We start from the raw sequence: 135,719 nt of genomic DNA, 5'->3' as shown, positions 1-135,719 counted from the left end.
ATGCCAAGTTGCGTTCATTGGGAATAGTTCCGAACTTGTAAAGAAAATGTTAACAAAATAAAAACCAAAAGCTAAAACTCATGATTTGCTGCTCGGAAAACACCACTCACCAGCTAGGTCAACAACCACAACTGCAGTGATGCCTAGATCAACTATGCAAGCTAAAGCTATTTCCATAAAAAATATCGAACAGTCAGACTGTACTACGAAAGCATCTTCCACTAATCACTAATAGATCATCTAGTCTTTACTGTAGACAAACGATCGTCGGTTCCAAAGATAAGATGAGTAACAACAGACTGTTTCAATGGCATTTAGTAATTGAACTAGAGTATACAGGTCACAATTCTATGGAATACAATTACTGCTTTTTACTGAGCGACGTTTCGACTAGGCTTCTCTAGTCATTATCAAGCTATGATAAAAAATGAAAATATGACAGGACAATATATACATGTACACCACAATGCTAAGTTAATGATGACAAACCAGGGATGTAACTTAATTACGTGTACCTAATGGTAATCTGATTTAATTGTACGCTAATAAGTAATAATACCAATTAACCTAAAAAATTGACTAATTGATTAATGGATAAGTTGTTGTGGAGTATACACAGTGATTAGTGGGTTTTAATAATACAAACGTTGCAAGAAAATGAAAATTGATGAAATGTTATCAACGACCCCTTTCACTGAAATAAATACAAATGGTAAAAGAATAGATTGTTGTGGAGTATTTACAACGATTTGATGAGGTTTTGATAATGACAACATCCCACGAAGATGAGATTTGATTTGTGTTATAACCAAATTAATTGATATGTGGATGTTGATGCGAGTGATTACACTGATATACGAAAAACCCTTAGAACAATGACTGCACAATGATCAATAGTCCCCTGAAGGTTGACAATTTAAAATATTGAGTGGTACTTCACTGGATGTTATGGTGATGTAGAAAAGCAGGGTTAGAAATATTGAGTGCATTAAATTACAATAACCGCAGGCCTGAAAAGCAGAAATGCCTGAAAAGCAAAAATAGTTGGGAATTATTAGTTGTCATTTTTGCATATTATGATGGTTATTACAAACTTAAAGTTATTACTGGAATATTGATAAGTATTAAATATGATAAAAAAGAAAAAAGTAGAATTATGCTTAGCCTTGATTATGTGATAAGAATATCATACGCCCTGGGGAGGAACAATCCTTGATCTCTGTTCATCGTTGGTTTGTGTCGTCGTATATGAATGGCTTCATGTAATCGGCGCGCTCTCTTGTTGCTTATATTCTTGCATAGTGGTTTTACGTTGGACCATTGGACTCTGTGGCGAGGGTTGGAGTTCAAATGTTCAGCTACAGCTGAGTTGTTGGTTGCTGCTTTCGACTTGTGGTCATCTATCCTTTTATTTAATGGTCGCTTTGTCTCCCCGATGTATGCAATCCCACAATTGCATACTATTTGATAAACACATCCCTTTGGTTGTGGTGGTTGTGTAGGATTTTGTTTACCATTGGCTCTTAATATATCTTTAGTGCTGTAGCTTTTTGTGAAAGTTACATCTATTTCTGGTTGTTGCATTAGTAGCCGTTTGATTTGGTAGGAGACTTTGCCGTTGAAAGGAAGGAAGATTCTGACTGGGGCAGTCGGGGTTTTTGGTTTAGCTGCACTCGCCGACATTAATCAATTAGTCAATTTTTTAGGTTAATTGGTATTATTACTTATTAGCGTACAATTAAATCAGATTACCATTAGGTACACGTAATTAAGTTACATCCCTGGTTTGTCATCATTAACTTAGCATTGTGGTGTACATGTATATATTGTCCTGTCATATTTTCATTTTTTATCATAGCTTGATAATGACTAGAGAAGCCTAGTCGAAACGTCGCTCAGTAAAAAGCAGTAATTGTATTCCATAGAATTGTGACCTGTATACTCTAGTTCAATTACTAAATGCCATTGAAACAGTTTATCAGACATCAGTATGGAGATGTGGCAGTCAAACTCATTGATCAGATACGAAGAACAGAAGGAAAATATGTACATGTATGTAATAATCTTACTTTCTTGATGCGATGCAGGGATGCCGATATAGTACCTAAGGGCCTAATTATCAAATCACCAATCACCTCACCTGCTGCATCGAAAATACTCGCCAAAGCAAGCAAATGCTTGGTTCGCGAGAGGATCCAGCACAATAGAAATGAGAAGCACCGCTTATTCACTCTTTCTGAACAACAGCGTATTCAGCTCCAATCCATACTGTCTCCTAAAGATTACGACACAGTGAGAGAAAAACAAATCAGTTCGAATGCCCTGTTGGATGGAACTGTCAGAAAGCGGCAGGTGGATAAATTCAACAACCTCAGATCTTCATTACCACAGCGTCCAGTTACAAATAGTACCAGACAATCAAGAGAAGAATACTTAACGAAAACAGTAGTCAACCTTAGTGATCGAGACTTAACCGATGACGAAATTACCATTATATCAAGGGGATTAAAGTTTGCACCGACCACAAAGTCCCTGAACCATGACACCTATATTGTCAACATTGAGAAAGGATTACGTCAACTCGCTCCAGGTGGTAAAGTCGATTACCTAAGGCACCAAATAACTGAAATACTAGCAAAGGCATCTACCAAGCAGCAGACGACCAATGTGTCCCGCCAAGAAAGGAAAGCCCTCAATGACCTAAAAGACGACAGATCTATCACAATTGTTTCCGCCGACAAGGGAAAAGCAACAGTCATCATGAATACTCACGAGTACCTCACAACGGTCAACGGTTTACTCCAAGATCCAGCAACATATAGAAGAATCCGCAAAGACCCAACAAACGCGCACAAGGACAGCCATGAAAACTTGCTTAAAAAACTAAAAGAAGACAAACAGATCTCTGAAGCTCTCTATTACAAGCTCAGACCAAACCACCCTCGACCACCTTATGCCAGGGCTACTATAAAAATCCATAAAAACCCCATGAAAGCCCGTCTGCTGGTGTGTTCTCGAGATTCAGTCTTCTACAACACAGCCCAATATTTATCAAAACTACTTTCCTCACTTGGCACAACTGCATCGTCCTTCATCAAAGATTCAGGTGAATTCTGTGAGAAACTGCAGAATATTCAAAACCCCGGGAGGATGGTCTCATATGATGTTGTAGATTTGTTTACAAATGTACCAAGGGAAGAGGCCCTGAAGATTCTACGCAAGCGCATAGAAAGTTTAGAAAACCCACTAGAGACTTCCCTATCAACAGACAACATCATACTCTTGTTGAAACAATGCATCAATTCAACATATTTCTCCTGGGGTGACGATTTTTACGAACAGACCAATGGATTACCCATGGGAAGCCCCCTCTCCCCTTTAATTTCAGAAATATTTTTAACTGATTTAGAAGAGAAGGCGCTTCAAACATCCACCGTAACCCCAACATGCTTCTTTAGGCAAGTGGATGATACCTTTGTTATTATCAATCAACAAGATGATCCAGAAACACTGTTACAACACCTCAACAGGCAACACCCACGTATAAAATTCACAATGGAAACCGAAAATGATAACCAACTACCTTTCCTCGATGTTTGTGTATCTAAAACCAACAACTCGATCCGCACCAGTGTCTATAGGAAACCAACTCACACCGACCAATACATTCATTTCAAATCTAATCACCCGAATAGCGTCAAATCGGCCACAATTTCAACTCTGGTGAACCGTGCGAAAAAGATATGTGATCCTGAGAGCCTCTCCAAGGAAATTGATCATCTCAAACATGTCTTCACAAATTTCAACGGCTATCCAGGGAAGTTTGTGACAAACGCCATCAACAAGACCCTGTCGGCGAGTGCAGCTAAACCAAAAACCCCGACTGCCCCAGTCAGAATCTTCCTTCCTTTCAACGGCAAAGTCTCCTACCAAATCAAACGGCTACTAATGCAACAACCAGAAATAGATGTAACTTTCACAAAAAGCTACAGCACTAAAGATATATTAAGAGCCAATGGTAAACAAAATCCTACACAACCACCACAACCAAAGGGATGTGTTTATCAAATAGTATGCAATTGTGGGATTGCATACATCGGGGAGACAAAGCGACCATTAAATAAAAGGATAGATGACCACAAGTCGAAAGCAGCAACCAACAACTCAGCTGTAGCTGAACATTTGAACTCCAACCCTCGCCACAGAGTCCAATGGTCCAACGTAAAACCACTATGCAAGAATATAAGCAACAAGAGAGCGCGCCGATTACATGAAGCCATTCATATACGACGACACAAACCAACGATGAACAGAGATCAAGGATTGTTCCTCCCCAGGGCGTATGATATTCTTATCACATAATCAAGGCTAAGCATAATTCTACTTTTTTCTTTTTTATCATATTTAATACTTATCAATATTCCAGTAATAACTTTAAGTTTGTAATAACCATCATAATATGCAAAAATGACAACTAATAATTCCCAACTATTTTTGCTTTTCAGGCATTTCTGCTTTTCAGGCCTGCGGTTATTGTAATTTAATGCACTCAATATTTCTAACCCTGCTTTTCTACATCACCATAACATCCAGTGAAGTACCACTCAATATTTTAAATTGTCAACCTTCAGGGGACTATTGATCATTGTGCAGTCATTGTTCTAAGGGTTTTTCGTATATCAGTGTAATCACTCGCATCAACATCCACATATCAATTATTTTGGTTATAACACAAATCAAATCTCATCTTCGTGGGATGTTGTCATTATCAAAACCTCATCAAATCGTTGTAAATACTCCACAACAATCTATTCTTTTACCATTTGTATTTATTTCAGTGAAAGGGGTCGTTGATAACATTTCATCAATTTTCATTTTCTTGCAACGTTTGTATTATTAAAACCCACTAATCACTGTGTATACTCCACAACAACTTATCCATTAATCAATTAGTCAATTTTTTAGGTTAATTGGTATTATTACTTATTAGCGTACAATTAAATCAGATTACCATTAGGTACACGTAATTAAGTTACATCCCTGGTTTGTCATCATTAACTTAGCATTGTGGTGTACATGTATATATTGTCCTGTCATATTTTCATTTTTTATCATAGCTTGATAATGACTAGAGAAGCCTAGTCGAAACGTCGCTCAGTAAAAAGCAGTAATTGTATTCCATAGAATTGTGACCGAGTAACAACAGATAAGAACGCCTCTAAAGAAAATCTCAAAGTTATTTAGAACGTCAACGCTGCTCCGCTTCCTAATTTATTAAAGGGGCAGTATGGCTATCAATATAAATAGAAATGAATATATTGAAAATTTCACTCAAATTACTTTATTTAGAGTCACGTTATCAATGTTTGTATTTTTGAAAAGATGCGTGCATTGATTGTAACCACCGTTCTGGTCTAAGCCTGGCTTCCACATTTTTAAATTAAATCATTAAGTATGGCCGAGCCGTTCTAATCTACTTAAAATGTTGATTATGGTTTTATCATGTTAACAAATGTCTAATTAATAATTAATATAACATTTAAGGTCCAAAGAAAGTCTTACAATAGGAAGATTTAGCTCTTACACAATATCTGTTTAAACTCTGTTCAAACTTTACTAAATATTTTTAAACCCGGGTCACCTTCCATTAAACAAACAAAACGCCCGTACACTGGCAAAGAGAGAAAATTGCAACCTGTATTTGTAAATATTCTTTGAATGGCATTTATTAATGGGAACATACTCGAATATGACGAATAACACACTATGGAGAAACCAGAGTAATTGTTATCCATAAATAGTGTGTTATTTGACTGTATTTGAAAATTTGATGACATCAAGAAGCAATTTAAAAGCCGTGAGGGTGGGGGTGGATGGCCGAATGGTTAGCACGTGCGCGTTGTATCATACGGTCTGTCATTGAGTCAACTGTGGGGTTTCGTTTGCCCGGTTGTACGTGACAAGGAGTAGGGTCGCCTGTCCAACTTGAACCTCGTGGGTTTTCTCCGACTGCTAAAGACCCCTACGTGCAAGCCAATTATTGAAATAAAATTGAACTATGTGTTAGTCCCGAAATGCCCAAGTTTGTGTCGAGTGGACGTTAAACCCCATTTCTCTCTCTCTCTCTCTTCAAAGGCCGTTTCATCCCCATAATATTGGGTCAACTGGCGGGGTTTCGATTTCCCGGTTGTACGTGACAAGGAGTAGGGTCGCCTGTCCAACCTCGTGGGGTTTCTCCGGGTCCTCCGGTTTCCTCCGCGCAAGCAAGTTATTAAAGTAAAATTGAACCATGTGTTAGTCCCGAAATGACTTAGTTTGTGTCGAGTGGACGTTAAACCCCATTCATCTCCTCTCTCTCATCCCCATAATAGGGATTTCTAAATTTATATCTTTGAAGCATTTAAAAAAAAGTTCATCATTATAAAGTGACATTGTTGTTTAAGCAGTAATAGAATACAGATCATCAGTATATAAAATTCTCCAGTCACTTGTCTTTAAAAGAAAAAAGAAAATCAGCATCGATTCCCCGGTTGTACGTGACAAGGGGTAGGGTCGCCTCTCCAACCTCGTGGGTTTTCTCCGGGTCCTTCGGTTTCCCCCCACTGCTAGACCCCTACGCGCAAGCGAATTATTGAAAAAAATTGAGTCATATGTTAGTCCCGAAATAACTTAGTTTGTGTATAGTTGCCTTTAAACTCTCTCTTTTCCGGCTTGTTTCTCCCTTGTCAGTGATGCTGGACAGAGGGCCTGACAAGTACAGTTGTCTAGTCGTTCGGGTGGGACGCAAAACCGAGGCCCCTTGTACACATTGGCGTGCACGTAAAAGAACATTATCCCAGTTCGGAGTAGAACAGTAGGACGTTAAACCCCATTTCATTTCTCTCTCTCTAAATTTCAGCACTCCGACCAACCATCAACCCGTGGAAGAGCGAGTCGTATATATCAACATAATGGTATTATGGTCCCGACCAGGGCCCTGTTTCACGAAATTATAACTAAAGATAAAATCCAAATTTTAGTAGATACTTCAATTTTGATTGGCTAAGCACTAAAATCAATCTAATATTATCCAATCAAATTACTAAAATTTGGATTTTATCTTAGTTAAAATTTCGTGAAACAGGCCCCAGGTGCTCAATCACCAAATGATCACGCAGTAGCGACACCAAACGACTTCATAATTCTAAATTCGTTGATGTTCATGCTTAACGTGTAAAGCATCAATGAAGAAGCTGTTTTTCGTCTAAATAATAGAAATGAGATTAAATAGAATTAAAATTTACACTGAACAACTAAAGAAGTTGGATTATACATTGTCTTAACTTAAAAGTTACATAGACGTTAGAAATGAACATAGACATGAATAGAAGTTAAAAATTACATGAACAGAAGTTAGGATTAGACTATAGCATGTTAAAATTTTGAGTCTAATATAATAGTCTAATAGCATCACTTCGGTTCTATCGTCAATCACTTTCAATTCATCATTCACCTCGATCTTAAAACTGTATTTGGAATATCTAAATCTTCTTTGCCAGTGTCACAGTCTCCGGGCCCGTATCTACAGGGGGGCGCGGGGGGCATGGACCCCCCCCCCCCCCCGCTCAGAAATTGCTAACAATCATTAAAGTATACACAGTTCCTGGCCGGTATAAATAATGAGCAACGTCGCTCCATGACGTACATGCGCCATCGTAACTTGGTTCCGTTGGCATTTGAACGAAGACGAACTAAAATGATTGACATGGACAAATTTATTACCAAATTTCAACCAAAACACACGCGACTGCAACTATCATGAACTAACTGTTTGAAGCCATATGCCAGGAGCGAAAAAATTATTAACATTTACCAGTACTGAGTACTGACAAAAATTTAGCGGTATTTATTTAAAACGCTATGCTATCAGTATGCGCATATTAATCCCACGGTATCTCATTACTTTATAAACCATTTTTTTTGTACTAATCTAAAATAGTTTTAAATAAATTAAAAAAATCACGATTTTTTTTTGTTTGAATACTTATTTTAAAATGCTTATTAGACGCCTAGGTAACTACATAGCATGATGATTACAAGTCTGTTAGAATGACTTTTCCGAAAATTTCCTCAAAATGTTCGCCCCCCTACCGAAAGGTAATGCCCCCCCCCCCCCGCTTAATGGTGTCTAGATACGGGCCCGACAGTCTCATGTGCCCCACACTCGACAAGTGAAACCTAGCTCGAAAACCCGCTATGCTTCTTCTGTCCATGCCGGGATCCGAACCTGGGTATGTTGTGGGGCAAGTCAGTTGTGGGTTACAGTGTATTTACATTTTGCAATGGCAAATTAATATCTTAATGAAGTTTAACTCCTGTATTCATTCTGTATAAGTTCAGACAACTTAAACTTTGAACAGTTTAGAAGGCGGTCGAGAATATGGCCCAAAATGAACTAAATTGTTTCGTAATTAGATTTCGTACAAAGGTGCCCTGTCACTACGGCATACGCCATTTGAAAGCGCGACCGATTTGACCTCGGTGGTCAAACAATATTAGACATGTCACTGCATATGAAAAGAATTCGGTAATTTTAAGCCACCTGACATCATTTTGAAATAGAACAAATTAAATTGCATATCCAAAACTACAAAAAAGCACAAAAAACAACATGAAAGCGCATATTATGTAAAACAAGCCAATGGTTAGGCTGAAGTCGCCCGCCAAACTGAGAACTACATTTTTATCTTTTTATAAAACATCGATCATTTTGCTTATCAGTGCTTACAGGGGCATTAGGTAAGATTAGATAAAGAGCTGACAGTTCTCGCTATAATAGTTAAAAATATAGATAATGAAAACAGAAAATGCTGAAAATTTCAGCCAAATTGCTTCACTCTGAACCAAGATATCAACGATTCAATTTTCGGCAAGCCTCGACCATTATTACAAACGTTGGTTCTATAATTAACAAAATCTCGATTGTCCAGTTTTACGTTAAATTATCCATCACAAAATGTATCAGATACACTAAAGATCGCAGGCTAACGATGGCATTAAGAGTTGATTATGGCCTGGATCAGTTAATTAATGTCTAATTAATAATTTAGATAACATTTCGGGCCTAAAAAAACACCTGCAATAGGCAGATTTAGCTCTTGCATAATACATGTTTAATGTGAGCAGAAAACACCAAGTTTCACTACTCTCACTCAGTTGGAATCAAAGTCATCATGTCGCAAAACATCGACGAAGAAAATGTTCATTATTGAACTTGGTCAAGGTACTGATGTAACGAAACTATAGGAAATGCGCATTATCGAACTTGGTGTAATGATATACGCCAAGTTTCACCATTCTCACTCAATTAGAATCAAAGTTATTGTGTCCCAAAAAGTGTAGCAGACAGGCGGACAGACCCATTTTAATAGTCCCCTGCTTTCTGCTTTCTTCGAAAGGCTGGGGACAATAAATAAGAAATATGTTGTAACAGTAATGATATTCATGATATCTAACTAACACTACTACATTTAATAGAAAACAAATTGTACAACAAGAGCAAAAACAGTCCAGCTGAGCAAACATATAAGCTAATAGGATTCAATTCAAACATTATTTACAGAATTACGAAGTTCACTAAAGTAGCCACATTGTTGACAGCTATCCGGGCTTTAGCTTATGTCCGTCCGAACTTCAATTTCTACATTCTGTAAAAGAAAAAAAAAACTTTATTGAATTACATCATAATTTTATGGTTTTAAAAGAGCCATACCTCTTTGAGTAGAGTAAAGGTCAAAGTAAAGTGTTAAATTAGGTTGATCTATGTGTTGTTTTTTTTTCGGAATGTAGAGAGGACATGTACTACCGGTATATATGATCAAATTATTTGAAACCCGCGATTGTTTACAATTTCCAGTTTCGTATTTGGCTAAACTGCCAACCAATATTTTACACGTAGACCGATACCGACACCGACTTCGCAAAGTCCATGGCAAAACAAAACAACACATCAAACTTAAAGATCCATTATGTCAGAGCCAAATCTGCCTATTGCAAGTCTTTACTGTGGCTTCAAATGTTATAAACTATTATTTTGCCATTTAATTTATTCACATGACAAGCCTATAATCAACTCTAGAAAATCTGATGGCGGAATGAAACACGATCGCTCTTTATAATTTAATAACTTAATTTAAAAATAGCGAAGCGAGGATGAGTCTCAAGTACCGTTTCTACGATAATAAACAATCTATGACACATCTTGTCAAAACTTTAAACAGTGATAACTTCGCTTAGAATAAAGTAATTTATTAAATGAAATTTTCAACATATTCATTTTGCATTAGGCTATCTATCTATTTTTGAACTATTTGGCCTATAGCAAGAACGATCAGCTCTTTATCTAAATCTTACATAATGTATCTTTATAATTGAAGTTACTCATTTTAATTTTTACCCAAATTCAATTAAGAGGTCTATGGGGCGCCGTTTGTAAATTAATTATTTAGCTTTTTATATAGCAAAAAACACTAGATTTAATTTAAATTCATATATATAGTTAAATCTCGACTTTTGTGCAAATTTTTCACTTTTAATATTTAAACTAAAAATACAACAAAAACTGAATATTTAACATATAATATAATATATAAATATTTCTTGATTTGTCTCTATTTTCATATTTAACATTTAGCATTGAATATTCAGACCAAAACAAGAGATTTGATGATATATAAATATTTAGTTAAATATTTAGTTAAATGTTTAAACATTTAGCTAAATATATATTTAGTTAAATGTTAAAATATTTAGTTAAACATTTATATATTTAGTTAAACATTTATATATTTAGCTAAATAATATATATTTAGCTAAATATTTATATATTTAGCTAAATATTTATATATTTAGCTAAATATTTATATATTTAACTAAATAATTATATATTTAACCAAATAATTAGCTAAAAATATAGTTAAATTTACAAAGCGCAACCGTACCACGCCGTTTGTAAAATAATTATTATTGTAAGCGATTTCACACTAAACGATGACGTAGTGTACAACTTTCCATTGACTGAAAAACACAGTACTACCTGGTACCTGAACGTTCAGCTTAGTTCTTACACCCGCAATTCGTTAATAATGCAAGTTCGTGGTCAGCTTCCATTTCTAATTGCTAGTAGGCCTATTGTGCCAAGGCTCACGTGTCGGGTACACGTCATCATTTTATGCGCAGTTTTTTGTGTCGCTTACGATAATAGAAATATTGCCGGGACCACAAATATATATTTAGTTAAATATTTATACATTTAGCTAAACATATATATTTAGCATGATATTTATATATAGTTAACTGTTTATATATTTAACTAAATATATATATTTAGTTAAATGTTTATATATTTAGCTAAATCTTTATATATTTAGCTAAATGTTTATATATTTAGCTAAATGTTTATATATATTTAGCTAAATGTTTAACTTTAGATTTTTCAGTGATTTAGTATTTAGCATTTATACCTACGAAAAACAGCACATTTAGCTATATATTAAACTAAGCGATGTGAAATCAAGATATAACATTTAAAGTTTTTTTAAAGACCAATAACTCGACTTTTAGCTACAATATTTTTTGATATTTACATATATGCCATTTTTGTTCTAATATTTATCTAAATATATATATTCGGAGTTAAATCTAATGTTTTTTGCTATAAAAAAAATTAAATAATTATTTTACAAACGGCGCCCAATAGAGGTCTAGTCATTGTAAGACCGCTGACTGACAGCCGAATGTATCGCCCCTATATGGAAATAAGGACACCTCTGGATTGAACGGGAAACAAGCAGAAATTCCGCGAAAACATGGACCTGTCACCTTGTCAAAGTGTGATATTGCAAAACTCTTGGCTATTTTATAAACACACAGGGACACACACCTCATTTGTAACAGACGTAATATCAGGCGGTAACTCAACATGGGTGCCTTTATTATATCTAACTGATGCATCGTTGTCTCGGTGTCCTCTGTTGGCCATACATGTAGCTAGATTTGACATGGATTTTCTGGCTCTAGTTGCAAAACTCCTTAATCTCTCCATTCCTGTACGTCGGTGACGAAAATTGACATTATATTCGAGGCTTTCTTTGAATGCCGCTTGTTCCCTTTCCAAGGTATTGACAGGACTACATGGTTCTTCGACAAGTTGGCCATGAGACTTTCCTATTCGACTGCTGAATCTGTCCCATTTTGGTAGACGAAAATCGGGAAAATGTAGATCTTTAAAAACTCTTTTAGACTTCTTTTCCTCGTGTTGGGACATGCCTTTGTCGATAGCGTCTATGATGGGAGACCCTTCTACTAACGGTACTAAAGATACAGGTTCTATTTCGATCGGTTTGTGTTCTTCTTCTGATTTTCTTTTCACTTCAGATCGAGGTTCTATTTCGACCGGTTTCGGTTCTTGTATCTCTAATTTTGTTTTTATTTCGTTATCGCCGGTAATAACTTTGTCAGTGACAATATTATCATTGACGTTGCCAACGCCAACAGTAACATCGACATTGTCATTATTGTGATCGCCAACATGTTGCGTCTGCAGGCTCGGGCTAATCCTTTCTATTGTTTTGATGTTCATTCCGACAGCTTTTCTATCTAATGGAGTTTCCTAACGTAATATAACCTTCGTAAACCAAATTTAATATAACTTAAATAGGAAGGCAAAATGTTTCAAAAATCCAAATGTCAAGCAATATCATGACGTGGAACGTAATGAACATAAGGTTGTTAATGAACTACGCATGTGTAGTGCATACTAAAGGGCGTTAACTCGAAGCCTTGCTTGCGCTCACTAGACTTAGCCACTCGGCAGATTCCGGTACCCTCCAGACCCAACTTTTCTATAGTAAAATTTTGCGTAAAATACGTAGCCGGGAGGTAATCATTCCGTCGTTAGGGGCGTTTTCAAAGGTCAAATGAGGTCATTTGCACTGAAAATGAATGCGCAGCCATTCTTGTGTCATGAAAACATGCTGAAAATGATCGAAAGTAATCACTCTTTCATTTCAATAAAAATGTAAACTTGCTAAATTCACCTTTGATTATTGTGACCCAGGAAGTAAAAATGGTCAAATAATGTTATAGATAAGGGTAATCACTTACTCTGTGGTAATCACTTAGTTAAATATACAATTACTGTACACAACTAGTAAAATCCTATTCTTCAAGATTAATACACATGTAATAATTGAGTGTGCATTTGTGAACTAAGACAGAGAAGTAAAGATAGAAATATAATTGAGCTATCAGAATATTTATGTCAAATTAACTATATTATGAAAAATAAATAATTATTGTAATTTCTCCATCTGTATCAGTTCATCGTAGGCCCTTGGAATATATAATTATTTATTTTTCATAATATAAGAGGCTTATGGAATTTTGCAGATTGAACACCAAGCAAGGGACTATATAAGTTCGCTCAAACAGTATTTCTACTAATATATATCTGTAACCCTTTTAATAGATCAGATAAAATTCCAGGCTAAATTCCTAACAAATATTCGAATTAAAACAAAGCATCTATAATATGCAATTTCCTCACTAAAATAGATAAATGGCAAAAAGGGAGTGGCAATTGTAATCCCCAAAAGGTAATGTGTTCGAGTAATTAATTGACAATTTTGCGCGAATTATGCAAGTTTGCCTCCATTGCCGCAGGGGCCATTTGGAGTATATTTAGGAAAGAATATGACTTTTATGCAAAGCCACCAAGATAACTGAAACTTTGGAGATCTTTGTAGCATGTGCTGGACCTTTGTAAGATATAATAAAAATTGTATGGCTTCTGTTTTTTGGGGGTTACCCTGTACTTAGTCATCGCTCTGTCTCCCCAGGTATTTATGCAACAATCATGCACGTTCATCTTGAGATAATACTCACAATCCTGTTTTTTACGTGACTGCACGAAATTCTGCATAGCCTGCGTTCAATCAGAGATAGTCCAGGCATTTTAACTCAATTTCGAACCATTCACGACAGTTGCTGCAATAGAAATGCCGACCACAGTTTATGGTCGGTTGAAACGTATTATATATTATCACCAAAAAAACGCCCCAGTCCGAAATCCGTGCCCAAGTAGGTCAAATTGGCAAAAATCCAAAATGGCCACCAGTGTTGACTGGAAAATGCCAATTTTTATCCAGTTACATGTATCATAATATGACCCAGTTTGCTATAAAAATATATCCTTTCGGAGTAACTGAATCCATTTCCATACACATTTTTGTGATTAGTTATACCGCGGAGTCAATGTTTGAGAAATAATTCCAGATGGTGGTCAGTTTTGGCGGGAAAATTCAAATTTTACAAAATGACCACATTTGGTGTCAAAATCAAAAAATACGTTTTGGGGGCAGCTTATTCCATTTTCGACTTATGTTCTGTTCCCCTGAGTCAAAATATGTGGAAATCCCATTGGAGATTTTGGGATTAAGAGTAGGCCTAGTCGAGTCTAATACTATTGCATTCAGTAAGCATCAACTAAATTTCATTTAGACTCTCTGGTCGACTATTGCTCACGGAGGAAGCAGTGTAGCAGGAATGAGGAATGGGGCCTTTCTCAGCTCACCGTGGACGTAGCGTCGCGGGCGTGTCCGATTTCGATCACCAACCTCGAAAATTGTACTAAGACGGCTTAACCTATTGAAGCACACAGCGAATTTATTTTACAAAACGATTCAAATGATGAGACACAGGTGGATCCCGACATGCAGTTAACCATTTGATAATGAACTGTCCACCGTCATTCCGAAAATGACGGAAAGATAACGGGTATTAGAGGCCGGCAATAATAGGCCGTTTAAGATCCCTAATGAGCAGAGATAACAATTTAATGGCAGAAAATTTAGGTCAGATGAGCGAAGGTCCTCCGAGTGAGGGTAGGCAGACCAAAGCTTTTAGGCGAGAAGGCAGGATCGGGAAAATTTGAGTTCTGTGGCAAGTGGTAGAATAGATTTGATGTGAGCCATGACATAGCATACAATGACACTTATGTTAAGGGATTATGATTAACTCCTAAATATCTAAACATGAACATAGCTGTAATCAAGACCTAAACGACCTGCGAGTAAAGAAAAACACGCATCAACAGGGACTGATATCCCTTACAATTAACAAAGGGTACAACCCGATTGTAAGTTTCGTTCGATTCTGTTCCTTAATGAGGGTAGGTAGAATTGAAAGTAGACTGACAATCCCAAGAACAAGAAGACGATCAAGATAAATTTTAAGCCAAGCCAAGGAAGTTACTGGTGACAGATTAAATGTCAAGAGTTCGTGGAGACGATTAGCGTATTGGCCTCGTGGATGCTATCCGGCAAAAACGTTCCTGTCGGTCGTGTTACAGTTTTCCTATATTCATTTAGATAAATAAATAAAACTATGACAAATTAAATGATTCTGAATATTACCGAAATATTAATCCGACTGTGAAATCCATTCTGGAAGTCATCCGTGGAAGAACGAGAAGACGATCAAGATACACTTTAAGCCAAGCCAAGGAAACTGGTGACAGATTAAATGTCAATAGGGTTCTTGGCTAATCGGCAAAAACATTCCCAGCCAGCGCCCGTGTTGCAATTTCCAAATATTAATGTAGCGGTAACAATTATCAAAAAAATGTGTGTATGGAAATGGATTCGGTTTCCCCGACAACGTATATTTTGATACCAAACGCGATCATATTGTGATAATTGGGTGGAAATAGGAATTTACTGGCCAAAACCAGAAGCCATTTTGGATTTTTTTGGCCAATTTAACACATTTGGGCACGGATTTCGGACTGGGACTTTTTTTTTTTGGTGATAATATAGATCTAGACCGACCATAAACCGTAGTCGGCATTTTTATTGCAGCAACTGGCACTTGTGCTATCTTCCCTGGACTATGACTGCAATGTGTAGGCTTATAAAGGGTATAGATAGTTTGTCAAATGTTTTCCGATAATGTCTAATGTGATATTGGTAGATTTGGCTTGAGATGGATCTAAGTTACAAAGTGACCTTAACACCGTTTATTTGTGCCAACAATATATTTGGCTCTGATTATTGAAATTTGGAGTTAAAGGCTAGTTTTGGGCAAATTAGAAATGCTTCTATGCATTACACCCACACCGGCACTCCCAACACAGATTCATGGCTTTATACATTTTCAAGGGTTTACCAACCACAAGTTGAATTCTATAAATAACACTGTCTTAAGCCCCGTTTACACTTGGCCGCGATAAGCGTGCCGTTCTCGGCACAGTACCAGGCAGTGATAATTTCAAGAAATTGACCTGTTTACATTACTCTGAAATAACCGGTCTCGAAACCGTGCCAGGCACGTCAAAATGTGAAGCTCGTCACAGAAAAGTTAATTTCAGTCCCTATGCAAATTACCTGGATGAAAACAATTATGGCGGTTGATTTAGTTTGGGCAGCCATTTTGACAAAACTGATGACAGAACTGTCAATCCTCGCAGGAAAAAATGTCAAGGTTCATTTGGCGCATGCGCAGTAATTCATACTGAGAACTGTTCTCAGACCAGATAGCATCTACACCACGAAAATTTAACACATAACCGTGCCGCGCCTGGCACCGTGCCGAGACCATCTCACTTCAGTGGGCCAAATTGGCAGGGTACTTAGTGCGGCACGCTTATGTTTGACCCGTGCCAAGACAACCTCACTTCAGTGGGCCAAATTGACATGGTACTCAGTACGGCACGCTTATGTTTGACCCGTTTACACCACAAAAAATCAACCGTGCCAAATTTGTAATGTAAACAGAGTTTTAGTTCATGTTCATAAAAAGTTTAGTTCCTTGAAGCATAAATTAAAGTGAAACGAAATGAAATGAGGTTCAACGTCCTACTGTTCTGCTCCGATATGGGCTAATGAAGACGGGCATATGCCATACAGTATGCTATGAGGGAAATTTTGCCCGGACAGCGGCACTACAGCCTACTCTTATATCAAATTCCAACTGTCAAGGGATCTTTTATGTGCAGGCCAATGTGTACACGGGACTTCGGTTTTTCATCCCATCCAAACGACTAGACAGCTGTCCTTGTCAGGTCCTCCGTCCTGCATCATTGACACGGCGGAACCACGCCAGAAAATCTGGATGAACTTTCTCGGCAAATGCAGGGATCGAACACCGAACCTCCAGACTAGCGAGCCAGCGTCTTACCCACTTAGCCACCGTGACCCCCTATGAATTAAAGCCAAACATACTAGAATTGAAGTCAGATAGAGAATCTAAGATGAAAATTATAACAATTCTGAAATCATTTCTATGCAACAAAGTCAAACACTATTTTTGAACAGTTTACCTCAATTAGAAGCAGAGTTATTGTGCTCCAAAAGTTTGGACAGATGGACAGGTGCCTAAAAGGCAGGGGACAATTAAACTAAAATATTTTAAGGAGGTACAGCAATTTCATTGATAAATGCCTGGTACCAATTCTAGATCTCTTGGACAAAGAAGGGGTTGCATTCTTAAAATATTTTAGTTATTGTGGGTAACACCCTGGGAAGAGTACTAGACACTGTAGACAATAGGAAAAACCCACACCATAATAACACAGGTAAGTTTCCTGAAGAGAAAGCAGTAACGTATCATCACAAAATGTCAAAAGCTGACACAAACTTTTCATTGCACTTTAATGCTTGAAATCAAATTCTATCCACAATGCTTAGAAAGTCCTGTAGCCAAATATTTAATTCAGTAGCATTGCAAACACGACTTATTTGTCAGTTTAAATCAACAATAATGTTATTATCTAACCAATCTTTAAGACACAGTGTGCCAGAATGCTTTGAAGCACCATTTGTAATGAAGTGACTGGATGAACGAGGCTAAACATATCCCACAAGGGAAAGGCTATCGGAGTAGACTGAAATTACAGTAAAAAAAGAAACGATACAATGTAAATCAGTTTTCATATTACATTATTACATTACATGCGTTGCGACCCATTTGTTTCCATTTCTAGGTGCCAAAGAATAGTGATTTAGCTCCTTTGAATGCAAGGTCAACAAGACTCATAATTGCAGCCACTACAGGACTAACACAGAGAATCTTGTTGACAAGGTACAGAAGACTCTATCATTCTATTTAAAAATGTGAATGTCAGACAAACGGACATTTGCTACTCTGAAGTGTTAACAAAGTTTTAATGTATAGGTAAACACATATCAGCTTTAACTAAATGAAGTACAATCAATATGGCCTCAATGGCTGAAAAAATCATATTGACAAAAGGACATCAGGCTGCTCAAAGTCTACTGAAACACCTTGGATATAAAAATTACACTAACAAAATCATAATTCTTCTATGGGTACATCAACTTTCTGCCTGTCTACTTTTTATTTCTGGCTCGTTTGTTTAAAACAAGCCTTGCATTACTCTCAATTCTATAAGTTTTCTGAATCTCCATGTTAAAGCCTTTCAGTTTTAGGTCCAAAGATGGTAGAGTTTTTATGATTACACCTGTTAAAGCTGTTATATCATTTTCACGAACAGTAAAACGTTGTCCTTCTACTAATATCATAGGTTTACGGAGTAATATGGTCACTGTAGCTGTATCACCTGGCATAATCATTGGTTTATCTTCAGGCAGTAATATACAACATGAAATATTCCATGTTTTATTAAACATCTGTTGGATATACTTGTGTAGTAAAGGTTTAGTTCTTCCTCCTTCCGCTTTTGTTAAAACATAGATATGAGCTTCAAAAGTATCCCATTGTTTGAAACTTTCTGTCTGACATAAAAACATACCTCTTTCAATAAAGTCACTCTTAATCCCCCTACACAAAGCACCCAAATGATCCCCTGCAAAACACTGGGGCACAGATTTCTTGAAAATTTGCATGTCTGAAACTGCAGTTTTGATTTCTGTTCCAAACCCCATTATCATTGCTTCCTGTCCCTTGTTTATAGTACCTTGTAATAAGGTACCTATACAAACAGAGCCTCGACCAGTAATATTTACGGAACCTTCAATAGGCATCAAAAATGGTGCAGTTATGTCTCTTGTAGGAGTAGGAATATAATCATCAATAGTTTCTATCAACTTCATAATAGATATTGATCCATTTTTATCATGACTACCATTCAAGGCTTCCAATGCGGATCCAGATATTATGGGGGCTTCATTGCCATCAAAACCATATTCTGTAAGCAAGTCTCTAACCTCTAACTCAACCAATTCTACCAATTCGTCATCAACAATATCAGCTTTGTTTACAAATACAACCACACGTTTTATTCCTATTTGCCTAGCTAAGAGTAAATGTTCTCTGGTTTGTGGCATACACCCATCTGTAGCAGCAACAACAAGAATGGCACCATCCATCTGAGAAGTGCCAGTAATCATATTTTTCACAAAATCAATGTGGCCAGGGCAATCAGTGTGTGCATAATGTCTTAACCGGGATTCATATTGCACGTGTGCAGCATTAATGGTTATTCCTCGACGTTTTTCTTCTGGTGCTTTATCTATTTGATCATAGTTTACAAAGTTTGTTAAACCCTTCTCGGACAAAACTTTCGTAATCGCTGCTGTCAAAGTTGTCTTGCCATGATCGACATGTCCAATAGTTCCAACGTTGCAATGCGGTTTTTTGTCAACTTCTTCTTTTACCGCGGACGAAGAAAACAATCCCAATGAATGTCTACTAAGTATTACTTTATTGGAAAAATTTAGTCTGTGTAAGACATCAGCAGTTCTTGAAAGGGCACAAACTAATCCCCTCACAAACATGTTATACTGCATGGAAGCAGCCATTTTCACTGGGTTCAAGGTCATCGCGTTGTGACCTTGGACCTCAGTTTCTGCGTATTAATTTCTGTGAAGCTACTGCAAAAGAATTTCTTAAACTAATGCTTGGAAACTCCAAACAATATCTGCGAAACTACACTATGAACCCATGAAAAACAATTAATGCCAATCATACCATTTTATGCTGTAGAAAATATTTTAGTTGTGTATTTCTATAGGGTTTATTTTTCGTGTAATGTTATATGAAACAGACTACAACAGAGTTGTAAGGCGTATTATTGCACCACCACAAGCCAGGCGATAACTGGTTGCAGTGAATTGTGAAATATTTTGAACTATATAACTTCTTGCTCTTTCCCCAAACTTCAGTTGCCCATACTGGGAGAACTTGACTATTTATTTTATTGTGTTTCTTTTGTTTGCACCTTGAAGTCACAGTTATTTTTCAACTTGTATTTCAAGCTCTAGTCTAAGTCTAAACTCAAACTGTTGAACAGAAAACAAGCAATAATTCTTGTTGAAAAGTATTATTGTATGAACAATTATCTAGACAGGAGATCAGAAAGAGGTTGTGTTTTACAAGTAATGACTGAAAAACCTTGCAAATTTTACATCAGTGGTAAAAAATGCAAGTTTGGTAAACATTGTCGATTCGTTCATTCGCAAGTGTTTAATTCCAATTTTACAAATTCGCTAAATTCAGATAAAAATGAAATTTTAAATACAGCAACCGATTCAAGTAATCTTTTACCAGGCCCGTTTTTTAATCTGTCTGCAAATTCAGCACAATCTAACCAAGATGGAGCAGTAAACTACTACTACGACAATCAAATCACGGGAGAGATTCCAGAATCTTCTCAAACAGATATCTGTGATTTCTATGTTAAAAAAGGTTATTGTGGCTATGGCACTAATTGTCGATATTACCATCCAGAATCAAGAGATCCCAAGACAGATGGAAAGGAGCAAAGGAGAGTGAAAGCCGAGGCTGCCAAGGAGAACAAATCTAAGAAGAATACAATTATAGCTTCTGGTGATGGTTTAATTGATCAGGATGGGACCCCAAAGGATGGAAAAAGTGAGAAACAAATATGTACTTTTTTTGCCAAGTATGGTCATTGCAAATTTGGAAAAAGTTGCAAGTACTTGCACTTTTATGTTCAGAAGAAGAAAGCTATAGAAGAGGCTGAACCTAGGCCTACGACCAAAAATGAAGACACAGAAGCAAGGGAAGATAGAATTACGACCAAAAATGAAGACACAGAAGCAAGGGAAGATAGAATTAAGCCCTCTGTCACTAGGAAAAGAATATGTCCTTATTTCACTTCTGGGTATTGTAGATGGGGACATCGCTGCAGGTTATTTCATCCAAAAGACTTGATGGAAAATGTTGAGGATCCAGTGGATGGGATAAGCTTAAATGATGTACACAACTCAATCAGTAATACTAATACTGTTGGTGTGGATGAGAAGAAGATGGAAGCTGTACCAACTACTAATCCAAAGGTCAGCAAAGTTTCAAGATCACAGCGCCTTCCTGTTCTACCAGTTAAGAGAGTTTTACTTCCAAAGAGATCAGCTGCATCCCAAGAGGAATTGAATGGTATGAGAAAGACAGAGATAGAGCAGATGAAGAAGAGATTTCCGAATGATAAACTGACTATTGTTGAAGAGAATTACAAAAAATTTGTTGCCAGTTTTTGCTTTACTCCTAGTGATCCTGATTGGGTTAGTAATCTATTATACCGGTATAGGAATGGGGGGGGGGTGGAACACTCCCTTAAAAGAGAACCTGAGCTGAACAGGCCAGTAGATCTTTGATTGTGTGTCATATAACTCGAAATGTTATAAAGATGAATAAACCACCTCATCTAAATCTAATGTCTGTTTTTGTACTGCTGTTGTGCAGCGATTTTTAAATATCTAATCCTGTATTTATATTATTAGCCTTGAGTCAATCATTTCGGTTTTTATTAATTTCATCAAATAAAAACATACATGTACAGATATGTTTGAATTTTACATACCAGTGCTCTTTTTTTTTTTAGCCTTTTGATGTGAAAAATTTTGTTTTAATGGTGAGCATTACAGAAGAATATCCAAAAGAGGTACATTTTCTAAGTTTCTTAACATCAGTATTTCATACCCCAAGTTTATGCATATACATGTACATATATATGTAATTTACATTTATATATTTGATAAAGCATGTCATCTTTTTATACGCCCACATTGGAAATGTGGTCGTATATTGCCGTCGCCGCCGTCCGTACGTCCGGCTGTCGTCCTCAATTTCTTGTGAACACTCTACAGACTACATTTATTATCTGATTGTTTTGAAATTGATATATGTTGTTGATATTAGTGAGATGAAGAATCCTATTGATTTTCAGCGATTTCCAATAATTACTGCCAGAGTTATGACCCTTGATCACTTTGAAAAATCTTGTGGACGCTCTAGATTCTAAAGTTAATATCTGATTGACTTTAAATTTATACACAGTGTTTAAGGTCATGAGACGAAGAAGCCTATTGATTTTCAATGATATCCGATAATAATTGCCAGAGTTATGGCCCTTGATCACTTCAAAAAATCTTGTGGACGGTCTAGAGGTCAAAGTTAATATCCGATTGACTTTAATTTTATACACATTGCTTAAGGTCATGATACAAAGAGGCCTATTGATTTTCAGCAAATTCCGATAATTACTGCCAGAGTTATGACCCTTGATCACTCCAAAAAAATTTGTGGACGCTCTAGATGTCATCTTTTTATACGCCCACATTGGAAATGTGGTCGTATATTGCCGTCGCCGCCGTCCGTACATCCGGCTGTCGTCCTCAATTTCTTGTGAACACTCTACAGACTACATTTATTATCTGATTGTTTTGAAATTGATATATGTTGTTGATATTAGTGAGATGAAGAAGCCTATTGATTTCCAGCGATTTCCAATAATTACTGCCAGAGTTATGACCCTTGATCACTTTGAAAAATCTTGTGGACTCTCTAGATTCTAAAGTTAATATCTGATTGACTTTAAATTTATACGCAGTGTTTAAGGTCATGAGACGAAGAATCCTATTGATTTTCAGCGATTTCTGATAATTGCTGCCAGAGTTATGGCCCTTGATCACTTTGAAATATCTTGTGGACTCTCTAGAGGCTAAAGTTAATATCCGATTGACTTTAGAGTTATACACAGTATTTAAGGTCATGAGATGAAGAAGCCTATTGATTTTCAACGATTTCCAATAATTACTGCCAGAGTTATGGCCCTTGATCACTTTAAAAAAACTTGTGGATGCTCTAGAGGCTAAAGTTATCATCCGATTGACTTTAGATTGATACAGAGTTTAAGGTCTTGAGACGAACAAGTTTATTGATTTTCAATGCAATTTGATACTTTGAACAGCTAAATCCATGATATTAAATGTATCGTATACTAAACATTAGCATGGAGGAGAACTTTATAAAAGCCAAACAAATTCTAATGATTTTCTGATAATTACTTAATGAGTTGTTACTCTTAATCAGATTTTAATGTATTATGAATGTTTCATTACCAAAAAAAGTAAAAATATGCAATAACTCTTGTTGACTGCCCGGGTGTTTTAGCTGCTGTGGGCATATATTTCGTTGTCTGGCAACCTATTTTTTTATTTATTTCAGACATACATAAAATATGTTTAATTTATTGCCATTAAAATCAAAGTATTAATATTGTATACTGTTACCAGAGTATTGTCTTTATTTCAGATCCTTTTGGTTAATATGCCAACTGAACAAGATATGCCTGAAACTGTTCGAAGGTTAGTATAAAAATCTTGGATTATATCAAGGACAAAAAAACAACAGCTGATTTTGCCTTTATTAGTATTTGTGCTGATTTCCATCTAAATTTGAAAAGATTATTGCTTTCATCTGTTTTATTTCTTTGTAGAGAATTAGTTAACAAAAATATTGAGATTTATAATGGAATATCTTCTTCTAAAATTGAGCTTCATGTTGAATGCTTTTTTTTTTGTTATTAGTGTTGATGAGTGATGTACATGTAGCTTTGGCATTTATTATAATGCTATAATCATTAATTGTCAATTTCATTATTGAATACTGCACCAAATAAAATAGATAAGGCTAATACATTTCTTCTATACAAACTGAAGTTATTTTAAACACACTTTTGTTCTGTGCAAGGTGCATAACTTCCATGATACATTCTGCAAAGTGGAGTTTTCTTCTCTTGACATCCAGTCATTCAAGACAAAATTTTCAATAAAGAATTAAGTATGAATTTCATCTTTAAACACTACACCAAATACAAAGTGAATGAAATAGTACCATTAAATTACTTGTTAACAAAATGGTTATTACATGTATGAACTTGTTTTAAAATTTATAAGTTTAATTGATTGGCTTCAAAATAAGAGTAGGCTGTAGTGCCTAAAATTTTCCTCATAGCACACTGTTAGTACAGAAAAGTAGGGCATTAAATCCCATTTTTTTCTGTTTGGCTAAATGTAGTGAACACACACATAAACACAACCAAAAACACACAGATATTTTTGTTTTATTTTGTAGATATGTACAAGAAAGTATTTGCGATTGGTTGAGTGAGAAATCAGATACCCTTGAAAAAACTGATAAATTAGAGCTTTTGTTTCGACCTCTCTTGCATTGGCTGGACAAAAATCTAGAGAGTGTAGTGACAAATGGATTACGTCAGGTAAATATATTATTTATATAAAACAAACATGTATTAGTACATGCAGTGGATAATTAAACATTATTAATATTTATGTAAATGTATTATCATTTTAAGTACAATTAGCCTTATGTGAATTTTATCTTTTGCAGTTTAAAAAGGAACTGGTTGCCAAGGCTGCAGGGTTTGAATTCATACCTGCTTCTCAGCTTCAGTCTAATGTTAAACATGCTACTCCTGATTCAGCTGATGATGAGAATGACTCTGATGTTATTAACAGCCAGGATGACACAGATGAGGATGAAAATGAAAGTAGTGAGGATGAAGATAAAGAAACTAAACAAACATTTGCTGACGTTGAAAGAAAAGGAACAGAGGTGTCCTTCAAGAATCTTCAATTAAAGGAACAGAGTGGGACCCTTATCTTCGAGAAAATAAATCTATCTATCCAATGTATCCGATGCAAAACAAAGTCTGAGTTTAGCACACCTTGCAACCGTATCAATTCACTTGACTGTACAAAATGTAATACTACACAGATAGCTCGTTATCGACCAGCTATAGCTCATCAATACTCTTCAGTTATTGGTTATCTTGATCTAAACAACTGTACACCATTTGATCTAATTCTTCCAGAGTCTTCACCTGTTGTTAGTTGTATGAACTGCAACAATACAACTAAAATATCAGTAGGTTGAATTATTTATTTTGAAAATCATTGGAAACGCATCACCAGTGCTAGATTTACCTATAGACTATAGGCTTGGCAAACTGAAGCCTAGGAACCAAGACCCTGTCAAGCCTTTCTTACACACACACTGTTAGTCTTCTTAAACATCCGTTATCATCCTTGGCTTTGGTCAAGTTATATTTATAGCACGGCTTTCATGAGTAAACAGGTTTAACACCTCGGCCACTGGTTAAACCTGTTAGCGAATGAAGCGTGCTATAAATGACTTGTAACATTGACACCTGCTCAACATGCTTGTTGTTATTGCACAGAAAACCCAGTCCACTTCTCTATATGATTTCTACTAAAACTAGTGTAAACCAGCAAAAGTGTGCAATAACATTGAACATGTCTAGTTATTGCACGGTTAAGCTTCACCCATTCTACTAGAGGGAAAACAATCTGCTTATTCAACAAAAAGAACAAAGGAAGATTTCCCGTACATGTTACAATTATTTTTATACGTCCACATTCATAATGTGAACGTATTATGCCGTCGCCCCTGTCTGTGTGTGTGTGTGTGTGTGTATGTATGTGTGTGTGTGTGTGTGTCTGTGGTTCGCCTACAGGGCGCAATTCTTCATGGATTTTCTTCAAACTTGGTATACTTATTCCTTATACCCCAAGGAAGATCCCTATTGTTTTTGGTGCATGCCCGACCCCCCGGGGCAGAGCCACGCCCATTTCTAGTATTTGTTTGTTTGTCGTCTACAGGCCACATTTCTTAACTAATAATCTTGAAACTTTGCATACACATTCTTTGTACCCTAAGGAACATCCCTATCGTTTGGGGTGCATGCCCAACCCCCAGGGGCAGAGCCACGCCCATTTTCTTTTCGTGTGTCTTTGTGTCGCCTACAGGGCGCAATTCTTACTGGATTTTCTTCAAACTTGGTATACTTATTCCTTATACCCCAAGGAAGATCCCTATTGTTTTTGGTGCATGCCCGACCCCCAGGGGCAGAGCCACGCCCATTTCTAGTATTTGTTTGTTTGTCGTCTACAGGCCACATTTCTTAACTTATAATCTTGCATACACATTCTTTGTACCCTAAGGAACATCCCTATCGTTTGGGGTACATGCCCAACCCCCAGGGGCAGAGCCACGCCCATTTCCCATTTTCTTTTCGTGTGTCTTTGTGTCGCCTACAGGGCGCAATTCTTACTGGATTTTCTTCAAACTTGGTATACTTATTCCTTATACCCCAAGGAAGATCCCTATTGTTTTTGGTGCATGCCCGACCCCCAGGGGCAGAGCCACGCCCATTCCTTATATTTATTTATTTGTTTGTCATCTACAGACCGCATTTCTTAACGTATCATCTTGAAACTATGCATACTTATTCTTTGTACCCCAAGGAACATCCCTATCGTTTGGGGTGCATGCCCGACCCCAGGGGCAGAGCCACGCCCATTTTCTTTTCTTTTTATGTCTGTGTGTCGCTTATAGGCCACAATTCTTAATCAATCGTCTTGAAAATTTTTCATATGAATTGCTTATACCCTAAGTATGATCCCTATTGTTTTTGGTGCATGCCCGACCCCCAGGGGCAGAACCACGCCCATTCCTTATATTTATTTATTTGTTTGTCATCTACAGACCGCATTTCTTAACGTATCAACTTTACATACTTATTCCTTATACCCTAAGGATGACCCCTATTGTTTTTGGTGCATGCTCGCCTCCCCGGGGCAGAGCCACGCCCAGTTTTTGTATTTGTTTGTTTGTCGTCTACAGGCCACATTTCTTAACGTATCATCTTGAAACTTTGCATACTTATTCTGTGTACCCTAAGGAACATCCCTATCGTTTTGGTTGCATGCCCAACCCCCAGGGGCAAAGCCACGCCCATTTTCTTTTTTATGTCTGTGTGTCGCCTACAGGCCACAATGTTTAATCAATCGTCTTGAAATTTTTTCATATGAATTGATACCCTAACGATGATCCATATTGGTTTTTTTACCCCTAGGGACAGAACCACGCCCATTTTCTTTTCTTTTTATGTCTGTGTGTCACCTACAGGCCACAATTCTTAATCAATCGTCTTGAAAAAATTTCATATGAATTGCTTATACCCTAACGATGATCGCATTTCTTATCGTATCACCTTGAAACCTAGCATACATATTCCTTCTATCCTAAGGAACATCCCTATTATTTGTGGTGAATACCCAACCCCCAGGGGCAGAGCTACGCCCATTTTCTTTTTTTATGTCTGTGTGTCACTTGCGGACCGCATTTCTTAATCGATCATCTTGAAAACTTTTTTATACTTATTCCTTATAGCCTAAGGCTACTTTTTATACTTATTCCTTAATCCTAAGGCCGACCTCTATTATTATTTTTGGTGCATGCTCGACCCCTTGGGACAGAGCCACGCCTAATGTTTGTGTGTCTTGTGTTTTGCCTACAGACCGCAATTCTTAACAGATCCTTTTGAAACTTTGCATACCTATTCGAAACGTCATGCTTTTGGAATAAAGACATCGATTGTTTTAAAATAAAAATTGTGTTCTGTTAATGTGAACGAAGTGTTAAACTGATAGCAGTCCTACAACCCAGTTTTATTTCACAGACCCTCAATGCAAACTGGACCATATCAAACAAAACAGGAATGTGGACGTATATTGCTGCGTTAGCGATGCTCTTGTTAAAAGACACATTCATCTTCCTTTATTCGTGAGGATGGAATGGCCTCTCATCTAAATCCGGCACTGATTCTGACTGCAAGTGCGTACTAACTACTACTATTCTAGCTCTCTAATCTATATATTAATTTTGTACTGTGTACATCAGGACATACTGACCTTAACCAAACAAAATTTATAAGAAATGTGACATTAATAGTAGGTCGAGATACACCTTCAAGATGGAAGAGCTCTATCAATTTCATGTTTTGTTATTTATTATTTCAGGCCTTTTGTAGTGGTCAAGTTCATGATATTAACTGTAGATCTTGCCATGAGAAGTTGCGCATAGCTGTGGATGCTGTAAGATTTTTTGAATTACAGCAAGCAGAAATTGAGACTCCAAGTAAGTTTTATAAATTCCTATTGACACTTGACAATATTGGCTTTTATTATCCCATCTATCAAATGTTTTAAACATAAATCTGATTATTGCAAGTCTTTATTTAGGCTTCAGATGTCATAGAAATTATAAATTAGATCTTTATTTACACAACAAGCACAAAATCAACTCTGTAGACCCACGGATGGCTTGGATTTAAACAGGATTTCATTGATTGATTAAATTTTTAAATGGCGTCGTAAGCTGAGATTAACCGTTACGTTGACGTCATACTCCGGGAAATTTTAGATCGAGGCTGAATGATAGAGTGTACAAAGCGAGGCCGCTGTTGAGCGAGGCCGCATATGTCGGTCAATTTGATTGTTCGATATATACGGCCTTGATATTATGTTTATTTGTGGTTAAAATGAGAGTTTTGATGTCGGTATTATACGCTCTTTTATCACTTGCATTTACAGAAAAGTTATGGAAATTGATAAACATCGCAGCTAACATCACCCCAGTTGAATTGCAGCCCATGCAGCCCCATTGGATCAATGTTTCCGATTTCAATTTGTCTGCTTCGGGAGTACACGCAGGCTAACAAGATTGAAGAAGTCGGCTATAATTATGCCTCATTGATTTGGTCCATTCCTTTAAAACTTTCGCTTCTTATCTATATAATAAAAGTCCTATTTTTAATTTGTAGTAAAAATAAATGTGATACGAATTGAAAACGTTACTTGATAATCGAGATTATGTAGGTGGAGTTAACGCCTGTCAAGCAAACGGCCTGCATTCTCGTAGACGGTGAAGAGGGATTTGACTCCTATTTCTAGTCAAAAATTACAATGGTGATAACTTTGTTCAGAATAAAGTAATTTGACTGAAATTTTCAATATATTCTTCTTTCATCATCTATTTTTGAACTGTTATAGCAAGAATGGCCAACTCTCTATTAAAATCTCCCATAATGTATCTTTAAGTTAGGGCACATATTTTTTTCAGACTCCTAACTCATCTGCAAAATCAACCCAACCCATTTTGCTGTAAATATAAGGCCTTATCATCAATAACACATATAAACAGCCATCACCACCTATAAGTCTTAGCTAAAATCTTTTAATCCTATTGAATCTAAGCCTATTTTTTTTTTTCTTTTTTTTTTTAATGTTAAATAATCAATTTGAGTATGTGGATTAAATTAGATACCAGAAAAAGGCAAATGAACGGGGTTTTAAATTTTCTATTTGAATATATTTTAGATTCTGGTCAAATACACAAAGTTGGTGTGAAGAAAGCAAATCGTATAATCAAAAATCCAGCTATACAAGAAGGTAAACCACTACCTGCAAATGGAGCTTGTAAACATTATAAAAAAAGTTACAGATGGCTCAGGTATTTTGTGTTCTGATACTATCAATATCTAATATGATGGGGAAATTTTTAAGATAAACAACTATTATACGGTTTGTTGAACAAGTAAATATTTGTTTAATGGTGTAGGGTCACCTGCCTAAAACTGAGGATTCTTTCCGTGTCTTCCGGTTTCCTCCCACTGCTAAAGTTCCCTACGTAGAGGAAAATTATTGAAATAAATTTGCACCATAAGTTGGTCCGAAATGAACTTTGTGTTGAGTGGACGTTGAACCCTATGTGGCAAGTTCAAATCTGTTATGGACTAAAAATTTTATAAAATTATTATCTTCAATTTACTGTCATTACTTTTTGTCCCCCGCCTTTCGAAGAAAGCAGGGGACTATTATAATGGGTTCGTCCGTCCGTCTGTCTGTCCGTCACACTTTTTGGGACACAATAACTCTCTTTCTAATTGAGCTAGAATGTTCAAACTTGGTGTAGGTGTTTATTAGGCCAATGCCTTGATGGAGTTCGAAGATGAGCATTTTCCGCTTAGGGTAAGCGGAGATAAGCAATTTGATTGGTTGATGCTTTGGGACACGATAACTTTAGTTCTAATTAAGTGAGAGTGATGAAACTTGGTTTATAGTTTCATTACATCAATACCCTGTCGAAGTTCGATAATGAGCATTTTCTGCTCAGAGTAAGTAGAGCGATAAGCAATTTGATTGGCCAAGATTTTGGGAAACAATAACTCTCCTTCTAATTGAGCTAGAATGTTCAAACTTGTTGTAGGTGTTTATTAGGTAAATGCCTTGATGGAGTTCAAAGATGAGCATTTTCTGCTTACGGTAGACAGAGATAAGCAATCTGATTGGTTGATGCTTTAGGGGCACGATAACTTTGGTTATAATGAAGTGAGAGCGATGGAATTCTGAATATAGATTCATTATATCATTACCTTGGCTAAGTTCGATTGTGCGAATTTTCTGCCTGGGCTAAGGAGCGATAAACAATTTGATTGGTCAAGACTTTGAAACATAAAAACTCTGCTTTTAATTCGGGTAGAATGTTTAAACTGATGTTGATGTTCATTAGGTGAATGTCTTGACTGATTTCAATGATTAACATTTCATGATAAAGCTAAGCAGAGCTAATCAATTTCATTGGTCAATGCTTTGGGACAAAGTAATCTTGATTCTGTCTGATAGAGAGTGATGAAACTTAGTGTGTAGTTTGATTGCTCGATACTTTTGAAAAAAATAAATATGCGATTAATTAATATGTGTCATCTATTTATTTTGGGATTTCGGCGGGGGATATCAGCCTCACTGTTGGCTTGTTTTCTTTATGGTATATATATAGAGGATATTTGTCGTTTTAGAGTGAATAACATATTTTATTTCATCGAGAAGCAAGAAAACTTATATTTTCACGAATGCGTAGCATGAGTGAAAATATAAATGTTTTCTTGCTTAGAGATGAAATAAAATATGTTATTCACGACAAAACGACAAATGTTCTATTTATTTTATGATTTTACAATCATTTTAGGTAAAAACAACTAGCCAGTGGAATAACACTTTTATTTCACTGATAAAACGCTGTATTCCACTACTGATCATAAAATAAATATATATATAAAATATATATGTAGTTTATGATTCTATTTATATTTTGTAGATTTCCATGTTGTGGAAAGACCTATCCATGTGATATATGTCACAATGAGAATGAAATTGATCATGAGATGAAGTATGCTAATAGAATGATTTGTGGTTATTGTTGTACAGAACAGGTAAGGTTTACAATAATAATACACCTTCAATAGATTTCGATTTGATCAAATTCTTAAAAGAAACAAAACCTTTTGGATTTAGGTCAATTATAGTGTAAAATTATGTTGATGTGATGTGTTTATTTGGTTAGTGCTGAAACGTATCAGAATATACATTCAGGATTACGGTCTTGTAGATATCACCGCTGCTTTCTTGTATGTGGTTAACTGATTAGTGATTTCCAGCAAATTTAGTTTGAAATTGTATATAATTGTAAGCATTCCATTGCTTATAATAGAAGTATATCAAATGCTAGCTACCTATTGGGGGAATACAACTAGCAATGATCACCGTTATATGTTGACAAGTACTGTTGGGTTTTTTATTTTATATTTTTTTTGTAATTTTTTTTTGTAATTTTGAACACAATTTTAGTATGGACTTTGTTTTCAAGACAGCTAGATCGTTTGATGGTACATACTACATTAACAGTATATGTTGAACCTGACTCAGTTCAGTAGATATTTAGTATCAATAAGATTCTTTAATCCTCTTCAAACTTTTCTCCTTTCAGATATATTCTGTGGAGAAGCCTTGTAAAGGTTGTACTCAACTGATGACAAAGAGCGCTGGCTGTCATTGGGAAGGTGGACAAGGCTGTCGTGATAAAATAAAGATGAACAGAGGAGATGCCCAGAAATATAGCAACATGGGAAAAACTATATCTAAACATGCCCAGAAAGTTAAAGATATGAATAGTAAAAAGAAGACTAAACTGAGACATACATAGAGCTGTCTCTTTAGTTTTGAAATTTATTAGGCCACACAACTTATTTTATTTGTGTTGCCTTAGATTTTCATGTAAAAAAAAAAAAAGAACTTTGATATATATTACTGTTTGCATGAATAATAAATTGTATTTTTCACTAAATGCCAACTAATTCCCTTTTAATTTTGCCAACCATTTATTTAGATTTATCTGAATACAAGTAGTTAAATAATAAAAAAAAATTGACATTATTTGAAAGTTGGAATAAATTCAAAAGAAGGATACAAATTATAAAGAGTTTTTCTACATTTGAGGTTAAACAATAATGCTGAATATAAAATAATTATTTGAGTGTTAAGGAACAGCATCTAGTCGTCAGGATGAGCCACAAAATATCGAGGTCACATGTACTGTTGACATGTGACGTAAAAGAACCTTTGACAGTTGGAACTCAAGTAGAATGCACCACCACTGCCTGGGCAAAATTTCCCTCATATCACACTGCATGACATATGCCTGTCTTCATTAGCCAATATGAAGCAGAAAAGCAGGACGTTAAACCCTATCTCATTTATTAAGGATCACCTTAATAATCTCATCTCTGTTTTATATTTTTTTTTTTTTTTCAACCTTGGTGTGAAACATTGGGTTTTTGGGAGGGCCAAACCTATTGATATTCAGCATTCTGCAACCGTCCGTCTTGGAATTACACCCCTTTGCTGGAAGCATTCTGAACCCAACCATGTCTACAGTTTTTATACACCCACATTTTCCTGTGGACGTATATTGTTGTCGCCCCTGTCTGTTCACATTTTGTTTGTGGACACTCTACAGGTCACATATTTTATACACCCACATTTTATCCGATTTCGACGAAACTTGAAATATGTCTATCTCCCAAAGATCTTGGTTCCTTTAGAAATTGGTATGTATCGGACTGTAACTTCATGGATTATGGCCCCTGATTTTACATAAAATCACTTTCTTAGCTTGTGGTCCCTCTGGAGGACACAATTTCTATCTGATTTAATGAAACGTTCAAATATATCACTAATACACCATAATGATGTTTGATTTCGAATTTGGTGAAAATTGGACCAAAACTGCCGGACAAAATGGACGCTCTTTGTAAGCAAATAGTGTCAAAGTATGGCAGATCAAGGTATATCAATGACAACTTCCACACACCTCTTTTCGAACGACTTGATCAATTTTGGTTGATCATTTCAATTATTGATTAACGTTATCTCTGGAATGGACTGCAACATATTTTTTATACGCCCACATTTTCATGTGGACGTATATTGCCGTCGCCCCTGTCTGTCCACAATTTGTTTGTGGACACTCTACAGGTCACAATTCTTATCTGATTTTGGCGAAACTTGAAATACAGGTTTATCTCAAAAAGATCTTGGTTCCTTTCGATATTGAAACTTCATGGATTATGGCCCCTGATTGTACGAAAAATCACCAGGTCACAATTTTCATCTGATTTTGATGAAACTTGAAACGCATGTTTATAACCCAAAGATCTTAGTTCTTTTCCATGTTTGCACATATCGGATGGTAATTTCCTGAATTATGGCCCTTGATTGTATGGTATCCACAGTGGTTTCATTCCATTCTACTCCCCTACCCCCTGCGTTAATCGGGGAGGGGGGGCAATTTTCTATTTATCTGCCCTTGATGATTGTGCTATTTTTATCGACCAATCCCATAAATCGTTAAATGAAAAAGGTGTTGGCAAAGGGAAGTAATTCTCAACGGGTAAAGTAATCAAAACACAAAGGCTCCCCTTCAAGAGACAAGGTTAGGAATTAGCCAGCAGGTAGGCTAAATGAGAGGCGTCCAAATTATGCTAAATGCGTATTTATTAACAAATTGCAATTATTATATAATATATAAATGAAGACCAGACAGATGTTTATATATATATATATGTAGGTTCAGGAGTTTTATTGAGAATCAAATTGCCAAATATAAGTTCAATAATAATAAACAGAGAAAAGAATGAAACATTTCAAAGAACGAATAGTAATAATAACAAAGGTCAAACATATACACTGTAGATGTAATACACATTTCAAATCAGCGAAACATACTACAGGTTTTGATAATATAATTAAATATAAATGAATAAGAAATTTATACATTTACATAAATCAATCAGTAAATGGACATGAATATGGTTATCTACCTTTATAAAAACGAACTGGTTTGTAAACTGTTTTTATACACCCACATTTCCATGTGGACGTATAGTGTCATCGCCCATGTCCGTTCACAATTATTTGTGGACATTCTACAGGTCACAATTTTTAGCCAATTTTGACGAAACTTAAAATATAGATCTATCTCCAAAAGATCTCGGTTCGTTTCGGACCATAACTTCATGGATTATTGCCTCTGATTGTACGAAAAATCACGTTTTTAGCTTTTGGACAATCTAGATGTCTCCAAAAGATCTCGGTTCCTTTCGGACCATAACTTCATGGATTATGGCCTCTGATTGTACGAAAAATCACGTTTTTAGCTTGTGGAAACTCTAGATGTCACAATTTTCATCTGATTATTGGTGAAAACTTGAAATGCATGTTTGTAACCCAAAGATCTTGGTTCCTGTCGATATTCGCGCACATCGGTTCGTAACTTCCTGAATTATGGCCCCGGATAGTATGACAAATCACGTTTTTAGCTTGCGGTCCTTCAAGAGGTCACAATTATTATCCAAATTAAAAAAAACGTTCGAATATATCACCGTTACACCTTAATGGCGATTGCGTTAGAATTTCGTGAAAATTGAGCCAAAACTGCTGGAAAAAATGGCCGCCCCTCGTACGCAAATAGCGTAAACATATGGTATATCAAGGTTGTGGACCCTCTAGAGGTGACAATTATGATCTGGTTGTGAAATACATGTTTATAACTCAAAGGTTTTGAAAGCAAAATAAAATTAGAACAATACAATGTACATCCAAAATGATTACATATTTGTAATCTACGCAAAAAGTCACTCTAAAGAAACACGTTTGAGGAGTATTGGTCATTTAGCAGTTATTTTAAAATCAGTGTGAAAAGTCAACAATTTTGATAATAGCCATTAAAACTTCATCACCGCCCAGATTTCAAGTGCCAATTAAAAATATAAGCCAACAAATACACAAGACGGACTTTAATGTATGTTATAGTAGGGTAATTAAAGTTTCGTTATCAATCTTTTTCAGAATTTTCAACCTCTGTCCTACATGGACAAAATTGAAGGTACGTTTTTAGTGTGCATTGAATTTCGAGACTGAATGTTTGGAAAAGTATATATCCCATCGACTCAGAATCTTTTGTAAATCGATAAAAGACAAACTGATAATAACTATGCCAATTATCGAGGTTGTGTATAAAATAGTGACTTTGCCAGAGGCTGTGGAAATCCTGAAAAAAAAGTGAATAGTTCATTTGTTCCACATTTTGCCACCTTGTGGCACGAACTGTGTGAATCGCACATTGTGTTTGATGTTAAATTCGTAATCTAAACCAAAAGTTGTCAGGTTACAAAGTTAGAGAGTTCTACTCCGATTAGAAATGTGAGTTTAAAGCACCCGAAAACCTAAAAAACACATTACAGAATTTATGATCCGTTTCAGTAACCTAATTTCAAATGGCCATATCTCAGCGAGTTTTCGACCTATATTATAGAGGGGTATAATTTTGGATTTGTTAGCCTAAATATAAAACATATATTTTTTATAATATTTTTGGAGGGGGTCATGTTCCCAAATTTCCGAAATTTGGTCCACTTGACATGGAATGACCCATATACAATGTATGTTTATATCCGTTTCCGTTCGATATATATACATATCGGACCGTAACTTCCTGGATTAATGGCTCCAGATTATTGAAAAAATCGCATTTGTTTTTTAGCTTGTTCTCTATCCATCTCTTGCAAAATGTTGGCGTATCTTGCCTCACAACCGCTGGTTATCCGATTTCAACGAAACTTGAAATTTGGCATTTATCGGACCGTAACTTCGTGGATTATGGCCCCTGGTTGTACGAAAAATCACGTTAGCGGTCACAACTTTGATAGGACTTAAAACTGCAAAATAATTTTTCAATTTGTAGATACTTGTTTATTTACATTCACTTAAAAGAAAAAAAAAATGTGTGTGTGAGAGAGAGAGAGAGAGAGAGAGAGAAAGGTGGGGTTTACGTCCACTCAACACAAACTAGGTCATTTTGGGACTAAAATATGGTTTACTTTTATTTCAATACTTCGGTTGCGCAGGGGTCTATATATATATATATATAGCAGGGGGAGGAAACCGGAGGACCCGGAGAAAACCCACGAGGTTGGACAGGCGAACCTACTCCTTGTCATGTACAACCAGGGATTCGAAACCACGCCAGTTGACTCAATCACAAGCCTTATGATACAGCGCGTACGTGCTAACCATTCGGCCATCCACCCCCCTGTCCCTGATTGTACGAAATAATCGCGATTTAAGCTTGTTGACCTTCTAGAGGTCACAATTTTTTTTATCCAGTTTTTAAATCGATTAAATGTATCATCGTTACACGCCGATGATGGTTGAGATCGAAATTCTTAAAAATCGGACCGAAGTTTCCCAACAAAATGACCGCTCCTTAAACGCAAATAGTGTAAAGTATGTAATCCCAAGGTTTATCCGATTTTGATGAAACTCAAAATATATGTTTATATCCCAAAGATCTCTGTCCTTTCAATATTCACACACATCAGAACATAACTTCGTGGATAATGGCCCCTGAGGTCATAATATTTATCTGATTGGAAAATCAAAACGAAACCGCCCAACAAAATGGCCGTTCCTTGTACACAAATACTGTAAGAGTATGTAATACGAAGGTTAGAGGTCACAATTTATGTCCGATTTTGATAAAACTTAAAATGTTATATGTTTATATCCCAAAGATCTCAGTTCCTTTCGATATTGGCACATTTCAGAAGACCATTACTTACTGAATTATGGCTCGTGATTGTCGAAAAATCACGTTTTTTTTTTTAGCTTGTTCTCTATTCATCTCTTGCAGAAATTCGCCCGTGTATCGGTTATCACTCGCCACTTCAATCAGTTATATAGAGGGATAACTCGTGTTTTCTTTTGCGTTTGTCACTTCTGATTGTTGAAACCTTCATTACGCATCTATCGTAGCAATGATCTCTGTGTTAAAATCATATTTGGAACGTTTTTAACCAGTTCTATCACATATGTGATAATGACTGACACCAATGTTGTCCTTTAAATCAATATACTAGCTTAAGAAGCTGATAATTACTTCCAGAGCACTTGCTCTGCCTAGGTAGGCCTATGCATACATGTGACCATATATAGAAAAAATATTGTGTTAGTCTACCCCCCCCCCCCCCACAAAACCCAAAAAAACAAAAACAAATATATTTATCGTGCTGGTGCTAGATTACACTTCATACATTTCCTTTTCTTTCCTTAGGTTCGACCACCAAACTATCACACCACAGAATACATATTTACAGTATTGAGATATATTAATAATTTTTAGCTTCACAAAGGCTATATTACAATGCAAGAATCAATATAATGTAACACATGCTATGAAAATATCTTGGCAGCAGATGTTGGCATTACAGTTACTAAAGCTTAAACATAGATTTGACAGTTATAATTTGTATGGTTTCTATATTATATTGATGTCTAGTTTTAATCAGATTTGAGTCAATTCATAATATATCTTGAGTGAAAATATTCTATCCATCCAATTGTGATTATACTTCTGTTTGATGGTTGAATGGTCTGTCATTAAGTCAAGTGGCATAGTCTCGATTCCCAGCCTATCCACCGTCGTTGTTTTCCCCAGTTCCTCCCCCCCCCCCACTGCTAAAGACCCCCTACCAATCTGTTTCACAGAGATCTTCTAATATCTCTGTAACAGATGACTGTTTCGACACGTGACGTCACATCACACTGCGTCAATCATTGACTCAATAGCGCGTGCATTGTTTACATAAGACGTTACTGATATGGGCTAAATGGTGAATTTTACTTATTTTAATATCCATTTACACTAAATAGGAAATGATTTTTACCTACAAATAATTCAAACGTCTTTATTTATTTTTCTAATAAATGAAAAAAATGTTTTAGAATTTAATTTGACGGAAGAAAAAAGTTAATATTTGGGACTAATTAAGTCGCATCGATGTGATTGTAGCGGCCTAGCGAAAATTCACTGCTGATCAGTGTGACCCCCTACGTGTAACTTGTTATTAAAATGAAATTGAAGGGTGTGAATAAAAATCTCTGAATATCATTTTTATACGCCCACATGGAAATGTGGTCGTATATTGCCGTCGGCCACAATTCCTTGGGAATACTATACTGCCTACATTTATAATCAGATTGTTTTAAAATTGATATATAATGTCATTTACATTAGGGAGATGAAAAATCCTATATAATTTCTTCTGGAGTTATGGCTCTTGTTTCACTTTGTTGCACCTTGTGAACGCTCTAACAACGAAAGTTATCATCTGATCTGTATGAAATATATATGCATTTTTCAAATTAGTAAAACGAAAAACCCTTGTCGAATTTCAACAATTTATGTACATTTCTTCCAGAGCTAAGGCCCTTGTTTCAGTTTGTAGAACCTTGTGAACCTTTAAATGACGAAAATTATAATCTCATCTGTATGAAATTGTCTTGTAAATGCCTCCAATTACCTACAAAAGAATAAATATGCGACAACCCGTGCCGACCGCTCAGACGATTTATCTGCTGTGGGCATATATTTTGTTGCCTGGCAAACTGACTTTAGGCCTATTTAAAGATACATTATGGGTGATTAGATAAAGAGCTGTCAGTTCTCACTATAATAGTTAAAAACTAGATAATGTATATGGAATTGATCCACTCTGAATCGAGATTTTAGCGATTTAATTTTCGGTCTAGCCTCGATCATCATTACTAAAGTCGGTACGATAAAAAACATAGTCTCGATTATCCATTTCTTGATTTAATCATGAATGGAAGTCGAGCAGCAGATCGGAACCTAATCCAATAAACATCGCATGCTAGCGATGACATCGAGAGTTGATTATGGTCTGGATAAGTTAATGACTAATTAATAATTTAGATAACATTTCAGGCCTAAAGAAAGACCTGCAATAGGCTGATTTTGCTCTTGCATAATGTATTTTTAAGATCAGTGCCTGTTTTTGGCATATTTGACCAAATCGGGCCCCTTATTTTCTACAACCGGCCTTGCTTAAGATATAAGATAGATTGCAGAATTTAAAAAAAGCAAACAAATATTTTATTTTCATTGTGTGAGTGGGGCACTCGGCAAACCTCAGCAGATCCCAGTACCCTTCATCTAGCACTCGGCAAACCTCAGTAGATTCCAAACCTCGGCTGTATCACGAAGTACGCCATTGGAACTACTTTCAAGTTCCCGGATTACCAACGGCGTTGCCCATGACGACGCCTTTGAAGAATGTTTTATCATACAAATATTTCAAAGTCTGAAGCTGTTTTTCTTTCAAGTTTATTCGATTTTCTTCAAACAAGGATAACAATTTGGACAGAAAATTCTACACGCTTCGATTTTCTTCAAACAAGGACAACTATGCACTGAAAATTCTACACGCTTCGAACGACGCAATTTTGATAACTTCTTTTTAAAAGCGGCAAATTTTCCTAACAAGTAAACCGGTGCCGTATCGCAATTGTATAGGCGTAGGTACATATCACTTACCGTCATACACCCGAGACTAAATGTAGAGTAACGGAATCTGCCGAGGTTTGCCGAGTGTTAAAATCAGTGTAACTTTAATTCAGTGTAAAATCAGTGTAATTTAAATAAAAGGTGACGTGTTTCGGGCATATTTTCCATCAGTGACATGTGATACGAGATATCGCTCTCCGAAACTTCCTGGTTTCTTTTGCAATTTGTTTGGGGTAATAAAAAATAATAATATTAATTTGTATAATATATAAACCGCTCAAATTTAACAGATACAAATAATATATGTGTTATTCCACAGGTAGACAGGACATTGCAGGGGCCCCGTGATAAGGGGACGCAGTTGGTTTAGAGTTTGTCCAACTCGTTTGGGTATTTGCGCCCCATTTCCAATGAAATGAATCATGTTGTTCTGATGCTCAACCAGTATCAAACATATAATCGTGACTAAGATTTGTAACAAATCGCCTCAAGCATGTTCCACACATCTCTACATTTATTGGCTTTTTGTTCAATCTATAAAAGCCTACATTCTTAGAAAATGTTTTGTTTAGTCAAGTGAAACAAGAAAATTTATAGGCTAAATGGAACAATAGAACAAGTACACCTTAATGTCGACAAATACGTAAATCTATGAAATACGATACTTTTATGATATTATTCAACCGAAAGGTCCTATATATGCAACATGGTTAAATAATATCTACATTCAAGCTAAACGAACTATATCTATTCATTTTAAGTCTTGCGTCAAGCTGAATAAAGTATATTGTCATTGGTGGTAAACAGTGTGTGCCTAGAATATTCTACACCAAATCTCTTGCAGCCAGATATTTTAAGCGCGTTCACAATATATTCATTTAAGAGAAACTATGTCATTTCACGACCTCCTATTTACAAAACTATGGTTTATCCTAACTGCATTGTAAACCTGGTTTAGAAACTCTATCTGAACTACAGAGTACATCATGTTTTAGAGACTACAGGGTAGATTACGGATTAGAGACTCTATCTGAACTACAGGGTACATCGAACTACAGGGTAGATTATGGATTAGAGACTATATCCGAACTACAGGGTACATGATTGTTTAGAGGGACTCTATCCGAATTACAGGATGCATCATGGTTTAGAGACTCGGTCTGAACTACGGGGTACATCATGGTTTAGAGACTCTATCCGAACTACAGGGTACATCATGGGTTAGATATCCTCGACCACCGGTCTGTCCCCGGTAGCATCAAGGCCGTTATATAAGTTACCACAGGTTTATTTCTGTAATTTCACGACAGGCCCTCGTGATGCCACAGTAGTACAGTTTTTTACAAGCAAGAGACACTAGGGAACCGAGGTACCCTGAACTTGGTCTCGCGAGGGGTTCCCGTTCTATTGGGGTCTGGTGGGGTTCTCTCCCTGTTTTTATAAAACTGATCGTAAAAATGTTTTATGTAATTTGTCCTGGTGTTTCGAGCTTACGCAAAAATTGGTGGGTGACAATCTTATCTGAAATAAAGTTTTGAACCAACTATTGAATTCGGTAACCGTAAAAACCTTATTACAAGGGTCATTCCATGTCAAGTGGATCAATTTTCAGAAATAATATGGGAAATCGACCCCCTCAAAAAAATCTGTGAAAAAAATATATGTTATTGTACATGCAAAAAATAGAAACTGTGCAAAATTTGTGGTCTGTAGCTTAAAAATTGATTGAGATACGGGCATTTAAGTTTCATGAGTTACCGATAAGTTTTCGAAACAAAATATGTATCAATAATTTACTCAAGTTTCAGAAGTCCTCCATTGAAACTACTTTCAAATTCCCGGATTACCAACGGCGTTGCCCATGACGACGCCTTTGGAGAATCACAGAGTAAAATTGTTTTATCATAATTTCAAAGTCTGAAGCTTTTTTTCTCTCAAGTTTATCCGATTTCGCACTGAAAATTACCGGGTACTCAGTACAGCCCTCGCTAAAATTAACACCGTATCTGCAAGTGCCATCTATTGTATTTTCTATACACTAGAACATATTTCCACGTGTTTCAAAGCGGCAAACCGTAAAATTGCGGAGTGCATAGTGACAACGTGAATGACGTCTTTGCTGACCAAGACAGTGTGGAGAATTTCGAGACGGGTGATGCACATAATTCGTTTCCAGTTACTTGATAATGATAGTAGCCAGGACAGTGATTGGTAGTTTAAAGTGTGTGATTTGTTGCGCGACGTTACGCCTATGGCTATGTCTCCTGTGCATAATGAACAAGCCAAATGTGAACACGGTAGCCCTGTGTCTCCAGTAGATTCTGACGATAATTCTGATGTGATAATAATGCTTGTCAGCCTGGCCTGCTGGATCGTAAAAGACGTAGGCAATTCCTAAGTCCCGAACGTGATGATCTATTGACTGACTATATTGATAATGATATGGTCCTTGGGGATGAAAGTGAAAGTGATGGTGAAAACAAAGGTATTGCAATCCGCACGTGGTTATGGCAGCGGGAGACGTTGTCCGTGTGTTCGTGGTGGCATTGCTCGTGGCCGCTAATGATATGTTTGTTCATTTTATATATCTTTATCAAAATCCAGTGAAAAAAAAACAATATCCCATAAGACGTATTCATGGAGAAAAAATCGTTTTCCTCTTAGCTTTAGTGAGAAATGAGAAATCCAAAATGGCCGCCATGACGTCACATGAATGCTTGATTATGCAAATTTCCAAAATTCTATTTTTTTTTCTCTTAGCCCAACCTCATGACCATCCCAACACACAAAAAGAATTTCCATAAGTACTGTTTAGCATTTAGTTCCAAATCCCCTTTTCTCCTCAAAAAAGGAATTACGTCTAGCGTAACTTGCATACGGTTTTAAAAATCAGAATTTTTGTGCAGGCAGGTAAAGTGAAAAATAAAAATTTAAAGGAGCTAAATCGCTAATATTTGGCACCTAGTATTTTTTTTTTGTTTTTTTTTTGTAAACAATATTTATTCAGAAACTGAGGGGATTGGGGAACAGGCAAAGCCTATATAAACCCCTCTCCCGGTTACAAATAAATTACATAATATACAATATATTGAAAAAACAAAGAAGAAAAAAAAAGAAATAAATAAAAACCCAATAAAAATATGTACATATAAACATAAATTTGAAATAATTAAAACCAGCTATTTTTTTAAAATTTTAAATCTTTCAGTTTGTTAAATAAAATTATGTACCTGGCTAAATATTGACACGTTTTCGTCGTATGTTAGTGTTTCAGATCCATATAGTAGCACTTTAATGTTTTGATGTGTCGAAGGTAAAGTGTCGATTGTTCTATGGCGAGCATCTGAATACGTGGAACATATAAGGAGATAGTGACAAGGATCTTCTATTGAATTACTACATGAACATTCGGGAGTATTTAAAATATGTCTTGTAAATTTATGAAAATTTAGATTACTGCAGCCTAGTCTTAGTTTAGTATGTATAATTTGATTTTTACGTTTGCCAATATAATAAAAGAGAGGTATTTTCGGGTCATGTTTAGAGAGTTCTTGTTTAAATTTTGAGAGTGATAAGACATTTCTTAAGGACGGATTTAGGCTGTTCCAGAGTCGGATAGCTGATGGAAAGAATGAATTGTAATAGAGAGATGTTCTGCATGATATTTCATCTAATTCTGGTTTACTTCGAAGATTATATGGGGATGTTTTTAATTTAATGTGGTTTGATAAATAATTTGGAACCGTTCCATTAATAATTTTATATATTGTCTGTAATTTATGCCTTTTTCTTCTTTCATTCAAAGGAATAATACCAGTTTTCAGATAGAGTAAACGGTGGCTAGTTCCCTTTACAGCGACACAAATAGTGCGTAAGGCGTCAAGTTGAAGGTGTTCTAGTTGGTTCGCTAGGTGATCAGTGCAACTGTCCCAAATAATGTCGGCGTAGTCGAAATGCGGTAGTATATAAGAATTGTAAATTATGAAAAGAGATTTTCTATTTAGGCTGTACTTTAGGGATCTTAAACAATTGATTAATTTTGATACTTTATTACAAATATTATTTATGTGGATATTCCATTTAAGTTTGTGATGAAAGAAAAGACCCAAGTGCTTGTGATTTTGCACATCATTTATTTTAACAGTGTCAATAAAAAGTGGTGGTATGTTATTGTGTGGTTTGATAGATATTGTTAGTGATTCTGTTTTTGTGGGGTTGAAGGAAACTAGCCATTTTTTGGACCAGACGTTGATTTTCTCGATATCCGAATTCATTAATTTCGCACTTTCCGACGGATCTTTTATTAGCAAGTAGAGAGACGTGTCATCAGCAAACAATTTGATATTTGATTGAATATTTTCAATGATGTCATTAATGTAGATTAAAAATAAAAGCTGTCCGAGAACGGAGCCCCGTGGAACACCGGAAGTGACGAATGATGACCTAGAAATTGACACAAATGGGTTTTCGCAACGCATATAATAATGTAATATGAATGTATATAAACTGATTTACATTCAACCGTTTCCGTTTTACTGCAATTTCTAATCAGTTATGTTCGGCGAATTACGCCAGACTTAAGTCTCAATGGGATGGCAATCTCTAGCGTCTGGTTATTCTAGTCTAAATCAGTAGTATTTATTGCGCATGCTCTCCAGATAAGAATACGGCGTCACCGTTTGACATGACTTGTGAAATATGTCAAGCCTCGTTATTCGAGTCTCTTGTTACAAATGGCACTGAAACGCATTATGGTACACGATTCCTGTTTGAGCTGATATGGTATGGCCCCAAAGTAAATAAACACACCACTTCTGAACCAAAAATCCCCTGGGTTCCTACTCCAGAACAGGTTCCAAATTGAACACATCACAAAATCCCGGTAGAACCAGTTCTGGAGTAGAAATCAAAGTTGTCCGCCATATTTGAAATAAACCTGTCTACCGGGGTCAGTAGGGGGCGTTCTGAAGTGAAGAAACCAGGTGATTTTTCTTCTGAAGGGCACTTTTTATTTATAGGTCAGTTGTGGCACCATGCTCACGAATCAAAGTTGTCCGTCATATTTGAAATAAACCTGTCTGGGGTCAGTAGGGGCGTTCTGAAGTGAAGAAACCAGGTGATATTTTCTTCTGAGGGCACTTTTTATTTATAGGTCACTTGTGGCACCATGCTCACGAAAGAAGAATTTTGTCCGCAATACTTGAAACAAATCAGTCTAGCTTCTACTAGTTCTACCGGGATTATTTGTTCTGAAGTTGTGTTTGATTTACTTTGGGACCATACATATATGAGCTGAAAAGGGAATCAAAGTTGTCCGTCATATTTGTAATAAACCTACGTACTCGGGTCACTACCTATATAGGGGTCGTTCTGTTAAGCCAAAAGCCAGGGGATTTTTTGTTCTGAAGGGCACTTTTAAAGTTTGCCGTACCAATGTGAAATGTTGCGAAGATTAACTTTGTCCGCAAAAATTTGAATTAAATCGACTTTTTACGCGATTTCGGGACAGCCTCTAAACCCAGGGGATGTGCAACTTCTCCGTTAGGCATAGTGCCAATTTTGTCCTCGAGTTTAGGAACAACGGTCAGCTAGCTCCCCTATTATGACTACATGTAATGGATATAACATTTAAAATCACACTCGGCAAACCTCAGCAGATTCCAGTACCTTTCATCTAGATATAGGGTACCTGAATCTGCCAATTACCCGAGGTTTGCCGCGTTACGTTCTCCCAAACGCTTGGCCACAGATCACTAATATGATTTCCCCATTGACTTAGACCGGCTCTAACTTTTTCCTAAATTTTCATGGATGGAGCACCATGGAAAACTTGAGATACACAAGCTGGAAGTAGAAACAAGTAGGTCTAAACATGCAATTTTTGACCCTACATTTCAACCTAACCCTGCAACCTCTCAACTCTAGTATCTTTCCGCCTCAAAATCATGAATATTCACCAAAACCTGGCAGAAAATGTATTTTCAAACCCTTTTCTTCCATTCTACAAAAAAATCGCCATGCAAAAGAGGGAAAAAGGGAAAGGGAGAGAAAGAATAAATGTGACGGCGTAGAAATATTTGGTGAGCTGTGTCCGCTTGGATCCACTCGGCAAACCTCGACAGTAGGGTACCGGAATCTACCGAGGTTTGCCGAGTGCGCTTGGATCTTGCAGACAGCGACTTCCGTTCCGCCTTCCGGTTTATCTCCCCCTTCGCAGTGTTTATCAAGTTTCGAGAAATCGGAGACAAGATTATTACAGGAGTCATGGTAATGGATTCAACGTAGATAATTTAAAGACTGTGATCCCAAGGGTGGATATTATTGTATTTTCCAAATCACTTAATCAAGTTAATGTGACTTTCTTCCAACAACAACCATAAAAAAAAGTATTGACAATTCGGCCGCCAGGTGTCTTGTGTCACGTTGTCAAGTCATTTTTTGGCTGATTCGTTTCGGGTTATAATAACATTAGCCATTTAAGTGCAACTAAACTTATTTTGTGAATTAATCTGCAGGGGCGATCGCATTTAATAACTAATAGCTTCAAGGTGGAGGTAATGGCTGCAAATGGTCGCGGAGGGATGAGGCCTTCTGGTAGATCCCCACCTTTTTTGCTCATCGGTTTGACTGTTGTCTTGTGTATCGTAGGTTTCAATTATTGGAATGTCTCATCAAGAAATAGTCACTTATCGACGGATCTAACTGCACTAAAAGATCAAATGAGATCGCAAACAGCAATGAGAATTAATGCAGAGAAAAGAAGTGAAAATGCAGCATCCAGAATAAGAGACTGTGAGGAGAACCAAAGTAGATTGAAGCAAATGTTCGATGAAAATAAAATGTCAATAAAGAAATCAAAGGATCGTTTAAACACCAAAGAATCTGAGTTACAGAGTACTGCTACAGATCTGAAAAGATGTCAAGATGATAAAGTAAGTCTGGTTGTGGATTACGGGCCAAATGTACAAATCCTACAGGACGGAGGGCCTGACAATGACAGCTGTCTAGTCGTTCGGATGGCATGGAAAAAATGAGGTACCATGTATACAATGGTATGCACATAAAAGATCCCTTGGCAGTAGGAATTTGATATAAGAATAGGCCATAGTGCCACTACCCAGGCAAAATTTCCCTTATAGTACACTGTATGACATATGCCTGTCTTCATTAGCCCAGTATAGGAGCAGAACAGTAGGACGTTAAACCCCATTTCATTTCATTTCATTTATTATAATATGTGACCCCCCCACAGCATACTGAGTCACAATGAGGAAATTTTGAAAATTGAGTTATTGTTATTTTCACATTCTCCAACTCATTACCTTCAATTTGATGTATAGTTTGTTTGAATTGGGCAAAAATTGACTGAGCTGTGTCCATTAGAAGCTACCCAACTCACAAAAGTAAGTTTTGAGAAAAAGCAAGTCAAAGATTTGGTATGTTCCAAAACAAAATCCCATTGCAACCAGGCCATTTATCTGCTGTTTTGTCGTTGAATATATCTTTCCATGGGTTTCCTGGGGTGCTGAAGACGAAAATCGTAGTAAAAATTTGATCTGACTATTTCCGCAATTTATTTGCTATATTTTGTCGTTTAATATGTTTTTTATTTAGAATTTCAAGGGTGCTAACGACGAAAATCGTAATAAATGCACTTCTTTCGTAACGAAACATCCAAAATACATACGGCATAATATTCACATGATAGTGTTATACTGAAGAACAATCTATACATTAGTAGTCTGTTGTGTATAATATAACTTTAGTGAGATTAACTCAGTTAATCTCATCAACTAATTAGCACCTTAGTGCCAGCTAGTGGTCAGGAGATTAAGATTGTTGATTGGATAATCATCAAAGAAGCCGCCACAGCTGTACGGTAGTTCATTTAACACGTGAATTAAATTAAGATTTTGCATGTACGATAGGTTTATTATTGTTTTCAGGTACCGTGACGTTATCAAAATATGAGTCCCTATAGAAATGTCAATTTCATAGTCAAGAAATGCTTACGTTCACTCAATGGCAGACTGAGAATCGTCGCATTTCGGCTCGTTGGTCGTTTTCTTTTTTTCGACCCATTGTGATAAGAGAATTTTAAACAATAATATCCCAGATGCATTCCTTACTTTGCATGCCGTATGAAGAAGCGACGGTAAACGGTATTCTTCTATCAATAAAATTCTCTTCGAAAAGAAAATTATTGGCCATTTTGTTTATTTCCATTTAAGGCCTATAGATTATTTTTTTAAAGATGATATGAGATATCAAATAATCACCACTTGGATTAATTATTCGGAGTAAATAATGAGTTGTCGACGGCTTTATCATTGACCCGTGACAGTTGATTAGTAATAGTATTACTCAATGACACACACCCGCTTGTTGATTAGTTTACATCATCAGCCACGTGGTTTCGATTAACACTCAACGGCAATCTCTACGATCAGAATTTTTTTTTTCTGCCACTTATCAGAGTGAATCGCATGTAAGTACCCAAAAACATTATCGCCAAAACCAAATATTTATGGATAATGTCTTGCACGCGGTGTCTGGGCCAATCAGCAAAGGAGTTGGGTGAACAGCATGGCAACAGGCAGAGTTAATTTATATTTTTGGAGGGTTTTAAAACTCGATTGTATCCGTTCAAAATCAATTCATCGAGAATATTTTGATCATATTTATAAACTAGAGATGCTCCGCTTTACAACGATGCCAATTGTTATGCAAGAGGAATGACCGGTCGTCCCGCTGCGAGCGAGACAAATAACTAATTTCGCCGAGAATTTTAAGAAATAGGACAGATTTAAGAATATGGTACTCTTACAAAACGTTCAAATACAGGTGTTTTAAAATGTTTTATTGCTTTTTTGATCTTCTGTGTCGATAGATAGTATATTTATAGACTCATTTTTGTGAAAATCTCAATTTCGTTCAAAATCAATATTTTCACTTATTTTGTCTTTATCTCATTATTGATTCTCCCACCTTCCAACTCATTTAGATGCGGTAGGTCACATATACATGTACGTCCACAGGACATATATTGCCGTTGCCCCTGTCTGTGTGTGTGTCTGTGTGTCGCCTACAGGCCACAATTCTTGAGTGATCATCTTGAAACTTTACATACTTATTCCTTATACTTATACTCTAAGGATGATTCCTATTGTTTTTGGTGCATGCCCGACCCCCAGGTTCAGAGCCACGTCCATTTCTTGTATTTGTTTGTAGCCTACAGGCCGCATTTCTTAATGCATCATCTTGAAACTTTGCATACTTATTCCTTGTACCCTAAGGAACATCCCTATCTTTTGAGGTGTATGCCCAACCCCCAGGGGCAGAGCCACGCTCATTTTCTTTTTGTGTGTGTGTCACCTACAGGCCACAATTCTTAATCGATCTACTTGAAAAAATTTCATATGAATTCTTTATACCCTAAGGATGATCCCTATTGTTTTTGGTGCATGCCCGAACCGCAGTGGCAGAGCCCCGCCCATTTCTTATATTTATTTGTTTTATCATCTACAGACTGCATTTCGTAACATATAACCTTGAAACTTTGCATACTTATTCCTTCTATCCTAAGGAACACCCCTATTGTCTGTGATGAATGCCCAACCCCCAGGGGCAGAGAGAGAGAGAAATGGGGTTTAACGTCCACTCGACACAAACTAGGTCATTTCGGGACTAACATATGGTTTAATTTTATTTACATAATTCGCTTGCGCGTAGGGGTCTTTAGCAGTGGGAGGAAACTGGAGGACCCGGAGAAAACCCACGAGGTTGGACAGGCGACCCTACTCCTTGCCACGTACAACCGGGGATTCGAAACCAAGCCAGTCGACTCAATGACAGACTTTATGATACAGCGTGCGCACGCTAACCATTCAGCCATCCAAACACCCCCCCCCCCCCCCGGGGCAGAGCCACGTCCATTTTCTTGTGTGTGTGTGTGTCACAGCCTGCAATGCTTAATCGATCATCTTGAAAACTTTTTTATACTTATTCCTTATACCCCAATGTTTGTGTGTCTTGTGTTTCGCCTACAGGCCACAATTTTTACAGATCCTTTTGAAACTTTGCATACCCATTACTTATACCCTAAGGATGCCCCCTATTGTTTTTTGGTGATTGCCCAACCCCCAGGGGCAGAGTCTCACCGATTTTTTCTTTGTGACTCTGTGTGTTGCCTACAGGCCATGATTCTTAATGGATCATCTTTGAACTTGGGATATGTATTCCTTATAGCCTAAGGACGAAAACTGAATGTCCCAACCCCCCAGGGGCAGAGCCACGCCCAATTTTTGTGTTTATCATTTACAGGCCGCGATTCTGAATGGATCAACTTTGTACTTGGCATATGTAGGCCTATACCTTATAGCAAAGGTCGTCCCGCGTCAACTATTAATTTTGGTGAATGCCCCCATCCCCAGGGACAGAGCCACGCCCAATTTTTGCCTTTAGTGTTCAAAGGCCACAATTCTGAATGGATAATCTTGGAACTTAGTATACTTATTCCTTATACTGACTAAGGACAGCAACTATTAATGTTGGTGCATGGTGCTTGTCCGACCCCCAGGGGTGTGGTACCACACCCACTTTTTTGTTGGTTTTTATCGGTAAATACTAAACATGTTGCAATAATTAACAGATTTTGTTCAAATTCAGCATATCAATCATTTCAATAACAGGGTGGTACCTATATATATTGTTCCATATCCAAACCCCATGGACAGAGCCACACCCAATTTTGATACGCCCACATTTTCATGTGGACGTATATTGTCGTCGCCCCTGTCCGTCCACAATTGTTTGAGGACACTCTACAGGTCACAATTCTTATCTGATTTTGATGACACTTGAAATATACGTTTATCTCCAAAAGATCTCGGTTGCTTTCGATATTGGCATGTATCGGATCGAAACTTCATGGATTATGGCCCCTGATTATACGAAAAATCATGTTTTTAGCTAGTGGATACACTAGAGGTCACAATTTTCATCTGATTTTGATGAAACTTGAAATACATGTTTATAACCTAAAGATCTTGGTTTCTTTCAATATTTGCGCATATCGAATCGTAACTTCCTAAATTATGGCCCCTGATTGTACGAAAAATCGCATTTTAGTTTAGCTTGTGGTCCCTCTAAAGTTCACAATTATTATCCGATTTAAAAAAACGTTTGAATATGTCACCATTACACCATAATGATGGTTGAGTTTGAATTTCGTGAAAATCAGACTAAAACTGCCGGGCAAAATGGCCGCCCCTCATACGCTAATAGTGTAAAAATACATATATTGTATTAAGGTTGTGGACCCTCTAGAGGTCACAATTTTAATCCGTTTTTGATGAAACTTGAAATATTTGTTTATAACCCAAAGATCCTGGTTCCTTTCAATATTCGCACATATCGGATCATAACTTCCTGAATTATGGCCCTTGATTGTATGAAAAATCGTGTTTTAAGCTTGTGGTCCCTCTAGAGGTAACAATTTTTATCCAATTAAAAAAAACGTTTGAATATATCACCGTTACACCCTAATGATGGCTGTGATCGAATTTCGTAAAAATCAGACCAAAACTGCCGGACAAAATGGCCCCGCCCCTCGTACACTAATAGTGTAAAAATATAGAATATCAAGGTTGTGGACTCTCTAAAGGTCACAATTTTCACACTATTTTGATGAAACTTGAAATGCTTGTTTATAACCCAAAGATCTTGGTTCCTTTCGATATTCGCGCATATCGGATCGTAACTTCCTGAATTATGGCCCCTGAATGTAGGGAAAATCGCATTTTTAGCTTGTGGTCCCTCAAGAGGTAACAATTTTTATCCAATTTAAAAAACCGTTTGAATATATCACCGTTACACTTAATGATGGTTGTCCATTGTACGCAAATAGTGTAAATATCTGGTATATCAAGGTTGTGGACTCTCTAGAAGTCGCAATTTTGATCTGATTTTGATGAAACTTGAAATAAATTGATATTTGCGCATATCGGATCGTAACTTCCTGAATTGTACAAAATTTAGAGGTCACAATTTTAATCCAATTTAAAAAAAAAAGTGTGAATATATCACCATTACACACTAAGGTCTTGGTTCCTTTCGATAATCTTGCATATCCGACCGTAACTTCCTGGATTGTGGTCCCAGATAGTTAGTTCCTTTCGATATTCGCGCATATCGGATCGTAACTTCCTGAATTATGGCCCCTGATTGTAGGAAAAATCGCATTTTTATCTTGTGGACCCTCTAAAGGTCACAATTTTTATCCGATTTTAAAGAAACTTGAAATGTATGTTCATAACCCAAAGATCACGGTTCCTTTCCATACCCGCGCATATCGGACCATATCTTCCTGGATTATGATCCCTGATTGTACAAAAAATCACCTTATTTTTTTTAGCTCATTCTCTGTCCATCTCTTGCAAAATCTGCGCATATCTTGAATGGCAACCGCTTGTTTTTTATACACCCACATTTCCATGTGGACGTATATTGTCGTCGCCCCTGTCCGTCCGTCCGTCCACAATTGTTTGTGAACAGTCTACAGGTCACAATTTTTACCAGATTTCAATGAAACTTGAAATATAGGTTTATCACCCTAAGATCTCGGTTCCTTTCAATATTGGCATGTATCGGACCGTAACTTCATGGATTATGGCCCCTGATTGTACGAAAAATCACGTTTTTGGATTGTGAACACTGTAGAGGTCACAATTTTTATCCGATTTGGTTTAAAATTGAAATGTATGCTTATAACCCAAAGATCTCGGTTCCTTTCGATATTCGTGCATATCGGAACGTAACTTCATGAATTATGGCCACTGATTGTACGAAAAATCGCGTTTTTAGCTTGTGGACCCTATAGAGGTCATAATTTTTCTCCGATTTAAAAAAACGTATTATTATATCACCATTACACCCTAAGGACAACTGAGTTCGAATTTCGTGAAAATCGGCCCAAAACTGACAGACAAAATGGCCGCCCTTCGGTCTCAAATAGCGTAAAAATATGGTATATCAAGGTTGTGGACCCTATAGAGGTCACAATTTTTATCTGATTTTGTTGAAACTTGAAATGCAAGTTTATAACCCAACAATCTTCGTTCCTTTCGGTATTCGCGCATATCGGACTGTAACTTCCTGAATTATGGACCCTGATAGTACGCAAAAACGCGTTTTTTGGCTTGTGGACCCTATAGAGGTCATAATTTTTATCCAATTTAAAAAAATGTGTTAATATATCACCGTTACATCCTAAGGACAGGCTGATTCGAATTTCGTGAAAATCGGCCCAAAACTGACAGATAAAATGGCCGCCCTTCGTTCTCAAATAGCGTAAAAATATGGTATATCAAGGTTGTGGACCCTATAGAGGTCACAATTTTTATCCGATTTTGTTGAAACTTGAAATGTAAGTTTATAACACAAAGATCTCGGTTCCTTTCGATATTCACGCATATCAGACCGTAACTTCATGAATTATGGCCCCTTATTGTACGAAAAATCACGTTTTTTGGTTTGTGGACGGTTGAATTCGAATTTAAAAAAACTTATTTTTTTTCACTGTTACACCCTAAGGACGACTGAGTTCGAATTTCGTGAAGTATCAGCCCAAAACTGACAGACAAAATGGCCGCCCCTCGTTCTCAAATTGCGTAAAAATATGATATATCAAGGTTGTGGACCCTATATAGGTCACAATTTTTATCCGATTTTGTTGAAACTTGAAATGTTAGTTTATAACCCAAAGATCTTGGTTCCTTTCGATATTTGCGCATATCGAATTGTAATTTCCTGAATTATGGCCCTTGATTGTAGGAAAAATCACTTTTGTTTTAGCTTTTTTTCTATCCATCTTTCGAAAATGTGGGCGTATCCTGCCTGGCAGCTGCTGGTTTTAGCTTGTAATCTATCCATCTCTTGCAAAATGTGGGTGTATCTTGCCTGGCAACCACTGGTTCATTACAGATCCTGCTTGGGTTAAGCTTATAATTACAAACTATGATAGTATACTACCTGTATCCAAGTTTCTAAGCCACCAATCAGCCCAAGATACATGTATATTTTATGAGCCAACAATATAAAGTTAACAGATATCTTAAAGTCTCTGACCGTCATTGGAATGTTAATCCCTTGCACACCTCAGAAACGAATATAAGTAGTCCAAACTGGGTTCACATCTTTTCTACAAAGATATTATGAATTGAAAACTTGTTAACATTGGCATCCACCGAAGATGACATAGATCATAAAGTCGACAAACACCAGGCCACTTTTGCTGAATCTTTTTGATGGACCTCTTTCTAATCCAATCTGAATCTACCATTGATTACCTGATTAAAGCAATAATTGCATATTTTCTAAGAAAGTCAAAACATAATTATTTCTATATCAATTACTTAATAGTTTGTTAAATCACTACTATACAATCATAGGAATGGGGAAAACCACTCAGGAAAATCCTAAGGTATGCACTTTATCAGTGCCAACACTTGGATAGTCCATATACCTCCTGGTTAGTCAGTCTATGCTATACTCTGATCACTGATTTTATTTAGTAATTGAACTAGAGTATACAGGTCAAAATTCTATGGAATACAATTACTGCTTATTACTGAGCGACGTTTCGACTAGGCTTCTCTAGTCATTATCAAGCTATGATAATAACTAAATGCCATTGAAACAGTTTAGTCGGGTGTAGTTACACTGTTTTCAATGATGTCAATATTCAGCAGTAAAAAGATGTACTAATGTCATTTTATGTATTTTATTTACTAGGTAGCCTGTGAAGAAGATAAAATAGGAATAAATGAACAGTTACATGAAGTACAAGGTACAGTAAACAGTTTCATATGACTTATTTACTAGAAGAAGAGCGACATTACGTAGTTAATTTGACAATTCATGTTTAACTACAATCTTATTTCCTTTCGTTTTTATACTTCAAAATTTCATTTTACTTGTCTACATCGAAAGTATAAAAAACGAAACGAAATATAGATCTGTATTTTAATTAGATTGGTTTAACGACACATTTTGATGAAAAGTGGTTAAAGAGGCAGTATGGGAGATTAGAGTTGACAGTTCTCACTATAATAGTTACAAAATAGATAAAGCAAATAGAATATGCTGTGAATTTCAGTCAAATTGCTCCACCCTGAACCAAGATATTAGCTTTTGAATTTTAGACTAACCTCGATCATCATTACTAAAGTCGGTATGATAAAAAACAAAGTCTCGATCATCCATTTTTACATTTAGTCATCCGTCAAAAAATTATTCCAATCCGCTAAATAGGGGTCCGTTCCTGGTGTTGGCCGAGAAAGTTCATCAAGATTTTCTGGCATAAGTTCCCTTTGTCAGTGGTGCAGGACAGAGGGCCGAATGATACGAAAACCCAAGGTCCTACGTATACATTGGAGTGCACGTAAAACTTCTCGTGACAGTTGGAATTCGATATAAGTGTAGACCATAGTGCCGCTGCCCAGGCAAAATTTCCCTCATAGCACACTGTATGGTGTATGCCTGTCTTCATAAGCCCATTCGGAGCAGAATAGTAGGACGTTAAATTTCATTTCATTTTTAATTGGAAGTATTTACAGCCTGTGGGAAATATATCATTGGGTACATGTATCTAACAATATGTATGTATATAGATGGTATTATTTTTTTTTTAGAAAGGCTCACAGAAAAAGAGAAAGAGGTTGCCACTCAACCTAAATGTGGTTTTGAGTGAGTTATTTACTTTTCATCAATTTACTGACTTGTCTCTGAAATTAGATGCATTATAATGATGTAATGATTTCATAACAAAAAAATCTAAAGGGTTGCTAATTAATGTACGGTAGGCACATGCACGAGTTGTATATTGTTTGGCGTGAAATTCTTTGTTCAACCTATGTGTGGCTTGTTCTTGCAAATATTGTGATGGTTTGAATTTTGGGATTGTGAAAGTTTCAACACTAATGATTTGAAAATTAAAGAGATCCTTAAATCAGCTGGTCTTGCAAATATTTTGATGGTTTGAATTTTGGGACTGTGAAAGTTTCAACACTAATGATTTGAAAATTAAAGAGATCCTTAAATCAGCTGATCAGTACTTAATGTATTTATAGTGTTCATGTTGGGCATGTGATGGAAGATGTTCCATGACTATGATTTATCATCATATTCATCTCTCCTTGGTTTGGCAGCTAACAGTGATGTTCATGCATATGTACAGATTGAGTTCTTAATGCATAAAATATATCTGTTTTATTCCTTTCAGGGAATGTAAAGCAGAAATTGGAAACATAGTAAATATCCTTACTAATACTATAGGTAAAGAACCTATCAAGAATAGCTTATTACAGAATAATATTGATGTTGCTAGCTTAATGTCGCAGGCTGGGTAAGTTTCTAAACACATTCTATACTCCGTGTAACTTATATGTGGGGATAATTTTTGTGCTCCCAGGGTAAGAGTTGATAGCCACGCTTTAAAAAACTGCTGGTTGCCTAGCAGCTCATTGTTTTACTTTTTCAGATAAGCTTACAGAATTTTCTTGTGCATTTTTTTTACTGTATTTCTAAGTCAATAAAATTTATTTTTTATATGCCAACCTTTCGAATGAGAGTTATATTTTCTTCACCCCAGTCAGTCTTGCATCCATCCACATTTATTCTGTAACACTACATGTCAGAGTTTTTCTTTTTCAAACTTGTTACTCTTGCTTATACATAAAAGGAATCCTACTGAAATGATATTTCGCAGAGTTATTCCTATGGTCACCGCAAAATTATAAAAGCTACATATATTGGTCAGGGCTATTGAGATTTCAAATTTATTGGGATTGTTCATCTGATCATAAGGTGTAACTTTATCAAAGTTCAGACTCGCCTTTTATTTTTATACATACATTGTAGTTATTTCCCCCTAAGTCTCTAAATTCACCTTTTAGTATGCTGCCCATGGGCGTATGTTCATTGCTTGGCATCTTAAAGAATTTGTAAACATATAAAATGATGGTTATTTTTCTAAAATGTATTTTATAATTCATTATATGTATATATATATATTTTATTTTAAAGAGGTTCAGATGCAATTAAACAAGGATCAAATTCAGAAAATTTACAAGGCAACCAGAATTACCAAGTTCAGCAACCAGGTCAGATCGATTCTAGACAGCCAGTTGATCCCAGTCAGCATTTTTTTGAAGGTCAAAATGCAGTAAATAATAATAATAATCGGCTGCAAGCAGGTGGATTCAATCCTCAGATCGATTCTAGACAGCCAGTTGATCCTAATCAACAGTTTATTAAAGGTCAAAATGCAGTAGATAATAATAATAATAATAATCAGCTGCAAGCAGGTGGGTTCAATCGTCCGATCGATTCTAGACAGCCAGTCGATCCCAATCAACAGTTTAATAAAGGCCAAAATACTGTAGACAATAATCAGCCACAAGCAGTTCAAGATAATCTACAATATCCTGGAGGTCAAGGGCATTCAAATAACGTAGGCCAGTCTCACCAAGATCCTGGTAACCAAAATCAACTACCCCCAGTTAAATCAGGTCAACCTGACACTGATCAACATATTCCTGCTAATGCAGATGGTAATCAACCTGAACCAAATCATGCAAATCTTGAACAACCTGGAAACATAGATCAGCATGATCAAGGTGCTAAGGGTCAATTTCAGCCAAATCCTGATCAGAAAGGTCAATTTCCTGTGAACAAAGGTCAATCTGCATCTGATCCAAAAGATAAAAGTAATCCGAGTCAAATAGCCCAAAATACAGTTCAAGAGGCACTAAAAGGAAATACTGGTACAGAACAACAGATACTGGGTCAAGGACCAGTGAAAGTGGGCCAAGAACAACTGAAAGTGGGTCAAGAACAACTGAGATCAAGTCAAGAACTAAAACCAGGTCAAGAAGAAATAAAAAACAGTCAGGAACAAGTAAAATCAGATCGAGAATCAATTGACACCCCAAAAAATCCCATATCTAATGCTGAAAGCACTATTCATCAACAACAAAACATGTTACATGTATCACAAGAAAATAAAGTACCTGGATCTAATCAGTTAGAAAACAATAAAACACTAGAAAGTCAAGAACAGCCAAAATCTCCAACACAGCTACCTATACCAAATCAGATTGATAAGGGTGGACCAGAAGAAGATGAATCTAAAAAGAATGATGCTATTGTTGATAAGAAAGTCACAGAAAGTGAGTACAATTTAAATTGTTGTGATCTGTTAAAATGTAATTTTCAATCCACATGGTTTAAGACAGTCCATTTTGCATAAGGATAAATAGGTTAACATTTCAAATTAATTTGCATTCTTGTTCCACAATGATCCAAGGTTTGTGAACCCTCAAAAAATGAAAATTATAATCTGATCTGTATGAAATTGTCTAGTAAATGCCCCCAATTACCTAAAAAAGAATAAATATGCTACAACCCTTGTCAAGCGCTCGGACAATTTAGCTGCTGTGGTCGTATGTTTCATTGTCTGGCAACCTATCTTATAACAAGAATGACCAGCTCTTTATTTAAATCTTTAATGCATCTTTAATGTGTTTAGTTAATGCTTGTCATTATGTAATTTAAACATTATGTTCCTAAACATACTGGGAGCCATGGTAGTCGGTGGCTCAGTGAGTTAGACGCTGTCTCGTTAGCTTGGAGGTCATGGGTTCCATCCCAGTGTTGGCCGAGAAAGTTCATCAGGATTTTCCAGCATGGTTTCCCCTTGTCAGTGGTGCAGGTTGGAGGGCTTGACAGGGACAGCTGTCTAGTCATTTGTGTGGGACAAAAAACGAGGCCCTGTGTACACATTGGCGTACACGTAAAAGATCCCCTGGCACGGCAGTTGGAATTCGATATAAGAGTAAGTCTTAGCTCTGCTGTCCAGAAATTTCACTCTCAGCTCACTGTATGGTGTCTGCATTATCTTCATTAGCCCAGCCAGAGCAGAACAGTAGGACGTTAAACCCCATTTCATTTCTTAAAAATATTGTACTTGTACTTAAAAGTATTATCTTTTCAGAATCTCCAGGAAAGGTAGAGAAGATTGTAGAAGATAGTTATAATACTATAAACAAACATGGTGGTGGTTTTAGGGAAAGTAAAAACTTTGATAATCAACAACTTTCCCGTTCCCCTGCACTTGAACAACCCAATAAACCCCTTGATCCCTTACATTATGCTTCTCTTGCTAAAACATCTGTACCTCATTCTTCAAATATAAATATTTTCAATGGTTCCCCTTATGATCATCGACCGCATGATGTTATGATTGAACAAATGGATAAAGGAAAAGTAAACTTTAATATTGATAAACCCAATCATCAGATAGACGGACCTCTAGATGAGGCTGTTATCAATCCTAGAAGAGATCAACAAGATAAAGATTATAGTTACGGTGGTGATGGGGCCGATGATGATGACAATACTTATAAGGTAGCAAATACTTTACTTTCTTAAAGCCATCTCTATAACCGGAAGTTCAGTTTAAGATGATGCCCCTGACAGTTTTGTCTAAAATATTGGAAACAATTTGGTTAGAACAAAAAACCGAGGTGTACACATTGGCATGCACGTAAAACAACCCTTGAAAGTTGGAATTCGATATAAGACTTTTAGGTTAGGCTGTGGTGCTGCTGGCCAGACAATATTTCCCTCTTATGATGTATGCCCGTCTTTATTAGGCAAAGCCATGGTAAAAGCCGACGTACGCTAACCATGTCTGTCACGGCATTATTTATTTTCGTGTGCCGTAGTAGACCCTATCATCCCAAATTAGTTTAAAGAAAGATGTATTGGTATTTTGTTTATTTATACTTAGAAGATGTGTAGGCCTAGGTCTATTCATTTTACAATTATTCTACGGTCTTTATATTTGTTTATTTGCCGTAAATAGGTCACCCAGACCAATTTACGGCACTCCAATGATAAAGGTTTGAATGTTGTAATTGTCCAACACGTGCCTGCAAATTTTCACGATGTTTCTTATTTTATTTCTTACCTGTGTTGACCGTGGATTTGCTACGGCCCGAGAGTAGGACTAGGAGGACGATGAGAGCTTTCTCAGTTTCTGCCTGACCTGATTCTCATTCCACCGTAATAATAATAATATTCGTGAGACACGTACAACAACTTTACAAACAAGTCAAATAATACAACGTGTTTTAATTATCAATATCTACCTGTTGTCATAATTCGTTGTACTCAAATAAAACACAAAGTAATAATGTAATATTTGAAAAAAAAAACCCAACAAAACAACAAATACCGAAAGGTCCTCAACTTATCTATCCAGAGAAACAGAGTGGGGCGGGACAATTTTATGCTCGGTCGGGTGGTGTCAAAAAGTTTTTAGATCCCTGTATCATTGATGAAAATTAAGTGAATTTGGTAAAATTTGAATATATAAATAGAAATTTGATTTGCACTGAACCAAATACAAAAGGCAGCAGATGCTCTGAAAATACACCAAGAAGGGTTTAATTTTCATAAAAGATTACGCCCCCCTCCCAAAACATTTTTTCACTCGCTCCGTTCACCAAATATATTTTTACACCACTCAACAAATTCTGGCTACATCCCTGTGTTTCAGTATGACCTTGCAGGCACATTTTCAAGTGTGTGCGCAGGCACACTCAACTTTTATAGAGCCCTGCTGACAACGCGTTACTATCCACTATAATTCAGTCTTGAACATTGTTTAAAATTACTAATCAAATTGAGTTATTTCTACCATATAATTTGAAATACACATTGAGATTGGCATACATTGCTGTTGTAGAATTGATAGTCTTTAGTATTTAATCGACTGCACCTTAAAGTCGCTACCCGTCTTTGCTGATTTGCAAGATTATTTCAAATCATGGCATTTTCCCATATTGCGAGTACAGTAATTGATTCAAGTTTGTTAGTAGTGCCAATTGTTATTAAATACACTTGTCCAGTCTGTCGGACTTAATCAAGTGCCCCTGCAAGACACAACCTGCATCAAAAGGAGATAACTGATTCAAGGACTATTAGTAGAAAACTTTGGATTTATTAATTCAGTCAGCTTTTATGATATCACATATTCTTACTGCGTATGATTTTTTCCTTTTTGTTACCATATGAAATATTTTTTGCATCCTATAACCCTTTAGCTAGAAGCTTTTCCCATATTTACACTTCCTTTTTCTTTGGTTCAAATTGACTTTACTTTTTATAGAGATTATGATCAGTACCAATGTCCAAAAAAAACTGATTGAGTATATTACACACAAAAAAAAATGAGTGTTCTAGGTCTTAACTACTAGTGTGTTGGAGTCCTGTGCCGGTAAAAGTGCTTAGGCCAACCCTTTTGTGTGGATAATTTTGAAGTTCCTAGCCGCAGTTAGCCAAATTAAAGATATACATTGTATACCTTAATTAATATAGGCAAAATGCAATCTCACTGAATCTCGTAATGTTAATATTGTATGTTGTAAAATAGTTTCTCTGTCATCCAAGGTTGTATTTACGGATGTGTACATACTATAATTTAGTGACAAGGAGTAGAAATGATGTGATAGCTTGAACATAACGCCTATAAATAGCAGTGTGGAAGATGGGATCAGTTCACAAACTGTGATGTTTTGGGGTTACAGATGCTATGTAATTCCTAATTAGCCCTAATCAAACCTGATAAGAGTAATGTTTTCTTCCAATTTGAAATTTTGAAATAATATTGATAATGGAAAGTAACGTTATACAAGAGCTAAGTCTGCCTATTGCAGGTCTTTCTTTGGGCCTTAAATGTTATATAAACTATTAATTATTTAGTAGACATTTATTAACATGAACAGACCTTAATCAACTCTCGATGCCATCTTGTGTCAGATTTTCACAGGATTTGAATTCGATTTGTTGCTGAATGCTCATTGATGATTTAATCCAAAAATGGATAATTGAGCCTATGTTTCTTATCGTACCGACTTTAGTATGATGATCGAGGCTAAGCCTAATTCAGAGTCGACCAATTTGACTGAAATTTTCAGCATATTCCCTTTACATTATCTTGTTTTTAACTATTAAAGTGAGAACTGCCAGCTCTTTATCTAATCTTCCATAATGCCCCTTTAACTAAGTTACTGTACTAAACTTTCTGAAATAGATTATATTATTGTATTAATAGTATTACTAATACTACATATCACAGAAAATCTCATTTTGAATTTTGTATTACATGTATTTTTCTTGATAGGATAAAGGACAAGGTGATAATGGTTCTAGAATGAATCGTGCAGTAAGTATTTCTGATATTGTCTTTCCGAGTTATGCCCCCTTTTTTAACTAAATATTGTGAACACTCAGTCTGGAATTTACAACTGTAATTTGATTTTTTTCAAATATGTATTAGGTGCATGGCAGTAAAATGTCTAGATTGATTTGGGAGCTATGTTTCTTTGAATTTATGAAACCATTTTAACATCCTTGAAGCTACACTGCTATCATTTTATGCAGTCCGATGTTGCCATCAGCTTGTCTGTCGTTCATTTGTCAGTGTATTCCACTGTTCACAATTAAACATGTTAGGGACAAAAATTATCATGGGATATTTTTGTAATGTCTGGGTTGATCTAGATGAACTTATAATAAGACATTATTAAAAGCACTTCTTTTCCCCAGTTCTATTAAAATTATACCAACATTTTGTTTCGTTGTATTTTTAACTGTCCTTTTTTTTAACCCTATGGCATTGCATCTTGATCAAAGAAAGTTTTTAGTGAAACTGATTGATCAACTTTAGATCAACATACCAAGTAGAGTCCTTGGTGCAAAAATTTGGAAGATGACATCTACCATAGTTTTCATTAGATTGTCATACAATTATTACTAGTATATGTTGTGTTTGATTTTAGAGGGATGAACCAAGAGAAGACAGTATAGATCAACAGAGTATTGATGATGAGGATATACCACAACAATAATTGTACATTTATACCAATGTTAGTCCTTACTGATCTTTACATAACCCCTATCTGTAACTATTAATAGTACATACATCTGACCATTCAGCTGATCAGCAATGTGAACCAACAATATTGTGATGTTTCTGATTAGTTATCCTTCCCTGGGCCTGCTTTTTACATTGACTTAGAGATTGACTAAACACAGAAACAGATTTTCACTTAGTACCCTGTGTTGTAGACAGTTGTGGGTTTTAAAGAAGTACAAAGAATTGATCAGTCTCACATCAAGCCTATTGGACCAATGAAAACTATTGCCCACACAGTTGCTATCAAGTGTGGTAATGGTTACAAAGCTAATATTATGTTCTTTACCATTGCTTCAGTAATATGGCCCACCATAGACATATCACCAATAGTAATAGGTTACAGACTGTGGCTATGCCAAGATTGTTGATACTGATTATACCATGGACCTTATAATATTATAAGGTCCATGATTATACTAACAAATTACCTTACAATGAACAAAACTAGTAATAACTGGATGTATTTAATACAGGGTTTTTTTTTTTTATATAAAGTGTAAACACTACACATTCATTCTTACTAGCTACCAGAATCTGTTGATCTCACCATCTTTGCTTTATACCATGTATCTTGCTTAGAGGCTAAATAATGGTCCCTAAGCACATACTAATGCTCAAGTAATTTATCAGTCTTTATTTAGTCTAAAAATGTTGAATTTACATGTGTAACTTGATAAACTGACAATAAAACATTGAACAATTTGGACATATTTTTTAGTGTGTATTGTACTCAACTGTCAGCACTTTGTTTTTGATGGCTTCATATTTATCATAATGATGTTAAATCAAGATTATAATAACACATTAGGAATTACCTCGTATTTACCTGCTTTAGTAATTTGAGAATTTTATAACCTGATTAAAATATACTTAAAAAGATACTGTGATTTTTGTATTTTGTATATATTCATAAGAAGTATATTTTTGAAAAAATGAACATGTAAGTAATTACATGTAAATTGTGTTAAATCATATCTAAATATTCCTATCTTTTCAGTCAGTACATTGTAGAATGAATGTTAAAATGCTTATTTGCAAATCTGTGTGTTACAAAGTAACAAATATTTTCAATAAAGAGTAGAATTTGAATACATTTTATTAAAACTATGCAAGCTCCTTAAATTTATTTTATTTCCATTTACTGGTAGTTTTAGAATTGAAAGTTTAGATGTATATTTTTAAAGTTTCTTATCATGTATTAACATTCCGTTATGATTTGGTTGTATTGATATGTATTATTATGTTTAATACTGTAAAACAAGAAATTAACACTCACAAGAAATTCATGCATTAAACAGCTCCAGTGGCATTAATTTATGTCTGCATTTCTTGGAAGTAGTATCAGTAGTTTCACAAATAAATTTGTCTTCTTGTTAAACATAACACCCCATAAAACAATATACTAATTAATGAGCTAATCAATGTCGTAGATAACATAACTTTATTGGTCACCCTGTTCTAAATTTAGAGAAGAAGATGCAGCAGCTTGCATTAATTTCAATACAGGTTAATTTCTTGCCTTACAGTATGGGGATATTCGCCTGGTGACAATGGAGTGAAAATGGGAATTTTGGGTTGCAACACATGCACTAAATAAGAAAGTATCCTGGCACTAACAGGACTGTAATCTGTCATTTGATTGCAATTCTGTTGATTTGAAATGTTCCAGACTAACAGCCAAGCATTCCCTGTGTTACCCCCAGACAAATTTATCAGTCTTGAGCTTCCCCATTTGATTGGTCACAAGTCCAGAAGTACTGCAGACCTATCAAACTGTTAATATGGTGTAAGATCTTAGTTGTCAGGTCAATCAGCAGTAGTAATTCCATTCTTATCATGGGTAGATGACATAGTAGTGGACTAAGGGGAAGCTCAAGATATTTATCATACTATATGTTTATTATTTATTAATTGTGTAAGGTGTTGATGTTTTTGTTTACTGTGGTCCCTCACTTCTAAATATGGTTCTCATCTCACAATAGTCTGTAAATAAAGGATGATAGATCTTGATCATCTCGTTCATCCTAAATGTGCCATTATTATATCCCCTGTTAAATTGTGTTTTCTTTAGTTGTAACACGTTTTAACTTTGTTTATCTTTACTGTTTGCCTTCAAATTTGAGCATCTGCTCGGTGGTGATAACTTGTGACAAAGTCAGTAGTTTTTTTTACTTGGTCATCTTTTCTGGAATAACATCGATCTCAAAAAATTCATCATGGGAGCAAATTTTTCAGTAATAACATCAATTCTACTTTCTAAACAACAAAATTGTTTGAGTCAAACACGGCAAACAATTTGATTCTGAACATTTACTGCAACATAAAGGTTCTCACAAGTTATCTTATGATCACTGCCAAAGATTTTGCAAGCAGACATTTTGACATCTATCGCACATCTATTGAACAATATCAGTGACCTTAAAAATATCTTTGAAACTTATTTTAAAAAATTTGTTTTGTTTGCCAGTTTTTTCACGAATTGAAATACAATTTAAAAAATATATTTCCTCAACAGTTAAGAACTTAAATACATAGCTATTAATTGGAAAATATATTCAACCTATGCAGATAATATATCTGTTGCTAAAAACATTTAATCTTGCAAGATATGAAAGAGGAAACCATATTCAATTTCAAATTTAAAAAAATTCTGCTAGTAGCTTACAGCAGTCATATAAAGGATTGACAAAATGTGTTTGTGGCGTATAGTTATATGCAGTTGATGTTTAAGGATTTCGTATGTTATTTATTTTTATCTTACTAACCAACTTCATTCTATATTTTTTTTTCTATGTCATAAGAAATATACTTTCAGTTAAAATACATTTTCAGGTTGCACTAGATGATCTTATTTACCATGATTGGATCATGTCATTAAATTTCATCTTTAAATATTGGTACCCGGTATTTTTTGTGAGGGATTAGACATTGAATGATAGATGGTTTTATTTAAATTAAATGCACCCAGGTGTGGAACTAGAAGGGAGATTTAGTAATTTTGTTCCAATTTGTGCAATCTGCTGAAAACAAAATATTTTCTGGCATTTATAAATTTTGAGATGTATTATAGCTTTATACTTCATGTATAGTGTATTCAGCACTATTGGGTATTGTTTCTTTTATGTCATGTATGTTATTGTATTGCTTTTTAACATGTGGAAAATAAATAAAAATATTTGGTTGATTTTTTTGTGTTTTTACTCAACCAGTTAACATAAGCTAAACCTCTTGACTTGATCAAATTGAAGTATTGATATAGATATGATGTGTTATTTTGATTAGTGATTTGGCATCACTGTTTTGAATGAAGCAAGATTGTTATCACACCCAAAACAGATCAACATAATATTAAATCAAATGTAATTGGCATTTTAATTTTGACCCACCTAAAAGAAAGTGCCATTAACACTAAACACCCCCCCCCCCCCACCCAGTTTACGTGTGGATAAGTTAATTTGAATTATATGTCACCTGTTGGGTGCCAAGGGGCAAAAATCCAAGGTCATGTGTATACATCATTTTAATTGGCATTTTAATTTTGACCCACGTAAAAGAAAGTGCCATTAACACTAAACACCCCCCAGTTCACATGTGCATAAGTTAATTTGAATTATATGTCAACTGTTGAAAAAACAATCTGTTATGAGTAGATTGTGGAGAGGTGCAGTGGCTCAATGTGGTTTTCCCTTGAAGGCGTGCCAAGGAACAAAGTTTAGTCATTCATAAGGGTCATGTGTATACATCAGCGTGCACATAAAAGAATCCCTGGTAGTTGGAATTCGACGAGGGGGAAATGCTGCTGTTGGGGCACAATTTGCCTCATAGCACACTGCATGCATAAATAGTTAGTGCAGAAAGGTAGACTCAAATTTAGTAGTTTTCTTCCTCATGAACAAATCCCACTTTCACTAAGAATTTTGTCCTGTACTGCATTCATGTCATTTCACGAGCTGGACAACTGGAGTTACTGGTTGATAAACCCAATTTCTATGTTATTGCATTAACCTATGACAGATCAACCAAACTGTGCATATTTCTAGACAACAATGACAGAACTTAATATAAATATTATTTATTTCCCAATACAAAAATCTCGAAACACTACATCAATAATATCTTCAGAGGAGATTTTTCCAGTAATTTTCCCAATTTCTCGTAAAGCTAAATGAAGCTGATGAGCCGCTAATACTATATCTTGCTGCTTAATTTGTATAAAGTAAGAATGTAAAAATTGTATACATTTGTGTAAATGTGATCTGTATCTAGCTTGTGTTAAACTTGGATTACCTGCTAGCGGATTTCCACACCTGTAAATAAAAATTCAATTATATCAAATAAGCTTATAAAATTGTTCACTGACATCAGCAATATTAAAATTAATTTATGACCAAAAAAATGCTGTCAAACAGTTGTTTAAAGATCACCGGAAAGGCTTCATAATTTCTTTAAATAATGCAAGGAAATATGTCCACATATAATTTCCATAAGACATTTAAAATATTAATTGGCCGATGAGAAAGTTCATCGGGATTTTCCGGTGTGGTTTCCCTTTGTCAGTGGTGCAAGTCAGAGGGTCTGACAAGGACAGCTGTCTAGTTGTTTGGATGGGTTAAAAAACCAAGGTCCCGAGGACACATTGGCGTGCACATAAAAGATCCCTTGGTAGTTGGAATTCAATATAAGAGTAGGCCATAGCTCTGCTGTCCAGAAAAAATTTCCCTCATAGCACACTGTATGGCGTATGCTCGTCTTCATTAGCACAGTCAATAAGATCCGTGTCTTAATAGGTATTTGTTTAAATTTTGCAAGATTCATCAGCATTTTTTTAGCTTGACCTGGGCCTTTAAAAAATGATTAACTAATAAAACTTTTATTTACAAGTTTTTGATTCTATTAGTCAGTTTTTCCAGAAATTGTTCTACACCATCCTCTGTAACACAAGAAACTTGTACACTCAAGTCTAACATATTATTACTAAGTTCTTTTATCATATATTCATGATTGATTAAATCTATTTTATTAAACACTACTAAAACATCTGACAGATCTATCTCTGGCTCAGCATAAGGAGTGTTGCTATTGTATTTTATATCACTTTGAACAGATTCTGAACATCTTTCTGTAATTCCTAGTTCTAGCAGATGTTGATTAATAAACGTCTTCAAATCTTTTTTAAATTGAAACTTGGTCACATCAAGAACTATGACTTTAATATCTGCTTGCTGAGCTCTGAAAGGCAAGATATTGAATATACATGTACAAATTATAACTAACATTGAATATTTTGTTTTTGGTGCTGTGCTCATAGACAGATGTTGATAAAAATTTCAACATTCATGTGCAAGAGAACAAACAAAATGAAACCAAAAGATATATCTTCAGACATCACACAAGGATATTGCAAGTAATAAGTAAGACTACTATCAAATTCAGTGAATAGATCTGAGGTAAATGCAAAACAATGAAAAGACAGAATTTCCCATCAATTTATTATTCTAGTATATGTCAGGACAAGGGAGATAATGAAACAAAATACAAAGTCTAAAACATGGAGAAGTAATTGATCGAGTTTAAAACACTATAATTGTCTGAAAAATATATAAAAATAGGTATGAATGTATTAAAGTTAGGGCACTAGCCCTTTTTTAAAATAAAATACAGTAGTTAACAGTATTGGTAATTTGATCAATTCTATGAATTTCTTTTGAAAATGTAAATAGTAGAAAATATCATTTACAGTTCTTGCACAGACAAATAAGCAAGGCCATATTAAATCTGTGGAACTTCTAGAGGTCACAATTTTTATCCGATTTTGATGGAACTTAGAATATATGTTTATATCCCAAAGATCTCGGTTCCTTTTGATATTGATGCATGTCGGATGGTAACATCCTGGATTTTGACACCTGATTGTACGAAAATTCACTTTTTATACTCCCACATTTTCCTGTGGACGTATTATGCCGTCGCCCCTGTCCGTCCGTCTGTCGGTCCGTCCGTCCGTCCACAATTGTTAGTGGACTCTCTACAGGTCACAATTCTTATCCGATTTTGACGAAACTTGAAATATAGGTTTATCCCCAAAAGATCTCGGCTACTTTCGATATTGGCATGTATCGGATCGATACTTCATGGATTATGGCCCCAGATTGTACGAAAAATCAAGTTTTTAGCTTGTGGACCCTATAGAAGTCACAATTTTTATCTGATTTTTTTAAAACATGAAATGTAAGTTTATAACCCAAAGATCTTGGTTCCTTTCGATATTCGTGTATATCGCACCGTAACTTTCTGAATTATGGCCCCTGATTGTACGAAAAATCGCGTTTTTACCTTGTGGACCCTATAGAGGTCATAATTTTTATCCGATTTAAAAAAACATATTATTATATCACCGTTATATCCTAAGGATGGCTGAATTCGAATTTCGTGAAAATTGGTCGAAAATTGACAGACAAAATGGCCGCCGTTTATTCTCAAATAGCGTAAAAATATGGTATATTAAGGTTGTGGACCCTATAGAAATCACAATTTTTATACGAATTTGTTGAAAATTGAAATGTAAGTTTATAACCCAAAGATTTCGGTTCCTTTCGATATTCGCGCATATCGGACCGTAACTTACTGAATTATGGCCCCCGATTGTACGAAAATATGTGTTTTTAGCTTGTGGACCCTATAGAGGTCATGATTTTTATCCGATTTAAAAAAAACGTATTATTATATCACCGTTACACCCTAAGGACGGCTGAGTTCGAATTTCGTGAAAATCGGCCCAAAACTGACAGACAAAATGGTCGCCCTTCGTTCTCAAATAGTGTAAAAATATGGTATATCAAGGTTGTGGACCCTGTGGAGGTCACAATTTTAATCCGATTTTGTTTAAACTTGAAATGTAAGTTTATAACCCAAAGATCTTGGTTCCTTTAGAAATTCACGCATATCAGACCGTAAATTCCTGAATTATGGCCCTGACTGTATGAAAAATCGAGTTTTTAGCTTGTGGACCCTATAGAGGTCATAATTTCTATCCGATTTAAAAAAACGTATTATTATATCACTGTTACACCCTAAGGACGACTGAGTTCGAATTTCGTGAAAATCGGCCCAAAACTGACAGATAAAATGGCCGCCCTTCGTTCTCAAATAGCGTAAAAATAGGGTATATCAAAGTTGTGGACCCTATAGAAGTCACAATTTTTATCCGATTTTGTTGAAACTTGGAATGTAAGTTTATAACACAAAGATCTTGGTTCCTTTCGATATTTGCGCATATCGAATTGTAATTTCCTGAATTATGGCCCTTGATTGTTGGAAAAATCACTTTCTTCTTAGCTTGTTCTCTATCCATCTTTCGAAAATGTGGGCGTATCCTGCCTGGCAGCCGCTGGTTTATCTTGCTCTCCTTTTATCTCTTGCAAAATGTGGGCGTCTGTTGCATGGCAATATAATCTGTTTTATAACTTCCACTCAAGTGAGACGGCAATTATGCCAGAACAGCCCCGGATATTTGGAGCAATGATAGGGTGACCACCCGTCCCACAAAATGCTTCCAAGTCCCGCGCTTAAAACCAGCCAAAATATCCTTCAATTGCTCACATGCAAGATTTCTATACAGTAATATGTGTGAATCTAGTCTTGTGGTAATATTTGAGTATTACATTACCTTTTTTCAAAGATTCGTACAAGTATTTTTAGACCTAAACTTAATCTACAACTTATAATTCTGTTTCTCAACACAACTCATAAATTTTACGTGTATAAAGTACCGAAAAGGAAAATTCCTTCTCAAATATTCATGTGTAAACTTACGACTTGCATGTATTTTAGAGAAACAGACTTGATTTACGAATTATATTGCTTCTGATATTGCTTCTGATCCTGTGAACATGGGCGAGAAATGATGGAAGCATGGACCTTACCATAATATAAGATTCATGATGAAAGGGATTAATTCTTCAATTAATGTGCCGTCCACTACACCAGCAAATTTAATCAAAACTGTATTTTCCTTTGTTCTTTCCATGCCAGTTTGCAATATTTATCATATGTTGAGTGCATATTTTCACCGATGAAAAATTATTGGAGAGATGACAGAAACCAGGCTTCAGTAAAACTTATTAGATATGTGAAATTTAAATTCAATTAAACTTTAAATATTCGTGTCAGCAGTTTCACAAGTATATATATTAAGAAATCGCAGATTATTAGAAGCTGTGAAGTCGAACAAAAAATACCCTCATAAACTCATTAAACTATCTTCAGTTGTTATGCATTCAGGAGAAAATTACAAGTTATCACTACAAAATCAGAGTATTTCAATACCATATTTCTTGTCTCAGATTGCTGGGGATGACATCGCCGGGCTTCTAGTTTCGGGGGGGGGGGGGGGGAGGCCCCTCCTGGCCCCCCCAACGCGATCTTATCATTCACAATATAATTCATGAATATACCTTTGAATTGCTCTCCTGATTCCTTCTTTCTCTATTTCATCTTGACCTATACGTAGACCAGCTGTATCAGATAATAATACTGGATAACCACCTATATTAACAGCTGACTCTACAATATCTCGAGTAGTACCAGCTATAGGTGATACTATAGCAGCTGGTCTCTGACCTATAATATTATATACTATTCAAAAAAAGTAGGGGATATTTGATTTTTAAGTGTTATTAAAGTCACCTAATGAAACTGACGAAGAAACAAATGACAAAATGAAATGAAGTTCACATTCATCGATTTATTCCAAATGATCGTTAGACTAAGTAAGGCACAGACTGACCATTATAAGGGTAAAATGATACCCGGGGTCAAACAGCAAAGTTACCACAGCATCACAACCAAGTCAGTAACGGGTAAATCCTCCTCTGTTTGCCAAACAAGCATTGATCCGACGTGGCATACTCCTAATGAGACGTCTAAGGTCATTTTGGTCCAGATTGTCCCATTCCTGTTGCAACGCAGCAGCAAGTTCTTGGACATTGGCAGGACGTTGTTGACGTTGACGTAACCTCTGTCCAAGCATGTCCCAGACATGCTCGATGGGGGAGAGGTCGGGACTCAGTGCTGGCCAAGGTAATGTGGTGATGTTCTGTTGTTGGAGGTAACCTGTAACGATCCTGGCCCTGTGACATCTTGCGTTGTCATCCTGGAAGATGAAACGGCGGCCATGACGTCGTGCGAACGGCACAACATGGACTGCCAAGATGTTGTCCCGGTAGTACTGGCCTGTAACACGCCCTGCAACAACATGTAAAGCCGTTCTTCCAGCAACAGTGATGCCTCCCCACACCATAACAGAACCACCCCCAAATCGATCATGTCTGATGACGTTAACGTCTTGGAAGCGCTCGTTTCGACGACGCCACACCCTCCTACGTCTGTCCAAAAAATCAACAGTGAACCTTGACTCATCTGAAAACATCACATTGCTCCAGCGTCGATTATCCCAGTGTTGACGATCCCTACACCAACGACGTCTTGCCTGAATGTGATGATCTCTCAAACAAGGGATCACGCGAGGACATCGGGCGCGAAGGTGACCCCTATGCAGTCGATTCCGAATCGTCTGGCCACTCACTCTCACACCAGTGTCTGTTTGAAGACGAGTGCTGATCTGATTTGCTGTGATGACACGATTTCTCAAGGCCAAGGTACGGATAAATCGATCCTGGGCTTGAGTTGTCGCCTTTGGTCGACCTGAGCGTGGTCTGCCCCTACAGATTGTGTATCACGGTATCTGGACCATAGCCTGCTTATGACAGACTGAGAAACATTCATCGTCCGCGCCACAACCGCCTGTGTTGTGCCGATCTGTAGCATGCCAAGGGCACGTAACCTTTCATTTTGGGTAAGCCGACGCATATCAAAATTTGTTTTCTGGTCACTAAAACAATTAAACTGATGTTTCCACCCTGGAATTCAATGCCACAATGACTGTAACATTCAAAGTCAGAGTCGTGCAAATCTTGGGTTGGACCCCCATGATGATCCCAAGCATCACCTGCATTCCATGCGGTAGCTATTGGTGCGTTTGGGCGTCACATGTAACTGGAAATGTTTCTTCTGTTAGGTTCTATAGTGACTTTTTTCGTAGTCATTTGCATATTTTAGTATTATGCCCCCAAAATCAAATATCCCCTACTTTTTTTGAATAGTATATCAATTATATTCATTAAATATCAAAATTCTTTTATTAGTAAATTGTTACATTAAAACATTTGTTCTTTATGCATTCTTCAAGAATGATTCTTGCTATATGTTATACCAAGGAGCACATCAACGATGTCAATGTTTGTGTTTCGGCACTACATAAACACTGATTGTTTTTTTTTTAATACAAATACAAATATGGTACAAGTGTTTTTGTAAAAGATGTAAAATTCAATGTAATTTAAAATATGAAATTAGATAATATTATAGCATAAACTAAATTGCACACCTACACCTGTTTCCTTTCATGTAGTATTCTACATAAGTGCAAAACAGTCCGGTGAACATTGACACTTGCAACTGGAGACAACTAGTTGCCGGCAACTGGGAGCAACTAGCCGCAACTGAGAGGATACAATAAGTTGCCAGTTTGTGTGGATATACGGTACTTGTGACTGAAAAACCACCAGTTGTAAACAGATGCTACTAGTTGCTCGTGTTCTATTTTTCCGGAAACTAAGTTGTACTCAGTTTCTCTAAAAAGGCTGATCTATGCGCATCTGGCAACTGACCGTATCCAGTTTGTATGACCAAGAGGTCACATGATCAGCATTTGTCACTATTGGTGCCTATTCACTATAATATGTATACACTTAATTATCCTAAAAAGAAAGAAAAACTGTTTTCTTAAAAAAGGCTACATACATAGGACTACCACTATTTTTGCAAAATTTCGGCTTAATTCTTCTAGAGCTAGAACAGTAAAAGACTGCCAGATAAAAACAGCACCAAGCGAATTACCTGACAGAAAGACTATGGAAATTTGTTATTATGAGATTTTCTGATCTATTTTGAGCTATTTCTCTATGAGATAATTAACGCCAGGTTTGTAGTAAAAATACTATAATATATGGCTTATCAGTTATCACGCACGAATAAAATTGATATTTTCTAAAAGCTGACAACTTGAGCAGCCATTTTGAAAAAATCGCATGACCTACTGAAGCACCTGTTTTTTTCTTTTACTGATGCCAATGTACGTGCGCTGAATTGAGCAACCAACCAGTTGCTGCCAGTTGCTAAGTTACTTTACTTCCAGACACCAAGTCGATGTACACCATGCTTAATGGAGAAAATATATTTCCCATAAGAATACAGTACAGTACCGTACAGGTATACCTGGTGGTCATTCAAAGCTATAAATGATCAACTAAAAATCACCATACTTACATAATATATTGAGTAAGCTGCTTTTACCAACATTAGGTTGACCTATTATAGCCACATTAACACCAGATCTTAATCGCTGTCCTCTTCTATTATCTTCTAAATGACTTTCTATTTCACCACATAGCTTCGATGTTTCTTCATTTACTATAAAAAAAAAACCCACATATTTCCATAAAGTTTCTCATGGAACCTTAAGATTAGAAGATAACATCAAAACACTATAGTAGTCAGTCACTAGTGGATGATAAAGGTGTACGATTTGGTAATTTATGATGTCAAAAGACGATTTGATACCTAATGTCTTGAGTTAAGATGCGTATATCAATTGTTAAAAGGGCTGGAGTAAAATTCCCTAAGTCCTTCTGCATTGAGAACTGTTTGCCACGGAAGTGGATCTATTAAGTTGTAACAAAAAGACTTTTATAATACCATTATCAATAACATCATGTTCAATATTCTCCTCTTCACTGAAGTCAATATAAGCTTCCACATTGGCAGCACACTACAAAAATTGAGAAAACATTTCATATGTAATATTTTTCAAATGCATTGATATCTGCTGGTTATAGCATTCTTTTCAAACTAACACAGCAGCTAGTACCCCCGTCAGACTGGGATGGCATCCTTAGTGGACGCTACTGCGACGGAAAATGGTCGCAGAGCGCGTCAAGATCGCCATAAGCGTGGTAAAAGCATGGTGGAAACGCCAGATATCGTGCCGTGGTCTCCATGGTCGTGAATGATCGCTGAGTCACAGCGTTTGTTTTAAGCATATTAAAAACAAACGCCAAGGCCATTTTCCGTCGCCGTAGCAGCGCTGTAAAAGCGCCACCCTGGCCTGACTGGGGTATAAGCACACAACTTTTTTCAAGTCTGTAATTTTTGTCGACTGGCATGGTTTCGAATCCCCGGTTGTACGTGACAATGAGTAGGGTCGCCTGTCCAACCTCGTGGGTTTTCTCCGGGTCCTCATGTTTCCTCCCACTGCTAAAGACCCCTACGCGCAAGCGAATTATTGAAATAAAATTAAACCATATGTTAGTCCCGAAATGACCTAGTTTGTGTCGAGTGGACGTTAAACCCCATTTCTCTCTCTCTCTCTGTAATTTTTGGGGACATTTCTCGCGTTGTGTTTACGTTTGGTGGCGACCATGTACATTTTCTGATCGCTGTATGGTCACAGCAGCGTAGTAAGGAAGCCACCCGGTCTGACGGGGGCATAAATTAGCATTTGAAAACTGTGCTGAATTTCAACAGTTTATTCTGCTGAATTGACTTATTTTTGATCCAGAAAAGCTCAGAAAGTATAGTTTCAAGTTAATACACATCTATACATCAATATTCAACTGCACAATAACTGAAATCAATAAAATATACCAAATAAACATATAAACCAAATTGGTTAAAAGTGTAATACACCTATCTTCCACAAGAAGTGGCTACGGCCCTCGACTAATATACAAGTGATACAAACTGCTTCACTTTGTCTCCTTGTTCATCTACTAGTTTTGGAATCTGATATCCAGCAAAACAAGCTCAACAAATTTGAAAAGAAAAACTCTGAAATGCAGAGCTTATACAAGAGTTCAATGTCAGAAATTCTGCAAAAAAATGATGCAAGTTTGAAAAATGTCAAAAACTCAAAGAGCATTTACAAGAAAGGTGGAATATACTACCTCCCATATCTAAACTGTCCGCAAACCTTTCAAAACAGTATATCATTATCTCAGATACATATGTGTGTGAAATAGAATACTTTTGATTGGGAAAATAGGAAAAAAACAAAACAAAACAAGACATATTTAAGATCATATTTCACCTTGATTAGACGTTTTCTCCAGTTCATATAAAGTCGACTAAGATCTCCATCCATCTGACGTAAAGCTTGTTTACGTTGAGCCTCTGTTTCAGCATGTATTAAATCAGCTAATCCATCAACTTCTGTTAAATCTAATTTGTTATTCATAAATGCTCTGTAATTAACAAAAACAATTTCTAAAGAAAATTAAAACGCTTCGTTCATTAAACATGCCTATTCTCATATCACTGAAATTGGTGTCAGTTTTTCTACAAATATCAAAAAAAAAGTTCAACCTTTTTGTAAATTCACCAGCTTCTGCTGTCCGTAATCCTTGTATTGTTGACAGGGCTTCATACATTGCCATGACAACAGCAGGACCACCATGTACTTGAAACTCTGCACAATCTTCTCCTGTGAAACTTCTTGGACCTTGAATATTAATTATCGTTTCAGAAAACTGAACAAAGGGCAAATTGTTTCACCTTTCGTTAACATGCTGGAGGTTACATTCTGTGAGGAACTGAGATTCATTGTAAATAGCCAAACAAGTTTATGGACACAATCTGAACTGTATGTGAGTAAACATAAGATGTTGTTCAAAACATATTAGCATTACTCATTTGTTTATTTACAGAAACTGACAGATCATCTCATATAGTGATATCCAACATGTTAAGTACAGGCCAAACGATTTGCATTCAAGATTTGCATAGATGAAACTATAAAAATGGTGGAACGGCTCAAGTCGTCTTTTAAGTGGGGTTAGGTTATGGATCTAGAGCTTTTTAAGTCTTACATTATTTTACAATAGAACTTTTTTCCTCTCTACAATTTTGAAAAGGTAATCAGACTTTTGTTGGAAAGTTTCTATTGATGTCCAGGATTTCAGTGGTTTGGTTTGATCTTGATTTATTTCTGGGATTTGTACAATGATCATCTTTTTACATTACATTACAGGGTTATGGAATAATAACATTTAAAATCTTATAAGCACTCGTCTGGGTACTGTTTCAACGTAAATGTACGCATGCAATTAAACTATAAACCTTTTACCAGGAAACCATAGCAATAATCCTTTATCAATGGCTTCTAATGACACTGGATTATAGAATTTCATAAGATGTGATTTACGGGGAACTGGTAGACTTTTGGCCTGACTTAACTTTTGTACTGCATTTGATGTTTGTGGTCCGGAGACACGAATAACTGCTACTCCACATTTACCATGACCAGATGATAATGAATATATCGTTCCTTGATTTAACACACTGTTTGATATGCTGCGTATTACAGAAAATGATAGACGTGTCTTTAAAACAAACTTGGTGAAAAACATTATTTCTTTTTCAAATCAAATTGGTCAACTTTATGTAGGCAACTTCATTCAAATGAAGTTCAATGAGGGTATACCACCAACACTGTTTAAGCTGTTCCTTCTAAAATACCAGAGACAAAATATTTATCATAAATGAAATGAAATGGGGTTTAACGTCCTACTGTTCTGCTCTAACTGGGCTATAGAATGATACCAATCTGATTAAAATACAGATCTATATTTCGTTTCGTTTATTTATACTTTCGATGGTCAACACTACATTAAGATCTGACAAGTTGTACTGGTAAGACGTTGGCTCGCTAGCCTGGAGGTCACATGTTCGATCCCTGCATTGGCTGAGAAGTTCATCAGGATTTTCCAACTTGGTTTCCCCTTGTCAGTGTTGCAGGATGGAGGGCCTGACAAGAACAGCTGTCTAGTCATTCGGATAGGACAAAAAACCAAGGTCCAGGGTACACATTGGCGTGCACGTAAAAGATCACTTGGCAGTTGGAATTCGATATAAGAGTAGTCCATAGTGCTGCTGCCTGGGCAAAATTTCCCTCATAGCACACTGCATGGCATATGCCTGTCTTCATTAGCCCAGTCGGAACAGAACAGTAGGATGTTAAACCCCATTTCATTTCATTTCCATTGTAGATTATGTATACTTTAATTATGGACAACAAAAGGGTGTATCATTTACAATAATATAAAACTGCAACACAGGCTATTATGATGTGGGGAATGGCTTCTTCTTTATTTACAGTAAGTGGCTTACAGGTATAATATCACAGCATATAGGCAGCATGGTAACTTGTTAATAAACAATAAGACTAGTATTTTAGGTTGTGCACTATTGTCAAAATCATTTTATATTTATTAATAAATATGGTACAGTATATAAAATAAAACATTGGCTGGCATGTGTTCGATCTCCTCATAGTGTAAGAATGAAGTTACTTTTGTAGTCTTAAATTTAAAAGACCTTATGTCAAGTTATGTACACACAGGGCACTAATTACTAATTATGTATATTCCATATCTTCATTTATATGTAAATCCTAAACCATGATTCAAATTCAATTCTTGAATGCAAAAACGGGAATTATCCTAAACACTCGCTCAAATTAAACCTTGCTGTTGATTAACTCAATTAACTGATCCCAGCTAAGGACCAGCTCTAGAGTATAAAATAAAGACCTAAGATGAAAGCCCCTAAAACGAAGATCCCACTTTTTTGAATGCTTATTCATCATCAGTTCATCTTAGCATGTCTATGAAAGTTATGTCAAAATCATGACATACTCATACTGTCAATGGTCATACTGCAAAAAACAAATGCCTCTTTAAATTTAATCTTATCTTTCGACAAAAGTTTCGTCTGAAAACAGACGGGAGAATTTTTACTCGCGCGATTATACATTGGACATTAACGATAACATAATTTGTTGATGAAAGGATCCCCAATTCGTACAATGACCTTATTAATTGATTTGTCTTAACTCCGAAATCTTCGGTCATGAAAACATCAAGCATGGTTTGTGGGAAATCCCGATATTGCGATATTGACGTCACCGGAAGTGTGGGAATCCTTGTTTGTAAACAAAGCCATGTGACTTCGGTCATTCTGTCAGATGACTTCTTATCACTATCACAAGATGGCTTTCGCATTATCCACTATGAAACTGTCGGATATCATAGAACGATCTATTCTGGTATTTATTCATTGCAAAAGCAAAGTTTTTATAAAGAAAATTAACTACAAGTATTATATATATTGTTGAAAGTTTTTATTGTGGAGATCTCGTATAAAAAAAAAAATTCTCTCCGATTGTGGATTTAGGGGAAAAAAAAAAAAAAATAATAATAAAAATAAATGGGGAAATCAAACAATATTTTTAAAGGAACTAAATCGGTTTTCTTTGTTCCCTAGAACTGGACACTAATGGGTCGCAAAACATATAATAATGTAATATAAACGAGGTACCAATATCTGACCATATAGCTATCTACATACTATAACCTGGGATGTGCTCATACATTCAAGGTACCGGCCGAAACCAATTTTAAATGAAAGAGTACATCTCACCGAGTACGAAATTGCCCATAACAGACGATTTTGGCCCTGGGATAGCCCAAACTGACACCCTAAATAGGGACCCCAGAGGGCTTGAAAAAAGATTATATTCATCCATTCGAGGTACCAGTTGAAACTAAATTTAAATGAAAGGGTATATCCCACTGAGTACAAAAAAGGCCCTAACTGATGATTAGGCCCCTGGGATGGCCCAAAATGACACCCCAAAGCTGAGGGAGGGGGGGGGCTTAAAATGGGTTATACTCGTACATTCGAGATACTGATCAAAACCAATTTTAAATGATTGGGTACATCTCACCGAGTACGAAATTGTCCATAACAGACGATTTTGACCCTGGGACGGCCTAAACTAAAACCCTAAATATGACCCCCCTGGGCTTGAAAAAAGGTATATGCACACATTCGCGGTACCAGTTGAAACTAATTTTAAATGAAAGTGTACACCCCAATGAGTACGAAATTGCCCATAACAGACGATTAGACCCCTGGGACGGCCCAGACAGACACCCCAAAGCCGAAGGGAGCCAAAAATAGCTAGCTTCCATTAATCTTAAATTTGTTTGATAGATAGGGTGCATACCCCAAGCTTCATCCCGCTGGTGTTGCCACTTGATGTGATTTTGATTTAGTTTTGGTATCTTATAATTTTATATATAGTCAGTCACCACAGGTCTTGTTTTAAAGCATAATTCATTATTTTATAGTATATGCTGCAGTTCTATAGTGTTAGTCTTTGTTTTATAGAAATGGTTCTAGACGCCCTATTTCACTCACAAAACTCGTAAATCCACTTCGGGGGGGGAATTGAATATGACCGAATTTGTGTTAAGTGGACGTTAAACCCCATTTCTCTCTCTCTCAAATTGCAAATCCCATCTTAACCTCTAAGCAGATAAACCATCCGAATCATTAGACTGCCCAAAACGACCCTAGTCACATGAATAACTGTGGCGTCCCCAAAAGCTAGTGTATTGTTGTACAACACGAAAAGTTATTCACATAAGTCAGGTTTTACAGGCACATGTCCCTTTTCTCTAATTTTCTTCAAAGAACTTGTGTAGTTAATATTTAATTGTACCAAGTTAACCAATATTTAATAAAGCGTGAACATTTCATTTTCACTCATTCTATTGATCTTTCAAAAATCCAATTTTCAGATAATAATTGTCATCCAACAGTAAGGGGTATATATTGATCAGCAAAAATGGATTATTTTCAACTATTAAACTAAATATTGTTCTGGAGTTTATAATCAGACTACAGAGTTTTGTATAGTTAATTAATTATTTTGTGTACAAATAAATGGGATAATTTTACTTGGGCATTCTATCAGAAAGATAAGGGATGGAATGGGTAGGGTAGCAGCATTTTTTATCACAATCAATTAAAGTTTAATTCACAGACCTGAAACAACATGAAAACAATTAGGTAACATAATTTTATTTATTAGGTAACAATACAGTATTATTTTAGTTTTCTTCCTCTCTTTATACCAGCTCTGATTCCAGTCATTTCCCCACCATAACGATGTGTTTCTGTTCTCACTTCTCGTACCTATACACGTAAAAAAATATGAAAAAATTAAAATTTCTCATATACATTATTATTTCAAATTGTTTGACAATGGACATGCAATCGATAACAATACTAACACATCCAAAAAAATTGTTGCACTAAGTGCCAAAATAAATGTGAATATCAAAATGAAAACAAAATCTGAAAACTTTTAACATGTAGGCCTACCAAATTTTCACAAAGATTACATTATGAATAAAATTGTATACAATCACATTTTTCAATAGTTCTGGTTTCATCAAATGCATCACTCTTTTGAATTTTTAAAATATCATTTATAATGTTATCCAAACCCTACCTGTCCCTTCCTCCTGATTTTAGCCTTTCTAAATTTATGTCTATGTCGAACTCTTGGATTCTTCAATTCTCTCTTTCTACTAGGAGTTAAACCACGATTTTTCTGAATCTGTAAAAGAAATCAAATCCATTCACAAATTCCTATATAATAAAGTCATGTCACACATGCATTTATAAACAAATTAAATTGATCTTCATAAATCATTTGAATTGCTTACATTTAATGAAAATTTTAATGAAAATATATTTTTTTTAATATGTGTCATGAAAGAGTAAATCTAAATGGATTACCTGACTAGTAATAGCTCGTTTACCATCTTCATTCATTTCATCATTGTCATCAATTTCACCTTGAGCTACCCTATAAGCCTTCTCTAAATCTACACCATTTTCTCTGCAATAAATAAAAGCATATATTATACACAAACATTTCACTAAATAGATTAGGGAGTTATGCTGACACGCTACAGTGAAATACTAGTGTATATAAGTGTTTTGAAACTAAAGTACAAAAAAATTCTGATTTTTAGACAAATACAACTTACTCATCCTCCTCCATTTTCTTCTTCATCTTCTTATTCTTCATCATGTCATAAAATTCTAATGCTGTCCTCTCTGCTTCTGTTTCTATATTCTGTCTCTTTTGTTTTTTGTTTTTTTTCTTAAAAAACAAATAAAGACAGTCAAAAACACATTTCAATTTAAGATTAAATTATTTCGCATTATAATACTTTTAAGCTGAAATGTAAAATTCAACTGTAATAGCAGCTCATAAATTACCTATTTTGTTTTCCAATATATTCCTTTTTAAAATGGAAACTGAGAGTGTTCATCATGGGAAGGATATTTTAAACGCCTTAATAATTTGTAGATTAATATTTACAGAATAGTATTTACAGATGTTCTGTAAATACTGACAAATATCTAATTAATGTCTAATCATGAAGAATATTACCTTAGTCTGTGCACCTATGTTTTCTGACTCTGAATCAGATTCTGACTGTATAGCCTGTCTTCTTTCTTCAACCCGTTCTCTAACACGAGTTTTAACTTCCCTTCTACAAATTTAAAGAGAAAACTTTCAGGACAACTATCAAGCAATACTATACATATACCACTAGCTGGCACCTCATAGATGATTGTCAGTCAATAAATCCTGCTGATCAGGTTCGTTTAAAAAATCCACAATCAACTTCAAAAGTAAAAATGTTAACAGAAAGATACAAGAACCAAAAATTCGGAATTTCAATAGTGTTCCTCCTTAGTCTTAAATGGTCTGTACTTTGTCCTTTATCGTGTTCACAAGTTTAACATGTCAAAATGTGCCTAGAAAGAAGTGTGTAAAATGCAAAAGATTCTTCCTTATAACTTAATAATACACCCCAAGTTTCGTCACTTCACAATCTGTATTATAGAAAAGGTAGGTTGGATGGCCAAATGGTTAGCACATGCGCGCTGTATCATAAGGTCTGTTATTGAGTCAACTGGCGTGGTTTCGATTCCCTGCTGGTTGTACGTGACAAAGAGTAAGGTCGCCTGTTCAACCTCGTGGGTTTTCTCTGGGTGAAATGAAATGAAATGGGGTTTAACGTCCTACTGTTTTGCTCCTAAACCGGGCTAATGAAGACGGGCATACGCCATACAGTGTGCTATGAGGGGCCTACTCTTATATCGAATTCCAACTGCCAAGGCATCTTTTACATGCACCCCAATTTGTAAACGGGACCTCGGTTTTTTATCCCATCCGAATGACTAGACCCTCCGTCCTGCATCACTGACAAGGGGAAACCATGCCAGAAAATCTGGATGAACTTTCACGGCCAATGCAGGGATTGAACTCCAGGCTAGCGAGCCAGCATCTTACCCACTTAGCCACATAAGCCCCTTTTCTCTGGGTCTTCCGATTTCCTCCCACTGCTAAAGATCCCTACACGCAAGCGAATTGAAATAAAATTGAACCATGTGTTGGTCCCAAAATGACATAGTTTGTGTCGAGTGGATGTTAAACCCCATTTCTCTCTCTCTGAATTATAGAGAATAGTTTAAATAAAATATATAAAAACCTCTTAAATTCTGTTGGCTTTGGAGCAAAATTCACGTCTTCTCCTCTCTTTAACCTGGCCAATATATCTTTTACTTCTTTGTTTAGTTTATTATCTACTGGTACTAACTCTTTTATTAACTAGAATTCATACAAAAAACATCTAAGAATTATATCAATGCATAATGTATGATATACAATATTTATTAGTTGCAAATATGTTGCATTCATATCTACTAATGCATCAGGCTTTTTAACACTTTAAAACAAATTTAAAATTTTACATAAATGAAACATTTGAACTAATCTAAAAAGTCTTCATTTTTTGTCTCTCAAACAATATCATTATCAGTCACAGGTATTATTCAAGTGCCAAAATAATTCAGAACTTCAACAAATTGATAGTTGCTCATACAAGTTTGTGATATCTCCAAGAAAATAAAGATAGCAAAGAGTACATGTATTTAATACCTTTCTGTACTGTACTAGTCTTTTTATTACTGGATGGTTAACGGTGGCTATATGTTTCGCTTTTAACATTAAATAAAAACTAATGTTTACACAATAACTGTAAATAGACAAAGAATAATCATATATTGTTATTTACTTGATAGTTCAGTGTTTGAAAACAAATGAAACATTGGACAGAAATCTTAAAGAAAATTTCAAATAACCACATAGCATCTAAGGAATAGTACAACCATGGCAACTTAAAGAGGAATATTGAGTGCCTTTGTTTCTGGATACAAAGATATTTCAATTCACTCCACATGAACTGTTTCATTTCGGTACAAACATGGTATATTTTTATTTTATAATCCACTTACTGTGGAAGAAAACCGTAAATTCCACTCCTTGTAACATACAAGTGCCAGACCCTATAGCCCAACAAACCCTTGATACAAAATAAATCCCCTATGTTAAAAGCAAACATGAAAAAAATTAAAGACATCAAATGATCTTCACCTTAAACTAAGATGAAATTTGACTTTGACGTATTCAGCAGCTTTATCCACAATTTTGCCTTCTTGTACTAATTTAAATAATGGCTGTAATGTATCTTTAACTTCACTGAGCTGCAAAAAAATTATTCCTCTACATTAATTCAGTTAAAAAAGCAAGACTATGGATAGACAACATAATAAAACAATTGCAGAAAAAGTGGCTAAATCTTAACAGTATTCAAAATAAAATCAAACCTACATAATAAAGATGACATAAGGCACTACAAAGACAGTGTTGTTATTTCAGTTAAAATCATGTTTTTTGAATTTCTGAATTTCATGATAGCTTGTTAATAATTATATTTTAAAATTAAATATTTGACATTCAGCATTATCAATCAAGTATTTATTTTCAATTTGCAGCTTTAAATTTTTAAAACTCTATACTTACCTTTGCTTTAAAATCTTCTATTAAAGTAAGTAACTCTGGTGACTCTTTCTTCAAAAGCTAAATCCAAACAAACAAAATTAAAATTATTGTATCAAACTCTTAGAAAAAGCTTGTAAAATATTACTGATCTAATTTATAACTCTACCAATTTCAATAATATTCTGTAAGCAATTGAAGACAGGCATACACCAGCTCCTCTTATGTCATTTTGAATTCCAACTGCCAAGGGTTCTTTTATGTGCACGCTAATGTATACACAGGACCTCAGTTTTCTGTCCCATTCGAACAACTAGATGTTCCTTGGCAGACCATCCATCATGCACCATGAAATGAAATGGGGTTTAACATTCTACTGTTCTGTTCCGAGTGAACTAATGAAGGCGGGCATTAGCCACACAATGTGCTAATAGGGAAATATTTCCTAGACAACAGTGCTATGGCCTACTCTTATATCAAATTTCAACTGCCAGGGTTCTTTTACGCACACCCCATTTGTACATGGGACCTTGTTTTTTTTTTGTCCCATCCTAATGACTATACATATGCCGCCTGTCCTGCATTACTGGAAATAGAGAACCACGTCAGAAAATCCAGATCAACTTTCTCGGCCAACACAGGGGTCGAAGACAGGACATTCAGGTTAGCGAGCCAACATCGTACACATTGAGCCACTGCACCTCCTATCAGGCACGGCTAACAAGGTAAAACAAGTTTGATTTGTAATTAATAACGCTGTTAAATGACCAATTTAATTACATCGGAAGCTGAATAATGATCAAATAAGGTCTCGTTGGCAATAAATACGACGGGTAGTGTTAGAACTAGTGAGTATTATGAGATGATAGCAGACAAAATGTCTTGAAGATGTGAAAACAAAGATGGCGGCTGAAATACCTTTTATATACTATAATATATAGTCAAGCAGTAGTAAGAAGTTTTATTTTAATCCCTTCAAGTGCCTGTGAGTTTAGTATGTTTAAGAAATTCAATATGTGAAATAAACAGTTTTATTTCATTCTCAAAGATATGGATAAAGAATAGTGTTACTAATATCTACATACCTCTATTTTTTCTCTTTTTGAAAGTTTAGACAAATCCTGGACAATCTTTTCTTGATTTTCTAAAGGTTTTTCTTCTTTTTTGTCGGGCTGTAACAAATTCCCAAAATCAATAAACAACATTTATTGGAATTAGATTCTACCTAGAATCAAAACCAATAATAATTTTACTTGTTAGTTTGTGGAATCACAAAATATTGTGATAAAACCAAAGTACATTATGAATGAACTCTTAGAGCTGGTACAATTTATATACTAACACTTATCTTACCACTTTAAATTCATCTAAACCAAAATCATCCTCATCCATCTCCTCAACCATTTTCTTCTGGATAACTAAAGCTTCTTTCTCCTCTAGAATAGCTTTCTTCTTATCATCATCTGAACCAGACAAATCTAGTAAGGAAATAAATTGGGCTTAATTTATGGAGGTTTTTGTTCAATTGCAACAATTATTTTCCCTGTACAGTGATGAATAAGAACAACTATTTAAAGATACATTTTGTAAGATTTAGATAGAGGGCCGACCGCTCTTGCTATAATAGTTTTAAAATAAATAACAGAAAGGATAGCATTAATAGTCTTGATTGTCAAGTACCATTGATGCGATAATAAACATAGTCTTGTGGCGTTTTTGTGAGTCGATTAGATTAGGTTTTGATTTGCTAGTACGATTTGGTATGATTTCGATTTGATTAGCTATGGTCCACAAATGTGAAATTTGATAATTACGATTTGGTAAGATGGCTGCCATCACGGACACCGATCAGAAAAAAAAATTGTCTCTGCTAATTATTGATGACTTGTTAAAGACAAATGAAGGTTATCTACGCAAAAAAGGAAAAATGGTTGCCGTTAGAAACAATCTCCTATGTCCAACAAGTTCAAGTATTTTTTTGAAAACTGAAGTGACAAAACATGTAAAAAGTTTACTGAGAAAACCTAGGATAGAGAAATATATTGAAAAAACTGTAAATAATGAATAAAATTGCTTGGAGGTGATCTAACATTCTTGTGGACTATAAAGTTAACATTAAACACGTCAAATGTGTTTTAAAAAAACATTTTTTATGGAGAAAAACAACAATAAGCATTAAAAATTACTTACGACGTCGAACATTCCGCCATTTTGAAAAAGTCAAATCTAATCGCCTAAACACCTCCTGGGACGATTAGGTCGATTTGCCTAATCAGTTGAGTTAAATCGTCTCACAAATGTAACGATTAGCATAAACAACTTGGTTCACAAATGCGTATAATAGCTAATCGGTCTAATCTAATCGGTTCACAAAAACGCCTTAGATTTTCCATTTCAACATTTAACAAAGATATGGCAGACAATTTCTAATCAACTTAATACCTCAGCCAAATAAATACATGCAATACTCAAATTTAGCTCTTAATACATCTTCAGGGTAGTTTATTCATTGAAATGAGCATACACCAGTGTCTAGTAAAACACTTTACCATATATTTATAATCATACCGCCTGGGCACGATAATTTAACTTACCGACAAACTCATCAAAATCAGCTCCATAAAACTGTGACCTCTTTTTACCCCATCCTTTATTGTCTTTTTTCACTACAATTAAATCAAGTTTATAATACAAAATAAATGTCTTATTTTAATTATATTATCCTGTATTTTACAATAGAAGAAATTATTTGTAGAATCTATCAATTATATTGGCATAAGTTGAAGTAAAAAATATAAGATGTTATTTGTTACTAAACACACTGCATTATTCAAAGATAGCCACGCAAAGCCTAGAAACATGCCAGCAGCTAAGCATCAACAACAGTTTACCCGGAACAAAAACTGTATGTTGGCAAATTTGATATTTCGGCAAAGGAGGATAACCCTGATACAGAATGTGGCAGAATGCTGAATATCGATAGGGTTTGTCCACCAATGGCCAGAATGCTTTATGCCAAATCTAAAAAGTATCTGTTAAAAACTATAGCTTCTATTATGCTCACAACTCACAAAATATCAATAGGCGATACGTTTCGTCCTCTAATGGCCACAATTCTTCACACCAAATTTGAAAAGTATCCGTTAAAAACTATAGACACTTTTGTGTTCACTAGTTATTTATCAAGGGAGGGGAGAGGGTAACTCTGGAAAGGAATATCGAAGAAAGCTTGGTATCAATAGGGCTGGCTTCCCACCAGAAAAATCTTGATACAAATTGTGACCTCTAGAATTTCCACAAACCAACAGACATCTGAAGAGACATGGACAACATAATACATGAATGCAGATTAATTAATTAACTAGCATAGGATGATAACTAAACTGTTGTTTTTCCCCATCTCACCTTCAATCAGTAGTGATTATAGAGTAATTAATTAATTAATCGGAGTAATGCAGATTTTTCAATATGGGTCGTCCATGACAGATAGACCAACAGAGGAAGATGAAAATCGATGCATTTCATGAAATGCCGAATACCAATAGGGTTAATTCTCTAAGTCCAATGCTTACCACCAAATTTGACAATAATCTGTCACAAGGTTTTCAGCAATAGGGGCATAACTCTAGAATGGAATGTCTTAGAACACTAAACATCAACAAGATTCATCCTCTCATGACCACAATGCTTGACACCAAATTTGAAAAAGATCTGCATATTAAAATAGAACCAACTAATAAGTACATTATGAAAACATATCAGCTGTTTGTTTGTTGGTTCAATAACTTCATTATAAATTCATAAAAAAGAAAATGTGTAACGATTGCAATAATTAAATATATTAACCTTGTTCATCATCTTCATCTTCTAAATCACTTCCCATCTTTTCTTTAATCTTTTGCCTCTTGTAGCGTAAAAGATGGGTTCGATATTGTGCCATATCTTCATCACTGAGAAGATCATCATCAGACACCACAGGTAAAACTTCTTCCTTTTAAAACAATTTGGATAATTAAATACATGTATCATAGATGCCAATGAAAAATAGATATGGTAAATATACAATGTAATTAAGCCAGAATTTATTTATGAATATATGAAGACATCCTTTCTAAAACATCATAAACCCCAATTGAACCATCCTTTTTTTCAATTTGATTTTAAAATATTTACACAAATGTTTTAAATAGTATAGGCAATAGGCCTATTTACAATTTGATATGATTTTATCAAAGAAATCACATTTTGGAAATAAGATCTTAAAATATTGAACCAACGTTCAATGTATTTCTAAAATAATTTCTTGGTAAAAATGTATGAAAAATATAATTGTGACAATATTGGTTACCTGTTCTGAATAATCTCCGCCGGCATAATTTACACCCGATTCCAATAATACCTATAAGATACAAATTAATCAAAATGAGACACCATCAATCTATATGTTAAAGGAAAACTAATAACAAAATAAGGAACAGCTTACTTGTACATGTATATGTACTAGTATGTAGACTTTTTAAAATAATAATCTTAATAAGTTAATCAAAATGTGTATTTGGTTATCAAAAGTCATTTCCCCATTTCTTAAAAGCAGTGTTGCTGAATATACAGTATAGTTCGTCTATTTGTCTACAACCCCAATCTCAGACCTTCACATTCCAGGTGAGTGATTTTCAATTTGTTCAGCTCCTCATGATTTTTTAGACATGAAGGCTTGCAATCTATATAAGATATCTGAGTAGAGCATTATTTATTTGGTGCAATTTTTACCTTGTCTCTACCAGCGTGAAATTCATCAATATCATCATAAACAAAACCCCTGGAATCTGGATCTGGATCATCAATGTTGTTAAAAGCTCTTTCATCATCAGAATCAAGAATAGAAACATCTTGTGGTTTAAATCCTTTCCGTCTACAATTAGAAACCAAAAGTTTACTTAGAGATAGTATATTTTTTTCTCCAAGATAATAAATATCTTTTCTTTTAATTAATTATAGGCCTCTGTAATTACTGAATATCCAAGCAAATTGGTTCCTTGTAAAGAACATTATAAAATGGTTTTGACTTGTTATGGTTCAATTAAAGTAGGCCTACTAGTTTCTTATCATTTATGTACCAAGATCGTTGAAGCGACCAGTAGGCCTACAGTGCATTTAAAACGCTGTTTTTCTCAATAATGGTATATTAGCAATATTTGCTTATCATGTGACCATACATGTTTAAGACATTGGATTTAAACTAACGATGAGACATGTGTTAGTCTTTTAAACATGACAGTTAATGTGTTATTCAACAATAATAATACATATTTACATGTAGCTTTATAATACAGTCATTCAGGTGATCAGACAATGAATTGAAATACAACTGACATCTGTGCAATGTGAAAGGGTAGGACGATTTACCCAATACCAACCAGTACACAAATACTACTCACATACTACCTCATTATTGTGAAAATTAACATAATACTTCAATTATATAAAAACAAATTGAGTTAATATATAGCAAAAGTAATGTCAATGTCTCGCTATTCCAGTTATCTCCCTTATCAACCAATATTATCAAATATTAACCCCATACTATCAAATATCAATCTATTTCTGTAAAATAATGGGCCAATATTACCAAAAGATGAGGTAAAAGTACAATTATTTGGATGACAATACCTTTGCTTGTGGAAAATAAATTATTTATCCAATGTTTTGCCGTTCCATTTATCACTGATATAAATAGATGTTTCAGATTACGTACAAATTACGTACAAGTTTTCAGGGACATGGTTCATTGGTTCAATAAAATTAGTCAGTTTTGGATAATAATAAGGTAGTAATATGTGGTTGTATTTTGTAGTATAGCTGCATCTGATACAACTTGTCCAGATTACAGTAAAAAATTTCCTAATTCCACAAAATAACTCAATTTGGGGGTGGGGGGGTATAATTCAACTCTTCTGTTAGTTTTGCTTTGTACAATAATTAGGCATTTTGTAGTACTTAGTTATGGTGTCCATTTCTATGTATTTCCGATGGTGTCTAGAATGCAACAAATGAAATGAAATAGGGTTTAAAATCCTACTGTTCTGCTCCAACTGGACTAATGAAGACAGGCATACACCATAAAGTGTGCTATGAGGGAAATTTTGCCTGGACAATGGCCTACTCTTATATCGAATTCCAACTGCCAAGGGATCTTTTACGTGCACGCCAATGTGTACATGGGACCTTGGTTTTTTATTCCATCCAAATGACTAGACAGCTGTCCTGGCCCTGCTGCTTCACTGACAAGAGGAAACCACGCCGGAAAATCCTGATAAATCTCAGCCAACACCGGAAGCAAGCCAGCGTCTTACCCCCTTAGCCACCATAGCTCCCATGCAATAAAAGCTAGATACATGTACATGTACATGTATCCAAGTGGATATTGGCAGTGTTTAGTAAGCATAAGTTTTCTAATATTGTAAATTCTTATCTATTAGATATGTAACATTTATTGAAATGAATATTCAGGTATTATATTTTATAAGAAATCGACTAGGCTTGGGAACTAATTTGACTCCAGCCCAGTCCATGATTAATGTAACTAAAAATGTTAAGACATAGGCTCTGATTTTCTGATGTGTTTAATGTTTAAATGTCAGACCTCTCCCATTTTAAAATGTCAGACATAGCAAAACCTTTCCTTCCCGCTTCAATTTCAAAGAGATGATGTGTACCACGTGTCAGGTAGGATTATATGCTTAATTGTAGGCCCATACACGTTAATAACAATAATCATTTGTTGTTTTGAAAAACAAGCGGTTTCCATGCAAGATAGGCCTACGCCCACATTTTGCAAGAGATGGACAAAAAATAAGCTAAAACACAATTTTTAGTAAAATCAGGGGCTATAATCCAGTAATTTACGGTTTGGTCTAACATGCAATATCAAAAGGAACCAAGAACTTTGTAACATAAACATATATTTTAAGTTTCATCAAAATCGGATACAAATTGTGACCTCTACTAAAGGGTCCACAACCTTGGTATCACCAGTAGGCCTACATGTAGTCATGTATATACCTTTACACTATTTGCATTTGAGGAGCGACAATTTCGTCGGACAGTTTCAGTTCAATTTTCACGAAATTCAAACTCAATTGCCTGTACGGTGCAACAATTATATATTTAAATAGTTTTTAAAATTGAATAAAAATTTTGAAACATACATGTAGAGGGACTACAAGCTAAGAGTGCAATTTTTCTTACAATCAGGCCGGGTCATATGATCAGAAAGTTATGGTCCGCTATCAAAAGATATGTTTCATCAAAATCGGATAAAAATTTTGATGTGACTCCCATTTTTGTGTCTCAATATTTCATTGTTGTTGAAGATTTTGTCTTACTCATTGGATTTAATCATAAACCCTTAACCCTGAATTTATAGGTTTTAATCTTAAATATCTTACAAAAGTGATGGAATGTAAAAGTGATGGAAATAGAAAAGGGAGTCGGATCAAACATGATCGCCGTTAAGACGTACCTGATACATGCCAATATCAAAAGGAACCGAGATCTTTGGGATATAATAAACCTAATTGTGACCCGTGTAGAGTGTCACAAACAAAATTTGGACGGACGACCAGGGGCGACGGCAATACGTCCACATGAAAAATTGACAGTTTTGCTTTGTGATTCACATCGGTATCTGCACAGTCGAGAGATCTACTTTACTCTTTAGTGAGAGAGAGAGAAATGGGGTTTAACGTCCACACGACACAAACTAGGTCATTTCGGGACTAACACATGTTTCAATTTTATTTCAATAATTGGCTTGCGCGTAGGGGTCTTTCGCAGTGGGAGGAAACCCACGAGGTTGGACAGGCGACCCTACTCCTTGTCACGTACAACCGGGGAATTGATACCCCACCAGTTGACTCAATGACAGACCGTATGATACAGCCTAGCTACGAAAACGTAGCTAAAAACGTTGAGATATACTGATGTGTTTGTTTTTAGCTACGATTGGATGCCTTTAGTTCTAAGTGGCAAACTCAATTTCTTTATTAATGCATGTAACATCTTTAAAATAGATAAGTTTATGATATTATGATTAATTAAACTTACAGAGACCAATGTAGTGGCACAACTGTCGCCTAACTCCAAATATTTGCGTTTAAATTAATGAAGCGTTGTTTTTGTCTGACATTTCACCGCCATCGAAATCAATTCATAGTTACTGTGCTTTCGATTGTCCTTTTGATTGGCTGTTATAAAAGCCTTATATTTAGCTCCGCCTTCAATATGATGACAGCGTATCGTTTAAAAAGATGGCGGTCTTAGTAACGGCTTAACGCCTCGATTTTAAAAACAACGATTTGTACCTGTTTCAGGTAGGATTATATGCTCAATTGTAGTTGGGTGTTGTAGAAATATTATAAATAACAATAATCAATCGTTGTTTTGATTAAAACTATTGTCAATTTTGTTTAAAAATGCCGGGTGTAAATCGCTCCCGCAGGTGCAACGTTGTAGGTAATGGCCTCATGTCTTATCTCGAAACACGGAGGGTTGAGAGATTTAGGTTTGTTATCTAGATACAGCCCAGCGCGCACGTGCTAACCATTCGGCCATCCAATCCCCCATGGCTGATCAGGCGCTATTGCACTTTCGTACCTCTACCAGTTCCCATGGTCGTAGGCACTTGAAATTTTCAGAGGATGTTAAGGGGGGCTAGCAATGACCACACACCAAATTTCAGCCGAATCGATAAATAACTTTTTATTTTACCGACCTTTTAATTTCTAACGAGAGAGAACTTCATCCGTTTGACGCCATTTGCTTTGTTTACTAATTAGACTTGAATAACAAGACACTAAGACGGAAACCGACTCGAATAACAAGACACTTAGACGGAAACCGACACACTGCACTAGCTGCCTAACACTGCAGTTCATAAAAATTAATATAATTTTCGTATACTTTAATTTTTGCGCGAAGCCACCATTTTCTATAAAATACTATTTGGTGTTGATCAGTGGATTGGCCTTTAGGTGTGAATATTGCCGTGACCTTGATTTTGACCTTGAGGCCAAACTTCCCATCCATATCGGGGCCTTTGCGTTTATGCTTGCCGTGGCCTTATTTCCTACTGTATTATCAAAGTTAATGTTCGAGGTGAAAGCAGAGATGACGTCCTTCAGAAAAGATAATTGGGTTAAAGTCGTAGGTCAAGGTCATGTTACAGAAAACTAAACTCAAACTTTTCAAAGTCATTTTTGGGACATTTGACCTTGACTTACGACCTTGACCCCGTTACCATTTTCGAAGGCTATCACATTGGCTTGAATCATGAACGTTTACCTTGGTCCTATCGCACACTGCTCGGTCAGAAAACGGTCAAACGCAGAGGGTCCGTGTCCGAAAGGAAGTCAATAGGCGTGGTCAATGTGAAAGGTCGTGGTGACCTCCACTAGTCACCGTTAACCATCCGTAACCTTGACTCTGACCTTGAGTCCAAACGTCCCATCCATCTCGGGCCCTTTGCGTTTATGCTTGCCGTGGCCTTATTTCTAACTGTATTATCAAAGTTAATGTTCGAGGTGAAAGCAGAGACGACGTCCTCCAGAAAAGATAATTGGGTCAAAGTCGTAGGTCAAGGTCATCTTACAGAAAACTAAACTCGGACTTTTCAAAGTCAGTTTTGGGACATTTGACCTTGACTTACGACCTTGACCTCGTAACCATTTTCGAAGGCTATCACCTTGACTTGAACCATCGACGTTTACTTTGGTCCTGTCGCACACTGTTCGGTCAGAAAAGGGTCAAACGCAAAGGGCCCGTGTCCGAAAGGAAGTCAATGGGCGTGGTCAATGTGAAAGGTCGTGGTGACCTCCACTAGTCACCTTTAACCATCTGTGACCTTGACTTTGACCTTGAGTCCAAACTTCCTATCCATCTCGGGCCATTTTCGTTTATGCTTGCCGTGACCCTATTTCTTACTGTATTATCAAAGTTAATGCTTGAGGTGAAAGCAGAGACATCGTCCTTCAGAAAAGTTAAAAGGTCAAAGTCGTAGGTCAAGGTCTTGTTACAGAAAACTAAACTCAAACTTTCAAAGTCAGTTTTGGGACATTTGACCTTGACTTACGACCTTGACCTCGTAACCATTTTCGAAGGCTATCACCTTGACTTGAACCATCGACGTTTACTTTGGTCCTGTCGCACACTGTTCGGTCAGAAAAGGGTCAAACGCAAAGGGCCCGTGTCCGAAAGGAAGTCAAGGGCGTGGTCAATGTGAAAGGTCGTGGTGACCTCCACTAGTCACCTTTAACCATCTGTGACCTTGACTTTGACCTTGAGTCCAAACTTCCTATCCATCTCGGGCCCTTTTCGTTTATGCTTGCCGTGACCCTATTTCTTACTGTATTATCAAAGTTAATGCTTGAGGTGAAAGCAGAGACAACGTCCTTCAGAAAAGTTAAAAGGTCAAAGTCGTAGGTCAAGGTCATGTTACAGAAAACTAAACTCAAACTTTCAAAGTCAGTTTTGGGACATTTGACCTTGACTTACGACCTTGACCTCGTAACCATTTTCGAAGGCTATCAACTTGGCTTGAATCATGGGCGTTTACCTTGGTCCTGTCGCACACTGCTCGATCAGAAAACGGTCAAACGCAGAGGGGCCCATGCCCGAAAGGAAGTCAAGGGCGTGGTCAATGTGAAAGTTCGTGGTGACCTCCACTAGTCACCTTTAACCATACGTGACCTCGACATCGACCTTGAGTCCAAACTTCCCATCCATCTCGGGCCCTTTTCGTTTATGCTTGCCGTGACCCTATTTCTTACTGTATTATCAAAGTTAATGCTTGAGGTGAAAGCAGAGACAACGTCCTTCAGAAAAGATAAATGGGTCAAAGTCGTAGGTCAAGGTCATGTTACAGAAAACTGAACTCAAACTTTTCAAAGTCAGTTTTGGGACATTTGACCTTGACTTACGACCTTGATCCCATAACCATTTTCAAAGCCCATAATCTTGGCTTGAACCATCGACGTTTACCCTGGCCCTGTCGCACACTGCTCGGTCAGAAAACGGTCAAACGCAGAGGGGCCCGTGTCCGAAAGAACGTCAAAGGGCGTGGTCAATGTGAAAGTTCGTGGTGACCTCCACTAGTCACCTTTAACCATCCGTGACCTTGACTTCGACCTTGAGTCCAAACTTCCCATCAATCTCGGGCCCTTTTCGTTTATGCTTGCCGTGACCCTATTTCTTACTGTATTATCAAAGTTAATGTTTGAGGTGAAATCAAAGACAATGTCCCTCAGAAAAGATAATTGGGTCAAATTCGTAGGTCAAGGTCATGTTATAGAAAACTGAACTCAAACTTTTCAAGGTCAGTTTTGGGACATTTGACCTTGACTTACGAGCTTGACCCGTAACCATTTTCAAAGCCCATCATCTTGGCTTGAACCATCGACTTTTACCCTGGCCCTGTCCCAAAAATGAAATCAGGTCACGGCACGCATAAACGCAAAGGGTCCGAGATGGATGGGAAGTTCGGACTCTAGGTCAGGGTCAAGGATGGTTAACGGTGACTAGTGGAGGTCACCACGACCTTTCACATTGACCACGCCCATTGACTTCCTTTCGGACACGGGCCCCTCTCCGTTTGACCCTTTTCTGACCGAGCAGTGTGTGACAGAACCAAGGTAAGCGTCCATGATTCAAGCCATGGTGATAGCCTTCGAAAATGGTTACGGGGTCAAGGTCGTAAGTCAAGGTCAAATGTCCAAAAAATGACTTTGAAAAGTTTGAGTTTAGTTTTCTGTAACATGACCTTGACCTACGACTTTGACTCAATCATCTTTTCCGAAGGACGTCGTCTCTGCTTTCACCTCGAACATTAACTTTGAAAATACAGTAAGAAATAAGGCCACGGCAATCATAAACGCAAAGGCCCTGATATGGATGGGAAGTTAAGACTCATGGTCAAAATCAAGGTCACGGCAATATTCACACCTAAAGGCCAATCCACTGATCAACACCAAATAGTATTTTATAGAACATGGTGGCTTCGCGCAAAAATTAAAGTATACGAAAATTATATTAATTTTTATGAACTGCAGATATAGGCAGCTAGTGCAGTGTGTCGGTTTCCGTCTTAGTGTCTTGTTATTCGAGTCTAAATAGTAAACAAAGCAAATGGCGTCAAACAGATGAAGTTCTCTCTCGTTAGAAATTAAAAGGTCGGTAAAATAAAAATGTTATTGATCGATTCGGCTGAAATTTGGTGTGTGGTCATTGCTAGTCTCCCTTAACATCCTCTAATAATTTCAAGTTCCTACGACCACGGGAACTGGTAGAGGTACGAAAGTGCAATAGCGCCGGCTGATCATTGCCCATCTTAGTACTTACTACTTTACATGTATTTTTTATTTACTATTGTATTATTAAATTAGGCTATTAGCCTATTGAATTTATGTAAATAATGTTTACACTTAGTATAAAAAATAAATAGAAAAAAAAACAAAAAACACCAAATAACAGTGAAACAATAATTGGAAATTAACTTTACCTTTTTCCCATTTCAAATATTCAGAGATTGAAGTTATATCAAATTAAAGTCCAAAATAAACTGTTTACAAATTTTCTCAATACACGTGCGTGCAAACCTTTCTAGTCTCTAATAAAGGAGATCCGTCGGTAGGGGAGGTAACAATACATTCAAGATGGATTCAGACTAGTAATCTTCTACCCATTGACTTCATGAATGTTAAATCCATGCTCTTCTTTGGTCTAAAACATTTTTTTGGCATAGTGTGTTGATTGGCCGTAGAGAGAAGGTAACTGCATAATTTTCAACCCATTGACTTTAATGTTCAATCCATGCCATTTCTCTGCCTATAATAATTTTTTTTGTACATTCTGATGTCTCCACGTTTGCTACACCCTGTCATTGTCAAAGGAATCTGTTGTCTTTCCCCAAGTCAAGTTTTTCCTTTCCTGATCCTTCCTTCTCATCAAAATCAAACACTTTTTATCGATTCTAGACCAAAAAGTCAACAAAAATTGTCATGCAAACAGCGTTGGGGAAAGGTAGAAAGAATAGCCATATATTTAATACATAATACATGTACATCCATTTTCAACCAACTCGGAATTACATGTATATGACATTCATAACATTAATCAAAGCTACCATGACAAAATATACCCCACACCCTACTGACCTATCAGAATGTATGGTTGAACCAAATTAAAATTTAGTTATCAAACCTGCTTTCTTATAATATATTATTGAATTGCAGACAACTTATTTACCAATATGTATTTTTCTGGAACCCTGTCTTTAACTTAAAGAATAAAAATTTGGGTATCAATGTAAAACTTCAGATTTTTTAGCATGCATAATGTGAGTGCCATCTTATTCTTGGATTGGAATAAAATCATTTTAAATTAATTATTTGAACCCCAATATTGTTCTTCATAAAGGGATTCTGTCCACTTGTGTTTTGTTTTATGGGTGTTTTGTCAGTATTTTTTGTTTGTCCAGTTACCAAACTTTATCAACCTTTTCAGGTTATCTTCTTTATAATTTAAGCTATTATTTCAGCTATATATTGTGCAATATTAGTTCATCAACAGGAAAATCTTTTACAGAACATTGGTGGGGTGATAGTCTTGGTAATCAAAAACTGTATGTCCCTACCAAACCAATCACCCTAGGAAATAAATTACATCAAACACAGAGAAGAAATTGAACATATCAAGTTTTACTTTATTATAGGCCTATACAATCATTTATTAATATGAATTTATACAAATACTGTAAATACAATACTATGTATAAATTGACCATATCCAGTTTTTCTTTATTACAGGCCTGTAAAATAATTTTATAATGTACATTTATACAATTAAATACAAAATCTATTAATTTACATTTATACAAATAAATACAATATCACCTATAATAGCAATTTATTAAACATAGGACAAGAAGATGCAAAGATGAAAAAAAAATAAATTACTGAAAATGGCCAGTAAAAATGTCTATACCATAATAGAAAGGAAATTAGCTGTACATGTATATTACAAGAGAAATAAATACAACAATTAAGCTATATTAAGCACTCTAAGCAAAATAATCATGAGAAATGGGGTTCATTATGAAATCTGTGTCTTTTTTATTCTTGCGTTCATGTCTCCAACTGGGCTAATGAAGATGGGGGTCTCTTTGACATTTGGAAGGAGAGGGTGGTAAAGTAGTCTAACATTTGCAGCTTTTTAGATCAGAAGGTCTGCCATTGATTTAAGTGTTGTGGTTTTGATCCTGTGCTTGTATGTGACTAAAAAAACTGAACTTGGTTAGTGGTCATGTAGCACTCTTAACTCTCAATTAGTCTTTTAAGGCCAGACCTGAAGTGTGAATAAAACAGCAAAAGTTTATAAGGCATTTATTCTTTTAAAAGAGTATCGCGAAACTCGTGTTTCCTTCTGCATAATTGTAAAATACAACATATAACAAAATACAAATACTATTTCATAGCCTTGGCTATTGTTACGCAATGGATATTATACAGAAGACATCTTACTCCTATGTTCTATAGTGAAAACCATAACAAATTATTCCGCAAAGTTGTGTTGTCTGATTCCTAACTAAATGGTCCAATAACGGAGTTACGTCCCTTTTGTTTATAATAGCAACTAAAATCCTATAGCTATTCTTGACAGAATAACGACAAACTAGCTGACTTTAACTACCGTTCATGATAAACTTATAGATATCATATGTACATAACAGGTTTATACAGAATTATTATCATGAAATGGAAATGAACACTTGCACTTGGAATATCACCAAAGTGCGCAGGGGGGTCTGACAATTGACAATGCGCGGGGCCCTATTCAATTGTTGATGTGTGCTATGATTTCTTATATGAGGAAAACATCAAATATAACCATAAATAGACTAGAACAATCATTAAATGACATGACCATTGTATTCCTGACTACCTGAGCTTCAAATTGATGTACAATTTATATAATGACTATTATTATTAATTACCTGAAGTGTGAATAAAACAGCAAAAGTTTATAAGGCATTTATTCTTTTAAAAGAGTATGGCGAAACTCGTGTTTCCTTCTGCATAATTTAGCCAATCAAATTGCTGGATTTACTAATCGTTACACTAACGTTTATATACCGGAACATCCAGACTCTCATTACATGTACCAAAGAATACGACAAATCAATCATCACAAAGGGGATTCTAACCTGCGTCACCTTGGTCACATACTAAAATGTATCATGGATGGACAAATTTATGCAGTTTGAATATACTCCAGAATCAATTAATAAACGTAATTACCCTGTACCTTACAGTCACATAAAAAAATATGAGATCTAACTCACAATATGACAATTAAATTGGTAACAGACAGCACATCGATAATGCTACTTCCCCACTAACTACCCTTCAAAAAAGAAATAGCTGAACAAAATATTACATGTACTAATCGACAATCAACATTTAACATTTAAATAATACATTTCATCAATAAACAAGAATCCTGCATTTATATAACATTTTAAAAGGTAAAAGAAATTTAGAATTTAATATTTGAACATTTATTATAGAACTGTAATATAATATATAGACTACATATCCAATTCGACAAAAAATGAGCATTACAAAATAATAATTTTTTTTTAAGAAAATATGCATACTAATGATACTAATTATTATGTCTATTATGCATACATAATATATTTTTTTGATAATCTCATATGTCCAAAGCTACTATTACCTGGTTGAACACTCTGAATGAAATATATTACAAATTGAACAAATTTCTACGTGATCTTCACAGTTGTATTCTCATCAAATATTTATGTGTGTGGTGTTTTAAAATAAAGCTACCTCACTCATTTACAAAAGTATACCAACAGAGTGTGGTCCATTTAGGACTATATTTTATCGTTAATGGCAATGTTCTTAAAATGTGAATCCATTTGAATTCATAAGCTTTTCTGATGGCATCGGTTTTTAATTTAATGGTACAGTAAAATCATGGTTTAATTGTGATTTTAGCCTCATCATATCAAATTATTAATAGATCACATCTAGCACATGTTACAAAATTCACTTTCTTAGTTCATCAGAAACAGAATGAATTTTCTTGTGCATCTGATCATGTATTTTGAAGCCAATAACATGGGTTTTTATAGATATTGTTTTAGAATGTCGAATATGGGGTGTTCCAAAAAAATATAAATATTAACCAGCGGTTGCCAGCAAGATATGCCCACATTTTGCAACAGATGGACAGAGAACAAGCTTAGAAAAAAAGTGATTTTTTTGTACAATCAGGGACCATAATCCAGGAAGTTACGGTCCGATATGCACAAATATGGAAAGGAACTGAGAACTTTTGGATATAACCATTATTATATTTTAAATTTCATCAAGATTGGATAAAAACTGTGACTTCTAGAAGGTCCACAACCTTGGTATTACATATCTTTATGTTGAAGGGGGTCAAATGCCGGGGCTAAAATGACCACACACAAGGGTTCATTCCTTGAAAATTCTTTATTAGCTATAAAAAGAAACCCTGCAAATATACAAGTAATATAATAAATACAATGCATAAAAAAACAGTATTAAAGCATGGTTTAAAAGTAATAATAACGATAATATAAAATCATATGTATAATATACATGTAACTCTTCTCTTAAGTGACTTAAACTATGAAATACAGATATACTCGTAAAAGTATGAAATATACTTATTATCGCAGCGTAAATAATAATAATACTAATTAATACTAATAATTAGATCTTGAGAATAAAACTAATATTGCTTACCCTAAAGAGGGGTTTTATAATTACTACCAATTGGTATAAAGGTGAAATACCTTTAAACGTTGGAACACTGTAAATGAAATATAAATGTGATGTAAATGACTGTAAGTGTATATCTAAAGTGAAATACTTTAAATAATGTTTTAACTATATAATGATGTAATCTTTCCCCATTTCAAACTATCAACTTATACTTTAAAGAAATTCAACATGGCTGCCACTTTAAAACAAAGACTAATTCCATAGATATAATTATAAACATACCTGATAAATAAACTGTCAAACCACTATTGAAGAAGCTTCAATATTTACATCTAGCAACACTTGTATACTAATAAATACGCAATACCAGTTAACAACCTTTATATAACCAAGGAGAGGAAAAGTGTCTTCCTTTGCATATAAAAACTATAGGACGAATGTCTCCAAGGAAACTTTCATACAACAACTCACTAGACAAATAGGAAAGGTTAAAGTTGAAGATATGGTGAGTGGAACTCACTACAGACCAGGTACAGAGTGGATAGTATAGAATAGGTTTAAAGGGATAGTACAACCACTATTAGTTTATATTAAGTGCAGATTAAAATGACTAAAAACCAACTATATATATTAAAAATATCACTCTGTCACATTTACACTATTTGCGTACAAGTAACAACCATTTTGTCAAGCAGTTTCGGTTCGATTTTCACGAGATTCGAACTCAACCATCATTAGTGTGTAACAGCGATATGTTTAAACAATTTTTAAAATCGGATAAAATCTAAAATTGCGATTTTTTTGTACCACCAAGGAGCATAATCCAATATGCATGAATATTTAAAGGAACAGAGGTCTTTGGGACATAAACAAATGTTTTAAGTTTCATCAAAATCGGATCACAAATTGTGACCTCTAGAGGGTCCAATACCTTGATATTACATACTTTAACACTATTTGTGTACATAGAGTGGCCATTTTGTCTGGCAGTTTTGGTCCGATTTTCACGAAATTCTAACGCCATCATCATTATGGTGTAACGTAGATATATTTGAACGTTTTTTTTAAATCGGATAAAAATTGTGACCTCTAGGGGGGGCAAAAGCTAAAAACGTGATTCAGGAAGTTTCATCTAAATTGGATAAAAATTGTGACGTCTAGAGTGACCACAAGCTAAAACCGTGATTTTTCATATAATCAGGGGCCATAATCCATGTAGTTTCGATCCGATAGATGCCAATATCGAAAAGAACCGCGATCTTTTGGAGATAAACCTATATTTCAAGTTTTGTCAAAAAGGCATAAGAATTGTGACTAGTATCATATCCACAAACAAATTGTGGACGGACAGACTGGGACGATGACAATATACGTCTACATTATAATGTGGGCGTATAAAAACCAAAAATGTCATACTTTCTTGGAAATGAATACCGACTAGAACAATAATTTTCAACCCTAAATGTTTAGCACAAGAAGTGTGGATAGCTACATGTTGTTTTAAATGACTACACATAACGGTAAATTCATGAAAGTCTTTTGAAATACGTCATGTTGTGTACAACATTTTGAAATGACGTATTTGTACAATATCATGATTCTTAAACTTTGGCACATTTTGGCCCTCTTGATCAATTTGGAAAAGTCTGAATACAACCTTTTGACTAGGCAATGACAATGTTCAATATACACTTTACATACTGAACTAATTCTCTCACATTTACAGAACAAATTCAAGTTTGGCACAGAATTAAAAAAAGTTGCTGTTCAGACCTATGGAATGATCCTGTACTTATAATCAAATATAGCTAAAATATCAAACAAATTTAATTACTGATTATATGTAGGATTTCTTTTTAATTTTGGAAATTATACTTAAAGGGGCATTGTGTAAGATTTAGATAAGGAGCTTGCTGTTCCCACTTTAATATTTCAATAATAGATAATGAAAATTGAATATATTAAAAATTTCATTCAAATTACTTTATTTTGAGCAAAGTTATCAATGGTTGTAGTTTTGATAAGATGTCTTAGCCTCGCTTCTCCATTTTAAATTAAATCATTAAATGTTTGAACAGTTCTAATTTACTTAGAATCTGAGCTATTCGATGACATCAAGTGTTGATTGCGGCCTGTTGAAATACCCTTCTGCTGTATATCGGAATCATCTGGTTTGACTTTATCTGGTATTGGAGTATAAAATGAATTGCCTCGATATAATATGTAATGTTGAACCATAAATAAGATGTCAAATAAAATTGAAAAAAAACCCAAACCAAACTTTGTTGGATCACCAAAAATAGATGCCCAATCATCTGAAAATACACATTAAATGAATTTTTAAAGATCAACAAATAAAGTCTACATGTGAAGAAATTGTAACTGTCAATAGAAAAACTGCTTAAGAAAATACAGCCACAACAAACAATACACTTACAGAGCAAATATATTTATATGACAGTTTCCACATGCTTATATTTCTAACATCATGTAATGTGTATAATCTACAGCATTCTTATATAATGCCATTTAATGTGGATGGGGGTGGCTCAATGATTAAACACATGTGCGTTAGATCACAACGTCTGTCATTGAGTCAAGTGGTGTGGATTCCGTTGTATGTGACAAGGAGTAGGGTCGCTTGTCCAACCTCATGGGTTTTCTCAGAGTCTCCGATTTCATCTCACTGTTAAAGAAATGAAATGGGGTTTAACGTCCTACTGTTCTGCACACTGTTAAAGACCCCTACTTGTAAGCGTATTATTGAAATAAAATTGAACTCTATATTAGTCCTGAAATGATCTAGCTTGTGTCGAGTTGACATTAAACCCCATTTCTCTCCCTATCTCTTTAATGTGGATGAATATTGCTAACATCTGTGTATATCGACCTTCCACAATGTCTTTTAGACATTTTACATGTGTACGTTCTCGTCAGATATTGTTTTCAAATTCTTAGGGATTGTTTATTGAGATACAAAGATGGACAATTTTTTCCAGTTTTTGGATAATTTATGGATGGTGGGAGTTTTCCGACAGAAGTTTTTAAAACTCTGTTCGATGGTTAATTGAGATCTAAGGAATGACCCTTTCAGATTCGACACACTTCCATTCACATTATGACTATTAAAGCTTCTAAATGCGTTAGTTTTATTTTGCTTAGTTTTATTTCTGTTCACATTTTGACTTTTAAAACTTCTAAATGTGTTACAGTTCAATTATGGACAACTTTGCTAGGTATATTAGGAGGTATTACAAGCCCAAGTATTATGTCATGACAATAAAATATACTTACTACTGTTGTAAGACAATAAAAACATCTGTAGTAGACTTAAACTACCTCCTGTACAATCTAATAAAACATTACCGATACTCCAACCATCTGTACTCTTTCTTGTATAATTCATATATGCCTAAAAATTTCAAAAGCATTATTCTACATTTCGTTACACTATAGTCTCCACAAAGTAGGATTTTCAAAATCCTGTAAATTCTTATCCCAGGATCCAGGAGGGAATTTGCGCTCCATCCCAAAACGTGATTCCCGGGGAGTTTGTATCATCATGGTTGTCGCTTGTTGTATGCTGGACAAAGTATGTCACATGATTGTGAATGCACGAATCTCACTGGCTGTGTACTATAAAGTTAGGGGCATGAATCACGACGGGAAGGTGGGGGACTTGGTACCTTACTGCCAGCCAGCGCTCACTCGTAATATGAATCAGCCCTGTTTAGATCGGGGTTAGGGTGACAAAGCACACTACACTGCAGGTGCATGCCATCATCCTAGCGATCCTGATTAGTGGTTTATGAAAGGTCTCTAAGTCTAACAGCACAATTGTGGAAATGGAGGCGGTAAAACTTATGCAACAATAGCATCTCATTTACGACTGGCTCTTCTGTAGTACTATGCATTAGGGGTTAGATGTGGAACGTGTACTGTCAAAAACTCCCTGCATCCAACGTGAGACACATATTCTCTTCTGCTACACATTTTATTAGCCTTGTTATATTTGTAATTCTCTTCTTTTAGACTTTTTTACGTTGTGAATTTACAGCTTACTCAGATTATGGTTTCACACAGGAAATACAATGCAACAGTTTGTTTCTACATTTTATATCAAGCACTGGATACATAGGCTACAAGCTTAGGTTACATTACAATACTTAAAATTAACATGTCTCTCTCTCCACCCCCTAATTCGCAGACTGAGTTTACTGACAGAATGATAACCTCATATGGCTATCCTACGACTTAAAGGGGAATTCTGAATCCAGGTGGTGTCCCTTGAACCTCAACGGTATCTACATGGTATCTCCTCTCTCTCAATGCATGTCTAAAGTCTATAGGACCTAAATCAGTCTTATAACATTGACAGTGTCTTTGAGACAGCTCTGTCAATTATTTAATTGGAGAAATGTTACGTAATTAATTATGATGATTGGTTACTAAGCCTAATGACGTCGAGAACCACCCTTATATGGACAGTAGAAACTTTCCACGAAGAGTTTCAGACGTGTTATTTTGTTATTAACCCAGAATTAAATTATCACTGATTTTATATAAAAACCTATCACTCATTTAATTTGAGTGTGTGAAATGTGACTTCTCTACAATATGTGAACCCAATAACTAGTTAAAGATATTATAACACTTCTTACAAGTTTTACACTTGTTTGCAATCGGTGCATGGGGACGTTAAACCCCCATGAAAGAAAGTATGACTGGTAAATAGTGGACAAAGAAGGTTTAAATTAATTAGCAATATTACCACTAACCTGAGGTACATATTTGATGAGAGTAACTCCTAGTTTAATATACGAGAAATAATACAGATATGTCAGCCATGTTATCTTTCCACCAACAGCTACAAACAGGGTTACTACAGAAAACAGGATGGCAATTCCAACCAAAACTTTACAGATTTTAGATATTTTTTGATCATCACGCTGGAAAGAAAATCACAATGTGAATGTGATTGTATTTATAATTAACATTCAGTAAATTGAACTTGAGAATAGGAAGACTGATAAGGCAGACTCATTTCAACTAGGATATTCAAAGGCATTAACCTAAAGATCGGTTGCCAGGTAACGAAACATAATTCCACAGCTGCTAAGTTGTCCGAGCAGTCCACAAGGGTTGTGACATGTTGATTGTTTTGTTGGTAATGGGAGCATTTAAAAGACACTAAAAAATGATAAAGGGTAACAACTGATTAAATAATTATCAGAAGTAACTAAAATTTGATTGGTGTCTACTTCTTGAAGATGCTAACATTTATTACACAAAATATTGAAAATCTTTCAAAAATTAATAGGTTTTATCACATAAATACTATGGATTAATCAATCCAAAAATAGCTTTAGCCACTAGAGTGTCGTGTTTTAAGAGAATTCAATTTCAGAATGTTGCATTGGGTACCTCCCTAAAGTGAGGAACAGGCGAGTGTATTTTTTTGCCTGATCGAGCCGATTTTTAAAAATCGCTCGAAAACAATGCCCATGTGCCCCGTCACGGCAACGACGATTCTGCTCGGCGAAACATTCGCCCGATCAATTGCTCATATTTAGCATGTTAGATATTTTCGGCTGAATATTTTTCGCCGGCGATCAAATTTGCTTGTGTGTCGGTGTAGTGCGTATATAGTCGGGCGAACTATGTCAATCGGAGACATGATTTATATCACATGATCTCAAAATATCTGCCCCCACTGCCGAAGCCTGAAATCTAACTCCTGTACCACAAGTTGCAATTTGTCAAACGAGCCCTTCTAGGTATGCTGCATTTTATTTTTATCAAATAAATAGCAAGCTACAACAGCAATCTTACGATTTCAGCGATTCGCCGTTTAGAGCAAGTCACATGATCAACGTAAATTTACTCGCAGAATGGCATACACTCTTGAGACGATCGCTACATGTGCCTATTCGTGATCAGCCGTAAAAAAACACTGGTGAATTTTAATCGGTGCGATCAGGCGAAAAAATACACTTGGCTGCCCTTAGCATTATGTACAGTCATATAGTGTATTATTACCTCATAAATAAAACATTGTGATATTGTAATTATTGTAATAAATACAGCATGTATGGTAAATATAACATCATTTAATTGTACAGGATTAATACCTCTAGGGTGGTCATTAGCATACTCATTCTGAAAATAATAAACAATATTACATAAATGAAATCTTGTAAACAAAAGTGAATTTTTCACAAAAATATTAAATTTTCCACTGCTTAATCCCTGTTAATATGTACTTAGATTGATTATTTAACATTTATTTAATGTAAATACAAACGCTACATAACCTCCCAGCTTGGATTAAATCTGATTTATCAAAGGCCTATAATTTCTGTATGACCACAGTAAAACGCAGCGGGCGTATTACATCAATCAATGGAATTTTAATTCAACATAACTTTGTAAATACTGAAAGGAATTAACCAATTTTGGACCGATAATCCTTTTAGAGATTCATCTTTCACAATATTATAGTTTGCAATGGATTCATATAGTTTATAAATGTTGCATTGAGACATTAAAGAGTACATTAAACGATTATATGAATATAAATGCCTACAATATCTATATCTTTTAATCATTGCAATCTGAAATTCTCCTTTAATAAAATCAAAATAACATATGTATTAATTTAAATGTAGAAAACAATCTTTTTCCTAACTACAAGTTACATAAAGCTTGCACAATAGGCTAAAAAAAATGACTGTATGAAATAATTTGAATCATAAAATGATTTAAACATCTGAAATTGCAATATTTCTCGCCAAATTCAAATTTTGATAGGAATTAATTCCAGACTTTGCAGAGTTATATTAAAGGCTAAAAAAAAAAATTTTTTTAATCTAAGAAGAAAACAATTACCGGTATTGGTACCTGGTAGTTAAATTTAAATGCAGTTAAACTGTCTAACAATATGACTATCCACCTTTCAATTTGTTTTCCTTCATTCTATATTCCATATTTCATAATTTACATGGTCTAGTTTTACTTAACATTTGACAAGTTTATTATTGGGTCATGTTATAACATGCTAATGTAAACAATACTCTTCCATAATGACAAGACATCACCCAATGATCTATTTATGAATATTACAGTTTCATGCATAACACAAATAATTTAAAGAAAGGATATAATAAACATGTACATGTAAACAAACAAATAAACAATGAAAACAATTGCAGGATGGCAAATTTCATTTTTTTAAAGTTTAAAATGACAAAATGTTTCAAGGATTCAGAAACTTAGCACATTAAATGGACACATATTACCTTAATTGATGGCAACCAAAACATACCAACATTGAAAAAACCATAAGCTAAAAAGCCTAATATGTTGTATGTTAAGTAGTCAAAATTTAACCCAATGACACTGAAATTATAAAGTCATTAATTTGTAACTGACCTTAACGAGTGGAATCCAATACATTCCGATATTAAACAAACCATAGGCTAAAAACCCAGTTAAATTATAAGAAAGGAAATCAAAATTCAAGCCTACAACACTGAAAAAGAATATGATTGTTATAATATAAGAAGACAAATAAAATTGATATTTTTTCCTTTTAATTTTAGGGATAATCAAAAGTCCAGACAGATTAACATATATTTGCAAAACATAATGCATTATCATAAAGCTGGGTTGATTTTTTTTTTTTTTTTTTACATAAGCCTAAATCTGCGTGATTTACCGTGTCAGTGATTAATGCAGGACAGAGGGTCTGGCAAGGAACAATGCCTAGTTATTTTGATGGGACAATAAAATGAGGTCCCATGTACAAAAGGCTCATAGTACCCTGCATGATATCTTCATAAAGCTAGTTGGTTCTGAAAGTAGCACTTTAAACCCAGGCCCGAAGCCAGGGTAGGGGGGTCCGGGGGGGGGGGGGGGGTCCGGGGGGGGGGGGGGGCGGGGTGTCTCTCTTTTGAAAATTGAGTAGCTGTAAACGAGTTTCTAAGCATAGAAATCGACAATTAATTGTTCTAAGAACGAACTATTCTGAGTGTTTTTCAAGAAATATATTCAAATCATACATAGGTAATTTATAAATATGGTCGACAACTTTTTGTCAGGGGGGGCAAGATTATTTCCAGGGGGGGCTTCGCCCCCTCAGGCCCCCCCTTGGCTACGGGCCTGTTTAAACCCCATTTCATTTTAGCGTTTCGGAGTACAGCTCTTCATGTAATACAGTTATGCAGTAAACTATATAAATATTATCAACAAACCTTTTCCTTTTGAAATTTGAGTAAACCTGTGGATAAAATGAAACACTCCATGCCACAAAATATATCCAACCAATGACAGAATTAATGACAACCAGCATAGTACTGTGATAAACATCAATGCGTACATAAACATCCTTTAGACTATAATTAAAATGAAACATATTCATAAAAAATATGAGATTTCCAAAACATATAAGAAAATATATCAGAATTGATAGAGAATGTATACAGTCCGTACCTATATAATATTTTATTTAATTTTATTTTCGTTTAGTTTAGAACAGACTTTACCTTTTGCACAGTCACAGTGGTGAGATTTAACATACAGATCTGTCAATATGATGCCGTTGGTTGATTTGGGTTACAGACAGAAAGTCTTTGCGAAGGAAAATAGTATCTTTTCACTAGGTTAAATCGGCAGGTCCTGTCAATAAGTGGCGAGTTTCATTTGTTGGTCATTATGGAAAATTTCACATAAGATTTTATTTCAGTCCATGAAAAAATGCCAAAAAAAACCCCAATCAATCAATAATTAGTATTTCCAGTGATGGGGTGCCCCACACAGCCAGAATTGAGCTCTAATAAAAGTTGAACTTCTCAGTGAATACTTATAATGTTTCTATATAAATAAATCCAGGCCTGTCAATCAGCTGGGGACGTTTAGTAGACTTGTTTGGTATGACTAATCCCAAACCAAGGACATGTAACCTATATTGCACTTGAAAATGGTTGAGTGTGGTGCTGGCTTGTCATGTACAATGTACATTGTAGCATATTTTCATTCTACTTTATATCAGGGCTTCCACTTCAAAATTTTCACTGTCGGTCATTTTCAAATTTCATGTTTTTTTATTCATAGTAGGGTATTGTGAATTCACGTGTCTATACCACTTTGTAAGAATGGTGTACACAAAAATTAAATTTTGGGCTTAAAACTGAAATAGTTACATTTTGGAGGTCGATCGTAGCCATGTTTAAAAATTGAGTTTTGAAAAAAAGACTATTTTTCCGGCATGCAAAATGACCGATGAATCAGATCTAGTTACGGTCATTTTCCATAGCCCTAGGTCTTGACCGACATATACGGTCATCGTGGAACCCATGCTTTATATGGTTATAACTTACCAAATGCAGCATGACCATTTATTTAGTGATTATAAATGAGGAAAGATGGCATAATTGTCAATATATTTGGGATATTTTGTATCGTGGGGTACCCTACCATTGGCATTGACCAGAAGCAAGTCTGGCGCAGGTTTGAAATGTTTATCTTTCTCAATTTATCTTAAAGATAAACAAACACTTACTCCTGTAGTTCTGTTGAGGTAGAGTTTATACCCAGAATAACATGACCTGGACTTTCAGATTTCACTAAGAATGGTACTTTCTCAGTACTATTGGCTGGTATGGTTACATTAGGAACATCCCTTATCAATTTTGTATCTTGCTCAAATTTAATCTCACTACCAATCTCATATGTAAATACTATTAAAGCTGATTCATCAAGTTCAGATCTGAAAGAATAATAGATCACATTGTAGCCTATAGTTTTAATATCTACTGTATGGGATAATGTTAATATTACAAATATTTTGATGATGATGGTGATATAATGTGTATCTTTATGTACAATCTACCTCATAAATCTAGAAAATATTTACAAGAAGTATGTAGACTATATTTCCATTTTGCAAATGCTCTCACTTTCAGAATAGTGAAAAAAACAGTAAAATATATTTAACATTTCATAAATATTTTTACGGCATCGAGAAGTTTTAGGGTTTAAATCCATAATCAATGATGCTGATATCGAGCCAGTAAAAGATAGTATCCTGGCATTCTGCAATGGACTTCCTTGTATTTCAATATCAGCAGATACAGAGACTACTTTAACATTAACCAATTTATTGGTAACACAATTAATTCAATTTTGCAATCTTTAATTTGAAGCATTTGTTTGCAAAAAGAAAATTTATGAGATAAAAGAAAATACAAGAATAATTAATAAAATATAGCAGTACAAATACCTTGGTATTAAATCTAGTATTTTTTCTTCATTTAATTCTATCGATATGGAAGAATCTGACATGTTCAAATATGCTCCATTTACGGTTAAAACTGTAATAAGAAATAATTTTATCATACAAACAGCTTATGCTATTGCTGTAATAAAAAGTGGCTGACCAATTCTGCTTTAGATTATTGCCACGTCACAATAATTAAAAATATTGTAGTTAAAGAATTTTCTTGATAAATTATATTAACATGGTCACACCAAACATTAACTCTGAAAAGCTCTCAAATTAGAAAAATATAATAAAATGTTGGTTTTATCACTAAGCAGACACAAAAAGTTATTGTGATATTTGAAATAATGGTCGATTTGGGTAAATTGTGCTACAATCTAAAATCTAAAGTGTTCATTTCCATGTGGATGTACTGAAAGTGCAATGCATAGTAAAATTTGTGTATATGTTAATAGCTGTTAGCCGTTAAGTCTGTTGTGCAACAATGCCCCAAAAAATGGTTGAAACATCCCTTGTCACTAATTGAAACTGAGTCTTTTTTTTTACCCAGTGCCAATGACATCCCATGACTCATTTGACTCATGACACTGTCATTAAGTATAAAGCTTAAAAATATAGACTTAATGTCTGAACCATCGTAAATTTTAAATGGATTTCTTCGATTATGAACAAACTACTTAACTCTGGTTGCACAATTAAATATTCCAACGAATAAAAAAGTTCTTTCTTGAAAAATTTGACTATTTACTTGTAATTTCGACTGAGTGGAGGACAACATGGCTTTTGACGGTGATGCAGACGGACCTTCAATATCACCTGCACCTGACGTCTTTCTCCCTTGCAAATATTTCAAATCACGAAACATTCGAAAAAGAAAGCTTAAGTCTTAAGTGAAGAAAAATAGGCTAATGATCGCACATTTACAAGGATACACTCATTTTTCAAAGCACTGATTTAACATTTTCAAAGCACGGATTTTTCATCCTGTAGGCACATTAAAATAGGCTCTGTAATTAAACTAAAACTTTCATATCTTCTTTATATTATAAATAATTTAACAAGCAACATCAGTTCACATTGGACGTTTCCAACTTCAAGAAGTTCAAGTGTATTGACAGTACTCTCATCGGCGCTATTGCACTTACGCCTCATCATTTTCATAGCATTCATAATCATATGATCAGGAATTAGAATTATCATTTCTCCCTTTCTAATAACTTACCTGAAAGTAGCAATACTGGCAACAGCGCTATACGTCTCCTTCCGAATTCCATGTTCTCTTTTGTCGGGTTTCAAACAATCAGGTGCTTTATCAACAAAAAAATAACTTTCTTCGCCCGTGATGTCCGTACTCCATTTTGATAAACATCAAGTCATATGACCTGTTCGGGTCATGTGATCTAAGAATTATATAGATTCCAGGGGCGCGATGCAATAATTGTTACCCTTGTGACTTGTGCGGGTGTCTTATGGACACAGATCACTAAAGATTTCCCCATTGACTCCAATGTTAATTCTCGTATCTTAGACCGGCTCTAACTTTTTCCCAAATTTTCGTTGGGTAGAACGCTTTCTACCACAGATGGAGCAACATGTGGCAACCACTTGCCCAAAAGCACGTATGAGGTTCTTCATGAAAAACTTGAGATACACAAGCTGGAAGTAGAGACAAATAAACATGCAATTTCAGGCCCTACATTTCAACGTAACCAACCTCTCAACTCTTGTATCCTTCCGCATCAAAATTATGAATATTCACCAAAACCTGGCAGAAAATGTATTTTCAAACCCTTTTCCTCAATTCTACACCAAAAAGTCAACAAAAATCGCCATGCAAAAGGGGGAAAAAGGAAAAGGGAGAGGAAGACTAAAAATAGCTTTGGCCCTTGTTTGTGACGGCGTAGGAATATTTGGTGATCTGTGTCCTTATGCGGTACGCATTATGCCAATCGTTTGCTCAAATCCACACGTACTCATTACTTATTTATGTTTTGATATATTGTTACCAAGGGTTCGATTCAACGGTTTATTCAGATATAACAGAAACCCTGAAATACATAATAAATAAGACTAAATATATATAATAATACATATGTTGAATTGATAAAATCTATCTCTATACACAATTACAAATTAATAATAGCATCATAACTTTAGTAGTAGAAATATACATACTAGATACATGCTACATAGGCCTATCTATAAATCCATTTTACTTAATCACTTAAACGCGATCTTAAATACTGCCTATATAATTAACTTCATCCTGCTAACTTGTATGACAGCTACAAGTTAAAGTATATGTATGTAATAATACCAATCTAAATAATCTAAATAACTAAACACTTAATAAGTAGCTTACCCTAGAGAGGGGTTTTGCTGGCTAGACAGACTGTCAAAGGTGAAGTACCTTTGAAGTATCTGTAATAAAATATATGAATGTGTGAATATGCAATAGATGTTTAAAAGTATATTTGAATGAAAGTGGTGAAATGTATAATATACTAACTATAAACCATTACTAAACCCAAGGAACTTTAAATTTTACTAAAAATCCAATATGTCTGACACTATATGTCCAACATGACCAAGACTTTGAAAACTATGATAAAACTACATAAAACAATATAATACATACCCTACCTGGCAATCACTGGAACTATTGAATACTTTAATCTAACTTCTATATAAACTATATTAGAAATGAAATATCTAAAACTAGCTAATTAAACTATGACTATACAGAAATAAGTTGCAATATGGAGAACTGAAAATAGTCAACCTATTGCCTCAAACTCTATTACCTAAGTGTCCAAACATTCCCTGGATACCAAATCACCTGACCACAATATACTCAGGTTCAAAGGTTAAAACCAAGACAAGATACCAAAAGTGAGAAGAAACTCACTCTAACTTAAGATAGTGGATAGAAAGTCGATAGAAACACAGGATAGCTAAAGCTAGTGAAGTGGAACATATTATCTAACATTTAAAACTTAGTATTGGTGACTTTAAAATGTTCCCCAATAAAATCACTCTCCCACATACTTCCCCCCTAATGCAAATGTTGTCCCCGACATTAACCATATTCGACATCCGATCACAATATGACCTGGCCGTCTCCAACACCAGCTAAAATTAAATACATCCGGAAACAAGGACTTGCATAAACCTGGCAACATAGTTAGTACGACCTGCAACCTATCTGGTGACAAACTCATGAAATCTGGTGGTAACAGCGATCTTGCCAGTTCAGCACGCAACTGTAGGGTAGAAGGTACCGAAGATGCTGGTTGCTGTGACATGACATAATCTTCATACCGGAGCGGTTGTTTTCTTTCTCTTCCCGATCTTCTGGGCTCCGGGTCATCTGGCTGTGAATTTTCCTCTGACACTTCAGAAACAGCTGAGTCTGGTGGTTCAGGCCTGCTTCCACCATCTTGAACACTGGTGTCGATCTCAGCTTGTCCTTCGTTCCCATCGTGTACCTCAGTGGTGCTAGCAGGTTGCAAGTAGGTTGCATCCTCCACTAAGTACACCTGATCCTCATCTTCTTCACTACTGGATGACTCTTCGGGTTCTGGTATTACCTTTGGTTGTCTAGTTCTTGGTCGTGGTACTGGTCTTGTTCTAGTGTTGACATCTGGTGAAATTTCCGGTAACGTACTGATGGGTAAAAGATGGTTCCTGTGTAATGTCCTTTTCCGACCATTTCCACCAATCGCTTGTAGTTCGTAAACCGGTATGTCCTTGTTTGGCTGTCTCAAAATCTTACATGGCTTATCCTCCCATTTATCTGCTAGCTTGTGTCTGCCCTCTGGAAAAACTAGGCGTTTCACTAAAACACAATCCCCTGGTTCCAACACATTTATCCTGGCTCTTAGGTTGCATTTTTTCCGCTGAAGTTCCTGCGTATCCTCCCTAAAAGCTGATGCTGTAAGATATGCGAGTAGTTAGGGCCTGGGTATAGGGACGATGGCGCGCATGCGCAGAAGCCCTAGCAACGGTGTTGCGCATGCGCAGGTCACTTCCTGTGTCCCTAGCAACGGCCACTTCCGGTGATGACGTCATAAGATGACGTCACTTCCGGCGATGACGTCATAAGATGATGTCACTTCCGGTGATGACGTCACTTCCGGTGATGACGTCACTTCCGTTTCCGGCGATGACGACATCCATAGCAACGGTCACTTCCGGTGATGACGTCATACGTTAGTGACGTCATACGTGACATGACGTCATAGGGATTTCCCTCGGGGATTTCCTTTTTCTCGGGATTTCTCTCGTCCTTTCTGTGCTTGGGTCTTGGGCCCCTTTTTCGGGGATTCCCTCGCCCTTATCGTGGGGACCCCCTTCCCTTTGCTCTCTCGTTCTTTCTTGGGATTGCCCTCGGGGATTCCCCCTCCCTTTGCTAGTTTTCTCTCGTCTTTTTTGGGGGGTGTTCCCTCGCCCTTTCTCGGGACTTGCTCAGTGGGGTTCCCTCGCCCTTTCTGGGGAGTTCCCCAGCACGCTTTCACGAAAAAGACTTTTTAATAACATTTTTAATAACATTTTTAATAACATTTTTAATGAATAGAACAATCGAACAATCGAACATTAGAACAAATCAACAATTGAACGTATTTACATTTTTGAAAAAGAACAACACGTTTGTCCACCCAAACGATTTAAGGATGGAAAATGATTTTGAGCCCATTGGTTCACCAGCACATCATTTTGCCGGGTATTGGTGCCAAACAATTGCAGGCACCGTTTCGAATGGCAGATAAAAAATAAACAGTAATGTCCACACACAAAACTCGTTAAACTCTGTAACCATTGGGGTTGATGGGTAGTGGGTCCGTGACGTTGACTGAAATCGGCAAAGGCTTGTCCATAGGTCTCGGGTGGGCATCCGTAAGAATCAAAAAAATACAAGTGTCCAGGTCCTTCACACATAAACACGGTCCAGTGGGTGCCGGGGTCTTGTTCGTCGTCGGTATTGACAATGTAGGCTAGAGGATAGGTATGGGGTTGCAGTTGGTACAGGTGATTCCGGGACCAGACGCCACCAAAGACGTCCGAATGATGACGCAGGGCCTCTTCCAATTGTAACGTGGATAAAGGACTACCAATCCATGATGATTTGGTGGTTACAATCGATTTCCAAGACATTGTCGTATTCGGCAAACATCATAAGATTGAGAGCGTTAGTGGGGGCTGCCGAGAAGCGTAGTTCTAGAGACAGGTTACCCGTGGTTCTGGGATGTGAATAGGCCCGGTCTGCTCCTCGGTCGTTGGTCAAATCAAAACAAAACAGCGTGTAACCCTTGATATAATCGTGGAAACTGAGATCCAAATCTTCTCGGGTATTGAGAACACCCACACGATTCATTAAATCCATGTACGGTGTGATGGCCAATTTATCGCCAAAGTTGAGATCGGCATAATCATCCACGACTATTCCATCTATGGTCAATCGAATGTGCTTGAGGTTATGATGATGAAATCGGAACGGGTTCCTGGTATTATGCCCATCGTAAGCTCGGTTACTGACCAACCCCACAAATAGACGCGCGGGTAAGGTTTCGTTGATGAACAGATTGTCCAGGACGTGACTGGTACGGTTACTCGGCACAACCACATCTCTGACGACCATGCGTTTCAAGGGATACTTGACATTGGTGGTTTTGAGTTGGTTGTTAATCCGTGTGTACGTGGTGGGAGAAAGGGTGACGAACGGAATTTCCAAATAAGCTTTGATGAAATCAATCTTGTAGGGTCCTTTATTGTCGGCATGCATCAGGAAAAATTTAGAGGATTGTTTTTCCAAACTCAGACGTAGATCGACTTGGTCCACTAAGTACCTCTCTTGTAGAAACATATCTAAATGCAACCGTGATTGTAATTCCACCACCTGGCTCTGCGAGATGCGTTTGTAGCGCTCCATCAACCCGGCATTGGCAGGTTCGGGGGCCTCTGCATTGGCTTTGACGGGTGAAGCTTGATCAAATTCGCCGGCTGTATCCTTGTGCCACAGGACTTGTCGGTCTAAATGGTTCGTCTTGGCTTGTTTTCCATAACTCAGTAAATTCTCTAGGTAAGCTCGATAGGCGTAATTGGGTAGAGGAGACGTGACCAAGGTATCAGAAGCTTTTCCCAGCCGCAATTTCACATCTTTAAACAAAGAGTGCATCCAATTATTCACGGGAGCCACGGGTTCGTCTACCGGTAGATTGGTACCATCCTCTTTCACCACCTTGAGTTGCAGGTATAGGGTTGTATTGGCCAAATCGATGAAATCCATACTGGCATTGTTCACCAGAAATTCAATCGGTCCATCGTGATTCAGATCGGGTGTGATGGCGTATTTGCGTATTTTGGTTACTCGGGTAATGGCCGTGTGTGTGTCGGGCACTTGGAACAATTGTTCCAGTTCATCGCGAGCACAAGGACAGGAATCGTTACGCATTGCTGAAGCCATGATCGAAGATGTCGGGCCGAGGACGTTTGGCTCGTGAAATGACGCCAGTGGATTTTCCTTTCCTTTTTATAGAATTTTTGGTTTTGGGCGGTCTGGTGTCTGTTTGTCGGCGTCGGGATTTGGGTGTTTGGGAGGACATGACATCGGCTAGTGTTTGTCGGAGACGTGGTTTTATGGTGCGCTGGAACACATTCTTCAAACTCTGGCCCACACTTTGTTTTCCCGATATCACACCAAGGGCTGCTTTTCCCAATTCTCCAAAAGTCTCTTGGTTCAAAAAATTGGTCTTTAAGGCGTTCTTTCCAGCTTGCAGAAAGGGTTTCGCCAAGTTCAGTAACCCCTGTAAACGCCCTGCGCCCTTTTGCCGCAACACACCTCCCCGGTAGACGTTGATGGGCGTGGGCGTCTTCATGTTGGCGCCCTTTTGGCGTAACACACCACGATAAAATTGCATTATGCTTTAAATTGCTTTAAATTGCTTTAAATTGCTTTTCGTCGGAAATGTAGTTTGACGACGACTTTTCCTTGGGTGAATGACACTTTATGGCCAAGACCGTTTCTTATATAGAGGCCAATGGTGGTGATGCTGTCGTACTTGAAGGGCTGATAATGGATGACCGTTGGGCGATGATAACCGTGAGAACTTGGAAAGACATCCAACAAAGGCGCCACCATATTCCCCACCCGTTGGGGTTCCAAGAGATCTGCATACAGATAAAACATGGTGTGTCCCACATTGATGTCAAAGGTTTCCGGGGCCACGATGATATCCCTCTGTTTGAAAGACGTTAAATGGTCCAATCGGGGCATAATCGTGGTCTCGTGAATCCATCCCAAGGAGGATACCACGGGGCCCGTCAACTTCAACTGGAGAAAGGGTATAAGTTTGAGATATTTAAAACCGTCTTCCGTATTGATCTGCAACTTGACTTTTTTCGTGACTTGGTCCAGCACGAAGGATAAGATCGGTTCTTCTTTGATGGCTTTGCTGTAGGCATCTATTTTGGCTTGGTAATTCTTCTCGTGTTCTTTTTCGATTTCCGTGAGTTCGGGATTGTCCGGATGTCTTCGTTTAGGTTTGGCATGCAACGTTTCGAGCGTCACGTGATCTTTAAACAAAGCGCGTATAAGCGAATTTATCTCAGCCAACAAGTGCTGGACACTGTTGTACGTTCCTCCAGGAATAGGATACTTTTTCATCTCAACCTTCGCGGGCTCTTCGGTCATATTCCATTTGTCATTCTTCGGTATGTTGTCTGGCCTGTGTACCTCTGGATTATAGGGTGCGATCATCACCATCATAAGACTAATTTCGCTACTTCCTTCCGAGAGATTGTTCCACGTCGTGGGAAACGACACGGAAGCCAATCCCACTTCCCAATCTCGGTGGTCCAAATCGATGGGAGAATTCAGCAGCGTACGGTAACTGGACATTGTGTTGTCGGGATACACCTTCATGGAACTGTCACTAGGCAATGTGAGATAAAACTGGCGGGGATTTGTCATTTTTGGGGGTGGTATTGAGGGCTGGCGCCGGAAGCAGATAGCCAATACTACTGGACAGGAGGGCCGTCCACAGGGTGGTTTGGGGACCTTCGGGGCGTGTGGCTAACTGGGCTAAAGCGACACCTGCCACCACGTACACTAAAATCACTTGACAGAAAAAGACAATTTCCGCTTGCGGGATGCGACTGCCAAAACAAGACCAGTGACGTCGATGTTCGGAGAGGGACGTAGAAATCGTTGACGTGGCTTCGTCTTGTGACATTGTGACATTCTCTGGGACACATCGGGACTATTTATAGACAACGGCGCTCTTGGGTATCCAGGAATTGAAGCTAGCAGGGTATCCCAACCATTTGACCAACATTTCGCCACGGCGACGATCCAACACACGTTCAATGGGAAACTCTTCGTCGGGATCCGTTCGCACCCTTTGTAATTCTTGGGGATAAAATGTTCCGGCGATAGGCTCGCCACGTTCATCCAATAATTTATACGTCGACCCACTCTGTCGATCCACTCGAAACGTTTCCAGGGTCCAGTTGGGCCAATAGCCTTTGTCGAACGCCCCATGTTTGGGTAAGGCCAAACGGACGGGCGTTCGTCGAGACAATCGGGCTGGAACTACCTTGGTTTTCTTGGAAGTGATTTGCCATTCTTTGTCCGGGGTCATCTCTTTGGGGGCCATGCCAATAGTACGATGTCGGGCCCCGTTGTATGCCCTCACCAAATCGGACAGTACATCGATATAACGTTGTGTGTTTCGATACGTAAAATAACGCCACATGCGTTGTTTGAGCGTGCGCTGAAATCGTTCAACCACACTGGCTTTGGTTTCGACATTGTGCGTGACGAAAAAATGAATCTTTTTCTTCTTCAGGAAAGCTTGAACATGTCGATTGAGAAATTCGGTTCCTTTGTCTGTTTGCAGTCGTAGCGGAATACGCTTTTGTATTAAAACGCTCTGTAAAGCCTTCAACAACGTGGGACCTGTTTTATTCTTGAGTGGCACCACCCAGGCATATTTGGAAAATACGTCAATGATACACAGTAAGAATTTGTACCCATCGTTAAAGGAGGCCAAGGACGAGAGATCAGATAAATCGGCCTGCCACTGATGATCTACACCGGCTACGACGGTGGATAAACGAGGGAAACGTTTTCGTATGGGTTTATGCAAGGTGTACGTGCGTTGTCCCCGTAACCAGGCCCGGACACGTTTCAATGGAACCCCGGTAGCTTTCTGTAAACGGGTTGCTCCCCCGAACCCCGCAGGATGTTTGGGGTCGTAATACACACGAGCCAACTTCTTGTCCATTTTAAAAGTATTTATACTGTTTAACAGTATTTATACTCTTCGCATACTGGGTACATACTGGGTATTTTGTAATACACTTTATTTTGTAATAAAATTTATTTTGCAAGTTTTTACAGGTTTGTTATTTTGCAAGTTTCTACAGGTTTGTTATTTTACAGGTCTGTTATTAAAACTTTACAAGTGTTTTACACGTTTTACAAAAACATTACAAGTCTCTGAAGGGGATCCAACGTGGTGCTGATCTTCGACTGGTTTGAAGACGTTTCCTTTTTTGTTCCCGAGGGGTCGTCCAGCGTTCCTCCAGGGGTGTACGTGGGGTCTGCTGGGGTGTCCTACGAGGTCCTTGTTCTTTCCCCAGCGGTCTACGAATTGGTGTCTTCCATCGGTCTGCATTCCCTACCCATTCTCGCGAAGCATGTGTCTTCTTTAACGTGGACACGACATCGTTCCACCCCGGAGCTGGCGACACGGTTTTACGACGTCGCATTAAATCGTTGACAATATCGTAGGCATTCGTTCCTTTGATCACTTGACCATCACGTACCAATTCATAATTTTCGTTCCATTCCAAAGGTGTCTTTTCTTTGATGTGTTTTAACAATTGTTTGGCTTTAGAACGATACTTGGCAGGAACCGATTCCAGGATCGATTGCGACACATTGGGTTCTTGTGGTAGTTGGGATGAAGGTTGGGGCGGTGGTGGTGGTGAAGGTTGCTGTGCTTGCGGTGGCGGTGCTTGCGGTGCTTGCGGTGCTTGCGGTGATTGGGAGGTTGCAAGTTTCTTTTGCATCGTATGAAATCTTTCAAGCAACTGGCCATACTTTTGCATTTTATCGGCATCGGGCATACTGGATTTCAAGACGGTATCCATCTCGGTCGACACTTCTTCCATGATACGACGAATAGGGTCCCGTTCCCACACGGGTTCGTACGGCTTCACTATCGTGACACTGGGTTCGTCCATCGGCACCAATTTCATTTTCCGTGCAAATTTCATCGTCGTCGTTTCAGCTGTCGTTGAATACAGGGAAATACGTTTTTCCAAATGGCTGAAGAACCCAATAAACGCCTTCGTTGATGCCACGAGGTTTTTGAGGTTCCCAAAGAACGCAACACACGTTTTAGACGTTGCAAACCTTGTTTTTCGCGAGGTGTCAGAGTTATGGTGCCTTGTAGTAAATTACCAATACACTCGGATAAACAATTCACCACGTCTCGGGGCGCTTGTCGAATCAGACGTTTTCTCCAAGCTGGAGATACGTTCAATAACACATTCAAGAGAGGTAATGACTGCATGGTGACGTCTTGGTTTTTATACTGGAGGGCCTTTTATAGTAGTCTTAGGGGGTCTGGATACCAATCTCTGGATACCAATCTCTGGATACAAATCTGGATACCTAAATAGGTAGACCTACCGCACGACCCACGGCCTGACCGACGGTTTTCAGGACTGGAAGCACAAATTTGACAATTTCACCCCAAAATCCACCGCGTTGAACGATTCGTCGTTTTGTTCTCATGGGGGTTTTACGATTTGCCAAAAGAGTTAACGATTGGGGTAACGGTCTGGAGACTTGGCGGCAACATTCAGAAAGAGTCTGAATAAAAGTATCAGGAGCATGTCTCAGGACTTGTTTCTGCCAGGGTTTGGGCAAGGCCCGTAGCGACCGAATGATGTTGAGATCACGGGATTTCATGGTGTTATGCCGAGATGGATAGGGATGTGGTATTTATATCTTATTTATATTGTCGTCTTCGTCGTCTTTGCCTGGCCTTTTCCACGACACCAAAAAATCCACCGCGTTGAACGGTTCGTCGTCTTCTGACGGGTCTCTGTTTTTCTCTGGCCTTTTGCAAACGTTCTTTCCAACGGATCAAGATTCGAATTAGGATACCTCCGAAAAATCCCTGTCCACCGGGTTTCATAATCATGTTCAATTTATCGTTGACAGATAAACGATCTCGAGTCAGTTGTTGCAATCTCTCTCGATTTCTCTCTACCCATCGTTCGTGTTGTTTGTGTAAGGGTCGTATATTTCCTTTCAACAAATGTTCAGCAGCCAGCTTGAACCATTTCAACAATCCAATTTGAGCCATCCCGGTACTCTTGGCCAACTGTCCATAAGCCATTTCGGGTGACAGTTGTTTCAAACGGTTAATAAAGCTCCTCATTCCTTTCAATTCCTGACGTGGTGGTTGGCGGGGCGCTGGACGACGTCTGACGACACCATCGTCATCGAGGCGTAGAGGTCGGCGAGGCGCAGGGCGACGTCGACGGGTGTCATTGTCCGTGACTGGAATCTGATGATGGCGTGGCACACGTACGACTACGGGGGATAAACGTAAATCTGGAGCTAAATTGGTACCCATATTGGTACCCATATTGGTACCCACATTGCGCCGTCGATTGGGTCCTGCGGTTTCTGTTGGTGTGGCGCCAAACGAATTTTGTCCTTTCCAGGCGGGTGGTGGAAATCTAGCACGGGGTAGTCCGGGAGGTGGATGACGACGAACGGTGTTCTTCACACGAGCCATGCTGACATTAAATGAATTTGGACATCTCAGGAGCCTTTTTATACTTTTTTCACATAGACATGGGACGGTTCTTCCTCCGGCAAGATACGTGTACGAAGACGTAGTTCATCAGGCGTATCGGGTTTCAGATCGATGAGTAAATAGCTGCGAGGGGTACTGGTGGCATCGGCAAAGGCTTCTTGCATAAATTGACCTTGTCCCGGATACATTTGTCGGGCCAAGACACCCATCTGTGAGGCATCGCGAGGATTTTTAAAGAGGACCACATAATGAGCATTTAAACTGATGGTCCTCTGTTGTTTATCAAACAGATTTTGCACAATGTAAATTACGCTCACATTTCTATGATGACTTTTCTTGGTAAACCAACGTTCTAACGTGTCGGTGTCTTCTCCCATCAAATCATCCACGACTAAACATTGGGGCCCTTGGACTTGATCCATCACTTCGTCCAAATTGCCCAACCCACGCGTATAGGTATAAGGAAACTGTTTGTAACTGTCTTGCCATTCACCATAAGCCCAGACGATGCGTTCAGGGGGAGTATCAAAGAGTGATGCTTGGAGAAACTTTTGCACAAAGACCGTTTTCCCCACACCCGTTGGTCCGCTCACTAACATGGTAAAGGGGTGCTTGAATGACACGTCCATGGTGAAATAACTTTTCCCTTTTAGGCCAGCCCCCTTTTATACTACCCCTGGCAAAAAACAACAGACAAGATGTGTACAATAAAATAAAATTTATGTAACATTTTAATGTTAAAATTTACAATCTATTTAACAATCTATTTAACAATCTATTTAACAATCTATTTAACAAACTATTTAACAAACTATTTATTATACAAAATTTCAAAGAAGTTTATGAACACATCACAAGGAACGGCAAATACTAAAATGCAAAAAGTCAAGTCAAAAAGTAGTTCACAACAGTGGTTCACAACAGTAGTTCACAACAGAGGTTCACAACGGTAGTTCACAACGGTAGTTCACAACGGTAAAGGGTATTCCATGCGCACCATATGCGCATACAGCCACGGAGATCGCGTCAACACACGGGGTACCCAATACACGGAACCGATCATCTTTTGTAAAACGTCGTCGTCGACCCAGTCTTGGGCCTCTAGTAGAGTTAACACCAAGGGTACCCATTCGTTGTCCATCCAAGGCAGTGGTGGTGGAGGAGGATGTTCTGTCATACCACGATAGCCACCTGGAATGATGAGTGTGTGTGCTAATCGTTGAGCATCTTCAGCCGTCAAGGAAATGGAAAACGGTGGTACATCGAGTTGAATCGGACAATGAACCAAATCTTGCTCTAGTCTAGTTGCTGTCGTAGAACAAGGCTCGGACGCAGGATGGTTTAACGTCTTCTTTTTCGTCTTGCCTGAACCGGTGATAGAGTTCGTTGGCTTCTTCACACCAGTACCAGTAACGGGGTTCGACGTTGAACAGTTTGCTGGCAAAGGTGCTAAAGTCGTCGATTCTTTCTGGGGACTGTCTACAGGCAAACAATCCATGGCCAAATTCGTCACAGTTGAGACATCGATGTTTTGCTTCTTTTGCTTCTTTTTCTTTATTTTGTTCATTTTGGTAACGGGTCGACGGGTAAGGCCTGTAGCGTTGGGGACAGGCAGGAGCCCAGTGTCCGACTTGTTTGCATCGATAACAGGTGTCGTAGCGTTTACCCGTGTTGACTTTTTTGGCTTCTCTTTGAGCTTCTCTTTGAGCTTCTCTTTGAGCTTCTCTTTGAGTGTTGACTTCTGTCGTTTCTCTTTGAGTGGGTGTCGTTTCTCGTTGAGTGTTGACTTCTGTCGTTTCTCGTTGAGTGTTGACTTCTGTCGTTTCTCGTTGCGCTTCTCGTTGATGTTCTCCTTGATGTTCTCTTTGATGTTCTCTTTGATGTTCTCCTTGAGTTTCTCTTTGAGTTTCTCTTTGAGTTTCCTCTTGTGTGTTGACTTCTCTCTGAGCTTCTCTCTGAGCTTCTCTCTGAGCTTCTGTTTGCGAGGTTGAGGCTGCTCGTTGTGTGACTCTTTGAGTGACTCTTTGAGTGGCTCTTTGAGTGGCTCTTTGTGGACAGTCTCTGTACCAATGTCCATTGCTTCCACACCCAAAACTGTTGTTGGACTGTTGTTGTTGTTGGGTTTCTTGTTGAGTGGTTCGTTGGTTGGCTCTGTGTGGACAGTCTCTGTACCAATGTTCATTGCTTCCACACCCAAAACAGTTGTTGGGTTTCTGTTGTTGTTGGGTTTCTGTTGCTCGTTGAGTAGTTCGTTGAGTAGCTCGTTGAGTGGTTCGTTGGTTGGCTCTGTGTGGACAGTCTCTGTACCAATGTTCATTGCTTCCACACCCAAAACAGTTGTTGGACTGTTGTTGTTGGGTTTCTGTTTGTTGAGTGGTTCGTTGAGGAGTTCGCTGAAGATCGTACTGTTGTCCATTGGTACCATAAGAAGTTTCCATACTACGTCTGTGTACTTGAGTTGATGTCTCCAGAATGAAGTGTCGGTGTTGTTGCTGGTGTAATATCCCCCCCAAATCACGTGATGGATGACGTGGCATTCGCTCATTGGTCACAATAGACAACATCCAGATTGTTGAGCCGGTTGCGCATGACCAACGCAGCGTAAACAATACGTCATTGTCACGTGATAGTCCGGTAGTAAATGTGAGGCGAACCAGTGATTCATTGTTTCTTGTGTCATTTGAACTCCATACGTCTTGACTAAACGATCCAACACATCAAAAATAATCCGATCTTCCTCGTACCAGGTGACAGCTTGACAACCTTGACTCCTTTTGTAATAAGCAAAATTAATCCGATCTTCTTCGTACCAGGTGATGGTTTGATAGCCTTGACTCTTTTTATAATAGGCCTTCCAGAGATGTGTAAGAGGGTACACCGTGTCCAACATATCACTTAATAACAACGTATCTTCTCTATTCATGTTCTTCTCTATTCATATTCTTCTCTATTCATATTTTCTTCTGATCAAAGCCGTTTTGAAACCCGGTACCACTTCCCAGTGTTGTCGCAGAGCGTGTTCCACGTCGACTGCCCACTGGGGATCTGCTTCCCATTCTTGTACCTGTTGTCGCGGCTCTTCCATAAAACTACCCAATACTTTCTCGACGTCGTCGTGGTTGTGGTCATCTAATACTTGATCTAGATACATGTCTACGGGGTGTGACGTCTGACCGGTGGTGGGACAGACTCCCAAACCCATACAGGAATGATACCGTTGACTTGGATGATTGTAGGCACATCCAATGCAGAAAGTATATTGGTGGTGATCTATAATGGGTAAATAACGATGACTGACGCTATACGTCAGCCATCTCTGCCTCAATTTCGCCGTGATGGTATCCATAAGGTAAGGTGTTGCTGGGTTGACCGTCTTTGTCCAATACCACAAAACGTTTGTTGTATACTATCTTATAAACTTTGTCTTCCACACGGGACCATAGACGTCGATCACGTGATCGCTCAATCTTGTGCGGATTGGTGACTGTGATTTTGTCTTTGGCGAGACCAAGGACCATCTGTTTCACGGTGTCGAAATTTAATAGTTGACTATTACGGTAGTTGAGCGTAAATCCTCTGATTTTACACACCGTTTCGCCGTTACTCAGTTGGTAAGCGTAATTCTTCGGTCCACCGGATACAAACTGGCGTATCGACAGTGTATCGGGTAATTCATTCTTCCATTCGCCTAACGAGTTTCCTTCCGGGGGGTTCCACCGATTACGATCATATTTAAAAATGACACTGTCCGTATCAAAGTAGCACACACGTTCTCCCAGCGGTTCCAATACCGAATACAATTTCAACCGGGCTTGGGCTGTCACAAAGGCCGCCACCACGACGTTGGTAATGGGACATGGTCTCACGTGTTCTTCTTTTTTGATCTTTTCCACCATAACCATGTTTTCGTTCACGACTCGAACATCTTTGATGGTTTCGGTGACATCCATCATGAGTGGAAAATAATCGGCAGGGTCTGTCATGTACACTGTTTGGGTAAAATTGTCGCGTTGTCCGAATTTTCCCCATAACGTGTTCAATTGGAGCTTGCTAAAACTTCTCAGGCCTTTGTTAGGTATCATGGCTTCGTGATCTAGTTCAATGCCTTCCTTGTCGTACACGTCTTGGATGAAACGTCGTTTATCGTCGTCCGTGGAACAATCGTCCGGATATCCACTAGCTTCCATCTTCTTTTTCAAGTAATGATCGATGTATCCAGCAAATAATCCCCCAGACTTGGATTGACTGTCGTACTGGCTCCATTCGCTCCAATGCCACACTTCGTACACGACGAGGACTTGATAACCCATCGCCACAGCTTTCCTTAATTCCAACGACACAAAAGTGCCTACCCAGGCTCGTTCCTTCTCTTTGTGTGTACAGTCGACGTAGTGGGTGATTTCACTTTTCTGCATGTGTTGTTCCACGCAGCTCCGACATAGTGGAAAGGTGAGTTTGCCGTTGTATCGAAACGGGAGTACGGGGTGATAGAGTTGACGGGGTGGAAGCACAGAACACTGAATGAGACCTTCGTACTGTTCCCAAGCTTGACTAGGTCGTGTGATGATGTTTGGTTCTTTGAGAGGAAATTTGCCGTATTTACACACCCAAGGGTAAAGGGATACCACGTCCACGTATCGGATCTCTTCGTCGGGATGTTCGGCTTTGGCCATCAATTGACAGGCATTGGTTCTTCCTCCAAAAAAGCCAGCTCTGGGCGACAGGGGATCCGGACAAGGCCATCCCTGCGCTTCTAAACTGGCAAAGAATTCTTCCATCTCGGGATTACGACGACGTTCTTCGTTCAGTTCACATTCCCACATGACTTTGATCTCAGATAGTCCATACACGTGACGTAATTTGTAAAGACGATCTTGAGTGTGTTGATACAAATCACGCATGGTTCTAGACGGATCATAGGGGTGATGATGTTTCACGTCTTGTATGGGTCCGGGGTAGCAGCGAGGACATCCGTGATAGGCACATCCCATGAATTCGTAGCCGGTGTTATCGTCGTAGCCATCTAAATGATACGCGCCAATTCTCACTTCACCCTGGTTACGAGCATGTCGAATCTGTGGAACGCGACTTCCCTCTCGCAACGCTTTGAGAGTCTGACCGTGCTGTTCCCATTCCAACCATCTCAAGGCTATGTTAGATTGCTGTCGCGGTCGAAACTGTTTCCAATCTTTTCCGGCTTCGGGTTCCTGCATCAGGGCTCGGGGAATGATGGCCATCGTATCGGGTTCCAAATAATGCGTGCGAAATACTTTATTACAGGCCGAAGCCAACGTGAGACTTTCCACAAAAGGATCGAGACCCGTGTCCATCATAAACAAGTCTCTGAAAGCAGCACAGCCGCGTTTGAGTACATCCACATCGCTCTTGCAATACGTCAACAGCTCGTGTTGAAAATCAAATGGTTCGTGTTTGTGTTGTTGGTACCAGGCGTAAAAGGCTTTACGTTCAGACACACTCATGCCTTCAGGATCGTATTCTTCGGCTGGTGGATATGGACCCACGTACGTGTAATGGTCTGGCTTGTTAAAAAAGTGTGGAAAATAGCCTTTCTTCAGTTCCGTGAGGCCAAACGTCTTGGGTACATCTCGTAAAGGCATGGGTAAAAAGTTTAGCGAATCGACAAATTTTACGGCTCCCAAGGTCACTGTCATCACTTTTCCACCACTCATAACAACTTGCGGAGCGGCTATCGCATGGTCGTGTATCGTTTGCAACATTAGTAACCCATCGTATCCCTTAAAATTATGTGCAACGGCTATGATGTGTGTAGACTTGCGAGATTTTCTTCCTCCGGGAACTGTACCGTGTGCCGATAAATAAATGAACCATTTTCCGACGTCGTCCAACGTCCGAAATATCCATTCGCGTTGACCATTCCAGAAAGGATCACAGTAATCACAGGGGTCCGATGATGCCATGCAGAAATGACAACAGCATTGTAGCACACACAAGTTTACTACATGTTCTCCCGTATCTTGACTGCATTCGAAATCATAAAATACAAAACGAGTCAATTCTTTTTCTTGGAGTCTTGCTAACTGCTGTGGGCGGTCCGGCTGAGTCATATCAATGGGCGATTTGAGTTTTTGAATAGAACACCAACGGTCTCCGCGTTGATGCCATTTCTTACAAACATAGCACTCGTATTCCCCACACACACGTGTTCGGCCAATGTCCTGTGTCTTCTCAGAATATCCCATTCTTTACCGCACTGTAGACATTTCGTCCATCGTTGACAGATCGTTGGTATTCCTGGTTGCCGGGGTTTTAGGTGCCGGTCATAACACATCTGATTCGGAAAACGTCGATGACATGTGTCACAGTCTCGACGAGTGGCGTCTTCCAAACACGGGGGTCCTGACTGTTGACAACTGTGACACATGGCATGACACTCGTGTCGATCCGGATGATCGTAACCTTTTTGACAGGCCTCACAGAAATAGTTTCTTTCAAAAAAAGCAGGCATGGAAGTGATGACGTCATAATGATTGGCGTGATGGTATAAATGTAATATTTTAGGCTGACCACCTACGACGTACTTGGTTCCTTTGAACATGAGTTTACCAAAGAGTTGTCGGGAATAAACATTGATCTGGTATCCCTGGGGACCCAGCACACGTTGGTATTGTTCCCAGGTCTCGGGACCACGACAGGCTTCGTAGGTACCTCCTACCTCTTCAATTAATCGGCGGGTCTTTCGTGTCTGCCAGCTATCGGGTCCACAATTTCGTACAAGTCTGGTCTTTTCTGCTTCCCATTCTGGCGTGTCGTTTTTGTTGGCATAGTGTTTGGCCACCACCAAAGCACGTTGGAAACAGAGCTGGTCCCGATTTTTAATCACCACGATGGCTCTCTTCCGTTTCAAGTAGTCTTCAAAGGAACTCATGTCTTTCTTTTTGATAATAGGCTGTCCACTTCCGGATCCATTAGGCGGGGCTACGTGACACACATGTAGTCTCAGGCGTTCGTCCATCTTAAATTCTTCGTTGGATTGTAATATTCGGGCCAACGGATCCAATATGTGATTTGGTCTGACATCTTGCCACGGTTGAAATGGTATCCATGCCGACGTCTTGAGTCCCGGATGCGATACACTAAATCGTACAAAGTCGTTGGGTTGACAGCCAACCAAATTCCGAAGATCATTTAATATGTTGTCAAAGGTATCATATAAAACTTCTGGAACGTCCACTGGTGAAATTTGGTCCCAATTCTGATGAAAATCAACGTTGACATACAAGCTTTCCGTGTGAAAACGTCTGGAACGACGCTGGTGTCCTAAACGTAGAGTGTAGCCTGGTGTATTCGCCATTGTAGAATGCTATAACCAGTAAGCGCTTGCTCCTTTATATAGACACGGTTGATGACGTCAATATAGAACATGACGTCATTTTAAGTATAGGCCTACTTTTATAGCTTTTATAGCTTTTATAGCTTAAAGTGAGGCTCACAGTGAAGTCCGCGCGATTTCTTTTTTTTTTTTTGCCTTGTAAAATTCTAAAAACTACAAAATGTTTTTTGTCCAAAAAGTCAAGGCTCTCTCACAGGTCCGCGATAAAAGGACAAATAGGCGTGAGAAACCCAACACTTCAACCATGGGTAATTCTCTGAAGAGAGAGAAACGTCTGACAAGCCAGTGGCAGGGGGAGTTCCAGCAACTTCTCTCTGGGCAGTGTGCCGAGAGGTCGGCATGGGAGGCCGAGAAAGCGGCATGGCAGGCCGAGCGGCAACGGTTTTTGGAGGAGCGAGGGTACCTCCAAAAATTGTTGCGGCAGACCCGCCGTGAGCTTCATCGGCTGGAGGCCTTAGAGCTAGATGCTCACAGAGAGGAACTGTTGGACCTCTATCGGCTGCAAGCCGATGGGGTACTTCCCCTACCACCACCCCCACCGCCTTACAGTCTATACCCTCGGCTGTAAGGCAAACCGGCCATTGGCCATCCAACGGCCCTTTTCAGGGCCACCCAAACGGTCCTTTTCAGGACCACCAACTCATTCAGAAAGAGTTTTCATATTCTAATAATAGTTCTATTTTGATTTTAAATAGTAAAAGTTCTATTTTGATTTTAAATAGTAAAAGTTCTATATTGATTTTAAATAGTAAACAAAACCAAAAATCATATTAAAATCATATTAAAAAATCCTATCAAAAATCTTAATAAGATCCTATTTCGCCCATTCGTGGCCATATTTTAAGATCATATATTCAATTTTCTCGCCTAATATAGTATACATTTCAAATACATTTTAAATTATTTTAAAATCTGTTTTTAAGGAGGGATCATTGCTCTCTATGAAGTCCGCGCTGTGGGGGGCCAACTCCATTTCTCGATCCTATAATTTTGCATAAAAGGCCGACTGATCGCGCTTTTCTGTCATTCCATCATGGGTTCTTATATTATGTTGGACGGAGAAGACTGGTTTGAGGTGATGGAAGAGGTGTTGGTCATTCCAGAGTGTGCAACACAAACTGTACCAGAAACAGAGATCGCCCTTGAGCCAACGGATGTTATAGTCGTGGATGATAGCGACGACGACGAGTGGTTAGTGGCCAGTGGCCAGACACCAGCACAACCCTTCGAGCCACTGGTCCTCTCTGAAGATCCATTCTGGGGATATACACCGGCCACTCCACCGAGACCATCAACACCCTTATACGACCCGTTTACTGGTACTTGGACGCTGAAGACTTGGCACCAAACCAGCACGCCATCCCATACCAGGTACCAGGACGAAGACGACGCAGAATTTATTAGGCGTATCCGCCTTGGGTAGGCGACTAACCAACCAACGGCCCTTTTCAGGGCCACCCAACTTATTCAGAAAGAGTTTTAATATTCTAATAATAGTTCTATTTTAATTTTAAACAAACAAACAAAAAAAACATCTATAGCTAAACGTGCTTACTTTGACGTCCGCGTTTGACGTCGTTCGGAGATTTCAATCCTATTTTCCAATCCTATTTTTTTTCTTGGGTCTGTTTTTGAGAAGGAGGGCTCGTTGCTCTCTATGAAGTCCGCGCTGAGGGGGGCTCGGAAATTTCGATCCCGTTATTTTGCATAAAAGGCCGACCGATCGCACTTTTCTGTCATTCCACCATGGGGTCTTTCGAGGTGTTTGAAGACATGATATTGGGAGATTGGCAAGAAGAGACGGTAGCAGTCCACACGACGGAGACCCAGTACGAGGGAGACGACGAGGACAGCGAAGAAGAATGGATGTTTGGGGACGAGGAGTGGTTGGTGTCCGACCCATTCCTGGCCGAAATGGCGGACGACATGTATAGTTGGTTGTACGAGGAGACGTTCAGGCCGAACGTTTCCTCTACACCAGTTAGACCAGCCACTCCACCACCAACCGATATTTTCGAGCCCTTTACGGACATCGAAACATTGAAGAGGTGGTACCAGCCCGACTCGGCCACGCCACCATCAACACCCCGTAAACGGAAAATTTACGACGACGACGACGACGACGACGCCATGAGGCATGTCCGCCAACGCCTCGGTTAGACAGTCTAACCACCAACGGCCTTTTTCAAGGCCACCCAAACGGCCCTTTTCAGGGCCACCAAATCATTCAGAAAGAATGTTCATATTCTATTTTGTTTATATCTTTATAAGAACCTTTACAAGAACCTTTCATAAGAACCTTTCATAAGAACGTTTATAAGAACCTTTCATAAAAAAACAAAACAACTTTATAACAACCTTTATAAGAACTTGTCTCCTACATCAATGTAGACTACATCTATATCTCCCCTTAGCAAGGAACACCCTTAGTATAGAATAATCAATGTCCGTAGTAACTAGTAGTATAGATTTAATAGATTTACCACTGTTCCCTTCTCACATCCCCTGAATTCTATTATAGATTATATCCTAGATTATATCCTAGATTATATCATAGATTAATTACTGCACTAATTGGGGATTTCCCCTAAATATATGAATATACCGACGGGCAAACTCGAGAGAAAACGAGCAAAGGAAGGGGGAATCCCCGAGAGCAATCCCAAGAAAGAACGAGAGAACAAACGGAGGGTGGTCCCCAAGATAAGGGCGAGGGAATCCCCCAAAAATGGGGCCCAAGACCCAAGCACAGAAAGGACGAAAGAAATCCCGAGAAAAAGGAAATCCCCGAGGGAAATCCCTATGACGTCATGTCACGTATGACGTCACTAACGTATGACGTCATCACCGGAAGTGACCGTTGCTATGGATGACGTCATCACTGAAAGTGATGTTATCGCCGGAAACGGAAGTGACGCACTCTCGGAAGTGACGTCATCACCGGAAGTGACGTCATCACCGGAAGTGACATCATCTTATGACGTCATCACCGGAAGTGACGTCATCTTATGACGTCATCACCGGAAGTGGCCGTTGCTAGGGACACAGGAAGTGACCTGCGCATGCGCAACACCGTTGCTAGGGCTTCTGCGCATGCGCGCCATCGTCCCTATACCCAGGCCCTAACTACTATGCGTGTTCCAGCTTTTCCTTCAGAGATCCAACATACGAGTTGTAGTTTCCTTTGGCCTCTGTACTATCCACAATTCCTAGCATAACATCAACAGCTAAGGTTGGTTTCCTTCCGAACATCAATTCGTACGGTGAATATCCTGTTGATGAATGTCTTGTACAATTGTATGCGTGGATGAGTGGAGCAACGTAAGATTTCCAGTCCGACTTCTGTTCAGGATGCAAAGTTCCGAGCATATTCAGCAAAGTCCGATTGAACCGTTCACATTGTCCGTTCCCTTGTGGATGGTATGGTGTTGTTCTAGACTTTTCGATCCCAGTCAACTGGCACAATTCCTTGATGATTTTTCCCTCGAACTGCTGGCCTTGATCACTATGTAGCCGTTGAGGGATCCCATACTGCACGATAAAGTTGTCAAATAATGCCTTGGCAGTTGTGTTTGCTGTGGTGTTCCTAACTGGCACTGCTTGGGTATATTTGGTGAAATGGTCAGTGATGACTAATATACTATCATAGCCTCCTTTCGCCTCTTCCACACACATGTAGTCCATGCAGACCAATTCCATCAGTTGACCGGTTTTGATGTTGACCAAAGGACAGGTTGATGGTAAAGCCTTCCTACGCACACACTGAGGACAGTTTCGTATATACTCCTCTATCTGAAACGTCATTTTGGGCCAGTAGAACCTTTCTTGAGCTAAACCTATAGTTCGATCTCTTCCCTGATGTCCTAGGTCGTCATGGACTCCGACAATCGCCAAACGTCTGTAGGCTTCAGGCAAAACCAGTTGTAAAATCTCATCTCCTGCCACCATTGTGCGCCTATACAGGGTACCAGACTTAAGAACGAAGTGTTCATAATGGCGGTACAATGCAGCTTCTTCTGGTGATCCTGTTTTTGTCCTAGCTGGTCTTCCATTCAGGATGTCATTGCGGAGTTGCCGAAGTAATGGGTCTTCACCCTGTCTCCTTTCCCACTCTCCTAGGCTAACAATGGGAGTTGTTAAAGTCATCATGTTTGGTGATACTTGGTGTGACATGCTGACGGTTTGGATGTAGCCTTCATCAGTGTCGCTATTTCGGATTGCTTCCATCACATCTGGGCTCACTTCCTGGTAATCATTTTCAGTCATCCTGCTTAAAGCATCTGCATCCATATTTTTCCTTCCAGCACGATACTTTATCGAAAAGTTGTAGTTGGATAGGGCAGCAAGCCAACGGTGTCCAGTGGCGTCCAACTTTGCCGTGGTCAGGATGTAGGTGAGAGGATTATTATCCGTGAAAACTGTGAAGTTGTTGTTGAACAGATATTGGTGGAATTTATCTGTGACAGCCCATTTCAGTGCCAGATACTCAAGCTTGTGAGCTGGATAATTCTTTTCAGCTTTGGTTAGGCTCCTACTCGCATATGCAATGACTCGTTCAAATCCATC

General features: G+C 37.1%; 6 protein-coding genes across 13 annotated transcripts; 2 read left to right on the top strand and 4 right to left on the bottom strand.

The window, feature by feature from the left end:
* Positions 1-17,670: 17,670 nt before the first annotated feature.
* On the bottom strand, positions 17,671-19,828 carry LOC126818366 (elongation factor Tu). Its single transcript, XM_050545756.1, has one exon. It carries the CDS (start codon positions 19,815-19,817, stop codon positions 18,387-18,389), a length of 1,431 nt encoding a protein of 476 aa, XP_050401713.1. The 5' UTR covers positions 19,818-19,828; the 3' UTR covers positions 17,671-18,386.
* A 241-nt stretch (positions 19,829-20,069) lies between these two features.
* On the top strand, positions 20,070-32,325 carry LOC126817555 (uncharacterized). Its single transcript, XM_050544617.2, has 9 exons — positions 20,070-21,539; positions 21,860-21,919; positions 23,572-23,624; positions 24,394-24,538; positions 24,670-25,206; positions 28,164-28,281; positions 29,523-29,655; positions 31,300-31,414; positions 31,969-32,325. Exons 1-9 carry the CDS (start codon positions 20,346-20,348, stop codon positions 32,182-32,184), a joined length of 2,571 nt encoding a protein of 856 aa, XP_050400574.1. The 5' UTR covers positions 20,070-20,345; the 3' UTR covers positions 32,185-32,325.
* Positions 32,326-46,093: 13,768 nt separating this feature from the next.
* Positions 46,094-66,131, top strand: LOC126818560 (homeobox protein 2). 2 transcript variants are annotated; one of them, XM_050546013.1, is made up of 8 exons: positions 46,094-46,835; positions 54,697-54,751; positions 55,596-55,650; positions 56,186-56,308; positions 56,989-58,133; positions 58,958-58,971; positions 62,153-62,194; positions 62,811-66,131. In XM_050546013.1, the coding sequence occupies exons 1-8, from the start codon at positions 46,461-46,463 to the stop codon at positions 62,877-62,879; spliced, it is 1,878 nt and encodes a 625-aa protein (XP_050401970.1). In that variant the 5' UTR covers positions 46,094-46,460; the 3' UTR covers positions 62,880-66,131. The 2 variants fall into 2 exon arrangements, with proteins under 2 accessions (XP_050401970.1, XP_050401968.1); XM_050546011.1 differs by having other exon boundaries at positions 46,096-46,835; positions 58,958-59,370.
* Positions 66,132-67,003: 872 nt separating this feature from the next.
* LOC126818562 (tRNA modification GTPase GTPBP3, mitochondrial) lies at positions 67,004-79,021 on the bottom strand. 6 transcript variants are annotated; one of them, XM_050546016.1, is made up of 9 exons: positions 78,932-79,021; positions 77,187-77,569; positions 76,427-76,562; positions 76,152-76,305; positions 74,762-74,834; positions 74,333-74,476; positions 71,401-71,566; positions 67,826-68,176; positions 67,004-67,254 (listed from the first exon to the last, which is right to left on the bottom strand). In XM_050546016.1, the coding sequence occupies exons 2-9, from the start codon at positions 77,467-77,469 to the stop codon at positions 67,020-67,022; spliced, it is 1,542 nt and encodes a 513-aa protein (XP_050401973.1). In that variant the 5' UTR covers positions 77,470-77,569; positions 78,932-79,021; the 3' UTR covers positions 67,004-67,019. The 6 variants fall into 6 exon arrangements, with proteins under 6 accessions (XP_050401973.1, XP_050401972.1, XP_050401977.1 ...); XM_050546015.1 differs by having other exon boundaries at positions 78,757-78,990; XM_050546020.1 differs by lacking the exon at positions 77,187-77,569 and having other exon boundaries at positions 78,155-78,990.
* Positions 79,022-80,968: 1,947 nt separating this feature from the next.
* LOC126818563 (something about silencing protein 10) lies at positions 80,969-97,510 on the bottom strand. Its single transcript, XM_050546021.2, has 16 exons — positions 97,387-97,510; positions 89,604-89,745; positions 89,182-89,232; positions 88,680-88,824; positions 87,428-87,499; positions 86,187-86,311; positions 85,919-86,005; positions 84,858-84,914; positions 84,429-84,538; positions 83,934-84,030; positions 83,485-83,603; positions 82,377-82,479; positions 81,967-82,082; positions 81,713-81,815; positions 81,423-81,530; positions 80,969-81,103 (listed from the first exon to the last, which is right to left on the bottom strand). Exons 1-16 carry the CDS (start codon positions 97,395-97,397, stop codon positions 81,014-81,016), a joined length of 1,536 nt encoding a protein of 511 aa, XP_050401978.1. The 5' UTR covers positions 97,398-97,510; the 3' UTR covers positions 80,969-81,013.
* A 6,120-nt stretch (positions 97,511-103,630) lies between these two features.
* Positions 103,631-115,933, bottom strand: LOC126818566 (cystinosin). Of its 2 annotated transcripts, none has more exons than XM_050546023.2 (10): positions 114,304-115,933; positions 113,164-113,989; positions 111,942-112,032; positions 111,222-111,428; positions 109,915-110,055; positions 108,961-109,060; positions 107,702-107,821; positions 106,441-106,611; positions 104,957-105,074; positions 103,631-103,977 (listed from the first exon to the last, which is right to left on the bottom strand). In XM_050546023.2, the coding sequence occupies exons 2-10, from the start codon at positions 113,213-113,215 to the stop codon at positions 103,748-103,750; spliced, it is 1,230 nt and encodes a 409-aa protein (XP_050401980.1). In that variant the 5' UTR covers positions 113,216-113,989; positions 114,304-115,933; the 3' UTR covers positions 103,631-103,747. The 2 variants fall into 2 exon arrangements, with proteins under 2 accessions (XP_050401980.1, XP_050401981.1); XM_050546024.2 differs by lacking the exon at positions 108,961-109,060 and adding an exon at positions 109,094-109,193 and having other exon boundaries at positions 114,304-115,931.
* Positions 115,934-135,719: the final 19,786 nt, after the last annotated feature.

This window comes from Patella vulgata, chromosome 4, assembly GCF_932274485.2.
Source record: "Patella vulgata chromosome 4, xgPatVulg1.2, whole genome shotgun sequence".
Taxonomy (NCBI): Eukaryota; Metazoa; Mollusca; class Gastropoda; family Patellidae; genus Patella; species Patella vulgata.
This window is presented reverse-complemented; position numbering and strand designations above follow the sequence as displayed.

What these genes read in the sequence shown, in the direction of transcription:
- LOC126817555 (XM_050544617.2), top strand. Translation starts at nt 20,346, where the DNA reads ATGAACAATTATCTAGACAGGAGATCAGAAAGAGGTTGTGTTTTACAA. An exon ending in TGACAAATGGATTACGTCAG is followed by an intron (nt 24,539 to 24,669) that starts GTAAATATATTA and finishes TATCTTTTGCAG; the next exon opens with TTTAAAAAGGAACTGGTTGC. An exon ending in AAAAGTTACAGATGGCTCAG is followed by an intron (nt 29,656 to 31,299) that starts GTATTTTGTGTT and finishes TATATTTTGTAG; the next exon opens with ATTTCCATGTTGTGGAAAGA.
- LOC126818563 (XM_050546021.2), bottom strand. An exon ending in AGATGAAGATGATGAACAAG is followed by an intron (nt 87,500 to 88,679) that starts GTTAATATATTT and finishes ATTTAATTGTAG; the next exon opens with TGAAAAAAGACAATAAAGGA. An exon ending in GTTTAGATGAATTTAAAGTG is followed by an intron (nt 86,006 to 86,186) that starts GTAAGATAAGTG and finishes AATTTGTTACAG; the next exon opens with CCCGACAAAAAAGAAGAAAA.
- LOC126818562 (XM_050546016.1), bottom strand. Translation starts at nt 77,469, where the DNA reads ATGTTTTTCACCAAGTTTGTTTTAAAGACACGTCTATCATTTTCTGTA. An exon ending in ACATGATGTTATTGATAATG is followed by an intron (nt 74,477 to 74,761) that starts GTATTATAAAAG and finishes TTTTTTTTATAG; the next exon opens with TAAATGAAGAAACATCGAAG. An exon ending in CAGCTTACTCAATATATTAT is followed by an intron (nt 71,567 to 74,332) that starts GTAAGTATGGTG and finishes ATAATATTATAG; the next exon opens with GTCAGAGACCAGCTGCTATA.
- LOC126818366 (XM_050545756.1), bottom strand. Translation starts at nt 19,817, where the DNA reads ATGGCTGCTTCCATGCAGTATAACATGTTTGTGAGGGGATTAGTTTGT.
- LOC126818566 (XM_050546023.2), bottom strand. Translation starts at nt 113,215, where the DNA reads ATGGAATTCGGAAGGAGACGTATAGCGCTGTTGCCAGTATTGCTACTT. An exon ending in GCCAGTATTGCTACTTTCAG is followed by an intron (nt 112,033 to 113,163) that starts GTAAGTTATTAG and finishes TTCTTATTACAG; the next exon opens with TTTTAACCGTAAATGGAGCA. An exon ending in TTTATTGTCTTACAACAGTA is followed by an intron (nt 103,978 to 104,956) that starts GTAAGTATATTT and finishes GTGTATTTTCAG; the next exon opens with ATGATTGGGCATCTATTTTT.
- LOC126818560 (XM_050546011.1), top strand. Translation starts at nt 46,461, where the DNA reads ATGGCTGCAAATGGTCGCGGAGGGATGAGGCCTTCTGGTAGATCCCCA. An exon ending in ACAGTTACATGAAGTACAAG is followed by an intron (nt 54,752 to 55,595) that starts GTACAGTAAACA and finishes TTTTTTTTTTAG; the next exon opens with AAAGGCTCACAGAAAAAGAG. An exon ending in GTTCTAGAATGAATCGTGCA is followed by an intron (nt 62,195 to 62,810) that starts GTAAGTATTTCT and finishes GTTTGATTTTAG; the next exon opens with AGGGATGAACCAAGAGAAGA.